At 40.5% G+C, this 144,179-nt stretch overlaps 1 protein-coding gene, 1 long non-coding RNA gene and 1 other non-coding gene across 10 annotated transcripts; 2 read left to right on the forward strand and 1 right to left on the reverse strand.

The window, feature by feature from the left end:
- Nucleotides 1-5,837: 5,837 nt before the first annotated feature.
- On the reverse strand, nt 5,838-97,531 carry RB1CC1 (RB1 inducible coiled-coil 1). 8 transcript variants are annotated; one of them, XM_042923716.1, is made up of 24 exons: nt 97,254-97,531; nt 73,137-73,251; nt 72,090-72,211; nt 70,724-70,850; nt 70,379-70,549; nt 64,325-64,527; nt 62,531-62,957; nt 57,533-57,703; nt 48,113-48,297; nt 47,758-47,944; nt 47,592-47,673; nt 47,263-47,324; nt 45,320-45,423; nt 44,748-44,874; nt 42,758-44,658; nt 25,776-25,941; nt 22,914-23,022; nt 22,571-22,811; nt 15,815-15,869; nt 14,655-14,702; nt 12,310-12,368; nt 10,039-10,166; nt 7,597-7,667; nt 5,838-6,798 (listed from the first exon to the last, which is right to left on the reverse strand). In XM_042923716.1, exons 3-24 carry the CDS (start codon nt 72,158-72,160, stop codon nt 6,721-6,723), a joined length of 4,773 nt encoding a protein of 1,590 aa, XP_042779650.1. In that variant the 5' UTR covers nt 72,161-72,211; nt 73,137-73,251; nt 97,254-97,531; the 3' UTR covers nt 5,838-6,720. The 8 variants fall into 8 exon arrangements, 7 of the variants coding, with proteins under 7 accessions (XP_042779650.1, XP_042779647.1, XP_042779649.1 ...); XM_042923713.1 differs by having other exon boundaries at nt 10,030-10,166; XM_042923715.1 differs by lacking the exon at nt 73,137-73,251 and having other exon boundaries at nt 10,030-10,166.
- Nucleotides 97,532-97,695: 164 nt separating this feature from the next.
- On the forward strand, nt 97,696-106,556 carry LOC122210815. Its single transcript, XR_006198275.1, has 2 exons — nt 97,696-98,161; nt 106,282-106,556. It is a non-coding gene; the product is annotated as an uncharacterized LOC122210815 (long non-coding RNA).
- Nucleotides 106,557-126,353: 19,797 nt separating this feature from the next.
- Nucleotides 126,354-126,438, forward strand: TRNAQ-UUG. The gene has a single exon. It is a non-coding gene; the product is annotated as a tRNA-Gln (tRNA).
- The last annotated feature ends 17,741 nt before the right edge of the window (nt 126,439-144,179 follow it).

Here is a 144,179-nt window from a genome sequence, read left to right on the forward strand (position 1 = left end):
TCACAATTGCAGCCCTTTAAAGAATGCCACACGTGCATTAGGAGGCATTTTGCTTTGGTCCTTCTAACCAAAATAAAACTTCTGGAGTTTACTGTTACATGAATACACAGAATCATCTTGATGGCAACTTTAATGGAGACTTTCTGAACGTCATTCTAATCATAACCTTTTAATGACAAGCTGTGTAATTAAAACAATTGGAAATAATAGGGTAGTGAGCACTGGGGAGATATTTTAGTATGCCTAAATTGTTGGGATGTTCAAGATTTGTATAAAATTCTGGGTATTTCCATCCAGGTTAGCTTATTCTAATAAACACTACAAAGAACATATATGGGGAGGAAATCTAGATGCACAGAGGGATAAAGAGACTCCCAAGCAGACTCCACACTCAGCACAGAGCCCCATGACCGTGAGATCATGACCTGAGCCAACATCCAGAGTTGGAGGCTCAACCGACTGAGCCACCCATGCGCCCCTGGGATTTTAAAACATTAAGTCCCGTCAAGGCAACATGGATTTGGTGGTAGTCTCACAGAAACGTGACCGGAACGTGGTTACACTTTTTAAAAAGCTAACACCTGAACAACTGAAAAAGGCAGCACGGCTACTGCGGGGGGATGGAAAGAGGAAGCTGGGAAACGCAGCTGGGGACGACTGCGCGAGGGGTGGGGAGCATCGAGAACGTTACACGCCGACAGCTGAACCGCCATGGCTACCCGACGGTCAAAACGTGCTCCAATTTCTGGCTCACCGGGCTCCATTTTGGTAATTCTGTGTCCCACGAGACAAGGAATTCATGTGAGTGCACTCTGTTCCCTTGGCAACTAACTATATCACTACCACAAAGGCCGATGGGTTTGGTGTAAACCAGAATCGCACCTCCACGACCATGGCCCGCCTTCATACAAAGACATGGAAAAGCTAGTGCTATCGATGCACTCATTTATTTATTGGGAAACAGTTTGGGGAAAGATATTTAGAAGAGGGAGCCACATAGGCCTGCCTGTGAGGCAATGAGTAATGTAAGGAGTAAGAGGACAACTTTGATGTGCTGTGAAAGCGGAGAGATTTCTTCTTGACGCTCTAGTTACACAACCCGTACCCGTCTCATGCTGTTGTGACTAGTAATTATCAGTTCGTGGTGTGAGATTTCAACTATCTTAACCGGAAATACTCTATAGATAATAGTAAATAGCCAGTTATTCAATAAATTGGAACTTGTTTGAAAAGCCTCTCTCTCTGATGTTTTAAGGAGTACACAATTGTTCACAGTCCTCACCAACGTGAAGGTGCCTTGGGAAACAGCAGGTACCAAAGTTGGACCGTGACTTGTCTGGCACTCCCGATCCCCACGCGTGTCAGGACGAGCGACGACAAAATTCTCGCAGAATTTTTGAAAGCTATTATATAATGATGATGTCATTTGTCAGGCAATTAAAAATACTTTAAATTATGCACAATTGCTTGTAGTGCTGTTAAGAGTCCTCTGGGAAATGGGGCGCCTGGGTGGCTCAGTCGGTTGAGCGTCTGACTTCCACTCAGGTCATGATCTCGCAGTTCGTGGGTTCGAGCCCCGCATTGGGCTCTGTGCTGACAGCTTGGAGCCTGGAGCCTGCTTCGGGTTCTGTGTCTCCTTCTCTCTCTGTTCCTCTCCTGCTCACGTGCTGTCTCTCTCCCTCTCTCTCAAAAAATAAAGATTAAAAAAAAAAAAAAGAGTCCTCTGGGGGTGCCTGGGTAGCTCAGTGCCTGAGCTGACCCTTGATCTCAGCTCAGGTCTTGACCTCAGGGTTGTGAGTTCAAGCCCTGCACTGGCCTCCACCCTGTGCATGGAGCCTACTTAAAAAAAAAAAAGTCTTCTGGCAAGATTTCCAGAGTACAAAATGGCCACAGTTGCAAAAGTTGCTCACTCATGGTTTCAGTGCCTCAGGCTAAACTTGAGGAATATTCATGAAAATGTGGTATTTGCAAGGATTTAGTTATGTCTATGGTGGCATGAAACGGAGGGCCAAAGCATACATTTCTACTAGACCGTGTCTAACCTGTTTTCAAAGTTGATACCTACATGTATGGGACACCTCTTAAAAAATGTTTATTGAGAGAGACAAAAAAGAGAGAGAAAAGAGAGAGAGAGAATGTGTGGGGGAGGGGCAGAGAGAGAATCCCAAGCAGGCCCCACGCTGTCAGCCCAGAGCCTGATGTGGGGCTCAATCTCACCAACTGTGAGATCACAACCTGAGTCAACATTAAGAGTTGGCTGCTTAACCGACTGAGCCCCCCGGGGGGCCCCCAGAATTCATAATTCTAAACAGGTTGGATAAAGAGGTAAACTTGTAGTATCTGATTATAACTGGAATTGCTGAGAACTCAGGCATCTTACACGCTCGTGAGATTCGGCTTGACACTCGTGGGAGTTAAGAACTCTTCAAGACACTGAGCAGTTCGCCTTAGAGGCTTGGACTGGTTAGGCAGACAGTCACCGGTACAGCGGAATTCCAAAGACGTTACAAGTGACACCTGCATTAGCTATTCACTGACGGGTGGAGGGCTTCGCGGGTGGCATTTCCAAATCAGTCCGAGAGAGGAGTATTACACCACCAATTGGGAATTAGACCGGCAGACGCATCTTTGCTATGAGCGTCCACAAAGTTGGAGACCTTTCGGAAGCCACCCGTGAAAGTGGTAAAGATTTTTCTCACCCTGCGAGTGTCGGAAACTCCCGAATTGCCCAGATTATAGTGATAGTGAGCACGGAGGGATTCTTCCGTCTTGCAGGCCTAGCACCTGCCCTGAGGCAGAAGGAAAGGGGGACATCTATGAAAATGGTTTAGGAGCACAGTGTTTTCACGGGGGGTACGGACACCGAATGGAGAGGCATCGCCGGGTATCTTCGCGTGGGGCAGTTACTGCTTTGATGAGAGCACACAGGGAAGCGATCTTGCATTTTGTCACACTGATGCTGGCCACTTGTTTCCACTAACACGAGGACTGGTGCTGCCAGTAAGACTTATTTAAGGCAGGAACGGAACAGGTGGCGCTCAGTCTAATGGCCTCCAAGTGTGAGACACCTAAGAAGTATGTAAACCAAATAGCTTTCAGCTGACTGCAGAGTCTCGTTACCACTATGTTAAGAATTGTTTGAAAGAATTTCCACCTTACAAAGATGATAAATCATCTAAAAGTATGTTCAAAAATTGGCCAAAGACGGCTTGTTTATATTCTGAGAGTATGACTAATAATAAAAGCTATCGATTGGTGGACAGTAAGTTTTAACTGCTTCCAGGTTTCGCTAGTAAGTAAAAGACATATTTATGGAAATTATTTTAAAGTATTACCTAAAGTTTTGTGGCTTTAGACATCACTAAATCACATTCTAAAAAAAAAAAAAAAAAAATCCAAGGCAATCCGTAACTCTTTCTAAATATTAAAGGAAAACGGCTGCTTTGCACCCAACTTCAGAAAGAACTGTGGTGGTTTAAAACAGACAATTTCCCCCCCACCACTCCTACACTTGCAATCTGAGTGGGTTCTGTTAGTCTGACCAAAAGACAAGTGGCCTAATTGGACTCCCAAGCGTCTGACTTTTGGTGCCTCTTTTAGGAATGCTGTTGCCACAGCTTAGAACCCCAGGGCGTTACGACAGGCCACAAGGGGAGCCGAAGCATCCCCGAGGACAGCCCTAACTACCCTTCAGACACTCTCGTGAAGGCGTCACGCTGCGTCCGGCCTGAGTGGGGTCAACAGATGCCCGCAGCCACGTGAGCGAGTACCGGGTCTAGAATGAACAGTGACGCAACAATGGGCACTTGACCCAGAGATCGGGACCAAGAGCGCGGTGCTGCCACAACAAAAGCCTAACGGTTGGCGCGGCCTGACCACCAAGGCTGGGAAGGTAGGGAAACTGCTCCTGGGCTGGAAAGATGACCAGTTTTGCGGCGGCAAAACAAATGTGTGCCTCTGGCTGAAAGTTTGGAAGAAACACTCCAAGTGAGAATTAGTTCATTCTGGCTGTGTGTAACGAGGCATGGGGAGAAATGGTTCCAGAACGCACGTCTCTGGGAAACGTGACTTGACGAAATAAAATACGAAGAAGCACTTGAAAACAGTTGTGGCAATCACACCACGATAGCACAAGAAGAGAAAAAAACAAACAAAAAAAAAAAACAAAAAAAAAAACCCAGTAGAAAAGCTCTTAGTAAAGGCTGTGGGCTGTACATGAAAGGAAACGTAATCGTAGTTCACGACTTTGCTCAGCCAACAGTAGAGAGTCATGGTAACGTAAATGCTACTGAACCAGCTGGAAAGTAACATAGTAAGTTACTGGAAAAACAGCAGAGAACGTTCTTACGCAATAGCTAAAATGTCATATAAGAAAGTAAATCGATAAATGATTTAGCAAGATAATTGCAGTGTAGTTGTATTATTTGGCACTTATAAGCTACAAAGTATACCTCTAGGTGACACAACTGGGAAACAGAACAGGGGCTTGGGAGAGGGTTCACTGTCTTGAAAGCATAGACATGTTTTACGCCATGATAATTTAAAAAATAAAAATGAAAGTTTACGTAATTTTTGCTCCTTCTGTTCTTAGCATACGCAGAGGTATCTTTGCGAACATCAGTAAAAGTACCCACATAATCCATGTGTGCTTAAGTTTTACTTGCAATAAAATGATTTAAGCACGATTCTTGTAATAAAGCAAGCTACGTTTCTATGAGAGATTGGGTAATGAATGTAACAGGCTTTGATTATGCAAAAAATCTTTATAATACCCAGTGTTTACTGAATACTTAATGTTTCTCAAATTGTTTATAGCACTTTATAGGTTTATTAACTTCATCACTTAACCTTCAAAATAACCTTATGAGGTAGGTCCTACCATACCATCTAGGGAGAAAACTGAGGTTCAAAGTTAATGCACGTCGCCCAAAGTGAAGGTTAGATCTAGATGGAACTCAGGGGTTCTGATGCCCAAACGCTCAGTACACTGACCGTAACCATACAAAGGGAAGAACTCCAAGAGTTTTGCCAGGTTCCATTTCTCTTTTTAACAAAGAAAACTGCATTTTCTCTCCATGTGCTTTATAAAGGGATATGTGAACACCGATGGGATGGCTATAAAACAGGATGTAAGAAAAACGATAAGCGACAAAATCCAACATGAAAGAGCAGCGTCAATGAGATGACGGCTTCCACGTCGTGTCGGGCCACGGCGGTTCCACAGCACAACGACCACATATTTCTATGTGTGAAAGGCACCCAGTCAGTCAAAATGGTCCACCTGGCAGATTCATTCAGACCCAACCAAATCTGCTTAACAAAACCGCTCTGGAGATACGGCAGTTTATCGCTTTGGTATTCTTTGCACTGAGAGGTCATGGAAGGACTGAATAGAAACATGTGAAATCATTTGTTCATTTATTCATTAATATGTTGTCAAATTCAGTTTTCTATACACTATGGTGTTTATTCCATTTTCTGTACTATTAGATATACATATTTAAAAAAATATTTAACTTATTTTTAAGAAGAAATTAAATATTTTCTGAAAAAGAATCATTTTATTATCGTTCTCTAGCAACAAACCTGAAACAAGCCTCCTCCAACTCAACTAACTCATTTAAATACCTTTGCTCCGTAGCAATTTGTCTAAATATCGAGTTTACACAATTCTATTCTACAGAACACTGTTTTACCCTGTTACACAGTATATAGTTAAAGAACATTTTTGTAATAAACAAGTTTCTCTTTCGATATGATACAGAACAAGTTTTTCACACTTCCCAGCAATCACTCGAATATATTAAAAATGCATCCTTCTTTAAAAGGCACACACATTTACAGGTTCAAATCTTTATTGTTTTAAAATTCTACATGTCTTTTACAATACAATATTTTGTTATTTAAATGACCTCTAAATGGTTAATGTACAATGAATATGCTTTTTCTGAACTCAAACCATGGATTACGATTTCATCAACAGGATTATTTCCAACCCAAATCAAAAGAGGTCGGGAAGGTTTTGAGTGCCGTGTTTGAAACGGTCAAGAGCACACACGCTTCCCCGTAGAACCCAGGTGGCCGCTGTTCAAAGTGCTTTTGAAGACTGCTGATTATGGCTGGCCTTAACATCAGTCGATCAAATGACAAGTTTTTATTTTGAAACGTCAAAGGGCATTTAAAAAAATAAATGAAACAATTTGCTTTAGTAATCTACAGACGCAAACTCAAAGTTATGATTATCTGCATGCAGTAACACTCCCCTTTAAATAGTTCTGAAGAATTTATACATTTTATAAAGAATGTGTTTCAGAGTGCAAGTTTTCTGATATTGATTTCACAAAAGGACAAATGCTGGTAATAAGAGCTAACATTTACTATCTAAGTCCAAGCTAATGTATACGTAACAGGCAATTAATATGGCTCACCGTAAGCCACAATGCAGGGTATGCCCTTTGAGAAAATGAACTACTTTGGTCCGCATTTCTAGTTATCTGGGTAAAAAAACCAAAAACAAAACCATTTTAAGTCGGCCAAGGCTTTTGATGAATTTATTGTTCCTAAAACGTAGCCAGTTAAAAAGGAAGTGATATACACCAATGAAGTGTATTGTCACGGCGACCTCCGTATAAAAAGACGGCCTGCTGTTTTTGGAGTGAGGAGTAAGCACTGTAGGACAGATCAGGCAGCTGTCACAGAACGTTTGATTTCTTCCTTAAGTTATACTTTCTTATTCCATGACACAGCTTTCACTCTGTAAAACTTTGTCCCCAGAGGAACCTTGAATCGGTTTTGTGCCTAAGAAGAAAAGAAGAGGAATGACTTCAATGGTTAAAACCAAACTACACAGTACTGTCCGATCGTACTGCTCAGTGCGAGAGTACTGGGGGCTGGGGAGCACGGGCGAGCAGAAGTCTTTACCAAAGCACCCAAGACCCGCCCCTCCCCAGGCTGAGAGTACACGGAACCACTAACATTGATGGAAGAAAGAGCTGGTAATCGTTGCCCAACAATACGGTACAAACGGAGCCACGGGTCGCGATTTCGTACCGAAGAACTGTCAGTACACAGTTTAAGTTCCATCAGTGCTTTGGAGCAGAGAGGCCCCAAACCGTTCGGTACATTCCACCGACTCTACGGTGTCGACACTGCTGACACTACAGTCAGGGACGTGTTCAGCCATCAGACAGTTCACGTTATCTTCCTTCCCGGGGGATAGCATATGAAAATAAGAAAACAACAACTCTGCCTACAAACGGATGCACTCAGTCATCAGTTACGCTACGTGTTCTTTCTTCGCACACGAAAACACTAATAACTGGATAGTCACAGAAGAGCCTAGTAGTTTTCACGTACAGCCTGAGGAGTTGTTGGTAATCACCTATCCATGTCCACTCTCTAAAGAGAAATAACAAATCCTTATAAAACTCCTGGTTCGTACTCACACTCCTTGAACTCAAGGCCTAACCGGGCCTAACTCGATCGAGTGAGCTAAAACGCCAACCACTGCCCTATGAACAATTTCTGTGTATAGGAGTATGTGAATCTGAATCTTCCTTATGGTTCCTAGTTTATATTACCTGATGTAGTTTTTACCTTTTTGGCTTGACAGTATTCCTTTTCCATTACTTTTCCAAGTACCCAGGGTCTTCGAGATGCACCTGAAGCTAGTGAACGAAAGTGTGAGTTTCTTTTTAAAAGTAGTTATAATTACTCATGAAAACATTAACTGCCAGAATCAAAACAGACGAATAAAGTTCTCAGAAGTGAAAAAAGGTGTAAGACTCTTAAAACTGAAATCCCTAAAAAACAAAATGTTTTCTGAGACAGAAATGGAATCATTTTACTTTTCAGCCATTGATTTTAACTTTCTTCACTAAATATAGATGGTAAAGCAAATCACAGAACTAATAAAAGTTCAAGAACTACAAATAATCTAAGTACAAATCATGAACAAATAAATCTAGGGATTCTAAGTTAGCTCAACAGTGCCATCTACCGAAATGCTAATGAAGATGGCCATTTCTATTTCTGAAACAGTTTTTCAGACAAAATTTATCTTCTAGGTTCAAAGCAAAGCACTGCCTTTGTGGGGGTGGTGGGGGGGTGGTGGTGCTTTTAACGTCAGTGCTCAAGGGTAGGAGCCTGTGTCACATCTGTCCCGCACAGCGCCTGGCACGGCAGCGGTAACATGATTGGTGCACAATAAATAACATAAGGGCTAACGGGTTAAGAAGCAAAGCCCGGAAGGGCGGTGCTTGTGTGAAGGGGAGACGGAAAATGCAGGGGGAGACGGAAAATGAGGGAGGAGACAGGATGAAAAGCTAATCCTCAAAGAGCCAAAGTGTGACAACCTAAGAAAGGGAGAGTACTCATTTCATTTTTAAATTCATTAAAAGAGAAGCTAATAAAAGAGTTGATTTCCAAAGTATTGGGTCAATAAATGATCTGCTTAGGCTAAAGCCTGAGATTCCCAAGAGAAGACAAATCTGATCTTTATTCCCTAAACATAGTTTGGCAGGATATAAATGAAGGATATCATGAATGAACTATCAGAAATGGAAAATGCTCTACAGAGTAATTTAGCACTTCACAGATAATGCGTGATTTCTGAAAAGAATGATCTAAAACTGAATGCTTATGTTTTATGTCTGAGGAGTAATGGGTCCCACTGTCAAGGGCATAAAAACACTCTAGTATTTTGTATTTCTTTAAAAAAGTGGGGGTGGGGTGGGGGTCAGGAGGGTAGAGTTCCTTGGTAAAGTAAGACTGTTAAATTCTTTTCTCCAAGACTTGTGATAGCCCTTCACGTGGTAACGTGCACTGTAACCTCTAAGGGTACACAGGAAGTGTTTCCTAGATTTAAACACTAACTCTCCTATTCTTGGGAAAGGCACACTGAAATTTTTAAAGATCCATGATATACCTTAGCCCCTTATAGTTCTGGAAACAAAAATAAACACGTTTGTGTATATTTATGCATTTATACATTTAGACATACACATGTAGAATAAAACAAATGGGGCAAAATGTTAACAACAGGTGAATCTGTAAAGGTCTATAGGTCTTTTTTTGTTTTTTTAAACGCTGGTACTTGTGCAACTTTTTGGTAAATTTCAGAATCATTTTCAAATAAAAAAATTTAAAGAAATGAAAAAAAACCCAGAAAATCGAAAAAAAAATGTCGTTCATTGTTTTCAAGGCACAAAATCAGTACGTTGTAAGCTTATCTTCTCATTTTTCAAGGTTCTACGAAAACTGTACAAGTCTATGCGCATTTCTGTATACCCATCACCAACAGCCATGATGGAGTGATCGTGTGACACTGGCCTAATTCAAAAATTGGTATTTGCCCATGTCGGTAAGTCATTCCACACGGACACATCAATTGTAATGGGCATATATTCCTGTACTTTAATAATCCTATTTAAGCTAAGTACCCCAAGGTATCTATTCTCTTTTAAAGATCAAAGCAATAGATAATAGACACGGTAATGTAGTATATTTTAACACATTTTTTTTTAAAAAACCAAAAAAAAACACTAAGTATTGAAAAGTTTAATGAAAAAAAAAAAAAAAGGAAGAACGTAAGATGATAAGCAGGCTAGAAAAGGCATTTTACAACCGGAGAACTTTTTTTCTAAAACTGGTCTTTACTGCCTTTATAGACAAATGAGTGTGTACTAAGCTAAAATAGGCTGCATGTGTATGAGAATTTTGACAATATAATTCTGCCTCTGCTAGGGTATATCTGATCCAATCTCATTAAATCCACTCTATTTTCGAATTGTCAGTAGATCCTGGAAAATAATCTGGATAACGCAGATTTTATAAAACAGCAACGACAAAAACAAAACGAAAAAACGAAACAAAACAAAAACAAAACAGAAACAAAACAGAAACAAAAACGTATTAAGCAGAGTTCCGTCTGAGTGATGTAATTCTGTTATGATTAGACAGGAGGGGAAAACCTCTGACATACTGCGTGCGCTCCGGCTTCGCTAGTGTGGTTCCGGATGTGACACTTACCACCCTCACCTGGTTTCAGATCCAGGGCAGGCAGAGACTCCGAATGCAGGAAATACAAGGTTGGACTAACGGTAAACAACACGTAATTGTCATGGCGCTCGTCTAGGATGATGAGCACCAAATCTCCCACCTGAAAACTGAAGAAAGGAATGTAATTTATTGGCCTGCAGAGTCACTGCCGCACTCTTCTGAAAACTTCAAGCATATATTCTGCAGTGTTCAGCCCTATATTCAAGTATCAAACACTACCTATTGTTTAGAAAAACAAAACAAATGCTTGGATGAGGGGGGAGACCCCCCCCGGGGGAGACCCCGGGGAGACCCCCCCCCCCCGCCCAGTCATCTAGTCACAGGAAGAAGATGTTTATCCTTTATCTTCCACTCACACTACGTGCTACCTGCTATTTCTGTCTCTGGGTCTAGTGCTCTTCTGTTTGAAAGAAAACCCAGCAGTGTTCAGTTCATGTACTTAATCAGGCTTAAACAAGTCGGTGGAAATGACTGCTTTGGGGTGACGCCTGAAACACGGAGCGAGGAAAGAAGGAAGGGGGTGTAGCTGCCCATAGGCTCTAAGTGATGCTCTCTTCAGAATCAGTTTTCAAAATGTTCAAAATATGAACAGGCCTTGAAGGCTAATCTTGCGGCCTCACTGAATTTCGCTCTCAGTCTAGCAGTGTTTTAGTGGAGGGTTTAGGGTTTTCTTGATGAAGTATCATCTCATCTGCAAATAGTGGAAGTAATACGTCTTCCTTGCAGAGCTGGATGCCTTTTATTTCGTTTTGCTGTCTGACTGCTGTGGCCAGGACTTCCAGTACTATGGTGAACAAAAGTAGTGGTTACCGGAGGGGAGGGGGGTGGGGGATGGATTAAGAGTAAGTACACTTATCACGTTGAGCCCTGAGTAACTGAGTAACGTACACAGTTGCTGAAATACTATGTTGCACACCCGGAACTAATGTGACACTGTACGTTAACTATACAGGAATTCGAATTTAAAAACTTAATAAAAAAAAAAACAAGGAAAGTTAACCTTGGATTTCACACTTGCCATGATCATTTAATTCTGTAGGTCTTGCACCTGATAAATCATCAGAATCACTGGGAAAGCTTTTAAAAGAGAACAGTTTTTTATTCATTAATTGCTTATCCTACAAATCCTCGATGCCCGCCTCACAGGATGTGGCAGGCACTGTTTTGGCTAAACACCAGAACATCTTTAAAAAGGCAGATAGGACCTCTCCCAGGCAGTTTTTTCTTTTTCATAAAGCTCATCCCATTCTAATCTTTGAAAGGCCCAACCCTGGATCTGACTTGACATACAGCTGATACATGAAAGCAGATACCATTTAGCCCTTTGAAATCACTGAGAAAAGAGAAGATTCTAATGAGGGTCAGTAACCACAGACGTCTGACAACCAAAAATTTCATTGACAGACCTATTACGGACAAAATACAGAAGACTAACCAGTGCTTGTGAGCTGTTAACAATGCTTTTCAAAAACCTTATTACGGAGACCCTCCTTTCCAACAGCCCGTGTCAAAACCCAATATATTACTGTGAGGTAATGTGGAACAGGATGGCTGTCTGTGAAATTATTCAACTGATAAATTTAATAGTGTATTATGAATCTGTAGTGTATCAATTACAGTGAAGTCTGAAAAACAGAAACCAGAAACACTGTAACTTAAAAAATCTATTTGAAATGACTCTCCGATCTAAAATGAAAAAGACTAAGGTGATCAACAGGATTTAGAAGCGGTGGCATTGGGGGTGCCTGGGGGCCTCAGTCGGTTGAGCGGCCGACTTCGGCTCAGGTCGCGATCTCACGGTTTGTGAGTTCGAGCCCCGCGTCGGGCTCTGTGCTGACAGCTCGGGGCCTGGAGCCTGGTTCACATTCTGTCTCCTTCTCTCCCTGCCCCTCCCCAACTTGTACTCTTTGTCTCTCAAAAATAAATAAATGCAAAAAAAATTTTTTTAAAGAGGTGGCATCAGCTGAAAAGTGGAGTCAAAAAGATTTCAGAAATATCTGTGTACAAATGATAATTAAAGCTGTAATAGGAATGGCTTTGAATGTAATCCTAATGTTTCCAAGAAGAAAACCTTTACTTTTAATAGAAAATGTTTTACTACCAATGAGTACAAAACACTCAGCTCAATGCACCTGAAATCTGAAGGATTACAGCCACTGAAATATATTTCCATTAACAATCCAATACTATCTAAATCAGTGACTCTCTTTCACAGGAAAAACTTTGAGAAAATATAAATAAAATACTTACTCTCTAATAGCTATCTTTTCCGAATGCCTTGAGGATACCGAAGACATGCTCTGAGACATCTAAAAAAATGGACAGTTCATAAAGCTATTTACACAATTAAAGCACCACATATATTTATTAGGTCCTTGCTGCAAAAATTTCTCTCGATGTCACACACATTCAGATCTGTGCCTCAGCTTTTAAGAGTCCAAGCATAAGGTTCATTAATGTAATTCCTTTCCTTCAACAATAATTTTCAGTGGACAAATTCACCTACACTTTTACTTATGTTATTTAATCAAATTTGGCTGCATTAAAGACTACGTATAGAATATTTTATTTGTAATTCCATAGCTAATATTAAAAATATCACAGGGAAAGAGATTAACAATTTTTGGAGAAGAGTTTGCCAATTCTAACACATCAGTTTCAAATCTACTGGTAAAAGAACAAACCAAAAAACTCTGCAGGAAAATCTTACTCAAAGACTCACTAACTTGGAAAAACAAATAAACACAATGCTACTCTGGCTGAAAAGTGGGTGGGAGAACAAAGTTCTCAGAGTCGGTAAAGTCCCTCTCTGACGTCCAAGGCAACTTCTGAGAAGCTTCAGTTTAAAAACCCACAATTCTGAGCAAGTGCTAAATGAGGAAAGGTGTGACTGTCACCCATTTCCTCTCCTGATGATGAACAAAATGGGACGAGACACGCGAGCGGACGCGCTGTTGCCTTAGCCCAGCTGGGACGGCTTGCTCTTCAAACGGGCTTTAATCCATTTCTGACACCATCACATGACCCACGGGGCACGTGTCCCCCAGTCTCAGGGCCAGAAAGGATGGTGAAGATGCCTTCACTTCCCAAGCAGAGTGGGCAGCACAAATCAAGGACAGACAAGTGCATTTCTCTTATTAAGTCTAATTCTGATTCTCAGAATTTCTTCCATTGCTCTCTGAACTTTATATCTGGAATAACGAAGGGTCTCATTCGTGCTTGAAACAAAATAAAAAGAACAATAACAAATAATGAACAGAAAGGCCTAAAAGTACAGCAATTTAGTATCAAAATCATCCAAATGGTCTACATACTGCCAGTGAAGGCAAGTTTGACCATCCATTTTCTGGACCACATTTTATTTAGATTTTTTAAAAAGCTTAAGTTTTTCATATATTTATTATAAATGAGGTCTTAGATTTAAGAAAACACTGTGAAAACAGCTGTAAATTGACATGAGAGTATCCTTAACATTGAGACACCTCTCTGGGTGGGAGTGGGGTCCTCTGGATCTGAAGGGCAAAACTCCTTCTTTCATAAACACTTCCCAAGCATCAACTGTGTACCAGTTACTACTGAAGGTGCTAGGAACACAGACAAGACTGACTACAAAACCCTTGCCAAACAGGGCTTAAAATCTATTGGAAATACTGCATCAAACGGCATGTTGAATGATGTCTGAGACAGGCAACTCTTCTCAGTCTTTTTGAACAATGGTTTGCTGTACTTACAAAAACAGCAAATAGACTTAAGATTGTCTTGGTGATAAATTAATGATTGACTATAATGACTGTAGACTAATTGACCATATGACTAATGACTACAGAATTTAGATGTAATTTTTGCTGTTCAATAAGGTATAGGAAAGAAAAGCAGATGTTTCCCTACAAGACACTGTTTTTAAAAAGCTCAATTCTAATCAGTATCAAAACTTTTCAAAAGTACTGAACACACGCCTTAAGATTATTCCTATTTCCTCATAACTTACAATTATTAGAACTTGCAAAATGAAGTAACTGCCTTATTAAAACAAGTAAGATCAACTGTACAACTGTTCAAGTAATTGGTTAATATGTTTGCAGGTTAGAGTAAAGCCAAGATTAATTCAGAAGATTATACAGGGTATCATGCAAAGTGTCAGGATCAAACATGTTCAGTTTAAAAAAAAAAGTGAACGGACATAATGTATTAATTACGCACCCTTAAGAGTGAATATGTTAATTTCCAAATATGTACTTCTAACTATAAAGAGTTACTGACTTAAGAATCCCAACTTGATGTTACAAATACATGTAATTACGGAATCCTAAGTGATCATAGCTTATTAATCACCGGAAACACGGTCTTGAATTTGCTGACTGATATTAACGTGACATTAGTAAGGTAGTCAGCTTCGTCCGTTCTACTGCCACGGAGGGCACCTCTGACCTACGGTCACCTCTCTGAGAATCAAGTCATTAATGACCCACACGGCCCAATGAAACTGCTAGAAATAAATTCATCGAGCCAAACATGTTGCTGACGGTATTTATAATGAAATGTAATGCAAAACATTTTGAAATGTTAACATCTATTGGCCAAGAAAAATAACTTACCAGTCTTTGATTTAACCGCTTGTTTTCTTCTTCTTTCAATTGTAATGTCTGCAGGAGGAAAAAAAAGGGACCTGTGGTTTATCCCTTGTATCTTCTCTACTTGAAACTTCCTAACTGTCAAATTTCCTTCATCTTCACATTAATGTTCTGATCTAGTATGAAAAGTTAGTGAGGATATTCTTTTTTATGGATCCTTTCCAACTGTTTTAATTATTTACAGGCTTAAGAGAGAATTAGAACAATTTTAGGTACATTTACCTAAGCTGAGGGTTCTCAAAGTTTAATATGCTTTAGAATTACTTGTGGAACTTGTAAATGTGCAGTAAATAGCTGGGAGCTATTCCCGAAGACTCTGTAGGGGATAGACAGCAGACGGGGGATAGGAACAGGTCTGGCCTAAGAGGAGGATTCTGTAGTTATAACACACACCCCAGCTGAATTTCACAAAGGTGATCACACAACCCTTTAATAAGAATGCACGATAGAACACAAAGTTATAGAATTCTGACTTTGGATTCTTACTGGACGATTAAGCCTGAAAAGAGCAAGAGAAAATGTTGAAAATCTTAAAAGCCCAAGGAATGAAAGTGATCTATGAGTAAGGATATGTTAACTCTGAATCAAAATTATATATAACCTGATAGTACAATTGAGAGGAAACCCCTTATTGCCATTTTTTTAAAATTTCAATTAATCTCAAAAAAAAAAAAAACCACACAAAAAACAAAACCCCTAACTTATCTCATTATTCATACTCTATTTTTGCCCACTTCTAGAAAATACTTACCTTATTTTTGAAATAAATACATGAGGGTTCCTATTTATAATCTTTTGTTGCATTCTGAACTGTTATTGAATAAAACCATTATTCCCTATATTCATTTTATAAAGACCACCAATCTTCTTTTCGGATATAGACTTCATTTACTGGGAAGAAATGACAAATAACAGACCTGGAATACTATTACCAAATATTTAGCCACCTGAATAAAAAAAATGACAGGATTTCTCAAAACATTAATCGCAAAAGTAACCACTTTTTAAAAGATCTAACTTTATAAACACAACCTGGTATGTTTTCAATATAAACATTTTGTAACAGCGTCCAAAACGAACGCGAACACAGTCAACACTGCATTTCAAGAAAGAAATTTACTTACTCGTTCTAACAGCATTATTCTCTGTTTTTCTTCAGATAGCATATGGATATTTTCTCTAAAAGAGAATGATTTATTTTAGTTTAAGTCTTTTAAAATTCTGGACTTTACATTCTTCAATAAGATTTGGAAATTTAACTATTACTACAGAGCACTTTAAAAATTAAAGATTTGGACTACATTTTCTTTTTTTTTTTTTAATTTTTTTTTTTTTATGTTTATTTATTTTTGAGAGAGACAGAGTGCGAGCGGGGAAGGGGCAGAGAGAGAGGGAGACAAAGAATCTGAAGCAGGCTCCAGGCTCTGAGCTGACAGAATAGAGCCTGATGCAGGGCTCGAACTCATGAACAGTGAGATCATGACCTGAGTTGAAGTCGGATGCTCAACTGACTGAGCCACCCAGGCGCCTCTGGACTACATTTTCAAAAGCAGCCTTAATGTTTAAATTAGGACACATTTCAATGGTACATGTTCTTTGTAACTGGAGGTCTTGAATCCAGATCGACAAACCTTTTGAAATTATAAGCAAAACTTTGTGCATGCATTTTTCTAGGGGCCATGTCTTTTGAATCTGAAGTTTTCCCCCAGAGAGGAAGAAGCGCTCCTCTTCCTACGTGTGGGTTAATGTGTGGTACCAATAAAGTGGTATTTCCTGGGTGGCTTCACCATTAAAACTAGAAATAAAACACAATACATCTATGAGTAAGCTACAGACAGAACTTAAAGTTTTATTCCACAAAAAAATAAACCAGATCTCAATAAAGATTTCAGTGGTACTACTAAGTGGCTAGAAATGTGCTCATCTCTCTGCCATGCGTAAATCTGCCCATCGCACTAAAACACTCAAAAGTTAGAAAAGAAAAAAATGTCTAATAGGGTACAGGCTTGAACGTTGTATTTTTATTACAATTCTTTATGGAGGCACAATTGGGAAATAAATTATGAGACATTCAAAGTGTAAAATATGATGATGTGATATACATACACATTGTGAAAACATAAGTTCAATGAGTCAACTAACACCTCCATCACTTACCTTTTTAGCAAGGCAGGGAGAATGTTGAAATTCTACTCTCTTATCAAATTTCAACTATACAACACAGTGTTATCATTTACCGTGACCATGTTACATCCTTAGGTCTTGTTCATCTTATAACTTGTACCTGAAAGATTGCAACCTTTATCCAACCTTGCCCCCCCCAGTCCCAGCTCCTGGCAACCACTTTTCTACTCTATGAATTTGACTTTTTATTTAAAGATTCTACATATAAGGGATACTATGCATTATTTGTCTCTCTCTGGCTGGCTTATTTCATTTGGCATGTTGGCCTCCAGGTTCATCCATGCTACTGCAAAGGGCAGAATCTCCTTCTTTCTCATGGCTGAATAATAATTCGTGAAATATTTTTGTTCACCATTTTCTTAATCCATTCATCCATCAAGGGATACTTAGGATGTTCCCATGTATTGGCTACTGTGAATAATGCTGCCGTGAACATGGGAGGACAGAGATCGCTTTTGAGATAATGGCTTCATTTCTTTTGCATAGATGTACCCAGAGCTGAGAGACAGCTGGATCATACGGCAGCTCTACTTTTAATTCCTTGAGGAACCACCATATTGTTTTCTATACTGGCTGTACCAGTTTACATTCCCACAAACAGTTCATGAGAGTTCTCTTTCCTCCACATTCTCACCAGCACTTGTTACCCACTGCCTCTTTAATAACAGACATCCTAAGAGATACGAGGAGACTGGTATCTTGTGGCTTTGATTTATATTCCCCTTATGATTGGTGACACTGAGTACCTTTTCATGTAGGTCATCCGTACGTCCTCTTTGGAAAAAGGTCTATTTTTTGCCCACTTTTTAACTGGGGTTGTTTCTTTGCTGTTGTGTGGGTTCTTTATATATTTCAGGCATTAACAATGTATTAGATGTATAATTTGCAAATATTTTCTTCCACTCCATAAGTTGTCTTTTGATTTTGTTGATGTGCAGAACCTTTTTAGTTTGATGTAGTCCTACTTGTTTATTTTTGCTGTCTTTGCTTCCAGTGAAAACCCCCCACACCACTGCCAAGCCAATGTCAAGGAGCTTCTCTCCTATACTTTCTTCTCTGAGTTTTACAGTTTTGGGTCTTCTATTTAAGTCTTTAATCCATTTTGAGGTGATTTTTGTGTATGGTGTTAACATAGGGATCCGGTTTCATTCTTTTGCATGTGGCCGTCCAGTTTTCCCAGCACCATTTATTGAAGACACTATCCTTTCCCTACTGGGCATTCCTAAACTCCCTTGTCAAATTTTAGTTGCCTAATATGCAGGAATTTGTTTCTGGCATCTCTATTCTATTCCATTCAGCTTTGTATCTACTTATGCCACCTGTTTGATTACTACAGCACTGTAATACAGTGTGAAACCTGTCAGAAAGTCAGAAAGTGTGAAACCTCTAGCTTTGCTCCTCTTGCTCAAGATCGCTTTGGTTATTCAGGGCGTTCTGTAGTTCCGTATGAATTTTGGGATTGCTCCTTTCCATTTCTGTGAGAAGTGTTACTGGAGTTTTGATAGGGATTGCAAAGAATCTTCAGATTGCTTTGGTTAGTAAAGACATTTTCATAATTTTAATTCTTCCAATCCATGAACACAAAATCTCTGTCCACTTATTTGTGTCTTCTTCAATTTCTTTCACCAACATCTTGTAGTTTTCAGTGTACAAATCTTTCACCTCCTTGGTTAAATCTATTACTAAGTATTTTACTTTTTGATGCAATTGTAAATGGGACAGTTTCTCAAATCTCTTTGTTAGTTCATTGTTAGCATATAAAAACATTACTGATCTCATGTCCTGCAACTTTCCTGAACTTATGATTAGTTCTAACAGTTTTTGGTGGTCTTTTAGGGGTTTCTACATATTATCATGTCATCTACAAAGAGATAATTTCACTTCTTCCTTACCTGTTTGGGTATTTTTTATTTCCTTTTCTTGCCTAATTGCTCTGGCTAGGACTTCCAGCACACTATGGTGAAAAGCAGTGGCGAGAGTAGGTATCTTTGCTTTGTCCAGATCTTACAGAGAAACTTTCAGCTTTCTGCTGTTGAGTATGATGTTAACTGTGTGTTTCGCATATACAGCCTTTATTATGTTGGGGTACATTCACTCTACACCCACTTTGTGAAGAGTTTTTATCATGAAAGGATTGATGTTGAAAATTCTGTCAAGTGCTTTTTCCTCATCTATTGAAATGATTAAACGATGGCCATTCTTTGTTTTGTTGATGGGGTAGATTGCACCAGTTTGCTGAGGTTGAACCACCCTTGTATCCCTGGAATAAATCCCACTTGATCCTGGTGTACATTCCCTTTCGTACGTTGCAGAACTTGGTTTATTAATATATTGCTGAGCATTTCTGCATCTATGTCCATTATGGATACTGCCCTGTATTTTTCTTGTAGCTCCCCTGTCATGCAGGTAACAGGGTAATGCTGGCTTCATATATTGAGTTCCGTAGAGCTCTTTCCTCTTCTATGTTTTAGAAGAGTTTCAGGAAGGTTGGTATTAGTTCTTCTTTTAAAAAAAATGTTTGATAGAATTCACCAGTGAAGCCATCTGGTCCCAGACTTTTCTTTGCTGGGAGGTTTTTGCTTACAGATTCAATCTCCTTACTTAACTGGCCTGTTAAGATTTTCTATTTCTTCATGACTCAGTCTTGGACGGTTGTATGTTTCTAGGAGTGTATCCATGTCTTCTAGATTGTCCAATTTGTTGTAAATGATTGTACATAGTAGTTTCTTACAATTCTTTATGTCTGGTATTAGCAGTAATGTAGACTTCTAAATTATTCTGGGTAATTCCCCATTTACATTTTAAGCAACTGACTAAAGCAGGAATTGTGTCTTCTAAATGTTAATTCTTTTTTTTTGTTTAAATTTTTTTATTTGAGACAGAGTGAGCACACATGAGCTGGGGGGCAGGGGTAGAGGGAGAGCAAGAAAGAGGGTGTAGAATTCTTAAGCAGGCTCCATCCTCAGCATGGAGCCCCACATGGAGTTCGATCCCATGACACTGGGATTACTACCAGAGCCCAAACCAAGAGTTGGGACACTTAACCGACTAAGCCACCAAGGCACCCCTAATGTTAATTCTTGTAGGAAGAGGCTATGCCTAAGACAAGGTCATGAAGATTTAATTTCATTTTAGCTTTTACACTTAACTCTGTGATTCCCCTGTCTTTTAAATAGGAGATCCAATTTCATTCTTTGTTTGTGGATATTCACCTGTCCTGTCCTAGCACCATTTACTGAAAAAGCTACCATTTCTCCATTGAATTGTCCTGGCACCATAATACAAGGATTCAGGTTCAACAGACTATAAAGTTAAGGGCTTATTTCCAGACTCTATTTCAATGGTTTATATATATGTCTACATACATATAACTACACACATATATATCAGCTACCAACATCCTTATTACTATAGTTTTGTATTAATTTCTGAAATAAGGACATGTGTGTTTCCAACTTCATTTTTTTTGAAGACTGTTTTGGTTATTTTGAGTTCGTTGCATTTCCATATGAATTTAGGACCCACTGTCCACTTCTGCAAAAAAGGTGTATTTCAACAACAACCGTGTTGAATCTGCAGATCACAGAGTATTGCTACCTCAACAAAATTAAGTCTTTTTTTTTTTTTTTTTTTTTTTAAGATTTTGTTTTTAAGTAATCTCTACATTCAACGTGGGGCTTGAACTCACAACCCCAAGATCAAGAGTTGCATGCTCTACTGAGTGAGCCAGCCAGGCATCCCAAGATTAAGTCTTCCAATCAATGAACATGGGATGTCTTTTTAGGTCTTCAAGTTCATTCAATAATATTTTGTAACCTTCAGTGTACATGTCTTGAACAACTTCTGTTAAATTTATTCTTAAGTATTTAAATTTGTAGTGAGATTCTGGGGACTGTCAATATACAAGATCATATTATATATACAAATAGATAGTTTTATTTCTTCCTTTCTAATCTGGATGCCTTTAATTTCTTTTTCTTGCCTAAGTGCCCTTTATAGAACCTCAGGTGCAATGCTGAATACAAGCAGCCAAAGTGGACCATCTTCTTGCTCTTGATTTTTTAGGGGAAAGCATTCAGTGTTTCACCACTGAATATGATCTTCTCGTGGGTTTTCTTTTTTTTTTTTAAATAGTTTTGAAGACTTTTATTTTTGAGAGAGTGCATGCACATGTGCATGTCAGTGGGGAGGAGGGGAGAGAGAGAGAGAGAATGAATATGAATATGAATATGAATGAATCCCACGCAGGTGCCACACTGTCAGTGCGGAGCCCAATATGGGGCTCAAACTCACAAACCGTGATATCATGACCTGAACCGAAACCAAGAGTCAGAAGATGCTTACCTGACTGAGCCCCCCAGGAACCCTGATGTTTAATTTACTTATCGCATTCCTGAAATACTCCAATGAGTCATGACGATCATCTTTGACTCCATTCCATCTGAAATGTTAAAACTGTCCTTGGGATTTTTTACACCTGTATCTTAGTCTCTGTAATTTTTAAATCCATACGTTTGGTTATGGTTCTATTCATTCCACGTATTTGTACCTTCTTTTTACTTGATATTTTATTTATCATAGTTTACATACTTTTATTAATTTCATTTTCTCATACATGTACTTGAGATTATATAATTGTCCCAGTGTTACCACCTTGATTATAGCTCTCATTTTTGATACTTTTGTTTAGACTTAAATAACTCAATTTCGATTTTCTTATCAATACCTATGTTGTATACATAGGTATTCAAATTAGCAAATGGATAAACTACTTTCGTTACTAATTTTCAACTGCTTATGCTTAGTGGCTGTAATTACTTCAGTATTTAGAACTCTGAGACTTGTTTTGTGATCTGGTATGTAGTGAATTTCCTTAACGGTTTCTCTATTGCTTTATTTATTTATTATTTTTACTTCATTGTGTCACGAGAGGAAAAAGGCCTACCATAACTGTGGCTCTACAAAGTTCTCGTTCTAGATTTAATCCACTTTCTATTCATACACAATTGATCGAAGTTACATTTTTAAGCAACTACAAGTTACCAACCAACTGCTTAAGGTAAAACCGTGCCCTCTCTAAATCTGAAACTTCTTCTTTAACTTATAAAACCCTTTTGCCTTGAATGATTTACACACTTTTCCCCTTACTATTTTTCTTCAGGTGCTTCTCATATGTAGAATTCAGTTGGATACTTTTTTTTCTTGAGAGGTTTTGCTGCCATCGGCCGGTTAACTGTTCCCGTGTCTGGACTTCCTTCTGTCGCTTACGCCTTCTAATTAGGATAGTCCCTTTAGGAACTCCTCTGCCTTCCCCCGCCCAACACACACTCACCAAAATCAATATATCCGTTACTATGGTAACGCCCCTTCCTCCTAGGTAGTGGACCTCAGAGTTTAAACACATCCTGCGAACAAGAACAGCTTCACACTCCTGCAGGGAGCCTTCAGCGGGCAGCCCACGACAAGTGTGGGGCACCCGTAAACTATGAAAAGAGGCCAAAGCGACTCACATACACACACAGTCAGCGACACTAAAGTATTGCTCGGATTTGCGGCTCAAAGATCTAAAAGGCACAACGACTTTCAGGCACAGCAGCGCCACACGTATTTCCTGTCCTCGGCGCTTGGCTCACGGAAGTGCACCGGTGCTTGGAGAGCCTGTCCTACTTGGGGCAGCCGAAGCCGGACGGACTTACTGTACAGACATCGTGCTGGTCTCCATCGCCGAGTCGGCTTTGCCTTCGTCTTGCGTTTCCGGGCCTGACCGCTCTGGCTCGCCTGGGAGTTCCGGTGCGCATGCTCCGTAAAGTTCCGGGGCCGCGGCTACGTACGGCGAGGGAACAAAACTGCCGCCGCGCAGCTTGCTGACTTCTTCCTCCAGTTTTTTCTTTTCCTCAAGCAATCGAGCTCGATCTTCAGACAGTGACTCTATCAGATCTGGAGGCCCCCCCCCCAAGGTGAAATCACACATTATAAACATTTCATGTGACTGTTTTAATCTTAAAAGGCGTTGAAAATACATGACAAAACGTCACTTACCTTTATCTCGCTCTTGCTGTTGCATTGTACTTTTCAGCTTATCATTAAGATCGTTGATTATGTTTTCTTTTCTCATTTTCTCTCTTGTTAAAACAGTGTTAAAGTTGGTCTGGAACAAGAGAATGACAACTGTTTAAATTATCTGCACGTACACAGCAGCCAGGGCGGAATAAACTAGCCAATATTTTTGTTTTGCGTGGTGCATCTGTATGTGGAGAAGCTATAGTGCAGCTCACAAATGATGTATGTCTGGTTTGTTGGTTTGTTTGTTTGTTTGTTTGAGGGGCAGAAAGGGACGGAGACAGAGAATCCCAAGCGGGCTCTGCACTGTCAGCGCAGAGCCTGATGTGGGGCTCGAACCACAAATCCGTGAGATCGTGACCTGAGCCGAAACCAAGAATCAGACGCTTAACCGAAGTGAGCCACCCAGGCGCCCCACAAATGATGTTTATTTTTAAATAAGAATGCTATACTGTTGTAAATACAGTGTCACTGCACTGTCCTGGTTCCACATTAAGATACGTTCCAATTTAATACCTTTCAAATGAATTCTATTTTCTCATTACAGACTGTCTACCTATTTATCGTCAGAGGAAATTTAGCATGAAGAGATGATTTTAAATTTGGGGGGAAAGAAAGAAAACGAGGTAACGAGTGTTGTTATACACTCCCTTTTTCTTCTTTAATAATCTTCCTGCTTCTGGAATCTTCCTTTTGTTTTTAGCTAAATCTTGACTACCACAGTAATGTTTCACAGAGATGACATCATCCCATCTCTTTATCTGGACATCTGGCTTATAATAACTAGACTTGTTCTTCCTCGACTTTTATAAAAACTTTCCGGGGCGCCTGAGTGATTCAGTCGGTTAAGTGTCTGACTCTTGATTTCAGCTCAGGTCATGATCTCACAGTCATGAGATCGAGCCCCGCATCAGGCTCCAAGCTGGGCAAGAAGCCTGCTTAAGACTCTTTCTCCCTTTGCCCCTCTCCCAGGCACACACACTTGCTCTCTTTCAAAAAAAAAACAATTAGAAAAAAACCAAAACCCCTTCCTACTATGAAGCCCATGTACTGAAGTGCCTGCACAGATCGCGAAAGTCCCTGTGGCAATTCTCACTGTAGTTTCTTTTATAAAGATGACCAAATGGTCGACAATTTCATTTGCAAAATCTCCATTAAGATCTTCTTTAAACTTAAGAGCCACAGGGGCGCCCTGGTGGCTCAGTCGGTTGAGCGTCCGACTTCGGCTCAGGTCATGATCTCACGGCTTCTGAGTTCGAGCCCCGCATCGGGCTCTGTGCTGACAGCTCGGGGCCTGGAGCCTGCTTCAGATTCTGTGTCTTCCTCTCTCTCTCTGCCTCCCCCACTCACACTCTGTCTCTGTCTCTCAAAACCAAATAAACATTAAAAACTTAAGAGCCATAGATGGACGGCAAAGGCCTCTTCCCATCTGCCCAGCATTTGCAATTCCAAAATTAAGAGTCAGGATCCTTCAATTAATGCATACTGCCAATAACACTAAAAACTGGGAGACAGAGTAAGGATATGGCATTTTTAGAGCAAAATTAGTGAATTCATTAAACACTGAGTTAAGCCAGAAAGCATACGTGAAGATGCCTCAAAAGGGGCACTTGTGATGTCTTTTGCTAAGCCATCTCTCTATGTATTATTTATGTAAAAAGAATCAACAAATATTTATAATAGCACACACATTTCTGTCAGTTAATTCATCCCCTACCTAATTCGGGCAATCTAAAATTATGTGTCGCTCATAAAGGAGCACACAGAGAAAGATAGCAAGAGAGTGAGAGTTCATGTCGAATGAATCATACAAGGGAATGTACAACCTCAGATTTTTAAAAACAGAGACATCATTAATGATCTCTTCCTTGGTAATTCTTAAAACTGGTCGCTACTTCGCGAACACTTAAAATTCATTGGCTTCCATAAAGCCGCACTCTTCCTTTTTCTAGTTACTCTCCTTCCTTCTTTTCAGGCTCTCCTTTCTTTCCCCAGGCCTTAAAACTTAAAATGTAAAGTGACTACAGGTTCTGAACTACTGGACTTTCTTGAATTCTAAAAAGACATGAAGGTAATCATACCATCTCAGAAAAGGGAAAAGATCCACATATATCGAACGAATGTGGGTACCAACTATATACCATGTGTCACCGTTTCAGAAACGCATCCCTCGGGGTAAGAAAACCAGGTCACTCTTCTCGCCGGCCCGAGCTGTCACTGCAGACGCCCACTGCCCTACGCCCCCCCCCCCCCCCCCCCCCCCCCCCCGTGCCTGGCAGTTCTCCCCTCTTTCTCCCTGCCCCAGAGGGCGATCCCTATTAAGTACAAATCAAACTGTGGTCCCTTGATTTCCTCTCCAATTGCTCGTCGTCATCCAGGCCTGCGGTGAAGTATAAGCTCCTTCACCAGACCCCCTACTTCTTAGCGGTCTGGCCCCTGCGTCCTTCACGAGCTTTACACTCTCGGTAGTCATCAATACTAACAAGTGAATCGTCAAAGTTCAACAGCCCGCCATTATCTACCACCGGCCTGTCATGTGGATAAGAATGGGGGAAGTGTAAAAAGTCTGTACCGATTAGCATGTAATTTAGAATAATAAAATTTTAGAGCTCAGGGGGAAAATTCAATCATTATATATGAAGTCGTATAAACACTTAAAAGTAATCGGAATTGAAAATGCTTTTATCATGAGGATATTTAATAAATATTATCAAGGTCAAAGCTGGAAAAATCACATCTAAGATATGAGGCACCCTCAGCTGCACAAAAAAATTATATTCGTTAATTTATATTTAGCTTCTTTAGACCTAAAGTAAATGTAATGAGGGTTGGAGAACATACCTGTTGTTCAGCAATCAGAGATGTTCGAACATTCTGCATTTCTTCATTCTTTCTTTTCTCTTGCTCTTCAAGTTGTTCTAGAAACTTTGCTTTTTCTTCCTGAAGCTTTTCTTGAAGTTCAGCGACTAGGCTTGAAGAATCTTCTCTGGTAGATTCAGTGGCAAGACTTGAAAATTAAATGAAGTATTAAACTTTTCCCCCAAAATAACATATAATCATGAATATATCAAATGCCACAATTCGCTGACATCAGAAAGGCTACGTATCTTCCTTAAACCTAACAATAATTAGGAGATATTTCTGGGTAACCCTCCACCCTTTTTATCTACCAACTGGAAGCAAGTAAGAGGGGAAAGTGCCAGATACTGACACCAACATGGCTGAACGACTATGATAACCGTATGTGATAAATTCAGGATAACCTGCTTCTACCAGTAAGTGGGAATGTTCTCAATATAAAAATCAATATGCGTCTCAACTCAGTTTCAAATTTCAGTTCTGCTATTCCTACAACTGTAATGTACATGACACAGATAAAAAAAGAAAAAAAAGAGAAAGAAAAAAGAAACCCATACGTGAAGATCACGTACGTTGAAAAGACCTTAATTTTTAAAACAGGTTTTGGGTCATTTTGTTAGCTAATGAATAAATAACCCAAAACTACAGGCGGGCTTAAATGTTCACAGTAAATCCACGTATTCCTAATTCATACTCATCTCCCTCGAAATTAGCTAACCCCTGACGGGTTGCTGACAAAGCACCCGAGAGAAGAGAAGAGGAAAGGCGAAGAGAAAAAGCACAAACACAAGTTAGTAAGCACTGTAACTTCTGATACAGAAGTGAATTTTGTCTGTCTTCAACCCAATAATCTTGTACCTCAAAAACCTTTGCCCATGAAGCAGGTAATTAATCCCACCAAAGGAGTCACAAATATGTTAAAACCACAGGAAAAAGGCTGCCGTCTTAGCAAATATTCCCACACTATTTTGGTGACCAAATCAACTCAACTCATTGCTTTAAATGTACACTTACACAATTTCAAATGACACTTTAATGTTTCTGGAATGACGAGGCATTTTACAACCAATGTGGATATTGAAATTGTTTGCTCTTACTTATTCCTGATGTAATTTCATAATCTATAAAATTATTATACAATTAATACAGCAATTGACAATCAGACAAAAACTGTTCACTGTGATTCTTTTAGTCATACTTCCAAATTTACTGATAAAATCTAGTAATTCATATGAACTTGGTCCCCATTTTCTCCTAAGAGATGGTTTTAAATGAGCAAACATCAAGTATGAAGTTAGAGACATAATATTTCTAACAAAGTCTGACACTTCTTAGTTTACAGAAAGGCTTCAACTGGGGAAACACTTAATCCGTAATATAGTAAAAAGGGATAAGGTAAAAGATTTGTTTTCAAAGTTTTCCTTTAGGGCTAGACGACAAAGGGGTACGGAAGGTAAAAACTGTAGCACAGAAAAAAACCTGACAGGCTATGTAAAACAAAGGATTAGGGAGAAAACAGAATATAAATGTGGACTCAACATACCAAGTGTTCAGGATTAAAATTAGGTATACGCAGAGTTTACATATTAGCTTGTCTTCAACAGTGCTTGTCTAATAAAACGTTTTATGTTTTTAATTAAAAAAAAAATTTTTTTTTTTTTTTGAGAGAGAGAAAAAGAGCAGGAGCCGGGGAGGGGCAGAGAGAGAGGCAGACACAGAATCCGAAGCAGCTCCAGGCTCTGAGCCGTCAGCACAGAGCCCCACGGGGGAATCGAACTCATGAAATTCGAGATCACGACCTGAGCTGAAGTTGGACACCCAACGGCCCCAAACCTTGGGGATTTTATAAGTACAATGTAAAGTCATTAAAGAATTTTATCTAGAGAGAGAATGATAAAATATAAATTCAGGTTTGTGAAAGACTTCTGTGAGGATATTGGTCAGAACACTGGAACACAGTAACGAAGTATAAAGGAGGGAAGGTTCAGCATGAGAAAAGATTCTGGAAGCGGGCGACTCTCTCCAGAGCTCGCATGGGCTCCTGGGGAGGAGGGAGCCGGCCCCGCAGCGCACGACGCACAGCCGCGGTGCAGGGATCCCCAGGGCGCGCCGGGCGAGAACGTTGCCCTGGCCGAAGTACTTCCGGAAGACGGTGTATTGCCTCCCCAAGGACCAGAGACCCTACAGGTGCCAGCGAAAGGCTTTCCATTGGCGGGGGACAGAGGTGCACCCAGAGGGCATATAGCTTTACTGCTGCCTTTGGAGGTGCTACACCACAGATTCTGTGCACTGCGCAGGCAGTGGGACTGTTTTTCTGCGACGAAGGACATCAGACACAGCGTGGAGAGGCTCTACTCTGGAGGATGGGGGGCGGGGCAGTGTGGTGTCAGGTCCTTGAAGATTTGAGTCTTGAATCCCAGCTCCCTGCCCTGCTATTCCGTAGGGCTGCCTCAACAGCAAGGGGTGTGAGATCGCCCCGTCTGGGACGAGAGACTGTGGCGGTGCCGTTTCCCCCCAACGACAACACCGCAGGACTTCAGAGAGCAGCCCGGTGGCCCATAATGGAGGACGGGCCACTTACACCAAACCCTGCCCCCTGTGCCTGGCAGCCGCGTGTTTACTTGGGCAGGGGTGACTCGGGGCCAGCGCACAGGGCCTCTCCTGCAGAAGACCGGCACAGAGAGCACTCCGCGGGCACAAAGTGTTCCGAAAATCCAGTGCTTCGAAACGACACCTGCAGTTCTGGGGGAAACAGGACCAGGCCTACTGGGTTTTGTTTTGTTTTGTTTCTTCTTTTGTTCTTTTGGAATCAGGCTCATAGTTTTTTGTTTGTTGGGTTACTTTTTTTTCATTTTTTTTTTCCAGGCTTATTTTAACAAACAAATCAAAGCATACCTATTTAAAAGTCCAAACCCGCCCCAGGACAAGCAAGGAGGAGCTCTGCACAGGACTGACCAGTGGGAATGAGCAGCCAAAACTCAACAGCAGAGTGCACACGGTATACGCCAGAAACTCTTCCTGAAGTGCCAGGCTGGGGGCAGTGTATTCCCCCTTTTTAATACGGCATTACTCTCAGGTGCAGAAAACATGACAAGCTTTCGAAACACACAAAAGACAGACACGCAGCCCAAATGACAAGATGGAGGAATTCTCCCTAAAAGAAAGGTCAAGAAGAAATCAAAACCAGAGACGTGCTCAAAACAGATATATGCGATATATCTGAACAAGAATTTAAAATAGCAGTCATAAGACTACCAGCTGGGCTTGAGAAAAGTATAGAAGACACCCGAGAAAACCTTGCTGCAGAGATCAAAGACCTAACAACTAGTCAGGCTGAAATAAAAAAATGCTATCACTGAGATACAAAACTGACTGGATAGTCACAATGACGACTGAAGAAGCAGAGGAAAGAATAGGTAACACAGAAGATAAAATCATGGGAAATAATGAAGAAAAAAAAACTACTGGATCATGGGGAGCCTTTAGAGAACTGAGTGACTCCATAAAACAAAGATTATCTGTATCATAGGAGTCCCAGAAGAAGAGCGGGAAAAAGGGGCAGAAGGTTTATCTGAACAAAGTTTTAGCTGAAAATTCCCTAACATGGGGAAGGAAATAGGCACTCAAGTCGAAGAGGCACAGAGAACTCCCCTCAAAATCAACAAACACAGGTCATCACCATGACATATTGTAGTGAAATGTGCAAGATACAAAAATAAAGAAAGATTTCTGAACAAAAGGCCCTTAACTTACAAGGGTAGATACATGAGGTTAGCAGCAGACCTGTCCAGTGAAACTTGGCAGGTCAGAAGGGAGCGTCAGGAAATTGTCAACGTGCTGAATGCAGAAAACATGCAGCCAAGAATTCTTTAGCCAGCAAGGCTGTCATTCAGAATAGAGGGAGAGTTAAAGAATTTCCCAGACAAAAACTGAAGGAGTACATGACCACTAAACCAGCCCTGCAAGAAATTTTAAGGGGGACTCCTTGAGAGGAGAAAAAAATAGAACAAAACAAAAAGATCAAAAGTAACAAGGACTAGACAGGACCAGAGAACATCACCAGAAATATCAACTCTACAGGTAACACAATGGCACTAAATTCACAGCTTTCAATAATCACTCTGAATGCAAATGGACTAAATGCTCCAATCAAAAGACACAGGGTATCAGAATGGATTAAAAAAAACCCCAAGATCCATCTACATGCTGCCGACAAGAGACTCATTTTAGACCTAAAGATATCTGCAGATTCAAAGTGAGGGGGTGGAGACCATCTATCATGCTAACAGTTGTCAAAAGAAAGTCTGAGTAGCCATACTCCTATCAAACACACTATATTTTAATGTTTGTTTATTTTTGACAGAGAGAGAGACAGAGCATGAGCCGGGGAGGGGCAGAGAGAGAGGGAGACACAGAATCCGAAGCAGGCTCCAGGTTCTGAGCTGTCAGCACAGAGCTCGATGCGGGGCTCGAACTCACAGACTGTGAGATCATGACCTGAGCCAAAGTCGGACGCTCAACCGACTGAGCCACCCAGGAGCCCCAAACACACTATATTTTAAAACAGAGCCAGCAACAAGCGATGAAGAAGGGCATTATATCATAATTAAGGGGTCTGTCCACCAGGAAGATCTAACAACTGTAAATATTTATGCTCCCAACTTGAAAGCACCCAAATACATAAATCAATTAATAACAAACATAAAGTCAATGGTAATAATACAACAATAGTAGGGGACATTAACAATCCACTTACAGCAACTGACAGATCATTTAGGTAGAATGTCAAGAAAGAAACAATGGCTTTGAATGACACACTGGGCTGGATGGACTTAACAGATATATTCAGAACATTTCATCCTTTTTTTTTAAAGTTTATTTATTTATTTTGAGAGAGAGAGAGAGAACACATGCAAGTGGGAGAGGGGAAGAGAGACAGAGGGAGAGAGAATCCCAAGCAGGCTCCGCACTGCCAGCATGGGGCCTGAGGCGGGGCTTGAACTCACGAACCACGAGATCATGACCTGAGCTGAAGTTAGACCCTTAACTGACAGAGCCACCCATGTGCCCCTCAGAACATTTCATCCTAAAGCAGCAAAATACACATTCTTCTTGAGTGCACACGGAACATTCTCCAGAACAGATCACATACTGGGTCACAAATCAGCCCGTGACAGGTACAAAAAATTGAGATCATACCATACATGTTTTCAGACCATAACATGATGAAACTTGAGGTCAACCACAAGACAAAGTTTGGAAAGCCCTCAAATACATGGAGGTTAAAGAACATCCTACTAAAGAATGAATGGGTTAACCAGGAAATTAAAGAAGAAATAAAAAAGACATAGAAGCAAACGAATATGAAAACACAACAGTCCAAACCCTTTGGATACAGCTAAAGCAGTCATAAGGTGAAAGTGTATTGCAATTCAGGCCTAGCTCATGAAGCAGGAAAGGTCCTAAGTATACAAATTAACCAAAGGAGCTAGAAAAGGAATAGCAAACAAAGCCTAAAGCCAGCAGAAGGGAAATAAAGATTAGAGCAGAAATAAAGGCTACAGGAACAAACAAAAAAACCCAGTAGAACAGATCAACAAAACTAAGACCTGGTTCTCTGATGAAATCTTAGCAAGACCTACCAAAAAAGAGAATGACCCAAACAGATAAAATCACAAGTGAAAGAGGAGAGATCACAAACACCACAGAAATACCAACAATTATAAGAGAATACTATGGAAAATTATATGCCAACAAACTGGACAACCTGGAAGAAATGGACACATTCCTAAGCACTCACACATTTCCAAAACTCAAACAGGAAGAAACAGAAAATTTGAACAGACCCATAACCAGCGAAGAAATTGAATCAGTCATCAAAAGTCTCCCAACAAACAAGAGTCCTAGGCCAGATGGCTTCCCAGAGGAATTCTACCAGACATTTAAAGAAGAGTTAATACTTATTCTCAAACTCTTCCAAAAAAGCTTCCAAACTCATTCTATGAAGCCAGCATTGCCTTGATTTCAAAACCAGACAAAAACCCCACTAACAAGCAGAATTACAGGCCAATATTCGTGATGAACCTGGATGCAAAAATTCTCAACAAGACAGCAGAAACTGAATTCAACAGCAAATTAAAAGAATTATTCACCATGATCAAGTGGGATTCATTTCTGGGCCACAGGTCTGGTTCAATATTCCCAACTCAATGTGATATACCACATTAATAGAAGAAAGGGTAAGAGCCATATGATCCTGCCAACAGATGAAGAGCATTGGACAAAATACAGTATCCATTCTTGATAGAAACCTCAACAAAGTAGGAACAGAAGGAATACACCTCAACATCATAAAGGCCACATATCAAAGACCCACAGCTAATACCATCCTCAGTGGGGAAAAACTGAGAGCTTTTCCCCTATGGTCAGGAACAAGACAAGGATGCCCACTCTCACCATTACTATTTAACACAGGATGGGATTCTTAGCCACAGCAATCAGACCTCAAAAAGAAATAAAGGGAAGACAAATCAGCAAGGCGGAAGTCAAACTCCCACTATTTGAAGCTGCGTGATATTCTACGTAGAAAACCTGAAAGGCTCCACCAAACAACTGCTAGAATACGTGAACTCAGCGAAGTTGCAGGATACAAAAATCAATGTGCATAATCTGTTGCATTTCTATGCACCAATAATAATAGAAAAAGAAAGAGCAGTAGAAAAAGAAATCAAGGAATCAATCCCATTTACAACTGCACCAAAAACAGTAAGATACCTAGGAATAAACTAAAGAGGTTAAAGATGTGTAGTCTGAAAACTACAGAACACTTATTAATATTGTTAAAATGTATTACCCAACGCAATCTATACATTTCATGCAATCCCCATCAAAATACCACCAGCATTCTTCACAGAGCTAGATCAAACAATCCTAAAATTTGTATGAAACCACAAAAGACCCTAAATAGCCAAAGCAATCCTGAAAAAGAAAAATAAAACTGGAGGCATCACAATTCTGGATTTCAAGCTAGATCACAAAGCTGTAGTCATCAAGACACTATGGTCCTGGCACAAAAACATATGCAAACATATGCCAACACATGCATATGCCAACATATGCAAACACCACACACACACACACACACACACACACTCTTTGCACTTCCTGTGTACACAGGTGTATGAGAAAGCCCTTTCCCCTTAAAAATAAGGTATACTATTAATTTTTCCCAGTTACATAGGAAGGAATGCATCTTATTTTAATTTTGCATTTCCTTAATCCCACGTAGACTGAAAAGCTATTCGCATGTTAGCCATTTGTACTTCTTCACTGATATGGCTGTTTATATCCTCTGCCCATTTGCCTAACGGCTTGCCTTTTCCTTACTGACTTGTGGGAGTTACATTATGGATACAACCAATATCCTTGTGTCTTGCTGCTGCTTCCCACCGTCCCTCCACGATGCCTCTGGCACATGTGCAACCAACCGAGTGGTGGAAAGCAAGGAGGTGTGCTGGGCTGTGTCATCGCCTCAGCATCATTTCTTCTCACCGATTTCCTTTCTTTTGTTTTAAAAGTTTATTCATTTTTGGGGGGGTCAGAGAGAGGGGCGGGGGGGGGGAGAGAGAGAGAGAGAGCGAGAGAGTGTGTGAGTAGGGGAGAGGCAGAGGGAGAATCCTGAGCAGGCACTGCGCTGTCAGCACGGAGCCCAACGCCGGGATCAATCTCACAAACCGTGACATCATGACCTGAGCCCACACTGAGGGTCGGGGGCTTTAACCGACTGAGTCGCCCAAGTGCCCCTACTTATTTTTTTTCAAATGTTTCTTCTGCGTGACAGAGAAGCCTAGAACTGCACCGTCCAGAAACTCCTTCCCAGTTAAGTTCTGAGTTCAAGTTTGCCAATGATAGACGAGAAAGAGTCTGTCACTCTCCAGAGGTGGCTATGGCTAGATATGGGGGCTACGTAAGATTCCGAAGGGTTTTCCAAGTGAAATGCCTGCAATGGTGCCCCACTAGGCAACTGATGTGGAAGTCTCCAAGGAACTGTAGCCATTTCCTTTTTTTTTTTTTTAATGTTTATATATTTTTGAGAGAAAGAGCAAGCAAGGGAAGGGGTGGGGGGGGGGGGGGAAGAGAGGACCTAACAGTCTCTGTGCTGTCAGTGCAGAGCCCGATGTGGGGCTCGATCCCAGAGCTGAGATCAACAGTCAGATGCTTAGCCAGCTGAGCCACCCAGGTGACCCTGTAGCCATTTCCTGACGAGCCACCCACTTTTGGTGCTTCCGATGGCTTTGAATCCAGATTTCCAGGTCTTCAGCAGCAACTCCCTTACCCCGTCCCTCCCTTAGGTCTCCCCAAATTCACAGAAGTTCTCATTTTAATATATAACCCTTTAATCCTGGAGTATTTAAGAGATTCTGTTTTCTAGACTCAATCCTAACAGACACAAATATGATCCTTGGGGGAAAAGAGCATAAAGACAGCAATCTGGAATTGGATGCTCTGATCTGCAGGCAGTCGTGACCTCACTGCCAGCGGGACACGCACTCTGGGAGAATAGGGCATTCCAGGGCCTAACAGCTGACACCTATAGCTGTCTGGCTCAGTGGCTCAGGTGGCTAAAGGTTTTAGAGACGCCATAGCTGTCCCCACCGAATCCCACCCAGGTGTTTTGGCCAGCAGCAGCAGCCTCTGTTCCCTCATCTAAAGATTAGTGTCCCCTTGCCCCAGGGTCCCATCTCAACAAGCTGACCCCTCTCAACCGGCTCCCCTACTATTTAATTACTTCCAGACCCATCTCTACTTTCAAATCTCCAGATCCCAGGCGAGTTGAAAATCTAACCAAGGAGGAAGTCCAACTGCAAAGTTTCCATTTATTTTGGTAGCAATATAGGGAACATGTATGGGAATACATCCGACAGGAGTCTGAAGGGGAAAGGCAAACATAGGGATAACCGAGGCCACAATTATCTGTACAGCTACAATAATCAGAGACTCTACATTCAATGTTAACAGTTTACTTCACTGCCTGCCTGACACCTGGACCTAATGGCCAACACTACAAGAGAATGCGATGCGGAGAGGAGATATTCTAGACTACAGGCAGGCACACAAAGGCGGGTAGGCCAGATGCAGCTTTTACCCGTTGGTGTAACTCAAGTTTTACTGCAACGCGGCCACACCCAGTCATTTATATGGTCTCACTTGCCTCTTGCCAGGTGAGTAGCGTGGACAGAAACCTTATCGAAGGGTTACAATGGTGCCAACCAGTCCCTTTATCAACGATTCTCAAAGTGTGATCCACGGAACCCTGAGGTGACTAGAACACTTTCAAGGGATCAGTAAGAGCACAGCTATTTTCATAATAATACTAAAATGACATGTCTCTTATACTTTGCTGTCATCTGTACATGATAAGATCGCTGACCCCTTAGCATAAATTAAAGACAATAGTGCCAAACTGTACTTTTAGTCACTGTTTCCTTTCCATCAAGGCAGTCGAAGCGATAAAGAAAAAGGCAGGTTGATTTTGGAACATCCATAATGTGGTAAAAATTGTCACTATCGAAATCTGACCACAGAGTATGCACTTTTTAGTGTCAGGTGTGACAAAATGAGAACATATAAAGCCCTTCTGCCGCTTCCAGAAGCGTGTCTGTCTCACGGAACAGTTCTTGTATGACTGTTCTGGCTGTGTGAATTTGGCTGCTTTTTTCATCCTATACGATTTCTATTTGAAAAATGACAATCTTTGTTATTTAAATTTGAGTTTTCCAACAGACATTTTTTTTTTCACAAATGACCCACATGAGTGTGTTACTTCAATGAACACCTGACAGAATTTACCAGTGGTAAAATGTCACTCTTTAAGAATAAATTAAAATTTTAGAAAATTTGGGGCACTTGGCTGGCTCCGTCAGATGTTAACTCTTAATCTTGGGGTCATGAGTTCAAGCCCCATGTTGGGTGGGCATAGAGAAAATGTAAAACTAACAACCCCCCCACCGTGCCCCAAACCTTAGAAAACTTGTATCTGCCACTATAAGTTTGAGAGCTTCCTAGCACCTAAGATCTTTTTCATAAAATTGGTAGGTATATTAACATCTGATTTTTCTGTCAATAAAATATGTCAGTATTTACAAGATCCGTTTAACTCCGGGAACCAGTGGTTTTCAAATGACCAAAATCATGCATGAGTAAAACATCCACTCCAAGTGCAAGACAGATCGTTCAACAGATATTAGCAAGTAACAGTAGGAAAAAAATCCACTTGACAGTTTAATATTCCATACTGAAACCAATGTTTAAGAAATCATCATTTGTTGGATTTTTATTTAGTATCAAAGAAATATTCACAAGCATCTGAACAAGCTCTTGAAATATACCTCTTTTCCAGTTACATGTAAGTGAAAGGCTGAATTTTTATCACCCGTTAATCAAAAGACACCGCAACAGATTGGACGCAGAAACAGGAGACTCCATTAAGCCAAACATTAAGGAGATCTACAAATGTATAAACACAATGGCACTCTTCTCACTAATTTTCATCTTAGAAAACGGTTTTTAAAGAACAAATTTCGTCTTGAGGAGGACACCCAAAGAATGATGGTGACAGGCACCGTGGAAGAGATTTATTATTTGTACCCTGGGAGGGTCCAGAGAATGTACCCTTCGCCAAAACTTTGGGAAATTCGACTTCAAAAGGCTCTGTAGTGGTACTCCGCAGGACAAGGAGAGCAGAGTGAGGCGAAATCGCTGAAAATCAATGACCTTAACGGGAATGACAAGACTCTGGAGGGGTGGAGGCCGATCAGCGGCACTTAACCAGACACACGATGTGGGGCTGTTATAGACAGCAGTGCTGGAGCGGCAATTAGAAGGTCTGACCCAGAAACACTCTGGTGCTGGCTGTTCGCAGGGCTAAGACAGAATGGGATGATCAAGGATTAAAACTTCAAAAGCCTGTTTTGTTTGGTTTTGTTTTTTTACAACTCAGTATCTGCTGCTCAGAGAGCTAATTAAAATACAGAGAATCACTACCCCTCACCCAATCCCAAGACCTGAGTCAGTCACCAACTACAATGCCAAAGTTTGATATTATGGTCTCTTTTATAGTCTTTAGCATAGGGACCTGTGCCCACTTCTCAGGCTGACTGTGTACTCTGGGTAAGTAATTAACCAACTCTGGAGGGACTAATGAATGCTGGCTCTGAAGGGGCTCGAATGTCACTGCGGTCCACCAGGAGATTATGGACAGCCAGGTGATACATGGAGCTTGGACCCAGTGGGTCCCTTACATCCACAATTTACAGTGGAACAGACACAAAAGCAACTGTTGGAGATACCCTGTTGGTTCCCTTATTTACGGAATGGAGACGTATCATGGTGAAAAGCCAAGTCAAATCCCTAAAACCGCCTCTCGCTTCACATGATATAAGGGAGATATCTACCACATTCTTATTCAACTTAAGTGTGTGTCCTGTAGAAAACGCACAAAAACAATGGATTCTCGTCAATTCGATCAGGCAGTGGCTCCAAGAAAACAGTTATTCCACACGTGCCCTCTCTGCTGTGGCAAATCAGCAAGGCTACCACTACCTGACACGGAGCTACTGACTTAGTGATTTCTTTCCTCTTCGTAGCTCTAAGTAGACACCGGGGCTGACAAACTCCTTTAAAGGGACGGGTGAACATTTTCGCCGGATGACCCGTCACACCTACTCAACTACGCCAAAAGCAACCACAGGCAACAAACAGGTCAAGCAACGGGTATCTGTGTGTTCCGATACAGCTGCGTTTACAAAAACAAGTGGTGAGCTGGATCCCCACAGGCCAGTCTGTCAATCCCTAGTATAGACCCCAAGAGTCCGTCAAATTTCACCTACAGCAACAGCAATACGCTTCCAATGTCTTATCGTCTCTGGATTATACCAATTCTCTAGTCCTCTGTTAAAACCACGCTGGCAGGGATATTGGTCTTCTGGCGATTCCTCAAGATATCACACTAATCTGAGAGGTGGGGAAAAAGAAGAAAAAAAACAGATCACACCAATCCGATACAGTTATGGCATTTATGCACCTTGGGCCAAGCAGGCAAAAGCGGCAACCACCTGAGCTACCAGGGCAAGGCACACGTGTGCCAGAAGGTGAGCGATAAAGCAACAGATGAAAATTCAGCTGCTTGTTGGCACGGTGAAATTTCTAAGCGCCCGGTGGTCTGATCACGTGAGCTGCCCCCTCTAAGGTGAAGGGCCAAGCTGCTGCCAGGGGAGCATCTCGGAATCCTGCAGGCAAGACGCACCTGGGTATGCCGCTCCGACTCGTTTACGGGAGAACCTGTGAGGCTCCCCGGTCGGTAGAAGGCCCAGAGCGGCGAGCAAGTCGCTCGGCCCCTCGGGCCACGTTTGCCAGAAGACGCCTGAAGTGTCGGGAGCAGAGATGAACACCGCACAGGGCTTTTGGCGAGGCCGATACGAGAAATCACAGCTGAGACCCTTAGAATTGTGAAGCGCACCCCCAGCTCCCTGTCGTAAAGTGACTGCGGCTTGCTGCTGGGGCTGTGCAGATTGACAGACTGGCCACGGTCCCCCAAGCTACTGGGTGGCCTGAGCTGACCGTCGTCAAGCGAACACTTGAAACCACAGGCTGGGCAGACACAGCAGTCTTCTTTCAGAAGACAGGTGTGGCGTGCGTGAGAGCCAACGAAATACGGCACAAGTAAGAGGCTCCGGTTCCCAAGGTGCCTCCTCCCGCTACACTGCCTCTCTCCCCCTCACCGCTCTGACATTCACCAGGAGCGAAAAAAACTGGCAGGCCTGGTTTCATCAGGATTCTGCAAAATGCACTGCCACGATTCAAAGGTCCAGTTGAGGTACAGAGCCCCACTGAGGAGTGGCTCCGAAGAAGAGTAGAGAAGGGAAAGTTCCCAGCGGCAACATGTCAAACAGTGTACCCGAAGTTAGCTGGGAGGAGAAATGGTCAGGGGTACAGATTTACGCTGCTTCACGGAGACTGGTCAAAGGCTCGGCTGGATAGTGAGGGACTCGGGAGAAACTAGATTGAAAGCTGGTGGGAAGGTTTCTGGAAAAGAAATATCACACTCTTAAATGTGCAGGATATGTAAGTATGAGATTAGGTTCTGAGTATATTCTGTCCCGCTGTGAGGAACCTCTTGATTCTCAGATGGGCAAGGTGAGCATTCTGTGAGTATCAATCAGTCCTATTCAAAAGGTTCACGGACAACTATCCACAGAGGCGGGAAGTGAGGTTACATATGGGCTCGGTAACATGGATTTCTGTGCGTCTAGTAACCAGCAGCGAGCCCCCGATATGGCAGTGCTCATTTGGGAGACCAGCCAGCTACCTGGTGGCAGGCTGATCCCACGGGACTGTTTCCGTCATAAAAAGGATAGTAATCTGTCTTCACAAAGACAGTTTATTACTCTCCGAATGGAACTACCTTCCATGCCCGCAGTATTTCTGAACATACCCACCATTCCGGAACAGACAAAAGGCCTTATTCACTGCCATGATATTCTACTAGAATTGCTTCTGAACAAGGAGTTTCATTTTACAGCGAAACATATGTAGCCATGGCCTGTAGCCCGTGGAAGTCACTTATCTTACCACACAGGCCAACCCTTAAAACAGCTGGGTTGATACAACTGTGGATCACTGCACCGAAAGCTCAGTTAGGGTACCAGACGGGCGGCATTCTGAATGGCCAGGCTGAAGGATGCAGTGCGCGCCCTGAACCACAGACTACTTTGTGAAACGAATCCTCCCACAGTTAGAACACACAGGCTGGACAACCAGGGATGAAAACTAGAATAACTAGTATTTCAATGAGCCAAGAGCAAAAATTTTGCTTCCCTTCCCTACAACTCTGGACCCTGCCAGTTTAGTTCCCTGCAAAAGAATTCCTTTGCCAAGAGACAGAACCGGGGCCCCAGTGAACCGGAAGCTTCAACCACCACATGGACACCTAGGGCTCATCGCAGCACGGAATCAACACACAAAGAAAGAAGCTGCATTATGTACTGATACGACTGAACTTATCAACGGGAAACAGCTGCTCCTGCACTGTAAGGGCAGAGGAAGATGCCTGAAAGTCAGAAGCTTTCCTAGGATGTCTCTTGGCACTGCTGTGTCCATTGAGAAACAAATGAGCACCTACATGAACCGCATTACAGGAGGAACCATTAACGGCAGTCTCTTCAGGCCAAGAAGTGAAATCAGCGGAGGTAACGTCTAAGGTAGAAAATGGAGTGCGGAACAGAAGGAAGCTGCAAATACCTACTAGAGTTGCAAGACTAATTAGAGAAATAAAGACTACCATAATTAAACCTCTACATATTGGATCAATTTTTTTTATCTTTATTCCCCTTCTCTCATTATTTTACTATGTAATGAATGTTGTGACAATTGTAGTTAACCCTGTATTTCAGTATTTAACCTACAGAATATCAAAGAGAGATTAGGTCTGTGCAGAGAGAAACATGAAGAGCTCCAGGACGGCTAAAATGACAGAATGAGTCTCACGTGTCGAAGAGGGTGAGGCTATCGGAGGTGATGTGAGGGACATAAGCTGAATCACGTCCAACAGAAACCTGACATTTTAAGTGTCTCTATTTGGAATCAATATGGGTAGAGACAGGAAGGCTCCCCTGAGTTGGAAATGGGAGGTATACAGTGCTGGACTGTCATCATTCTGCCACTGCTCTCCCTCCTCTTCTAGAATCTCATCCGCACTGTACTGCAGAGAGGCTATATTTCCGAGAATCCCCTTCTAACTGCAAGTTTGCCAATGAAAAGAAGTTAGGAAAAAAACTTCAAATAAACCAAAAGAAGGAAATCAATGAATTAAAAAAGGAAGAAGTCCTTGAAAACACTTGAAATTTGCAAAACAATCCTTCTCTGGAAATCCAAGATGCTAATCCATTTTATTATTATTTTTTCCTATTTTTTAAAGAAGTTTATTTATTTTAAGAGAGAGTGCACACGCACAAGATCTGGAAAGGAGAAAGGCAGTCCAGGCTTACTCTCCAGAGGTGGGTGTACCCAAGATAATTTCCACAGGAGCTTCCTGTCAAGTGAGTGAGAGCGGCCCATTTTGTGCTACAGACTGAGCTGCATCACTGGGGCTTGGAAGAGATTCTGGGTCGCCACAGCAGCTTTCCAGTGAGCCGTGAAGAGCTATCAGCTTTGGTGGGCATTTCAGCATCTGTTTTCTTTCACCAGAGCTTTCCTTGTTTTTAGAAGCCATTCCCTTGACCTTAGCTCCTCTAGCCCCGTAAATGTTCGTGCAGGCCCTGATTCCTGGATTAAACCCTCCAATCCCCCCAGAATACGTAAAGAGTTTCTGTTTTCAAAACAGAAGGGGAAGTTGAACTGTAGGTCAATATATGCATATTACACAGCAGAAAGTCAATCACAAGAGACTGTAAAAGTGATCGGGCAAGAAACAGGTTAAAACATACCAGGCATACAAACCTATAAATATATTCACTTGGAAGAATTAGTGATAGAGCTCGTGGATAATGCTCCAGAAATTCTTTATTAGGCCATAAAACCCCTCAGTGGAATTTAAAGAGCAGAAATAACTGAAGACTACTTCTCTGGTCAAAAGGCAGTAACATCAGACAGGAACAATATTAAAAATGCAAAAAACCCAAAGCCCCCAAAAAACAACCCCCACTGTATAAAACCTGGAATTTAAAAACATTATCTTTTGAACCGCAGAGGGAATAACTGAACTTTAGTATGAACTTTAATATCAAGAAAATAACAATGAAACTAGCCCCAATTTAGAATTTAGCCTTTACTAAGCGCTGCTCAGAGGAAGGTGTTATCTTTCATACATACGCAACTTCTTAAAATGGTTTATTTACTTTATTTATTTACTTTGAGAGAGAGCGAGAGAGCACGAGCGAGCAGGGGAAGGGGCAAAGAGAGAGGTGAGAGAATCCCAGGCAGGTTCCGCACTGCCAGTGCAGAGCCTGATGCAGGGCTCGATCCCACAAACCGTGAGATCACAACCTGAGCCGAAATCAAGAGTTGGGATGCTTAACCGACTGAGCCACCCAGGTGCCACACACATCCACAATTTAAAAAGAAGGGAAAACAGTAATTTTCAACTGGAAGAAATTAGAAAAAAAAAACTTCACATAAACCAAAGGGAATTTAATGAATTAAAAAGGAAGTTGTCCTTGAAAACACTTGAAATTTGAAAAAAAAAAAAAAAATCATCCTCTGGAAGTCCAAGTGCTAATCCATTTTATTATTATTTTTTCTATTTTTTTTTAAGTTTATTTAAAATTTTATTTTTTTCAACGTTTTTTTATTTATTTTTGGGACAGAGAGAGACAGAGCATGAACGGGGGAGGGGCAGAGAGAGAGAGGGAGACACAGAATCGGAAACAGGCTCCAGGCTCCGAGCCATCAGCCCAGAGCCCGACGCGGGGCTCGAACTCACGGACCGCGAGATCGTGACCTGGCTGAAGTCGGACGCTTAACCGACTGCGCCACCCAGGCGCCCCTATTTAATTTGAGAGAGTGCACACGCACACATGTGCTCACGGGGGAGGGGCACAGAGAGTGAAGTGAGCGAGTGAGCGAGCGAGAATCCCAAGCAGGCTCCACACTGTGAGCAAGGAGCCCTACAAATCGTAAGATCAGGACTTGAGCTGAAATCAAGAGCCAGATGCTTAACTGACTGATCCACCCAGGGGCCTCATCAAGATACTAATCCATTTTACAAAGCCACTAATGGACTTAGGTAGTGTTATTTTTTAAATGTTTCTAAGAAACACTGACTATAAAAGTTTTTATTTTATAAAAATACCTGTTACTATATTTACCTAAGATATGTAAGTAAATCAAGGTACTGTGATTACACACACAATTAAAATTTGACTCGCCAATATTTTCATTCTATAATTACAGCCTAAAGTAATTCTTACCTTTTTGCTATTTGATTCTCAAGATGTTTAACTTTTTCTAATAACTCTTTCTCAACAGCTTCTCTCTCCAATTTAAACTCCTTTAGGGCAGTCTGAACAGCTTCTTCTTTTTCACAATTAAGCTTCTGAATTAACCGTTCTCGGTCTTGTTCCTGGCTCATGACAAATTTCTCTTTGTCCTTCTCAAGTTTCTGGATAATAGCTTCATACTTCTCCTCCTGCTGGGTGAGTTTTTCCTCTTTTTGCTTTTCAAGAGCACTCAATTCCGCATCCAGTTTACCCTGCAGTTCAGCTATTTCTTCTTTCAGGTTTTTTTCCACTTCAAATGCTTGGTGGTGCAAGGATGTTACTTGGTTTAATTCAGCTTTCAGCAGGTCAGATTCTTCTTCGTGTCTACTAATTAACTCTGAAATGCACTGATCTTTTTCAATGGTCATTAAAGTTCTTAGTTCTGCCAAGCCCACCTGGTAGCTTTCGTTATTATCCTGAATCTTTTGGTTGAGTTTACTTATCTCTGTTCTCAAATTTTCCGTCTCTTGTTCAAGGAGAGATTTTAAGGTCTCCTTCTGCTGGGCTCTGCTTTCTTCCAGCAAAATTTTTATTTCATCGGTTTCTGCTTCCTTCAACGCAAGTTCAACCTCTAACTTACATCTCACGTCCGACAGATCGGAAACTTTGAGTTTTAATTCCTGGAGCTGTTGTTCTTTCTCCTGGATAGCGGCGGCATGAGACTCCTGGATCTGGTCGATTCTGTGCTGATTCTCCTTCTTCAATTTCTCCAAAGACGCCCCGTGGTCGGTCTTGGCCTTCTCGACCTCCTGCATGTGCCTGGCGTGCAGAGCGTCCTCGAGCTCCTTGAGGTGACGCTGCTCTAAGCCCTGGAGCTCCGTCCGCAACAACTGAATCTTCTCATCATTTTCCACGTGCAGCTTCTGCAGGTCTTCCAGAACGGTCTCCCGCGAGTGTTTCAGCTCGTCGATTTCGCAGCTCTGAGTGCGCATGAGACTTTCCATCTCCAGCAACTTCTGATCCTTCTCATTTTGCAGGCAGATGACGGCTTCTTTTTCGTGTTTAACCAAAGCAAATTCGTTATCTTTGTTTTGTAAAACCTCCTCGAGGCACGCCAAGTCTCCTTTCAGCTTTTTAATTTTGTTTTCGTTTTCCTCGCTCTCCTTTCTGAGTGCAGCAAGTCTGTCTTCGTACTCACTTTTTAAAGACTGCAGTTCTTTTTGATGTTTTTCGTTTAGTGTCATTTCCAGAGAATATCTTACCTTTTCAATAACGTTTCTTATTTCTAATGCTGTACATTTTAAAGAATTTGAGAAGTCACACTGTCCTTTCTGGACAAATGTTCTGAAGTGGCAAAGGTCTTTCTTGATGGTTTGTATACTGAAATGCGAGTCTTGGGCAACAAGTCGGCACTTTTCCAACTGGACATTTAGAGAAGCATGATCTCCTAAATCCTCTTTCCCACATACAGTTGTATCCTGCATCCGTCTACTGTCTATTGCATTGATGACTGATGAATAAAGCGATTCCACCATCATTTCTGGACTCTGTGGATCACTTATAGGATTAGGAGATGACAAATTTTCTTCTATTACAAACTCATTCACAGCAGACATAAAATCCGATTCAGGACTTTCTGCTAATGAATCTAAGTCCAACGAAACTTGATGAATAGTCTGTTCTATGTTTGGATGAGGGATAGTTTCAAAATCAAAGGTATGTGCATCGATGCTATCTGGAGATAATTCTTCTAAGGGACACACCGCAGGACACAAGGGATCCTGAACGGCGAGCGGAGGAGGAGTTCTCGGTGAGGTAGTAGTTGCAATTCCTGCTGTACTTTCTATCCTTGGTGAGGAAGCCGACTGCGGGGATACCTGACCCATGGATGCCTGGAAGAGAGAGGGACAGGCTTTACAGAGCTACAGCAACAAAAACACGTAATACCAGTGAAGCAACCACTTGTAAGAACTTAATTTGCCTTTTGTTCACTCAGTAGATCTGTAATGGTCTGTGACATTTCATCCAAACTTTGTGCTGCTTTTACCAAATTGTGTAGAGCGAGTACATGCTGGTGTAGAGGTTCAAAATCACAAAGTAAGGGAACCCTGAAACAGAATGCAATTAAATTAGAGTTCTGATTCTGCAATGACAAGATGGATACCTACACGCAAATATGTCAAACTGTGTCCAAAATAACTACAGTATTAACATCCTCTTCAAATCAACCCCAGCAACAGCTTCAGGGGCCTGAGGCATAATCATTACAGTGATGAATTAGAAATCCCCCACAGTATACAAAAAGTCCGAGTAATTACTAGAAAAGAAATTAATTGCATGTAAGGCATTAATTTCCTTCTGTTTTATCTTCGTTTTCTGATCATTTGCATATTCCCTAGAAATCTCCTAAAGCAGCACAGGAAAGCCAGTCTATCATAATGCATTTCTATATTCGGGCATCTCCTAAGACTACTGGTGCTACTTTCCACAGCTCCAAAATAAGGAAAACATTGTAAGGGGATAACCCAAGTCAAAAACACTAATGACATTTACCTGAGGAATGGCTGAACTTCTGAAGGACAAAATGATTGCAGAAACTGTAGATCTTTTAATGAAATATCTGGAAGTTCACAGTCAAACTTTCGAGGCTTCTGTGTCTACACAAAACAAAACAAATCAACTCAAAAGTGACCAAAAGACATAAGAGGACAAACTCACGAATGCTTCTTTACTGTCATTAATTCCAATATAACAAAGAAGCAAACGTGCTACAAAGCCCCTACTAACATTTAAGGAATAGAATAAAACAAAATAAAAACAAGGGACTGTTCAATGACAACATGGTATACTATTTTCTGAGTCTCAAGTAACTGGGAACCATAAGCTGTTGGTGATTAACTGTCGGCACAGTTCCTTTCTCTCGTCAGCTTTTTAAAAATGGGGTAGCAGCCTGTCAACATTAAAGGAACACATCTGCGTCACTAGCACATAGGCTGTTCCCGAAGTTTTCTTTGACTGACAGCCTCACCATGAAGATCTCTCTAGCCCTGGCCCCATCTCTATGCCTATCGCTTACTAGCACGCCTTGTTGCTGTACTGTGAAAAGTTTTCTCCTACGTAACACTGCCTTGCTTGCCTTTCACTGATCTTTTTTCCATTACATTTTCAAATATAAACTCTTAGCCGATTTCAGCTTCTTTAAAAACAAATTAGATTTATAACATCATTTCTTTATGATATTGGCAAGCAATACTTTGAGAGAGAGAGAGAGAGAGAGAGAGAGAGAGAGAGAGGCAGGCAGCGTGTGTGGGGGAGGGGCAGAAAGAGAGAAGGAGACAGAGAATCCCAAGAGGCTCCATACTGTCAGGGTGGAGCCAGGTGTGGGGCTGGAACTCACGGAACGGTGAGATCACAACCTGAACGGAACCGAGAGTCCGACGCTTAGCCGACCGGGCCCCCCAGGTCCCCCCGAGAAATACAACTGTTAAAGTAACTCCAATTGTTGGATTCATTACCTAACCAGATTTAGAAATGTCAAGATGTTCTTCATTAAAGAGCGTGGGGAACCCCATTACATCGCTTATTCTTAGATATTCAAAATTGCATAGTTAAAGCCCTAAGAAATCCTGCAGTATACAAACATGGTTAACAGCTAAGCAGTGTATCTGAAGACCAACAAAAAAACCTACAGCATTTCCCGAACTTCTTTGCCCTGTGGAATCATTTTTTTCATGAAATAAAATGATCGATCCCCGGTAATCCTGGTTTCACAACACAAATGTATTTCTCATGGGTTCAATGAAGACCACCTCAAGAGCTAGCTACCCTCTTCTGATCTGTAAACAAATGAATAAAACAGGATGGAGGTGGTGGTGGTAGCAGTGGTGGTGAAGAGAATGAAAAGGGGAGAGGACAGAAGGACGAGAAGGGGCCGGGAAGGGGAGAAAAAGGAGGGGAGAGAGAAAGAGGAGGGGGAAGGACACGGGCAAAATAATAAGCAAATCTGTTCCTACCAATCAACAGCTTAACAGTATAGTATGGCTTATCCTCCTGTGTTATGAAAACCCTTGACTGAAAACTATGAATGTATCTTAGAGTTAAATGACAACTGGCTTTTAAAACCAAAACTGTTTTTACGTTGATAAAAAAAAAATCCTACATGTTTCTGAAAATCTCCCTCCTTCTGAAATAAAGGTTTGAACACATACAAAATATAGTCACGGTTAGAAAATATACACACAAGGGGTGCCTGCGTGGCTCTGTCAGTTAAGCGTCCGACTTCAGCTCAGGTCATGACCTCATGGTTCGTGAGTTCGAGCCCCGCGTCGGGCTCTGTGCTGACAGCTCAGAGCCTAGAGCCTGGAGCCTGCTTGGGATTCTGTGTCTCCCTCTCTCTCTGCCTCATCCCCGCTCACACTCGAGCTCACCCTCTCTCTCAAAAATAAACAAACATTAAAAAATAAATTAAAAAGAAAAAGAAAAAAGAAAATACATACACAAAAGGACGGGGGCCAGGAGTCCAATCCCTTAAACAGACGATTTCTTAAAAAGGACTTCCCTGTGTAAAGAAATGAACAACATGGTTATTTTATAACTTTCTATTTCGGGGGGAAAAAAAACCCTCTGGTTTTTAAAAAAACAAATGGACAATTCTTCATATTTGAATTTTAACAATGGATTCAACTCTACAGACCTTAAAAGCAATGTTCCTCCAGATCTGACTGTAATTAATATCACATACATGCTACAGAATAATACATTCATATCTACAAAACAGAAACAGCATTTTTCATCACATATAAATTTATTAGTGAAGAGCACTTACTAAACAATTTCCCAAAGGATTCCCTTTTTGACTTTTCAGCTTCGTATAATCGCTTTCCATCTTTGACCAAAGCACCAGCCCACTAAGAGGAGGAAAGCTGATGTTAGTGTCACGCACCAATTCATTAAGGCTCATACACAACGAGAACAGAATTCAACTTGCGTACCTCCCTGTAGTGTTTAATGAACATTTTTCTCCTTACAACCTCAACAACAGCTAAGCAGTACATCTGAGGAACTGTACTAAGAGCTTCAACAATTTTGACTCTTTCTAACAGTTCTATTACGAGGCGGAGCAAAGCTTGCAATTTCTCTCCGTCTTGATCAGCATGAAGCATCACAAAGCAACACCACCTACAGAATGAAATTGAGACACACAAACTCTATAAAAATGATCTAATCCCAAGTTTATCAACCAATCAAATATTTCAATGTAATGGTAAGAGACAATGACTCCATTACGTGGTAGAAATTTTAAAAATCAATGCTAGCCACCCTAGATTCGATGGAACAGTCACTTACTTCAGTCTGACATGTAGGTTATTTGCTAGCTCCTGTTTGGCAGTGGTACACTTCTGTTTAATATCCAACAGTTTTCTGTGATTTTGCAACATAATCATCAACTGATTTGCGTGACTCAGGCACAAATCAGGTAATACAGATGCATCCTTCAAGTTTTCAGCTCTCATCTGATTAGCTAAAAATCCCTTTGAGAGAAAATATTGAAAAGGATATTAACTTTCTTTCATGAAAGACATCAACATTCATTTAAGACGAAAAATCTTTGTTAAACACGAACTGTTCTACTTTCAAACATGATTTTTTTTTAAAGTTCATTTATTCTGAGGGAGGGAGAGAGACGGCGAGAGCGAGCACGCACCCACATGGGAGGGGCAGAGAGCGAGCGAGGAAATCCCAAGCAGGCTCTGTGCTGACAGCACGGACTTACAAACATGAGATCATGACCTGACCCGAAATCAAGAGTTGGAGCTCAGCCAACCCTTAAACAAGATTTTAAAAATCTACTTTACTGAACGTAGGTGTGTTCATAAAAAGAGATTGTTGTTAAGAACTCTCTGCTCATCTAATTCTACTCCATTTTCATGCTAGGGGATTAAAAAAAAAACACAACAAAAACCCACTGGGAAGAGTGATTTGTCCAAGGACACACTTAGTCAAATTACAACTGGAACTTATGTGTCTAGACTCCTACATCATGGGTCAGTCAGAGCATGACATTACATAAAACATGGGCACTGATTTTAAGCCATGAAATAACTGACTTAATCTAACCTCTATGATACTCAATAGTATTTTGTACATTTCCCCAAAAGAGTAACAATCAATTGACTGCACTTTTTATTGAAAAGTCATTCCTCTCTCCAGTATTTCTGGACTACATTTTGTTCTACTATACAGATAGATATATAGATACATAGACAGATAGGTAGGTAGATAGATGAGTGCAAATATTGTTAGAACAATAACTTAAATGTGTAATTAAACAAAATTTTTTAATGTTTACTTATTATTGATAGACAGAGAGACAGAGCCCGAGCAGGGGAGGGGCAGAGAGAGAGGGAGAGACAGAATCCAGAGCAGGCTCGAGGCTCCAAGCTGTCAGCACAGAGCCCAACACGGAGCTCGAACTCACAAACCACGACATCGTGACCCGAGCTGAAGTTGGACGCTTAACCAACTGAGCCACCCAGGAGCCCCTTAAGTGTGTAATTTTACAATGCGATTTATTATTTGGTAAGAAAAATAACTCTCGTACTTTTTCTTGGCTATCCTTACTCAGTTGTTTTCATAGGTATATGCATCATTTTGTTAAGTAGGGGTTGTGTTTAGGCTACAAATTAATTCAGACAGATATGCCATATTTAAAACAAGGCAGTTGTGGGGTGCCCGGGTAGCTCAGTAGGTTAAGAGTCTGACTCTTGATTTCAGCTCAGGTCAGGTCATATCTCATGGTTCGTGGGCTCGAGTGCCGAACCTTCTTTGGATCCTCTGTCTCCCTCTCTCTATCCCTCTCACTCTCTCTCTCAAAAAACAACAAAAAAATAAATGTTAAAAAAAAAAAAAGGTCGTTGTGTGTACAAAACTTTAACCAAAACCTAACAGCAAACACTTAAAAAAGGTCCAAAGACATCTTGATGATGTTGTTACTAAGTATTTTTATTGTATTTGTAGGTTCTTTTTCCTTCTCTAAATAATTAAGGTGCTATACAAGTTTCAGGATTTGCACATCCATCCTACTCCCATACTTGCTGCTGTAAATAATTATCCTTCTAGGAACAATATGGCTGGCGACAGTATGTCTTCCAACTTTTGGTAGTTCTCACTCTCTGTTTTCATGTCTTTCTAAATTTCAAGAACACATTTGAATTTAAATGATGTGCATTAAAATAAAGTCAAAATGGTTTAATATCTGAAAATAAGACAATTTCAACAGTAATTGTGTATCTTACTTCAGTTGCAATATGCTATATGCTCAACTGTGACTATATTTTTCCGAATTTAAAAATAACTTACTGTGCTTTCATCAACTGTGTTAAAATCTTAGTAAGTTTTCAACTACTCTTTACTGAACCCAAGTAAATGACATCATCCATCCCCCAAACTAAATTCTAGACTATCAATAAAGAACTTCCTGACAGCGGGAGCACATATATGCAAGTGTTGCAAGAAAAAATGTAAATCCATTTTCAATAAAATAAATTTGTTACACCATCCTTAGTATAATAGACTAAGTAGAAAAATCCTTACAAGGTACAAGCTTCTTAAAATAAGTCACAGGAACGAAAAGTACAGCATAGGGAACAGAGTCAACAATACTGTCGTAAAGTCATACGGTGACAGATGGTGATTACACTTAATTACGGTAAGCACTAAGTAATGTACAGAAGTGTTCAGTCACTACATTGTAGACCTAAAACTAATAGAGTATTGTATGTCAACTATGCTTAAATTAAAAAAAAGTAAATAAAAAAACCAGAATAATCTCTGATGTCATGTAGTATTAATTTTTTGTGTAAATAAGGACTGATAGCTACATGATGCATATATGTTTAAAAGAAAATTACATAGGTGACTGAGCGAAGACAGAAAGCAGAACTTAAACTATATCATAATTCTGAATTTCACTAGATTATCTAATAAGAATTAAATAATCATGACAACGTTCTAAAGAAATATAACTACTTGCTAGTTTACTACAGTATTTACGACTGCCCTCAAGATGTATTCTGTGAACTTTTCGTTTAGGAAGAAGATTCCTTGTTATTTATTTATTTTTGAGAGAAAGAGAGAGAGAGAGAGAGACAGAGCGTGAGCAGGGAAGGGGCAGAGAGACAGGGAGACAGAGAGTCCCAAGCAGGCTCCCTGCTGTCAGCGTGTAGAGCCTGACGCAGGGCTTGAACTCACAAAATAATGAGATCATGACCTGACCGAAATCAAGAGTCAGGTGCTTAACCCACCGAGCTGCCTGGGTGCCGCCCCTGTTATTTTCTTAGTTTGCTGATAATCCTTAAGGATAAGAAGATGGCTAAAGAAATAATACATACTGAATAAATTTTCAAGGCTCCAGTGTTCACAGACCTGGTGAAGTTTCTCTGTCAGACCAGATAGAAGGGTCCATAAACATCACCAGAAGTGTTGTGGTTTTAAAAAAATTACTCGCTTAAAGCTTCCTGAACTGATCTTTATCATATAAGATATGTAGACAATAAATCTCCTTCTATCATTTCTTTTCCTTTCTCTTCAAGAATGCTTAGAAGATTGAACTGCTATGTAGATAAAATGAACTACACAAAATTGTGTTTCCACAAGATTTAAAATCAATTCCTCAAATCAATTAATCTGAATTTATCTACTTTCACCAACCACATTCTCAACAAAATACTGATAAGCAAAGAAAATATGTGCAATGGGAAAAAAAAATATTAGCTGTAACAAAACTGAGAGATGAGACATCTATAAATAAAATGTGAAAGATTCCAGACCAGATTAAAGAGAATTCTAACATTTCACAAACTTAAGACTATGCTAACCCAAATTCTGATTCTAGAAGTATTGATCGCCTACCTACTATGGGTCAGGAACAGTGACAAGGCACTGTGAACAGGGCAATGAGAAAGACAGACTACAGTCCTGCTGGCGTGGAGCTTATATTCTTCAAGAAGAAAGTGCTTTTTAAAAAACACACACCATCACTTAAATATGATTATGACATAGGCTAAGAAAAACATGCGAAGAGAAAATAAATCGGATCAAGACTGCAAAATCAGAGAAAGCTTGTCTGTGGAAGTGATATCTCAGTTAAAACCCTTGACTCTGAATCCCGTGACAGTCAAATACATAAAAATAGGGGAGTGAAAAGTTGCTCCAATGTGCACATATCACCTAACCTCAACAGGTTATCTCCCGTCTCTCATGAGTGCACTGAGAATTATCTTATTAAAGTCAATTTCTCTCAGGGCCTCACTCAGGCAAGCCCAGCTGACATCCATCAATCTTAGGGACTTGATTTGCATCTATTTTACAGTTTTGTTCTGAATATGTAACACACTTAATGTTAAAAAGTATGCAGGAACATCAAAAAATTTCACTGAGGAATAATTAAATGAGAATTTAATTGCCCCTCAACGTCAAAAAAGGACTATAATGTTTCAGGTATCAAAATCAAAGAAAAACGTATTTTTTTAAAGTAGGAGTATTATCGCTAGTTAGGATAAAATGTTCTAAAAGCTAAATTCTATAAGCTACTACAGCTTAAAATATTAGCAAAAGCTGCAGATACATTAGGGGGAAAGAAGATGGTTGGACAGGGTACTTCTATCACCACAGGACATCAAAAATTAATTTTCAAATTTTCACAGGAACAGTATAGGACATGTCTACTAAATTTTATTTCAGTCTGGGTTCAAGAAAGTTTAAGGGTCAGGTCTGGAAAGCAAACAAAAAAGGATCAAATCTAAAGGAAATCCTTCTTCCATTAAAAAAAATTTTTTTTTAATGTTTATTTTTGAGAGACAGAGGGAGACAGAGTGTGAGTGGGGGAGGGACAGAGAGAGAGGGAGACACAGAATCTGAAGCAGGCTCCAGGCTCTGAACTGGCTCGAACTCATGAGCTGCGAGATCATGACCTGCACAGAAGTCCAACAACGCCCAACCAACTGAGCCACCTAGGCTCCCCTCCTTCTTCCATTTTTTAAAGACAATAAAAAAGTACCATTAGCCTTTCATCACGGCAACTACACTTCCAGAAAAATGACATATCCTTGTATGACACAAGTCCATTTGCTGAATCCAATGCAGATTTGAGAATAACATCAGCAACAGATTTAAAAAAAAAAAATACAACCATATGTAAAACCATTCCTTGTAGCTGCCTGATTGTAGAAAAAGTATTACACACACACACACACAAACACACACACACACACACACACACACCCCCCTACACACACCAAGAGATTTGAAGGAACCAAAGAGACGAAATAGATAATCTAAGAAAACTGGAAGCCCTGGTTTATTCAATTAGGGAAATAGCTATAAAGAAATATGGAGATTCAAACTTTTTAAAAAATGTTTATTTATTTTTGAGACAGGGAGACAGGGAGAAGGACAGAGGATGCAAAGTGGGCACTGTGCTGACAGAACTCATGAACTGTGAGACCATGACCTGAGCCAAAGTCAGATACTTAAGCAACTGGGCCACCCAGGCACCCCCAAAGGTGGCTCATTAAAGGAATGAGGAGTTCATAAAATTAAATATGAAAAATGACTAATACATCTGACTACAGCAGAATTCAAAATTTCTGTGTAACAATTTTTATAACACTATCAACAAAGAGAAAAACAGTTATCTGTATTATTTACAATAGACAAAGAATTACCCAGACTACATATATAATAAATTCTTACAGAAAAACATTAGGATAAAAAACTGGAGGAAATAGATGGGAAACACTGATATAAGGGAAACAGCTCTTCTCATTAATTACTGGGAGAGTTGATTGATTTTTCCTTTATGGAGGGTATAACATTACTAATTAATATTTAAAATGCACAAACACCCTAGTCCAACAATTCCATTACTGGAGGCTGTCTCTAAAGAAATACTAGAACATGCATGTTAAGACAGAGAAGTGCTAGGATATTAAAACAGTGTTTGTAACCTGAAAAACTGGAAAGAACCTGAAGAATCATCAAGAGAAGTCTGGTTGGTTAACTAAATTGTTTGATTCATTCTATCAAGGGTTAAAGTGAAAAAGAATGACATCGGAGAAACAGCAAAATTTCAGGAATTCAGAGCTGTCTCAAGTAATGATAAATTGTAATTTAATGGTAATGCAGACCAAGCTTCCTGTGGCATTAGTTACTAGAGACCTAAGAAAGCAGTGAATGAGAAGGGCCAGTATCTAAGGAGGAGGAGGAAACCGAGAGAGGCCAGTTAGGCAACTAAGGAATGCTTTGCCTAGAGACAAGTGTTGATTCCTGAAGAGAGTCCAAAACTAAGAATAAAAAGACAAGCAATCCTGGGGCGCCTGGGTGGCTCAGTCGGTTGAGCTTCCAACTTCGGCTCAGGTCATGAATTCGAGCCCCACGTCGGGCTCTATGCTGACAGCTCAAGGCCTGGAGCCTGCTTCAGATTCTGTGTCTCCCTCTCTCTGCTCCTTCCCTGCTCGTGCTCTGTCTCTGTGTCTCAAAAATGAATAAACGTTAAAAAAAATTTTTTGTAAAGACAAGCAATCCTTCTGACATTCTCACGGAGCTATGAAATAAAAAACTGGAGATCGGTGCCAGCCAAAAAAAAGGATGATGGAACACACTTTGTCCTAGTACCCCCAAAGCTATATCCTATGGAACGCGAGTCTACAAAAGCAGACTGGCTAACACAAGGACTGGAAGACCAACTTCTATCACCTAAATCCCTGAAACTGGATTAAGATGATCTAAGATTGTAACTGCCCTTTCAACACGCACACAAATTCTCTCTAGAAGAAGCTTCATGCTTCCTTGGCTTTTCTTATCAAAAATAATGCCTAATGGCACATGAAAAGGCAAGACCACATTAATTGTAAGAAACAACAAAAACATCCACAGAAACACAGGCACAAGCATGGAGCTCAGATACAGACTTTTAAATTACTATATGGTTAATTTCATCAAAGAGATGATGGATGAGACAGAATATCTTGGTAGATAATTTGAAACTATATAAACAAAAGAACCAAACTGAAATTGTAGAGCTAAAAAACAAACAAAAACTAAAAATCAATAAATGGACGTAGTAACAGCTATTCAGTGGGAAAAAAAATTAATCCCAATTGTTAGGTCAAAAGGAAACATCCGGAATAAAGCACAGATAGATATAACAAATGGGAAATACAGGAAATAAGAATAAATGCAAAGAATGAGATGAAAGGTCTAATTCGTGTGTAACTGGAACCAATGAAGGAAAAGGGAAAGGGTGAGGCAAAGGCAAAATTTGAAGAGAAACTGATTGGGAATTTTACCAAAAGACATGTCAGTAAGCCACAGCTTCCTGTAGTACTATGTGCCCAACCCAAAGCAGGAGAAATACAAAGAAAACCACATCCTGTCATATTATTGTAAAACTGTTAACAACCAAACCAAAGGCAATGTGCGAAAAACAAACTGTCGACAGCCTAGACTCCGTATCAGGAGAAAACACCTTTCAGAAATAAAGGTGATTTAACGAGATTTTCAAATGACAAAAACTAAATATGCTACTAAAGGATACTACAGGATATTCTAATGCATATGAAACTTACAAGGATGCATGTGTTACTTAAAAGGAAAAAAGCTAATCTGGAAGACAGAATACTAAATATTTAAAAACAAAAACTTTTAAATGATAAAAATAATCCAAAGGGCAAAAGCACAAAGACATAATTGAAGGAAAAAAAAGAAGAAAAATTGGAAATGGTACATTTAAAAACAAATATTCAGTAATTTCATTAAATAAATGAAGTAGGAGCGCCTGGGTAGCTCAGTTAAGCGCCCAACTCTTGATTTTGGCGCAGGTCACGATCTCACAGTTCACGGGTTCAAGCCCTGCCTCGGGCTCTGCGCTGACAGTGTGGAGCCTCCTTGGGGTTTTCTCTCTCCCTCCATGTCTGCCCTTCCCCTGACTGTGCTCTCTTTCTCAAAATAAACATGAAAAAAAATTTAAAAACTGTTAAAAAAAAAAAATTAAAAATAAATAAATAAATAAATAAATGGACTAAATGTTCCAATTAAGAAATTTCTCAACTTATTTGCAGGCCATCAAAACCCTGATGCCCAAACTTGACAAATACGTACCAAATGAAAAATACATACAGGGGAGCCTGGGTGACTCAATCAGTTAAGTGTCTGACTTGATTTTGGCTCAGGTCATGATCTCAAGGTTCCTGAGATCGTGCCCCAAGTCAGCAAAGATAGCACGGAGCCTGCTTGGGATTCTCTCCCCACTCCTCTCTCTGCCCCTCCTTTGTGCACATTCTCGCTCTGTCTATAAATAAATAAATAAATACACACACACACACACACACACACACACACACACACACACACACACACGAATATAATTCAGTTTACCAAAATGTTAAAAAAGACAACATATTATGACCATGTTGAGTTTATTCCAAGAATCCAAGGATGGTTCAAGATTAGAAGCTATTAACTTTCTTAATTTGATAAAAGGTTTCTATTAGGACAAGGAGAAAAAATAAACTACTAGAAACATTATAATTGTGAAATAACCCTTCCTGTAGATCAGAAATTAAACAAGGACACCATTATCACATTCTACTCAGCAGCGTACTAGGATTCAAAGTCAGTGTAAATGCACAACATAAAGGGATCCAGTTCACACGGTGGCTGGATACACGATCAAACAAAAAAAGGAGAGTCTGTGAATTACAGATGAATTCAATTAAGAAACTATAAAAATGCAATTAAGTATTTTAAACTTTATTTAAAAAGAATAAAGCAAGGATATACATGTTTTATCTACCTACAACACACTGCGTATAATGCCATGCAGGTGAAGCAAAACATCAGTACCCACTTAAAATGATTTGTACGTTCTAATGTAAGAACACATTTGGAGGGAAAATACTGGCAGAGGAAAGTTAAACTAGAAAAGTGTGTGTTAGAATCAAGATTATACAAGTCAACTCTTTTGTCAGAGTACTTTCGAGGGTGGGTCACTAGAGTGGCAGGATACGTCTAGGCTAACCACTCTTTCACTTCCATCACTTTAACCTAACTTGACAACAGAATTCTTAGAACACTGCATTAAATTTGACCTAAAAACCTAAGTATTCGTAACCTGAAAGATTTCATATTTTCCTCCTGTACCTTTACAAATCTCATTTATTCTGGGGCGTCTGGGTGGCTCAGTCAGTTAAGTGTCCGACTTCAACTCAGGTCGTGATCTCACGGCTGGTGGGTTCGAACCCCACACAGGGCTCTGCGCTGACAGCTCAGAGCCTGGAGCCTTCTTCGGATTCTGTGTCTCCCTCTCTCTGCCCCTCCCCTGCTCGCACTCTGTCTTTTGCTCTCTCTCAAAAATAAACAAACATTAAAAAAGAAAAAGGAAAGAAATCTCATTTATTCTTTTGTAGTCTTTTGAGGGGGGAGCAGGAAGTACTCAAGTGTTTAGTACAAGGGCTGTTTTATCATGCTCCTTCCACATATGTTTTTTCCCCAGCCGCACACAACATTTTCACGGTTTATCTTTCAGTTACTACCTGAAGTGGTCTCGGCTTGCTTTATTTTATCAAACCTGAACATTAAGAACACGCCATCTTCCTTAACAGTGAAGGATGAGGTGAAATGATGGTGCACAGCAAACTGATATCACACATAAAATACTGGTAGAGAAACTACAAACAGCTTTTCCCGAGAGAAGTTTGGAATGGGCACCTGAGCGAGTTCCTTCTGTTCATTCACCAGTCGGCTGCAGCTAGCGATCATCTGGTCCAGGGCATAGAGCCGGTCTTCAAGTCCTTTAATGGCTTTCATATTCTGATTATCAAGTTTGGCAATAGTTTGACGGCATTCTGCTATAAATGGTCGAATAATCCTTGGATCAAGCTGAACAACAACAAAAGATATGAATGAAGTTTCCAGCAAATACTTTAAAATACATTTCTCACTACTCTGATACACAGCTTCAGAGGAGAAAAAAATTGAAAAATACAGAAAAGTAAATGCACGGGAATCTAAGTTATACTTTCACAAAACTGAGAGCAAGAGAATTATGTTAATAAAAAATTACTGATTATACTGGAATACATAATTAGGAATTCCAGGAAGTATATTGGAAATTGGAATTGGAAGGCAGAATTCCTGGAAGTCTACCTTCCAATCGATGCCTCAATTTCATCAGTCCTCAGTGTCACACCGTAAATGTTATTTTCATGGTCTTATAAAATAAAGCAGAGTTAAAAACACAATTTCCCTCAAAATGTATCAACATCTTCAAACTTAATTCCCTCCTACAGATATCTTTATTTTCAGCCTCTATCTCCTAAAGAAATCTGCTTGATCAACCCAACTTTCTTACTCTTCCACAAATTTTCTGGAATTCATGAAACCTAACAAATTTCTCTCTACACCCTTCCCCTTCCCTTGAAAGAATACACTGGCAGTGGTTTTCACATGTCGTCTCCGGAACTCCGGAAGCTTTCGGGCATCACCTCACTGGTTCTTCCACAGTTCCCTTCTCTGGCTCCTGTTTTCTCATTCCATAAACACAGATGATCCAGGACTTAGTACTTAGCCCATTTTTACTATGTCTTGTGTGATTTCAGAATGAAGCATGACTTCTATGAAGCTCCCAACCCTTTTGTAATGCCTGATCGTTCTCATACATTTTCAGCCTGTTTCTGACACCTTCCTAATAATATCTCCGTGTGAGTATCAACCACAGTATCTTCTATTTCTAATTATAGTTGTCTCCTGTTGAAATACCCAAATGGCTTCCCTCTGCCCACGATGACATCCAAAAAACATAGCACACAATGAAGGCTTCGGTGATTGGCCGGATATGAGCAAATCCTTCCAGGCCTATCCTCTTTTCAAACTGAATTGCTCATTACATCCAGACAAGCCCTGTGTTTCTCTAGCTCTGATCTCTGTTCATACTGATTATCCTGCCTAGCTGTTGAAAAGCCCATCTCTGTCCTAGTCAAATATTGCCTCCTTCATGATGCCTTCCCTAATCTCTACAATCAAAGGGACCATAAATTATCCAACGTACAGTGTTTGGTACAGACAGGACATACAAAAGCAGTTAAAACTCAGCTATTTTATTGTTATTATCAATAATCCAGTGTAATTTATAAGAGGCTGCATTTGTAACACTACAAAAAAGTTAACAGAGTCACTACTTAAATACAGGCAGCCATCTGCCTATTAATGAAAACTTGTGCGTACATTAACATTTCCTCACTTTTCTTAATTTCATGGTAACTGAGTCTAATCTGTATTCGTTTCTGACCCAAGATAACATACAAACCAAAGACTAGCTATAAATCATTAAGACGATAAAAAGCTAAAGAAAGGATTAAAATAGATTCAAATTTTTCGCCTGTACAAAATTACAACTACACAAAGGCTTCAGACAGAGATGATTTAAAGAAGAAAAAACAACCCCCAAACCAGAGCTCCTAATTCTGATAGTTCTGTATTTCCTAATTCATTGAAAGTACGATGCAACTACACTGACAATATTAATATGGAGGAGCATTTTGTGAATCACTTGAGCACAGGCTATGTAACTTGACTTCCTAAAATCTTACTCTACTTAATGGTTTATTCCATTTGTCCACAAGTAATAAAAAATAAAAATTCCAAATAGAGTCTCTGGAACAATTTTTTAAAATAGTATTTTAAACCACAGAATCCTACTAATAATTATTTAGCGAATTTTCAGCAACCGAACACAGTCTTCCACTATTTGTCCCTCTTGGACTCTTCCACCGACATCTACAAAGACTAACATTATTGTTGTCTTAGAAGAGAAGAAAATAAAATTTTCTCATCCTCACCATTCTTTCCATCCCACCTCTAAATGCATGCCCATTGCATAAACAATATTCCAGTAAGATCACAAGAATCATGAATGAAATACTAAACCAAAAGTCAATAAATTACACTGGTATTATTCTGAACAGCTTAGAAATGAGCTCAATGTGCATGTTTCCAATTATTCATCATCAGATATATGAACGTTTGCCTTTTGTGGTATAACCTGAACTAGAATATCCAAGATTCGTTCTAATATGAACACACTACGACCTAAGAAAATATGTGAGTACACAAAAACGCAGAAACAACTCGAAATTTTTCTTGGTACGTGAGGGGAAAAGGGAGGTTGTGAGAATCCCCCAAGTATTATAAAACAGGATTCCAATGCCATATAGATGGGCAGGGGCAATCCATAAAGGCAGTGCCAGGATTTAAGCCCTTCTGATGTCCAATCTTAGGCTAGTTCCGTAACGCCTACATCTTGACTTGTTTCCTGAAAGAAGACACTTGATTTTGCCAGTTGGAAATACATGTTAACAAATGCTGCTGAAACTGGGATCGGTATGTAGAAAGGAAGGCTTCGAACAGAACTTGCTTTGAGAAGAGGAACATCAAATCTTGGCACATTTTAAAGTTCACTGGCAAAAAGTACTACTATCAGAGAATCAAACAGGTTAGTTAGCTGTTTTGTGCAACTACGTAACAAATGTGAGATCAAAGGAAGGCACCCTGTGACACGAGAGAAGTCCTACACTCCCTTCAATGTGTCTTTAGAATCCCACTAGTAGTATTAAGAATAAATACACAAAACTACCACGAAAAATATTAACCTTATAAAAAACAACATGGCAAGTGCAATTTATTATGCAGTATATCCCAATACACCATCCCACACTGTGTAAAATACAGGCAGATATATATAAACAAATTCTTCAAAATAGGTTTTCACTGCTTTTGAAGAATTTTTTTTAAATCTAATGGGCATGCTCAACTAAAAGAGTGCCGTATTACAGGCAGTATTTTAAGCTACGTTAACTCGTTTCATAACAAGTAACTATAAACAGATAAAAATTTATATTCTGTTTTTACAATATAATGGCCATGTTAAGTACCACAAAGACTTCAGATATTGTTGGTATGTACTATGAAAGTAAACATTAATTCAGGTCAATAATGTGACACCCCAGTGATATTACTCTAGCTAACTTCTGTTTTCGGTAGCTATAAACTCTTGTGAATTTTCATTAAGCCAGGAAAGGATCATTGTTTATTTCCCCTTGTTTTGTAACATGAGTAAAACTTACATGGCTGTGCTGGACTTCATTTAACCATGCAAACACAAACCCAATTTCAAATCCTTTTGAATATATAGATATCTCAATCACCTAATTACAATCATGTGCTTGCCTTTCCACAATCATAGATTGGAATTTTCAGACTACTAAAATGTCAACATTTTAAACAGGAACCCTAGTTTTCACTCCTTTTAGTCAGTAATCTTTACATCATATATTATACATTCCCATGCCCTGGCAAATGTCTTAACTGAAGCTTTCTTTGTTAACAAATAATAAATGGCCAAAAAGAAATGCCTCCTTTAAAGGATGTCATCAAGGAAGTAGACAGTTAAAGAATTAAGAAGAAACCTAGAATTTATTTTTTTTTAGGTTTTCCATTTTGAAAGGAAATGTGCTATTTTCCAGGCAACCCAGACAAGGCACTGCCTTTCTCAATGTTCAAAGATCAAATCTCTTTTCCAATTGAGCTCCCTTTTAAACATGGTTAACTACTGTGCTCGTTATCTTTAGACAATAGCTGACTTCAAAACATTATTTCATTATTTCTGTATTACTGAAACACGTGCCCCATCAACTTCCTTTCTGACTTCAAAGATTTTCCATCAGCTTATGGATCACATTTTAAAAGACATTTATTCCCCATGCTGAAAAGTCTTTGTAAGTATATTCGGGGGAGGACTTAATCCAAAATACAAGCTCATTATAATTATGAAATACAACCAAGAACACAATGTCTAAATTTTGAATTTCAAAATATTTCAGGCAGATATAGTATTTAAAGTTTCTTTTAGAAGTCAGAAAGACCTCCCTCAAGGGGGGATGGTGATTGGAAAGACATACACAAGGTTTTCAGGGAGATGAAAACGTTCAGTGTCTTCTTTGGGGTGGTATTACTCTGTGGCCTAACCACTCAAGAATTTGTATATTTCACTGAATGTAAATCATTCTCCCTCCTAAAAAAAGTTTAATTATAAAAATCAAATACTGTATCTTTCATATTTTCCAAAAAAACCTTGAAAGTTCTATAGCATTTATAAATGTGAACATCTGATCCATTATTAAATTAAGAAATATGATAGGCTAGAGGTGGCCAAATATTACCATTTACCTATCTACTTATATTTACAGAGAGCTCAGTACTTAAGGCATAAGAATGAAGACGTTAAGACTGTTCAAGTTTTACCTAGTAGAAGTAAGAGCCTAGCTGTAGGAACAAATGAAAGAATAGGAGATATTAAAACATCTAAGTAATATTACAAGGTCAGAAAAAAAATATTGCAAACTTGTTACCACCGAAACCTTCACCATTTGAGTAGACACTTCAAGGCTCTGAACTTCAGGACAAATTTTACATCTCTGACCTCGAATAGTCATCACAAATTTACTGTACATTCATAAATAAGGTTACAAGTGAAAAGACTTGATTTATCCTTGATTTATCCAAGGGTGAATCCTTGAAGTCTCACGCCAAGACTCATTATTTCTACTTATAACATAATACCATTGGCCCATCATATAAAATATTTAGTATAAATAATGTAACTTCAAATAGTTGAAATGACACAAGAAATATCAAATTAACATGACTTACTCTGCTCATAGAATCAAAGCATTTCCTGACCAATGATTCCACATCATTAGGTCTATCTTGAACATTTATCCAGTCTAACAAAGAAACATTAAAAAAAGGCAGATCACCGTCTTTAGCATCTACTGAAGTTTCATCCTGCGGGACAGTACTTTGACAAGATTCCCTCATTTCTTTTCCACTTTCAGCATCTGTGGTATCTGGGGCTACGTGTTCCACTGACTTGTGAAATGAGGTTAACAAAGACTGGTTAGTTGTTCTAGGCATATCAGGAGAGAGCACCAGTTCAGTGGAGGTTTTCATTTCAGCCTTTTCTGAGCCTTCATGTTCAGGCAAAGAATCCAGTCTTCCCAAACATTCCCTGTAACTATGTCTGGTTAGGCACTCCAACAGCGGAATCTTGGCCATGACTGAAACCGCAGTTCCTAAACTTAAAATACAAAAGATCTGTCAGTAAAATAACGGGACTGCTCCAGTTAGAGACTAGCATTTTCAAAGAAATAGCATTTAATTGTTACACACATAAATATTACCATCTATTTTTTACATTATAAATACATAGTCTATGTTCTTTAAAAGAAACCTAGTTAGAGGTTAACTAACGCACGAACACATTAAAATACCACCCTCGAGTAAAGGTGGCCAGCTTATACTTAACAAGTGAACAGTTGGTTTTCATCAAACCGTAAGACATAAAAATTCAAATTTACAAAAATGATTTACCACAACAGTCCCTTCAGGCAATCAAGTATTTTTTGATAAGCTGAAAGCACAGGATAAAATTAACAGTCCTAATAAAGATTAAGGTAACTCTCACGTTCATTACACCCTATAGACAGGTAGATGTATGCTGTCGAAAGCTATGGGAAAGATGAAGTGATGATGATTTGATTGCTGTAAAAACATCTGTGAAATGCTTTAAGCTCTTACATGAAACTAATGTATCTAAGAGAACTTTCCAAACAACAGTCAGTTGAAAAGGCTGTCATATAAACAAACTCTTAAAAACTTTCTAGTCTTTAAGTAATCACTCCCTTCCTTCCCGAGATCTGTCCTATTGGCAAAGCCAAAATCTAACTCATACCTCAAAATAAAAAATCTGAATAAGGTTCATTTGAATTAGAAAGATGTTACTTCTCTCCAATTCAATTCAAAGTTAACAAAAAATGTAAAAACAAATGAAAAAATGAATGTAGAAAATTGAAAGCAAACACACACAAAATAGAGGCTACATTCATGCTGAATTATTGCTATGTTTTTATATTCATTATAGCCCTTTTCCAAAACAACCACTGGCTATCAGATGTGCTTATATGCAAAGAACCAGAAAACCCCCTAAACGCCAGCTAGAACACAATGGCTTCTTTCCATCTCAGCAAGCCTACATCATATGGCAGTATTTAAAGAGGAAAACAAAATTTTCCTTGATTGCCAAATGTTTGAAAACTTTTCCATTTCCATTAGATGTGTTATGTTTATATTTTGCCTTTAGTGTAAAGTTGGTAGCAGGGCAAGAAGGAGGCAAAGATTCTTGGGTTTGTAAATGATTTCCAAAGTCTCTTAAGCCCTTTACATAAAGAAAACAAGGTAAGAAAAAGAAATGTGGGAGATCCATAAAACATGTGGTGAATAAAATTGACCATAATTTTAAAATTTCAGAATCCGTCAAAGTCATCATAAAAGTCTCAAAAAATGAACAAGTATTATACAAGCAATTATTAGAAATGAAATCAGTTACTAAAACAACTGAGAAGGTACTTTAACCAAACGTTGTATCCATTTTAATGGCAAACATACTGAGTAAGTTTTAACTTGATGTCTTCTATGGATTGCAGATAATTTGAATAAATACTTTCAAACTTGAAAAGTAGCTTTTGGTAAGAATTTGAACAGTCCTCCAGATTGGCCATGATTGCAGCCCAGCCTTGGTGTTGAAGGTGTTCATCATGGACCAGACCCTCACAGAAAGAGCAAAGTTTCTTGGCAACTTCATACATTTCCTGTATCGAAAAGGAAGAAAGAAACACAGTAAAAGAAGGTAGTGTTTGCATATGTATATTTACCTGTATGCATGAATGCAGTGTAAATATATTTTAAACAAAGCATGACAAGGCAACGTTTTAGTTTATCTTATCACTACGGTTTGTTGTTGCGACAGTAAGGAGGAAGAAACTCCTAACTCACCCCCGCTGGGACTATATGTTGGTGGAGCATCTACAGAGGACAACTCAACGATAACTATTAAAAGTAAAACGGCATCTATCGTCTGGCAGTGATTCATCTCGTAGAAACTTACCCTATAAAAGCTTAAAGAAATGAACAAAAAAACACTAAAAGGTTCTTTATTTCAACTATCAAATGAAATAAAACCCACCTCACTGTCTACCAAGAAATTATGTGCGTCTATACAACGCAATCCATTTAGCATTCAATAAGATGAAGTATCTTTATATACTCATATAGGTGCGAATAGAAGTATCTTTACATCTCATAAAGGTATGAGGAGGTCAATACACATTATTAAATTTTAAAAGGTACAGTGCTTGATTCATCAAGTGAATTTTCCATTTTTACTACAATATGAAAATCAATTATGGGTGACTACAGATCCAAATGTCACAGACGTTTTTCTAAAAAGGAGCGCTCGTGGAAGACAGCATAGCAGACACACACCAGCACCTCTACCCTGGCTGCTGCCTTCGTATCTCTGAGATAAGCACGTGTTCCTTAAATAAGACCCAAGAGCAAAACTTTGATAAAGTGGACATTAAACGAAGAATTTTAATTCATCACAACACGTCATTAGTTGAATGAAAAGGCAAAAGGCAAGCAACAGGGTGGCAGAAGATATTTTCAGCATTTAAATACACAGCTTATATAAAGATGATATGAAGTCCACTCTAAATTAATTACATAAAAATTAGCAACCCAATAACGAATAATTAAGAAATTAGAAGAATAACTTCACAAAACGGATATGAAGAGTCTCATAAACATATGGAAACCTGCTCATCCTTATTAATTATCAAACAAATACAAATTAAATTACAATGGCCTCCCACCCATCAGAATGACTAAAATTAAAAGCACCAAGAAAACCAAGTATCAGTGAGTTTGTTGAGCAAGTAGAACATTCGATGGTGGGTACAATCACTTTGAACGCTAGCAGCACGTTAGCAAACAACGTGCAAAGATATTCACAGCAGCCTGAGCCCCAACAGTCTAAAACCTGAAACAGTATCTGTAGATAAATAAGCCGTGGCATATCTGAACAACGGAAAACTGCTCAGCAATGAATACAAACCATTAACGCGTGCAATTACGTGAACGAATCTCAGGAACATAAGATGAATGAAGGAGGCCAGACACAATAGAAAACAAACTGTAATTCCATTTATTTAAGGTTCTAAAAGAAGCAAAGCAATCTATGGTTTTAAAGTCAGGATATTGGTTGATTTTATGGAAAAGCGACAATGACTGGGAGAAAGCATGAAGGAGGACTTCTTGGGGTGACACCATATTTTAAAATTTCACTTTGTGAAAATGTGCTAAAAATGAATGTGCGATAATTTGTACATTTTTTTTTTTTATTTTTAATGTTTATTTTTGAGAGTGAGACAGAGCATGAGCGGGGGAGGGGCAGAGAGAGAGCGAGGGAGACACAGAATCGGAAGCAGGCTCCAGGCTCTGAGCTGTCAGCACAGAGCCTGACGCGGGGCTCGAACCCACAGACCGCGAGATCACGACCTGAGCTGAAGTTGGACACTTAGCTGACTGGGCCAGCCAGCCGCCCCATAATTTGTGCATTTTCTAATATGTACATAACTCAGTAAACAAAAATCTATTAATTTTACTAATGAAGGTATCCGAGTCCAAGGTCACACCACAATTGGGGTGACCAAATTTCAACTCTGGCAAGGTGAATCTAGAAGATCACACTCCTGTCATGGTTGTAGCACCTCTACTTCCTTTTAAAATGCACGGACATATTCATGGTTTGGGTTACAGTAGCTCGGAAGTGTGTTTTAAAATCTGAGAAAGACACGTTATTTCCTCTACCTTCCATTCTTATTTCTCTTAACTTTCCTAGATATTCCTGGACACTGAACCTTCCCCATAAACTTAAAGTCCACTTTATTTAAAACAAACTGAACAAAAAAACTCAAGAGCTCCTCCTCACTCTCCAAAGCAAAATGCTTCATCGTGGCAACTTTGAGTGCAATTCATTAAGTGCAAGAATATATTAACATTATGACTGGAAATATTAAGAACAGTATGTCTTTTCATTGATTTATAATTTATGTTCTTAAATAGCATGTTATGTATTTTTTCTTGCTACTGAGACTGTAATCTATTTTCCATTTCTATTCCAAAGCAGGGCCCAGTGCCAAGAAATGTGAATGTTTATATATTTATCACATATCCAAGCCACCTTATCAAAATTCTTGATAGAGTTTTATTAAATCCTCTTGAACATTCCAAATATACAACCGTATCATCAACTAAAATGGATGTTTTTCACTTTCTTCCATTAATTTTACCACTTCATTTTCATTTTCTTATTTCAGTACATTTCTCAGTTCCAAAAGAATACTGAATAGTTGGATGGCGATTTATGCAAAAATGGCTCTAATGTTTTGCTGATTTGAAAGCGGATTATTTTCTATATTTGGCCAATTCTGTATCTTATTTATTTTGTTTCCTTCTAGAGCTAGTTTACTTGTTAGGAATAGCTGCTGGGGGTGCCTGGCTGGCTCAGTCAGCAGAGCGTGTAACTTGATCTCAGGATCATAAGTTCAAGCCCTACATTGGGTGTGGAGCCTACTTAATTAAAAAAAAAAAAAAAAAAAAAAGGAAGAGCTGCTGAATTTTAACATGTCTCATCTGGACAATTTAACACGACTCTCTGCTTTCTCCGGTATTAATGACTGAGGCAATTAATTATATTAATAAATTTCCAAATACTGAACCACCCGTGCACTGCAATAATATATCCTCTTTGCTACTAAAATGTATTACTCTTTTGATACTCCTCTGGTTTTATCTGTAAGAAAAAATAAATACATTCCGGATTTTTGGGATACAAAAAACTAAATGTAGCCCATAAGAGCTTTCTGATTATGAGAGCGACATTAAAATATTTAATTTACTGTTTAATTATTATAAACACACATGAAGCTTACTGTTTTAACACATTTTGAATGATTCAGTGGCATTAGGTCATTCACACTGCCACGCAACCATGACCACTACCCATCTCCAGAAGTTTTTCATCATCCCAGAATGAAACTGCAGCCAATAAACAATGAACTCAACCCTCCCTCACCCCCCAGCCTTGGGTAACTATCCTATTTTCTGTCTCTATGAACCTGACCGCTTCTAGGTACCTTGTGTAATTGGGATGGTATAAATATCTGTCCTTTGTGTTTGGTTTATTTCCCTTAGCATATCTATCCCTCGAGGCTCCTCCGTATTATGGTTAATATCAGAATTTCCTTCCAGACAAAGCTAAATAATATCCCATTGTATGGATATACCACATTCTGTTTCTTCATCCACTGGTGGACAGTTGGGTTGTTTCTACCATTTGGCTATAGGAAATAATTCTGGTATGAACATGTCATTACATTTTATACGTCATTATATTTTATTAAGTTTTCCTGAAATTATTAGCATTTAGCCATGTTGACAGGCCAAGACAGATCTGACTTATCTGTCTCATAAATTAAAAAAAAAAATTTTTTTAATGTTGCTTTATTTTTGAGAGAGAGAGAGAGAGAGAGCGCGAGCATGAGCGGGGGTGGGGCAGACAGAGAGAAGGAGACACGGAATCAGAAGCAGGCTCCAGGCTCCGAGCTGTCAGCACAGAGCCCAACACGGGGCTCAAACTCACAAACCACGAGATCATGACCTGAGCGAAGTCAGAGGTTTAGCTGACTGAGCCACCCAGGTGCCCCTCTCATAATTTATTATAAATTTCACTTTTTTCTGTTTAATGCTTTGATATCCACTTTGTCATCTATAAATACTGCCATTAAAATTTTCTTGTACATTTATCTTTCTATAAAAAGAAAGTTGGCTAAATTAATTAACAAGCGGTATACTGGATTGTATTACTCTCATTACTTTATATTTAGTATCGCTTGTATTATATCGTTTCTGGATTTTTGCTAGATTAATGAAGTTATTATGCAATCGCTGCTACTCTTTATGCCCCCCCCCCCCCTTCCTATTTCTGTGTTGATCCTCGCCTGGAAGAACCTTCAGTGGTTTTTAACATGTCAACTTGCATCACTAGATATTGCTAGGACTGTTTATTTCTAGATTAATCCTCATTTCATCTTCTATTTAAATTGTTTTAATATAATGCATTTTAATATCACGCCTTCGTTCAATCTAGCTTTACTTATTCTTTTTGACTTGTCTCTCACTTAGAAGTTACATGTCCTATTTGATGATCCTTTGATTTTTGTACATTTTTCTTAGTATTATATTTTTCATCCAAATCAAAAAATATTACTTTTTAAATATGTAGGCTAAAGTTTTATTAGTTTATTTGTATACCAATATTCTTGCTCTCTTGAGTTAATCATAAAACAAATCTAAAGGACTCTTACAGAAATTCAGTTTACACAATTTGTTTTTTTAAAGTAACTTTGCCTTCTCAAAAACATTTCTAGACTGATGCTTATCAAGTATGTCCCAGAAATAGGAAGTTAATTCTCTTTTTATGTTGTATCCTATGTGAAAAATGGGGTAGTTTTCACAAATGTATATGCTACACTAAAACAAACGGCTGAGATTTACTTACAAAAGCAAACGTTAACACTAAAGACTTGATATTTTGTTAATCTGTTTATTTTTATAAACGATAAATCCTCTTGTGTGGTTCTAAAGATAACATTTTTCCGTGTCGGAAAGTAAAGTAACCGTGTCTTGCTGATGACAGTTTAGGGCCAGGATCACAGTGAAGTACTGGCGATTCAAAAAGGAAAACGAAAGAGGCCTGCGCGACGACCCACGGAAATTACAGAAGCAACGTAAGAGGCATGTATTGTAAAGAGACTTTGTTCTCCTCCAGGACCTAAATGCGGATATGGAAGAAAGAATCACATTTTTAAGCATTGTGTAAGCTCTCCCTCTGCTTCTGTCTACTCTAACACAGGTAACTTTACTCATCACAGCAGTGTTCAGAAACCATCACCTGCATACCATCATTTAGGAAAGAAGTGAAGAAATCATGGTTAAAACAGCTCTTCCACTCTAAAATCTTGTAACTGTTTGCAAATGTCGAATGACTAACAATGTAGGAATCTGAAAACCAGACACATCGACCAGCAAAACATCTCCTCACGTGGTTATTTTTGTGTTCTGCCTAACAATGTGTTTTTGCCAGCTACGTGAGGACAGCTGACACACGAGGTTCCGTTCGTTTCAGGTGTACCGCTCTCTGCGTTGGGCTGTGCTCCCCGCAAGCACAGCCACCATCTGTCACCATCCACTTCTACTGTAACATCACCGTGTTCCTTATGCTGTACCTTATATTCCCACTAATTCATTCCATAACTGGAAGCGGCATCTCCCGGGCTTCCTCACCCATCCCCCAACACCCGTCCCCTCTGGCAACCATCCATTTGTTCTCTGTGTTGTTTAGATTGGAATGCTTTTAGGAACCATCCATTTGTTAGAACGTTCATCGATGCCTAAAATAAGCTGAAACCTCGTGAAAATATTACCAAGTATTCGAATAAGACATCGTTTTGTTAAGTGACCCACTTTTAATTTTAAACCACACTAGATGTAAAGAAGGACAATAATCACAAAAAATAACTATGATGATTTTTATCTTACCACTGCAAGTTGTGTCCTTGACGCAACGGTGTGAAAAACTGCAGGCATCATAAGAGATTCTTCAACTTTTATTTCCATGTCGTTTTCTGTCGAAAAGGTCGTTTTCGGAATAGCGGGTGGACGATCACATAAGATCATCTCTTTGTTAAAAAGAAAAATCGGATTTGTGTCCTGTGGCAATAAGACAGCCAAAGAAACTCCGGTGAAATGCTGTGAAATACCGGCCGCGCGCGCTGCCCTCAACATAGGGGGCAGACACCCCTTCCTCCCGGACGCCGAGTTGCCAACTCCCCGGGCGGGGAGCCGGAGCGCGTGCGTCTGTGTGCGAGGGCTCGCGACACGTACCGTCCCAGCACTGTAGGTGCACACTCTTCGGTCCGCAGCCATGCATTCTCCTCCGTTGACCACCAGCACCTGATGCTGAATAGCAATCTTGTATTTGCTGTGAATGGCATGCTTGAGGTCTGCCACACTTTCGGGGGGAGGCACAAAAGATACTAGTTATTGACATTTCCCAGGGACAAAGTCCTCACTATCGAAGTGGCACTGTGTGAAAATACCTGACAGATACTAATTAATTTCACTCTCAAAACTTTCCCCAAAACAGTAGTGGAAAATATAACCTTCTTGTTTCTGGAATTAGACTCCATAAGCTGGCTGATCTCTTAGGTGAATAAATCAACCATGTGGTACGTCTAAAAGTAAGTCTATAAAATACAGGCAGTAGACATATTTATTTCTGTGCTCTTTATATAACATAGCAAAGGAATATGCTCAAATTAGCATCAGGTCTGTTAAAATTCTCAGAACACAGATGTCTGTTAAAATCCCCACATCACATTACACAAACTACATGAAGTATAAATCGAGAAACTGCTTCCTTTCCCTATCTTTCAGAAAATCATTGCTTTACAGGTAAAATTGTATTTTATAAAAACTAGAACTTTAAGAAAGAAAATAAATTCAAATTCCACTTTTAAAACTAAGAATATTAATTCCACAAATTATTCATAATATCTTCTGTGTCAGATTTATTTATTCTGTACTGCTATCCGGTCTTTGCTGTTAGGGCCAAAATATAAGCAGGAATAGTTGTTACTATTTCCTCTCTTGCTGTTTGGCCCCAAAACGTAGCCTCACTGCCCCTGACACCTCTCCCCACCTTTCACAAATATAGGAGGGCATTCATTAGTCAAATATTTGAATTCGCCGTAAAGTTGGAGAGTTATGAAGATGTACGAGTCTTCCTAAATTGGTTAAAAATATTAAACTGATTTTATTCTCGCAACAACAAACAAAACAAATACCACTGACTTTACTCATACAAAGGAATAAAAATCAACCACCAAAATACATGGGACCGACAATATTGCTTTATGTAGCTAGCAGTAATTTCCTTAGTGGTGTCCTGGGAAACTTAAGACAAGCAATCAACTATGAAAACTTCTTCTACTTGATAGAAATCAGTTCGTTTGTGGGTAAGTCTGTTTATCATGAATAACATATTCACACAAATGGAACAAAGCATAATTTTATGAATTTAACTTCAGCATTTTAGGAAGGATGGCAATTATACACGTAATATGCGGAGACCGAAGGTTTCAGATATCGCTACCCTTATTTAACAAAAAAAGTTTTCTCCAAATCAATACTTTAACTTTTTGCATATACAAAATGCGAAACTGATGACATTGAATGAAATACAGCTTACGTTTGCACTGTAAGTTCAGTGTCAAATGTCAGGGTAGTTCCAGTGTTAACCAGAAATACATATAACTTCATGATGATTTCTCTGGATTCTGTGAGCTTATACCTCACACTCTGATCTGGTTACTAACAGAAACAGATAAGAAGAACGGTCAGTTTTACAAACACAACAACAAATACAAATATCCTCCCATAAGACATGGTATAGTTGTACCACACAACAACAACGACGACGACGACGACCAAGTTTTTGAGGTCTAAGATGGTTAACCAGACAATTCGGCAAACCCATTGCTAAAAAAATCAACAGTAGTGAGACTAATGAAATGCATAATTGTTCTACATTTTAAAAATTAGCTTTAAGGAAGAGGTCAGCAATTAGAACAAAAATTAAGTGTACATTTCACACTGTTCTCATGTACCTTTCTATATTAAGAATTAAAATTAAACATTTGATCAAAGATCTTCCTAACTCAAGAAGTTCCTCCCCAGCTGGTTCCTTATAACAACAAAAACACTGTCTTAAGGTTAAACTTACTAGCAGCAAATAAGAGTAGCCACTACTTGCAAGTTAGGGGAAACGAGTTAGTTCCAACTCCTTCCACCAGCTGTCTCTTAATCTAAATTCCACCTCCACACTGAGTTAGAAATGCTCCACGAGAAACTGTGACCCTAAGAGTTATATCATCTCCTTGAACAGTGGAAAGTGCACAGGTCTGGAGAAGAGAATATTCAAAACAACTCTGCCACAACTAGTTGTCCAAGTCAAAACCTCACAGAAGAAATAAACTTCCTCATTTATGAGAAGGGACAGAGTTCAAGATCTAGCATTTGATTTTAACAATGAGAGTAAAATTCCACCTAATTAATGAAAGTGATGAAAGATAATCAAGTCCTAGATGCTAGAATATATCTTTCTTTATGCTCTTTTGGAGGAAAATCATCAGGGAAGAAGGAAAAAACGAAGACAGCCTTAAAATAATGTTTGTAAAATCATTATTTTACATGCGCTAGATAAAAAAAAGTTACGAATTTAGGAACGGTGACTTACCGTCAGGCACTATGAAAAGGACTACCACTTTTCTTAAAAAGCAGATTAAAACTGGCTTATGTTTGCTTTGCTTGATATTGGCAACTGAATGGCATTACTGGTTAAACTCAGTGAACTGGAAAAGAAGAATTTCTGGATTATCACAGAGAGAAATAATTCGGTATATGACAACATATGGTTATTGTTCTCTTCCTTTAAAAATTCCCTCCTGAAACTCTGTCTGTCTGTCTTCCTACCTGCACATTCACTGAAACCACAAGAGTGTAATTTTGACCCATAGCCCTCCATTAAAAGACCTAAAACACAAGTCTCTAAAGAACTCTCCCAAACTGTCAAATTCTACAGCCATTTCTTAGTTCTTAAAATATAATGGTAAAAAAGAGCCCAGCTGTGGAGTCTGACCGCCTGGGGTGTGATTTTGGCCCCGTTACTCGTATAGGATCTTGGGCAACTTTCCTAGCGGTCTGGATTTATTGTCTTATAAAATGAATAAAAGTGGGACCTGTGGCAGGCAGCCTCTAAAATCGCCCCTCCGCCCCCAGGTATCCACACCCCGGCGACACCCCCGGGAATCCACACTCCGGTGACACCCCACTTCTACGAGGCGTGGGCAGGGCCCATGGTCTGTGTCCAGCCGATGAAATACGGCAAGGTTAACGAGATGTCACACGACTGCTGTTCAAGATTGTAACTTGCCCGGTGCCAGCTGACTCCCTCCCTTGCCAGCTCCGATAAGCAATGAGCTGCCACGGAGGGGCCCGTGTGGCCAGAAACTGAAGTCAGCCTCGGGAAGAGGCCGAGGCTCTGGGTCTGACGGGCTGCGAGGAGCTGACCCTGACAACCACCACTGAGCCCGGAAGCGGGATCCCTCGCTGGCTGGGCCTCAGACGAGACCCCGGCCCCGGCAGACGCGTTCACTGCGATCTTCTGACAGACCTCCATACACAGGACCCAGCTGACGTATGCCCGGAAAGTGTGGACTGAAACGTTTCTTATACTCAGCAAAAGATAATACACACAGCACCCCACAACACAGGGATATTACGAGAATTAAGGGAGACAAAGTACATATTAGCACAGCACTCGGCAGGGAGTAAGAATTCAATAAACAACCCTAGTACCCCTGCTTGGGCTCCTTCTCCTCTGCCAACTCTCCAGGGTTTGGGTGGGACCTCACCCCCCCCCCCCGCCCCGCCCAAATCCAAGAGTACACTTTATCTTACAGGTTAAACGAAGTTCTCTTGTTTTCTGAAGGATTCGGTAGCTAAAAGTACGGTGACTAAAATGGAAGGAATATCGGTACCAGAGATGATTCATTAATTCATTAATTCATCTACACAGAACAAACGCTTATCGAGTTTCTGTATTCTGTGAACAAAACAGACAAGATCTTTCCCCTGGTGGTGATCACAATCTTGAAGGAGAAAAAGAAATTAAACGCAAAGAAAGCAAACACAAGTTGCGATAAATGCAACGAAAGAGGAGTGTGGGTACCAAGAAGGACCTACTATGCATGTGGATAATCAAAGTAGAGCTCTATGTAGGTTACATTTAAACGGGGTCATGGGGATGAGATGAAGACTGTCCTGCGAAGGTGGAGTGAAACAGTACAAGAAGACACAACATTTGTGAGCCTAAATATAAAATCTTTGTCATAATCACTACATTATTCGAAGTTTTTGCTTTTGTTTCCTTTTAAATACTGTTTACCTTTTTTGTTTTGGTATAACTTCACACTTAGTCAAAAGTTACAGAAATAGTACAAGAAACTCCCTTGCACCCTTTACCCAGTGTTGCCAACTCGGTACGTTGTGCTCCATTTGCTTTATCATTTGGGCCACTTAATGCTCCATGCCTGCCCCCCTCCCTCCCTCCCCCACCTCTCTCTATAGATACACGTATATTTATACAAATAACCATATACACATAAATACATACGCACAAGACGTATTTTTCTGAACTATCTAAGAGTAACCTGCAGACAGAGTGGCTCATTCTTCATAAATATTTCAGGATGCATACATCCTAACAGCAAGAATTTTCTCATACATGACCAGAGTTCATTCATCAAATCATAAAATTTACCATAGATGCCATATTCTTATCTAATCCACAGTCCATACTCAAATTATTGCCCCAATGATACCAGTCTTCCCCCTCAATCTAGGATCCAATTCGGGATAATATACTGTATTTAATCGTTAAATCTATTTAATCTCCTTCAATCTGGAATACTTCATCGATCTTTTTCTTTTCATGATCTAGGTATAATACTGCCCATAGTTCATCAGAGGCTTTAGAAATTACTGTAAAGATGTCCTAGTGCCATTCTCCTATTCCATCATCCTTACAGTAAACAAGGGAAACTCTGATAAATGCAGCAGCTACTATGTGCCTTTGAAGGAACACCGATCTCTTCACCTGGTGCTCACCCTGAGTAACAGCTCAACCTAAAAAGCACAATCGTTAACAATGCTTACAAAAACAGCTACACAAAGCGTATGTGAGAATCAGTCTATATGCAGAATTCATGAATAACGTAAGATGATTTCAAGGATTTCAAGGAGAGTTTTGATTGCTGTGGCCCCAGACCTAGGCTATGCTTTTGCTCCACTGTACAGGCAGACTGGATAACACTACTTGTCTTTTGTCATTCAGCTCATTTCTAACAGTCCTAAGTGATGGCAATGACAATCATTTGAGAAGCACCTCCTGACCTACCTGATAGAACACCCAATGTCTTCCTCCATTACCTATGATTTAAAGCCCTTGAACTGGCGACTTTGACGAGAGGCCTCCTTCTGAGGCTTCACTCTCTAAATCCTCATTTATTGCCAACTACCACCCAGGATGTAGGCTAGAAAGCATAAGAGAAAAACTAAGTAGTAAAATGAATCATAACTGCTCCATGGTCTTACCACCCCAGTGTTCTTTGAATCGATGTCAGCCTACTGGTAATCCTACAATTGGTATGGAACCACAAAAGACCCCAAATAGCCAAAGCAATCCTGAAAAAAAAACCAAAACTGGAGGTATCACAATCCCAGATTTCAAGATATGCTACAAAGCTATAGTAATCTAAACAGTATGGTCCTGGCACAAAAAGAGACACACAGATCAACAGAACCGAACAGAGAGCTCAGAAATAAACCCACAATTATAGGATCAATTAATCTTCAACAAAGGAGGCAAGAATATGCAGTGGGAAAGACAGTCTCTTCAACAAACGGTGTTGGGGAAACTGGACAGCTACATGCAAAACAATGAAACTTGGACCACTTTCTTCACACCATACACAAAAATAAACTCAAACTGGATTAAGACCTAAATGTGAGACCTGAAACCTTAAAAATCCTAGAAGAGAGCACAGGCACCCATTTGTCTGACATCAACTATAGCAACTTATTTCTAGGTATGTCTCCTGAGGCAAGGGAAACAAAAGCAAAAATAAACTATTGGGACTACATCAAAATAAACAGTGCACGGCAACAGAAATAGTCAAGAAAACTAAGACAAGCTACTGAACAGGGGAAGATATTTGTGAATGACATGTGTGACAAGTGGTAAATATCCAAAATCCATAAAGAACTTCTATAACTCAACACCAAAAAAACCCAAATGATCCAATTAAAAAAAAAAAAAAAAAAAAAAGATGAACAGGTACTTCTCCAGACCTACAAGATGGCCAACAGATACATGAAAAGACGCTCCACATCACTCATCATCAGGGAAACACAAATCAAAACCGCAATGAGATATCACCTCATACCTGTCAGAATGGCTAAAATCAACAACACGAGAAACACCAAGTGCTGGCGAGGATGTGGAGAAAAAGGAATCCTCCTGCACATCTGGTGGGAATGCAAACTAGCACAGCCACTGTGGAAAACAGCATGGAGGCTCCTCAAAAAAGTAAAAATAGAACTACCATATGATCCAGTAATTCCTCTACTGGGTATTTACCCAAAGAATATAAAAACACTAACTGGAAAAGATATGTGCACCCCTATGTTTACTGCAGCATTATTTACAATAGCCAAGTTATGAAAGCAGCCTGAGTGCCCACTCATAGATGAATGGACAAAGATGATGTACACACACACACACACACACACACAGTCACAAAAAAGAGTAAAATCCTGCCATTTGCAACAACACAGATAGATCTAGGCAACAACACAGATAGCTCTAGAGGGTATCTTTATAAGTGAAATAAGTCATTCAGAGAAAGACAAATACCATATGATCTCGCTCATATATAGAATGTAAGAAACAAAACAAGTGAACAAGGAAAAAAATAAACAAACAAAAAAACAGACTTTTTATGAGAAGAAACTGATGGTTACCAGAGGGGAAGAGGGCGGAAGGATGGGTGAAATAAACAGGTAAAGGATTAAGAGTTCCCTTATGATGAGCACTGAGTAATGTGTAGAATTGTTGAATTACTACATGATACACCTGAAACGAATACAACACTCTGTGTCAAGTAAACTAAAATTGAAATTAAAAAGAAGACAAAACCAGAAACATAAAATAAAAAAGGGAACAGCAAAACAAAACAACCCAGGCTAATAGCTTCCATGACCACAAAATCTTCTTTATTCATTTCATACGTCCTAAGTACACGGCACATAAAATAATCATCACTAACGCTTACTGAGTGGTTCGTTATATGCCAGCCATTATGCTCAGTAGTTTTATATGCAACGTTTCCCTTATTTTTCGTAACAGAAGATATCCATATTATTGCTGTTTTCTTTTGAAGGTGAGGAAACAGATTCAGAGATTACTCGACTTGCCTACAAGTAGAAACTTGGTAAATATGAGATCCAAGAGTCTGAACCCACCTCAGTTTACACCATTAATTCAATAAAAATTTCACCTGAGAATATAGTATACCCTGGGCATTTTCTTAGCTTCAGATGTTAAAGAGCACACAATACGACAAAATTGCCTACTCTCATGAAGCCTACATCCTACTGGGCAACATGAAAATTTTATATCTACACAAACTCCATCTACTTTCAAAAAGAATAGCTACAAAAATGCAATTATTTATATTTAAAAACAATTCCAAAACATATGCTTGCACTCTTCTATGTTTTATTCGTTAACGATACGGACATTGTTGACTTAGCAATAACTACCACTGACTGGAAACATGAACTGAAGACCTATACCAGCTACATATCCTCACAATTTCTACTGTGCGAAGGGTTGGTGTTATCCCCATCAACTCAATAACAAAACTGTGGATTCTAAAAAAAGTTCACTTCTCTCTCAAAGTCACGTAACAAAAACAACCAGAGTTCAAATCGATGGCCGGATCAAGAAGGAAAGGAGAACACGAACAGGTGCTGCTAAAACATCTAGGAAGCACATCCCATGACTTGCTATTTTATTGTTCCTTTACAAATCCCGATACTCACCCCCCCTCACACACTCAACAATTCTATCACTTTCTACAACCAGTTTTAAGTCTTCATTTTCCTAAGGGTGCCCGGGTGGCTCAGGAGGTTATGCGTCCGACTTCGGCTCAGGTCATGATCTCAGTCGGTGGGTTTGAGCCCCACGTCGGGCTCTGTGCGGACAGCTCAGAGCCAGGAGCCTGCTTCGGATCCTGTGTCTCCCTCTCTCTCTGCCTCTCCCCTGCTCACGTTCTCTCTCTCTCAAAAATAAATAAACATTAAAAAAAAGTCTTCATTTTCCTAAATATAATAGAAAACAATTCTAAAATTAAGTAAGGGGGGGTGGGATGGCAGAACACTTCAAAATTTAACACGGTAACGTTTTCCAATGAAAAGTCACCATCCAAGAACTGGTGTGCACCCAGGTTATGGGAGAACAAGATTCCCTTGGGTACACAGATAACACGGTTCCCTGCACACAGACTGGAAATTCTTCCATACTGTGGGTCATCTTTGCACGGTGGGATTCTCCAAAAACTTCACAGATAAAGGGATGTACACAGAAGAACTTACCCATGGTAGCCAAGAAGAACACGGGCGAGTGAAAATGCTGCCAGTGGCCTCCTTTGCTCTGCAGCCCACACAGGCTGTGGGGGCACCGTTCCAAGGGACAGGTGGAGTTGCAAAGACCCACCTCCACTCCCAGTGCTGTGTTCGCTACTCAGGGTACACACTGGGGGCCACCGCCACGTCAGGGACTCTGCAGCTTCCGCTGGCGGCAAGGAGCGAAACCAGCCCTGGAATGGGAGCCCCAGGTCACCTGGCCTCCTGCCGCACCTTCAGGAAGAAGGGCACCCCAGGATCTGGGAGCCTCTGGACACAGAGTAAAACTTACTGATTGGCCTCTTCCCCCAGCCTGCCAGGCCCCTATCCCTCAGGTGGCCCCCGTGTGTCCAGAAAAAAAAGCTTCAACCGATGGCAACTGAACACAAAGCGTGCCCAGCACCCTGGATGGCCCATTCTGGACACACGGGACAGGGCAAGGCAGTTTTTTCTTTCGTGATGTAAACACCTACTTAAAAGCCTTGATCTTGCCTCTTAACCAGCAAGGCCTAAATACTTATCTGGTCCTTTATAGAAAAAGTTTGGCGGCTTCTGCTCTAAGCCTTGAGCAACTGTGGCCAGCTCAGCGAGAGCTTGCACAGCCCGGCTTATCACCAGGCACCAAACAGTCAAGAGCTGAAGCCGCGCGGCAGACACGCTGGGTGCAACGGTAACACCGCATGGAAATGACAGCAGCAAGAGCAAACAGGAAGCCCTCCAGGAGACAGGCCCAATTTCCTGGCTTTCTTTCTAACAGATGACACGACTCTGGGCAGGTCACAGTAATCATTCATTTTCTGACTTTGGGGAAGCGTGAAGTCCAAAAAAAGGATGAATCTTTCCATTACCCGCTTCACCATTTGAGCATCAAAGGACGTGATCTTTCTCCTCAAAACTGGCGCGTGGGACAGTGTTACAACAAGTGCCTAAGGGTTAATGGCTTTGTTTTTTTTTTAAAGGAGTTCCTATTAATTAGTAAGAAAATCGCAAAAATCCACAATAAATAGTGCAAGAGAAAGTTATTAAAACAGGTAACCAGTGAGGAAAATACATGAAACCTCTTCAGTGATCAAAGAAATACAAATCTCAAAAAGAGATCTTCACCCATCAAACAAACAAGGGTTCCAGCCTAAGATCCCTAGATTTTTAATCTAAGGGAAGAAATACAATACAAAAAGAAAGGACTTTAGAAATGCTCGACCCAAAAATGTCTCTTTGCACAAAACACACACTGCGCAGCCCCCTGAAACAGAGGCAGTGACAACCCAAGAGCACTAAGTACCCACACTGTCTTGTGTAGAAAAGAATCAATCTTGTCCAAAGAGAGGTCTGGCCTTGAACCTTGGCTACAAGGAGGGGAACTGTAGGTCTCTGGAATGTCCTGCTTGATAGGAGTGTCTTTGTCCGGGGGTTTTAGAACAGTCTAACGACGGGATTTATGACAGGGCTGGGAGGACACACGGTATCGGCTCCCGTCTCCAGAAAAAATGGAGACCAAAGGACATTAGCTGGACCTCCAGGAAGAGCCAGAGAGTGAAGTCAGCCGCCTTGTAAAGGTGATAGGGCCCCAATAAAAACTCTGCACACCAAAGGCCCAGGTAAGCTTTCGGGGTGAGCATTACTCTAGGTAGCGTCACCCCCTCTGGCTAAGAGAAAGGAATGCTGTCCCCGACTATGGGAGAGGGCAACCAGAGCCCTGCTCTCTTCCACACGCTGCTCTATGTACATCTTCCCTTGCCTGCTTTTCATGTTAATTTGTATCCTTTCACTACATAAAACCATAAATAGTATAGCATTTTCCCCAAAGTCTGTGATCCACTCTAGGGAATTCTCGAGCCAGAAGGTGGTTGTGGGGACCCTGAATTTGTAGTCAGCTGACCTGAAGTGAGGGCGGGCCTGGACACCACCCAACAGGTGGCCAGTATCCAAAGTGAGAGCAGTCTTGTGGAGGTGGACCTTCTAACTCTAGAGTCGACTAGAATCATCGTACGCCTATGTTGTGGTTTCTAAAAGGAACCTTTGGCGAAGCGACTGATTCCAAAAGTCTCAAGTAGAAAATGTACTAACACCTAAGCCTAGAACAGGGACATGTGCCATACAGCAAAGAAGCTATCAAACGCTAATAAGAAAGACCATGTCAAAAGGGCAAAGAAATCAGCCTGAGGGGGCTTCCATGACTAAGATGGGGCAGTCTGCGCATCAAAAGAATAAACACTTAGCATAAAGCCCATAAATGTTCACGTTCACAATGATACAAAAAAGGAAGGACAAATCCTCAGTGACTTACAGTAGCAACTCATTCTGAAACTAAAAACGGAAAGGATTTAAGCATTTATCCTCTCTTTCCTACATAAATTATACTTCAGGGTAACCAATGATAAACACCTTTTTATAGAAAAGCTATTACTACAGACAGAGTATGGAAAATAACAATTTGACAACGAAATAATGGATCTAGACATCAAGAGACGCTAAAATAAGTTGAAGAAATCTGGCAGATAAACTAAGCCGACAAACACGAACACACCCATCACTTGTCACACCGCTAGGCTCGTGTCTCTAGGTGTTTCAACCGGAAGTATACCTAGAAAATATTCTCACCCACCTCCCCCGAAAAACACAAACCCAAATTTATTAGACTCTACCTCTACCTACGGTTACCAATTTACAGGTAACATGGGGTACAGAGAGAAAAGAAAAATACTGTAAGAAAAACAATCAGCTAAATTCGGAGAAATAAACATTCTATAGAACAATGAGCTAGATTAACAAATGGCTTCAAAAAGAGAGGAAGAATTCTACTTATTAAAAGAGATGTCAAAGGCATCATAATCAAATGTAACGTGTGGATGTGTTTGGATTCTGAATCAAACTATTAAAAAAAAACATTTTTGAAGTGTAGAAATCTAAAGATGGATTAGGCATTAGATTACACTGAAGAATTCCCATTCCTTTGCAGGATGATAATGGCATTTCAGTTATGAAATAACGAATTCTGAAAACTTAATATGTAAAATAGTATTTGAGATGTTTTAAAACAGTCTAGCAAAAACAAAGTCAGGAAGCGGGAGAGAGAGGGAAAAGTCAGTTGGGCAGAAGGACAGATAAGCTCAGCCAAATGCCAGTAACTATTAAAGCAAATGAGATGGGACAGTTGAGAAATTCCCTATAATATTCTCTCTATGTAGGACAAACAGATGGTTACCAGAGGGGAAGAGGTGGGGGGATGGGTGAAATAGGTGATGGGGATTAAGGAGTGCACCTGTGATGACGAGCGCCCGGTGACGGATGGACGTGTTGGATCACTATATTGCACACTAAGACTGTATGGTAACCAACTGGAATTAAAATAAAAACTTAACAAATATATATTCTCGCTACTTTTGTATATGTTTGCAGATTTCCATAAGACGGTACAAAAAATACCACAAGCATTTTGACGATCATACTCAACGTTCACATTATAGGTGGGAATCTACTATAATTACGACCTTGCTGGAAAAGCAATTGGTGTTCATGGAGTAGGTAGGTAAGTTTTATAAGCACACATTTCTCTTCACCTAGTAATTGTATCGTAAAAATCATCTTACAGAAATAATCTGAAGTATAGTTGAAGTATACACAAAACACTTCATTACTTGTGAATACTTTTAAAAATACTTGCCTACTCAACTATTCACAGGGTAAAATAGGATATACGATAATATTTAACAAGGTTACGATGTTGAACGAATACAGTACACGCAACAGAATTACAATGCGCAAAAAGAATAAAGGAAAAATGATGACAGAGAAAATACACCAAAACAGTAAAAATAAGTACCTCTGTATTGGAATTAGTAAAAATCTAGTTAAACAATTAGCTGCTGCCAGAATACCTCACCTTCCCGGTTATCATGTGACCTAAAGTGAGGGGAAAAATAATGGACTTTTATGTAGGAAGAGTTTAACGCACCTGATTTAAATTCTTATTCTGCCATTTACAAGCTGAGCGAGTTAAGTAACGTACACGCCCTAAGATTCAGTTTTCTCATCTCAAAAGGACAGAAAACATTTTCCTTGCTGGGCTATTGTGCGCATATCTGTTCTTCAAAATTAATAAGACTAAAATTGTAAGAGAAGGGGAAATGGCGGGGAGAGGGGAGGGCCTGTATGGCCCATAACTGAAACAAGACTGGCCATGAGATAACCACAGACACAAAATGATGGACGCAAAATGATGTTTACGTGTGGCTCAATACTCTACTCCCTTTTTGTGTTAATTTCTGTAATAAGTAAATATAAATATACAAGAATAAAATTTACAGAGCAGTTCAGATGTTCCTCATCCCTACAAAAGAAGAAAAATGATCCAGCTAAAAGTGTGGCTCAATAATCTGTTTTTTCTGTATTTTGGTTGGATGGCTTCATTTTTGCTTTTTTGAGCAATGCTAGGACTTATTCACTAAAGCAAGCACATCCTATAAAAGGCTGCCGTAAAGAACCTTGTCTGCTCTGAAACCTAACCCCTAACAGTGCCTAACAAAGGGCTACATGCATGTGAGAAACTCTGTGTCCTACACTTCCCACCATCCATGCTGGACAAAAATTTAACTTCCCCCCACATCTATTGGTCATATTTTCTCATGTTGATAGTGAGTTGTTGAAACACTTTCTAAAAGCAGCTTTTCACTGTGGTAAAACAGAGCTGAGAAATTTTCTTTCCCATAATTTCTCAAAGAGACTTGTCAACTTGTTAAATAAGTCTGGACCCAGCATATCAAATCTCAGCAGATCGTATTTGCAGCTAGTGCATGAACATGAGGATATGCAAATTGTGTATACATGTATGGACTTTGTGAACAATAATTTCAGTCAATGAAAATCACAACTTCCTATAAGTAAGCATGTATATACAGAAATATAAAAATCAAACTTGTTTTATACCAACATCTAATCAATATACAATATAAAGGATATGCAGAGCTTTCTTACTCTCAGCCTTAATTCTTCAGCAAAAATCACCACAGACATGAAAAATAAAATTTACTTTTGAGTTAACAGTTTCCCTGGACCTAACATTGCAATGAGAAAAAATCTGACCTTGATGGTACCCAAGGTGCCCACCTATGCAAGAGTCTGTAAGATACAGTTTATGTACAGGGTTGAAACTATCTATTTAGAGAAACAGACAAAATTGAATCTCTCTCTCTTTTTTTTTATGTTTATTTTGAGAGAGAGAGCACGTGTCCATGCGAGTGCAGGGGAGGAGCAAAGGGGGGCGGGGGGGAGGGGGAGGAGAGAGAATCCCAAGCAGGCTCTGCACTGTCAGCACAGAGCCTGACACAGGACTCGATCCCACAAACCACAGACCGTGACCTGAGCTGAAACCAAGAGTCAGACGCTTAACCGACTGAGCCGCCCAGGGGCCCCCTGTCACCACACAGCTGGATTTCCATCTGCTAATGTGTAAAATGGGAATGTTAACAATACCCGTCTCGTAAAGCTTTGTGGACAACAAGTAAAATTATCTATGCAATGAGCTTAATATTTAGCACAATGCCAAGTGCACATTACATACTCCAAAGTGTTACCTAGGAACAGGAAGTCACTCTTGAAACACAACAGGGAGTACTCAAGGGCATCTATTGAGTGAATAAGCTCTTGTGAGGAAAAGTACCCTTAGCATACCCCTTGCAAGTACCCAACAAAACAGAGATCAAACAGTTAACTGAGAAAGATCTCAACCAACTAGCTTTTGGTAGTTTCCTTAGAGCCAAGGTATCCCAAGGCTCTTTAATTAAAAACCAAACACAATATAATAATAATCAACCCTACCTTAAGCAGAACTTCCTCTACTGAAGTGTCACTCCTACTGACCTCTTTGGATTCACAAGATAATTAAGATGCCATCTGTGTGACCAGAGTGCTTGGTCTGTGTACTTCCTTCTTCCCCTTATTCCCATCCAGTGCTTCCTCCTACGTGCCCGAGCCCTGACAATAACCTACCTGAGCTCCTTCTACCAGTAGATTTCATCTCAAATCCATCCTGGAGGACACAACCAACTAAATCATCTTAGGTCTTAGTTTAATGTCACTTTACTTCTCCCCAACTAAAAATGCTTCATAACATCTACTCAACTGTCTACACTCCTTGGAGTAAACAACCCAAGACTGCCTTTCTGTGCCTCATGACATGAAGCTCCACACCACGGAAACCCACCTCCTGATGAGAGATGAATAAGCCTTGGTCCTTCATGTCATCTCACTGCATCCATTTTGTAACCATGAAGTCACAAACATCCTGTGTCACAAATTCTCCACCAATCTACTGGCTGCCAACAATCTTCCTTAGGCTCTTAAAACCCACACTTAAAATTTTTTTAATGTTTATTTATTTTTGAGAGGCAGGGAGAGAGAGAGAAAATGCGAGGAGGGGAGGGGCGGTGGGGGGGCGGGGACACAGAATCTAAAGCAGGCTCCAGGCTCTGAGCTGTCAGCACAGAGCCCGATATGGGGCTCGAACTCACAAACCACGAGATCATGACCTGAGCCGAAGTCACACACTCAACCGACTGAGCCACCCAGGCGCCCCAGACCCACACCTGAAATTTTAACTAATCAAATAATAGTGTTGGTATCCAGAACATAAATAAACATCTTGCTCTACATTTTTCCCCACATGCCAAATGTCTTACATTCCCAAAACCGTATTGTAAATGGCTAGAGAAAAGCTGGCCATGCCTTAAATCGCTCTTCAAGATAACACACTCAGGGGCACCTGGGTGGCTCAGTCAGTTAAGCGGCTGACTTCGGCTCAGGTCATGATCTCAAGGTTTGTGAGTTCAAGCCCCGTGTCGGGCTCTGTGCTGACAGCTCAGAGCCTGGAGCCTTCTTTGGACTCTGTGTCTCCCTCTCTCTCTGCCCCTCCCCCACTCGTGCTCTGTGGCTCTCGAAAATAAATAAATGTTTAAAAATAAAAAATTTAAAAAAAACCACACACTCACTACCTAAACTACTAGACACTGGACAGTCGATAAATGAGGCCAAGGCTCTGGAGAAGGACTAGAGCAAGAACCAAAACCGTGAAATCAGAAATACAAAATGGCTCAAAGAGAATCCACTGGAATATTTTATTTATAAGAGTGTGTAATGTACATATTCTTATTTTCTTGCAATCAAAATAAGATATCCAAAGCTGAATTTGCTCCTTGGTACGTAATTGTTAACACATTCAGCAAAAAGGGGCATTAGTAATCAAGCACATCTTTGGTCATCTTGAAAATGAACAGAATTCATCCTAAAACAATACTGGAACAGAAGTTAAAAAGATCTAGGTTTTATACTAGATTCACATTTTTCCTTCTGTGACCTTAAGAACCTTCACCAGATCTGTTTCCTCACCTAAAAACTGAAAAGGGTATACTGGCTAATTCCTCCATGTTTTTATAAAATGCCAGATAACTTCAGCCAGGTCACGATCTCACGGTCTGTGAGTTTGAGCCCTGCGTCGGGCTCTGGGCTGATGGCTCGGAGCCTGGAGCCTGTTTCCGATTCTGTGTCTCCCTCTCTCTCTGCCCCTCCCCCGTTCGTGCTCTCTCTGTCCCGAAAATAAATAAAAAAAAAAAAAAAAAAAAAAAAAAAAACGTTTAAAATGCCAGATAGTCAAATGTACATTAAACTCGTTTCTAACTTTCTCAGTGAGCCAGTCTCTAAAGATTAAAAAAAAGAAGCATCAGCTCTCCTTTCAAAGAGCTGAGTTACATAAAGTGAACGTGACAGTGCAATGCAATGCAGAGAGGCAGGCAAAAGTTCTAGAAAAGAATGAGATAGGCGAGAGTCCACATAAAGGTGATGCCATTCCAAAAAATACCCAAAAAAGAGTATGTGAAACTGACCAATGACTTAGCCTCCTTGACCACATTTACTAAAATGTTAAAGAGGATAAGCTTAGCAACTCACTAACTTCCTTGAAGAAATCAATCATTAAGAACAGCTAACGCTGGGGCGGCCTGGACGGCTCAGTTGTAACTGACTCTTGATTTCAGCTCAGGTCATGATCTCATGGGTTCATGAGCTCAAGCCCTGCATCAGGCTCTGTGCTGACAGAAAGGAGCCTGCTTGGGATTCTCTCTCTCTCCCTCTCTCTCTCTGCCCCTCCCTTGCTCATTCTCTAAATAAAAAACAAACATTTAAAATAAAAAAGAGCTAACCCTTTTATCAACTTACAAAGTTGGGATTGCTCATAAGCACATTTTCCCTTAACTCATATAAAATCTACCAAATTTCTAAGTGGATTACATCTAACCGATCCAGAACTAAACTCTTACAAGCAATGGTAAAGTGCCAGCATATAAGTCAACTGTCGCTGAAACAATTAGAATTTTACTTTAGGGGCGGCCACCTGAGGGGCTCAGTTGGTTAAGCATCTGACTCCTGACTTAGGTTCCAGTCACGATGTCACAATTTGTGGGTTCGAGCCCCATGTCAGGCTCTGCACTGACAGTGAGGAGCCTGCTTGGGATTCTCTCTCTCCCTCTCTTTGCCCCTCCCCTGTGTGCGCTCACGTGCACGTCGTGCTCGCTCTCTCAAAATAAACTTTAAAAAAAGGAAATTAACTTTATATGACATAAAATTTAAGCCCAGTACATAACACAGTACTACTTTTCACCAAATAGTCAAGATTTTCTAAAATTTGGCACAATGCTCATTTTCTGTATAAACTTAATTTTTATAAAATGAAGTCATACTTTGTATGACAAAAGCTAACCCAAAGCAATTTTAAACTAAAAGCAACAGGTTAATAACTCAGTAATTGACACAAGATTTTCTTAAAGTTATTATGTGGTCTTTTCCCTAAACAACGTCTTTAGTTTCTGTCCATTGAGAAAATAACTACTAAGTGCCTATTATATATACTTACATACATACACATATATATATTGGGGGGGGGGGGGGCAGGGGGAGAGAGAGACCCTGAAGGAAAGAGCATTTATCAAAACATGTCAAACATACTCTAACAGTAATTAAAACCAGGAGCCTGGCCCATTAATAGATAACATATGGAACAGAACAGATTCAAATGCATCTTCATATACACACACAGAGATAAACATTATAATTTCAAATGGGGGAAAGCATACATTGTGTAAGCAACAGTACTATGACAAATGGCTATCCACACATACCGAAAAATAGTCTATCTGAAATGCCACCTGTTTTTACCCTTCAGGTTACTTCTAAGGACTAAAATGAAGAGTGTGGACTCTTGTTATCTTATAACAAGCACACTGGCAGTTTTGACAAGAATGAAAACGGGTACAACTTATAAGATTTAATCTGGCAATACGAAAATATAAATTATGTATTAAGATGTACAAACCAGCAATTCTACCGCTGGAAATATATTGAAAGCAAAAAGACAAGTGTACAAAGGTATATATCCAATGAAATCTTTATTTTTAACAATGAAAATTCAGAAAACTATCAATCATGATTGATCAAATTATGCTGCAGCTATATTATGTGACATCATTTAGATAAACGTTAGCTCTATACATATTGATTACTGATATATTTATTATTCAGTAAGAAAAATTAGTTACAGTACATATCATGTGATTCAGTAGGCAGATTTTATTTTTATCGTATTAACTAATGCTGACGGAGTACGTGTATCCACAAACATTCAAAAAGCGTGGCCTACAGCAACTTTTTTCTAGATATGTCTCCTGAAGCAAAGAAAACCAAACCAAAAATAAACTATTGGGGCTATATCAAAATAAAAAGCTTCTGCACGGTGAAGGTAACAACCAACAGAACTAAAAGGCAACCTACGGAATAGAAGATATTTGCAAATGACATATCTGATAAAGGGTTAATATCCAAAATACATAAAGAACTATAAAATTCAACACCAATTAAAAAGTGGGCAGAAGACATGAACAGACATTTCTCCAAAGACGTATAGATGGCCAAGAGACTCGTGAAAAGATACTCAGCACCACTTACCATCAGGGAAATGCAAATCAAGACTACAATGAGATACTACCTCCCACCTGTCAGAATGGCTAAACTCAAGAACAACAAATGTGGACAAGCATGTGGGGAAAAAGGAGCACTCTTGCACTGTCGGTAGGGATGCAAACTGGTGTGGCCACAATGGAAAACAGCATAGCGGTTCCTCAAAAAGTTAAAAATAGAACTATCCTATGATTCAGCAATTGCACTACTGGGTATTTATCCCCAAAATATAAAAACACAAGGGACACAAGCATCCCTATGTTTACAGCAGCATTATTTACAATAGGCAAATTATGGAAACAGCATAAGTAAATGTCCAATGATGAATGGATAAAGGCGATGTGGTACACACGTACACACACACACACACACACACACACACACACAAGAATATTATTCAGCCATGAAAAAGAATGAAATCCTGCCATTTGCAATGACATGGATGGAGCTAGAGAGTACAATGCTGAGAAAATAAGTCAGAGAAAGACAAATACTATATGATTTCACTCATATGTGGAATTTAAGAAACAAAACAAATAAGCAAAGGGGAAAAAAGAAGCAAACCAAGAAACAGACTCAACTTTAGAGAATAAACTGATGGTTACCAGAGGGGAGAGAGTTGGGGGGGGCCCAAATGGGGATTAGGGGTGCACTTGCGGTAATGAACACTGGATGATACATGAAGTGTTGAATCACTACAGTGGACCCCTAAAACTAGTAACACTGTATGCTAACTGAAATTAAAATAAAAACTTAAAAAAAAAAAACTCTGGAACAACTTAACATCGATCTTTTTACAATGGCTATTTCTGGATGCGGGCCTTTCACTTTCTTTGGTGTCCTTAAAAATCACATTTATAACCAGGCGTAAAAATACTTCCATTTTGAAAAAGAAGAAAAGACAACAGTTTATGCACCACAAAGAAATAAAAAACTTGAGTATGCTGCACTAGAACAGCTGGTCCAACTGAAAGAGCAAGTCAATGACCCCCATCTGCTGTCCCCATTCTAGCCCCCAATTTGCCATCCCAGTGTAGATATGCCTCTCCACTCCACAACCTTCCCTACGTGGTCATTCATATTTAGTTCTCCAACTGCTATCTTTATGTCCATGTAAGAGGGAGAACAGAACTGTGAAAAGAACATGAGATTTGGAACCAGAAAAGCTATTTTTAAAAATTTTTAAACGTTTTTATTATTTATTTTTGAGAGAGATAGAGAGACACAGTACAAGTGGGACAGGAGCACGGAGACAGAGGGAGGCAGAGAATCCAAAGCAGGCTCCAGGCTCTGAGCTGACAGCACAGAGCCCGACGCGGGGCTTGAACCCACAAACCGCGAGATCACGAACCTGAGCCGAAGTCGGACACTTAACCGACTGAGCCACCCAGGTGGCCCTCAGAAGCCTATTTTTAAGTCTTATTCCCTCGATCGACTGTGTGTGACCCTGACTAACCTCATCAAACAAACTGGTTTTTTTAGAGTTTCTAGTGTTAAGTAAGCTCTACCCCCAACATGAGGCTCGAACTCATGACGCGAAGATCAAGAGTTACATGCTCCACCAACTGGGCCAGCCAGGCACCCCCAAACTTAAATTAGTTTGATTACAAAAAAACTCCCTATCTCACAGGGTTGTTGTGAAAATGTAAAGAATCTACACATAAACGGAAGAGTTATGCAAACTCGAGTGCAATACAAACATCATCAGTTACCGTTTAACCCAGATCTCTGCCTCGGGGCACAGGACTAACACTCAGCTGATGCTAAATATCAGCCGTTAGCAATCATATTGTTTGCTGCAAACCTGACATACCCACATTTCAATTCAGTGCTTTTCCTTCACAACTATTTACTCCCTAACTTCTTTAGTCAAAAAAAACCCCTCGTTCCCCTGCTGCTCGGAACTTCAGTTATTTCTATCTAAATCCTATCCGTTTTTCCTTCAGAATCCAACCCTTCATTTTCCAAGGACACACCCCTTATTTTAGAGCCTAGAAACTCTTCCCACTGCCTTACCCTACCCACTGCCTTCCCACCCCAAGCCTCCCTGCGCGCTCCCACCAGTCACAACCACTGCCATCAGGCTGCATGCCTCCTGTACCTTCAAGTACCTTCCCTAGAACCTCACAGCTGCCTACAGCAGGTCACAGATCAATGGCATACCTCGCTCTGTAGCTTGTTTCTTTGCAGCTCTCTCCTGTGACCACAGTACAGTACCCCCAGTATGGTTTCACTGAATTTCATTATCTGTCTGCCCCTTTAAGGGTGTGAATTTGCCACCTCTGGCTTAAAGCTAGATTAATATTAAACTGTCACACTTTGAAGCCAGATTTACCTCTATGTGAATCCCATCTCTCTCAATGAGGCTCAGATAATCCATATGATCAGTTTACCATCCGTGGGCTGAAATGATACCTTCTACAGAGTGTATCTCAGACTCCATTACAGTGCAAAAACGGTGGCGATTATAACTAACTCCAGTATTCACAGACTTCATAATTAAGCCCTAGTTTACCTTTCTAGAAATATCTCTAACTACTCCTCGACAAGAAACTTCTATTCTCTCCCTTTATATAACCCTGCCAGATAAAACTCCCCCAATTTCTGCTCATCTGAATTTTACTCATCCAAGTATGGTCCCAAAACACGGTTCTATTAGCACTTCTGGGACGTATTCCCTAATCACAGGTGGTCCACAAGAACTCTTTTCCCTCTGAATTTACGGACCTACATAAGGTAGTAGAATTATACTGGAGAAAAAAAAATCTCATATCACAAAAGGACATTTGTTCTTCCTGGATCCTTCTGGGATACGGTCAGCTATAAATGAGGGGACTTAAAGGGGTGATATAATTTTCTTTTTTTTTGCTTCGAGATATAGTTCTATTTCTTAAAAAATGCTTCCATTCACTTCACTCCCAGATACATAGGAGTTACAACTAGACTTTCAAGTCCAGAAGAAAGAAAGAAAAAAAAAAGCATCTCCAATACCCGTGAAAACCACCATCTATCCAATTTATCGATTGGAGATGAATTTACAATTTCCTCTTTTGAGAGAGTACCGATAATGATTAGGTCAGTCATTACAGTTCATTGTCAATTTTCCAAAATTTAGGATTAGCTTCCTTATGGGGAAAACAAAGGGCGGGAAAAAGCCTCAATTTCTGACATCCCAAACTGAACACATTCAATCATTATTCACACTGCATTTGTTGAACACTCAACATAAGCCAAGACTGTGCCAGGTGCTGGGATTACAAGTACCCACAAACTGCTTTCAGGTCTAGCAGAATTCACAAAATTTGGATGAACTATACACACTGGCCCAAAAGTTTCATAGGGAAAGAACAAGAATTGGAAATAATTTTGTCGGATTTGTAATTCTGCAGGTTGCAATTTGACCTCAAGGAGGGACCACTAGGCGCTGCATCAATGAAAATAACGTTCACCACAAACGGAATGTCTCGGTTACCCAGGGACTGAAAGCTGGACTTCAAACCCTCCAAATCAGATTATTTCCATCTGATCCTACCCTTTCTCTGCCAAGAGGAAAAGAAAAAGAGAAAAAGAAGAGTAGGTCAGCCATTTTCCTCACACTCCCCCCAAAAGAACCTTCTCCATAAAAGTTCAAGGCCTCCTAAATGAATGCCTTATCTACAAGTAAATACGCAACTTCAAATTCAGACAGCTCCAACAGAATGAAGACAACAGGACTACTTTTAATAGTCTGGCATATTCCTTCAGATTTTTCTCCTATGTGTTGAGAAAAAAATGTATGTGTGTAAACACGGACAGTTTTGTTTCATAAGAATGAGATAACACCACGCGTAATGCTATACAACTTATTTGAGCTGAATAATATATGTGGGAATCTTTCCCTCAATACACATAAATGTATTCAACATGTTGTTCTCCTGCCACTCATAAAAAATTATGCAAAACGCATGCTTTACTGATAATCTGAATTTGAAAACATTACTAGTCTTAAAAAAGTCCCTATAGAAAATATCATTAGTTTTGTCATTTTGAATTAGTCTTATTCACAAAAAGTAAATTCATTTTGTATTATTGTGTTTAAACATGTTTTCTTATACATACTATGTCACTTGACAGCTTCTGCTTAACAGAAATTCAAAAAAACTGTTAAAATGAATTTAAGTCAAGTTTACTAGAAAATAGCCGTCTTGCCTCCAAATCATACCAAGAACGGAAGCCACATCCGTTGCTTCTGCATTAGTGTCACCAGCTGAGCTATGACATCCAGGGCTGCACCTGGTCTAATTTTTGAGGGATGGCAGTACCAAGTGGGGACCCTCCCTGTAAATGTGAATTCAGGTTTTCTAAACTCTTAATATTCGCAGAATTGTGTCTATAGCAAAAGTGTTATAATTCTATGCTTCGTTTTAGAATACTTAGTTTGAAAACGCAATCAAAATTATATACAGTAAATTCTGAATTAGCTTTGTTCTAGGAAGCCTATGTAAAAACACAGCAATCTCAAGAAAAGGATGTGCATATCTGGAATTTGCAAAATAGCACCTAAAAAAACAATAGATATATTAGCGGTACGGTACTGATTCGAGTAACATTTCAACAGATAGTCTGGATAGTTACTGATCAATTATTACGTGTAGAGTATGAAGGAAAAAAATGATGTGTTTAGTCCCGAACCAGTAACAACAACAAAATGGAAATGAGTCATAATTATTTTCATCCTTTAACACGATTACAAGCTAATAAAATACGAGAATTCAAAAGAGGGCAAAGTCATGGGGGGTGATTGGGAGCGTGGGGTGTCCTCCATAATCCTGAGGGTACTCACTAAACAGCTGTGGAAGAAGAAACTGACCAATGAAAGAAAGGGTGCATGAAAGTACTCAAGTACTCTACTTGGAAAAAGTAATTTAAAAGGACCTCATCTTTATTGAGGGATGGAAAGAAATGCCATCCTCTCAGGAGACAGCCAACAGAGGTCCACTTACAGGCAAATTAGGTTTATTAGGGCCACAATAATAAGCAAACCAGAAAAGTGATAATTAAAATTCACACGCTTTTATCAACAACAGTAAGTACATCTTTAATGCAGCACCCTACAATCTGTTTCTCTAGCATCATACCTATTCCAGCATCTTAAAGCAGGCTGCATTTGCAATTTATCTTCTTTAACATTTCTCAAAGTTCACCATTTCCTATAATCTTATACACAAAGCTTACATATAAAGTTCTTCTAATTCATTGTTCATGTTACAGGAGCTAAAACTGTGTTGCAGGGGTTTAACATTTCCTGAAAACATACGTGAATTTAGGTACAAGTTGCCTTCTAGCCTTGCTGAGTTTACTGGAACAAACCTCCGTGCCTTTGCACATGCAAGATTACGGCACTTTACAGCTTCCTTACTGTTACCCAAAAAACCTGACTATCTACAGAGCCCTCTCTACCATCATTCTCCTAGTCATGAGTCACCCTCCCCTCATTCCTATCAGTCCACCCTCAGTAACCTTTTCACTTTTTCTCTGTATGCCAAATATCTCACTCACAGCCTTTGCATTTACTATTCCTTCTGCCAAGAATGCTCTTGCCTCAGATCAGATAGTCACACAGCTAGCTTCCTTGCTTCTCCTGGGTCTTTATTTCAAAGTTAACAATCAGTGAGGACTTCCTTGGCCACTTTATCCAAAGTTTCAACCCCTCAATCCTGACACTCCTCTCCTCCTGTTTGTTTTCCTTCCCGGCCAGCATGCGTCTCTTACTCCATATTTTTCTTGAATGAGTACAGGATTTGGTTTGGTTTGTTCACTGCCAAATCCCCAGTACTTTTACACCAGTGTGCCTGGCACACAGTAGGTACATGATCAATCCCAAGCCAAAATTTGTTGAGGTGGATAGGACATCTTTTTAAAGAAAAGGGAAGTGACTTATCCATGTCAGATCATGATTCTAAAAATATCGCTACACTCCATAAAAACCCAAATCTCCTTCAGTACTTTTCCTTCAAATTTCCAATAATGCTACAATATTGCAATCAGTTTTATACATGACTCCAATTTTCTATTATAAGGCAAGAACAATTTCTTACACATTCCTCTATTCCTTGTAATTACTGGTCCAATGGTCTACCTGTAGTAAGTAAATAACTGCATGAATGAATGTGTGTAGAAAGGCACTGCTAGATTTTCACTTCAGTTTCTTGAGCCACTACTATCTGTACTACAAAAGAAAAGGCTTAATTGGGGTTAGAGAATAGTACTATCCAAATAAGAACATTTTACTAGATATCCCTTTTAAAAAAACACTTATAAGTTACACACATCCGCAAAGGGCAGCATATAGCAGGTGCTCAAACATTTGCTGAAGGCATGAAAATTTAAAGACAGTCTCAAAATCAGAAGCCAAAGAAAAGCTCCTCTTAATCTTACATGACAAAAATTTAGGTTCAGAAGTGTGGCTTTTCAAAAACAAAGGTCTTGTGTCCTCTGCCCTTTAGGACCTGATGAATCTGACTTGCTAAAAGTCAATGTGTCATGCATTCTGAATTTGTATGTGTTAGCAAGGGCCAGAAAAATTTTCTGAGACAAGAGTACTGCTTCACTGCCTTCCCTGTCATCCAACACCATCAGAACTAGGCCAATGATTAATCCTAAATTTGACTATCATGAAACATTCAAAATAAAGAAAATTATGCGCCAAAAGCGGTCTGAGTCCATATCTAATGTCCATCAACAGACATTTATCAACATAAACACCAACATAAAGCATCTCTTTCATAAAACTCTAGATTTTAAACACAACGTAAACACTAAAATTAAAAAAAAAGACAGGAATGTTACTGAGAAAATGTGTTCATTAAGGCCACACTCTGCTACAACACTAAATACAGAAAAAGCAAAAAACATCTTCCCACCCCTAACAATTGTCTGTTTACTAAAGCAAAAAACCCCCCAAATAAAATCTTCAAGGTACTTTTGCTTCCCATAGTAATATCACCTCGGAATGGTAAAGACCCAAGTCGTATCAAATATCGAAATATAATTCTGTGACTCTTCATTAAGCGGATTTGTCGATGTAAATTAAAAATCGTCTCCTCCTAAGTTGCTTACCTTCTGACCCATCGGACAGATCAACAAGCAGCATCAGCACCCAAAAACCTAGAAACTATACAATAAAATAACAGGCACATTTTCATAGGGCCCAAATCATCGCTCTACGTACAGTGAACTCGAGGCAAACATTGTTATCTAGCTTAATGACTTGTAGTAACAAGACTCTATCAACAGTGAGCACATTAGTCTTCCTTGACATCCAGGCACACGGCACTTCGTGGTATGACCGCACTTTAAAGAGTTCCTGATGGAAAAGACTAGATTACGAAACCATAAACAATAAACATAGTACATCCACCAGGCGGTGGAAGAAACTATTCATTCCCCCCCAGAAGCTGCCATTTCTCCTGTTGTTCTCCAGCTTCGACTAAGGAAGTTGTGAAATCCGCAAACACACCCCATCCCAAATCTATCAGTGGGGCGGGCGGAGGCTGAGTCATTCCTAAGAGTAACTTTATACCGATCTCGCACTCCGGGGTCGGGACAAAGGTATCTCTGCGTTCCTCCCGCTGTGTGCTGCGTTCGGCCTCGGCCCAATTCCTCTCCCCGGGTTCTCAAGTCACAGACAGCCTTAGGGCTAAGTCCAGCCGTGACCACAAGCCAGGATGCTTCCCGGTAGGGTCGGCGTCCCTCGCCCTCCGCCACTCCCGAAAACTCGGCCCGCGGCCGGCCGGGGACGCGTTCACAGGGAGGGACCCCGGCGGCCCCGGCCGAGGAAGCCGCACGCAGGCCCGCACCGGGCGAGTCGGCCCCACACCTCCCGCAGCCCAGCGGGGCTTCGACTCAGACCGCGTGTCTCCACCGGGGCTGTCGCGCTAGGGAAGCAGCCGCAGGGCAACACCTGCCGCGGCCGGATGCGCCGGGCCCGCGGGCGCACACACCTGCGCGCGGGCGGCGCTCGACCCGGCGGGGACCCCGGCGTCCCCGGCCCACTGTGTCCGGGCTCGCCGCGCGGCCGCGGTGCCAGATGGGGGAAGGGGACCCGGGCGGCGACAGCACTTACCTGGCAGCACCTCCTCCTCCACCGGCGGCAGCAGCAGAGCCGGCAGCCCCTGGCACCATCTTCCGCCGCCGCCTCGTCCGCGGCGGCGGCTACCAACCGCCCATCGGGCACCGCCAACCGACACAACCGCCGGCGTCCCAGGTGCCGGTCGCGGCCCCGAGCTCCGGGCGGGAGGGAGGGGTCGGGGCGGAGAGGGGACGCTGTCAGGCCCCTCGGCTCTGGGTCAGGGGCCGGGGGGCAGGGGGCCGCGGCCGGTCAGAGCCGAGGGGCCGGGGCGATACGGACACCCCCCAAGGCAGCGCCGAGGGCTCTGCAGGGCCGCGGACACCGCCGCGGTTGGGTTTGTTATTGTCGACTCCGTCCCTTCCTCCGCGGAGCACGCCGGGAAACGGTGGGCGGGGGGTGGGGCGCGCCGGGCGGCCGGGGCGGCGCAGAGAGGCGCGCGCAGGTCCGGAAGTCGGCAGGCCGCCGGGAAAAGGGGGGGCGGCTCCGCCCTCAGTCGCGGTCGGCCGGCCTGCGACTTCGCTGTCCTCTTCTGACCCGGGGACACAGCTGGGGCGCCCTTTGGCGGTGCGAGCCGCGGTCCGGCCGCGGACTGCCCCAAGGTGATTTTGACCTTTCTCGCCACCGCGAGTTGGCCTGAGGCGGACCCCGCCGAATTTTGGATCAGCCCCAGGTCAAACAGCTTATCTCTTTCCACCTGTCGCGGAGGAGCGGGGCCCACGGAGGTTGTGTGCCCTCGTCGCCCGTCCGCATACCGGGCAAGATCTGTAAGAGGATGACGTACCTGGCTGTGGCCCGGCCAGGCTACATTGCCACCACCACACCCCCACCGCCGGGACTTGAAACAGCTGATAAGTGGCTCGGGTAACTTCGAGTGTGGGGCGGCACGATTTTTCTCGGACCAGGTAAGCCCAAGAAAATGTCCAAGAGACCAGAAGGAGTTAAGGCTTGGTCGATTGGTGTAAGCAGCACGACCCCCCACTTTTCAGCTTTGTAAACGGAGTTGGTTCTCAGGTGGGTTAGCGTGAGTTCCCGAGGGGACACGATTTCCGGGGGATCCTGAGTGTGTGCGGATGATCGGCCACAGGCAAGGGCTCGAAACTACAAGGCTTTGGGTATTAAAATGTGGTGAGCAGGAGTTACTCGTAGAATGATTATGCAACACTCTTTAAATTCCTGTTCTGTCGAGGCATGTCTGGTACAAGTGAAAGCCGAGAGGTGCTGTCGCTGTCGGAGCGCCCTTGAGTTGGGTTTACGTAGAAATGAGCATTACCACCGTTTTCAGGAGCACCGAAACGGAGCAAATACTGTTAGGAAGCAAAGTTTGCAACCCTTCGTTTATCACGGTGGAAACTGGTTTAAAACAAAAGAAAACATTGGACTGGACGACTGGCAAGCATGAGGGATTTTTAGTTTCCATCACACTTACCCGGTATCTGAAAGTTTTATTTGAGAAGAGCTTTTCTTTGTTTTCTTACTTTTTTTTTTTTTTTAACCACTTTGTGTTTTAGTTTACATTCCTGTATATTCCGAGAGAATCTTGTCTGGCAAATTATTTTATTTGTTTCGTTTTTATTTTTTTTTTTAAGCTGGATTTTTTTTTTATACCCCCAGCAAGATAGAGCTGAGAAGTGAAAATTGAGAGGTTAAATTGTTCTTATGCCTCGGGAGGAGGTAGGAACTGGCAGGACCGAAGAAAGACGCTGATTTTATCAGTCACTGCATAGGAACGGGCACACAGAAACTAGGTAGTGAGGAAGATTTGGCCAAAAATTGGTTAAGCAAAACACATTGGGCCTCTAAAGAATATACCGGTGCTTGAACTTCTCTTAGCTGTCACTGACACCCGTCAGTCCCAAATACCACACACTACAGCCCGGAATGTGAAAACATCACTGAACTATGCCAGTGATAATCTCTTAAATAATGAAATGTTTTTCAATGTTATTTGTCTGACTTCTTTCTTTGGAAAACAAACAATTCAGTCCTCATCTTCTCCTAGTCATAGTTTGGAAGAAAGGACCAGAAGTGATTGGTTTATACCTTAAAGGTTGTACATCCGCTCCAGAATATAAAGGTTAAAAGTTCATATGCGTTCAGTGGTGTTTCTTAGTGATACATAACATTAGCCTTGTTATGTATATGGAGGCATCTGGAGTAAGTACTCTTACAAATTACTGATGCTTACGTCCATAGTAGTAAGTTTCTTTTTTTTTTTTTAATTTTTTTTTTTAACGTTTATTTTTTTTTGAGACAGAGAGAGACAGAGCATGAACGGGGGAGGGTCAGAGAGAGGGAGACACAGAATCTGAAGCAGGCTCCAGGCTCTGAGCTGTCAGCACAGAGCCCGACGCGGGGCTCGAACTCACGGACCGTGAGATCATGACCTGAGCCGAAGTCAGACGCTTAACGGACTGAGCCACCCAGGCGCCCCCCATAGTAGTAAGTTTCAACAGGTTACATCTTCTTTCCTCCGAGAACGACGTTGAAAACTCTGTATTCTCCCTTCCTTAGTAAATTAAGACAACAAAACTCCCTCATGCAGCATTACTTTTCTACCAAGCTGCTTGACTGATAAGAAGTCCACACTCTATAGCCTCATTTCCACCTGCTGCACTTTTCTCGCCGAAATGCAAACAGATTAATAGGGGCCTCCAAATTATTGCGTTAAATGGACAGTGCTGATACTTTCTTTGAGCTTTCTCAAGCACTCGCTTCTTTTTATTCACTCTTTAATTTGCTTCCCTTTTGCAGTGTCTCCCTCTTCGCTCTTAAATCTCTGTCCTTTCATTTGGTCCTCTTCCAGATTATCAGGTAATTATAAAATGATGTAAATGATGCAAATATTCCCAGTGGGAAAAGAGGTGAGAGGCTTAATCTTGTCCTCATTACATGATTATTTCTTAATTTAATAAACATCTGGGGCTTTTAATAGATTTATAGTGAGGGCAAAAGAGAGTGGTTGTCTTTAGGAGTATGTAGGGGTTACACAGAGTCTATAGAGAAACACCATTAAGTACTTCAAATCAGTTGGAATCTTTAAAATCCTGTTTTTCCTTCAGGTCTCCATTTCAGGGTCACTTTCTCAGGGAATCCTTCCCTAACATGTCTGCAGTTCCTCTAGATTATTCTTTCACTATCTAACATGCTGAAATGTAAGTCCTTTTTTAATAGAGGGAACTATTTCCCCAATATGTGGTATACACACAAACATTTGTTGATGGTGCCCTACGCCTTTTTTCCGGCCTTCAATTTATACTTAGACTCACCCCTCAACCAGTCTCTGTTATTTACACCATCCAGGACCATGTTGGTCAGGTGTCTTTCCTAGGGGCCTCACTGGTTTTGTTTTGCAAATTGGATACAATTTAAGCTTTTTAACATAGCATCAGAGCCTCTTCATTTTGTAGCTACCCATCTCTCCAGCTTACCTCCTGGCACTTTTCCCCTTTACACATGTGAGTTTCCTCATCCAGGAAATGTTCCTCCCTCCTTGTTCATTTCTCACTCATTTTTTCAAACAGCTTGGACAGCAGCCCGCATCTAACTTCTGGGCAGTATAGTGATCCACTCTGTCTGCTGCCTCTGCTCCATACCACACAACTATAAATTCTTGTCTCCCCTCTAAGTCTATGAAACCCTAAGGTTTAGGAACTATGAATTATTAATTTTTAAGCTGCTAGAACTTTCTAGAGAGATTGGCACATAATTAGCAATTAATAAAATACTTGTATTGAAGGTTGACTAAGAAGTTACTGTGGAAAGTTGCTGCCCTCAAATATCTCAAAAGCCTGTGCAGGGGACCATTCAAACATCACTGGTCACAAGTTTAAATGACACTATTTCCTTACCCAGAATACATCAGGATATTGGGGAGATTGCAGTTTACAGCTGAATTTTGTTAACTCTGCCTGATTGGGGATTTTATTCTGCATGCATTACGAATTTCTCAACCTAGCATAATTGCCCTCATTTTCTCTTAGGTTATGTTCAAATAGCCAGCAACTGCAATTAACGTAATTTGGCTTTTTTCAAAGAATGGGTTAGAGTTGACCATTTTTAAAGGTTAGCTCCTTTTAAAAAAGTTTTGGCTTTCATTTTTAAGATCATAGCTAATGATGTATAAAACGCGGTCATGCACTAAGAGGCTCTGGCACTATGATTGTCAAGTTAATATTCTCAGTACTGTTTACGGATGTTAAAGCTGCCCTACTCAGCTGGTTTGTTGGTACTCACATATTATTAATGATAATGATGCTAGTTAACTTATGAGTGTGTGTCTTCAAAGCTAGTGATGAGTGTAATGGGCCAGTGAACAACACTGTGTCTAACGCTGCAACACATACAACACTTCCAGCCTGCTTCATTGCCCAACAGATTTAAATTTTTTTTTTAACGTTTATTTATTTTTTTTTTTTGAGAGAGAGACAGAGCATGAACGGGGGAGAGTCAGAGAGAGGGAGACACAGAATCCGAAACAGGCTCCAGGCTCTGAGCTGTCAGCACAGAGCCCGACGCCGGGCTGGAACTCACGGACCGCGAGATCATGACCTGAGCCGAAGTCGGCCCCTTACCGACTGAACCACCCAGGCGCCCCCCCAACAGATTTAAACCAATAGATTAGCACAAACTATTTGTAGTCATTTTTCACGTTAAGTTCTTGTCTTTCATTATCTTGAAGAGTTTTTCAACCAAGTGTCCAAATACACAGCTGAAATGTCCTAAAGCAGAAGCTTATCAGTTCTACAGATACAGAGACAGATAGACAAATATCAAGTGGTAGTTGGACTTCAGGTGGTGCCTTTCAAACTTCTTTATTGTGACTCACATTAAAAATTACGTTTTAGGGGCGGCTGGGTGGCCCCGTCCATTCAAAGTCCCAACTTCGGCTCAGGTCATGATCTCGCAGTTCGTGAGTTCGAGCCCCGTGTCGGGCTCTGGGCTGACAGCTCAGAGCCTGGAGCCTGCTTCAGATTCTGGGTCTCCCTCTCTCTCTACCCCACCTCTGCTCACACTCTGTGTCTCTCTCAAAAATAAATAAACATTAAAAAAATGTTTAAAGATGGGAATGCAAGCTGGTGCAGCCACTCTGGAAAACAGTATGAAGGTTCCTCAAAAAACTAAAAACAGAACTACCCTATGACCCAGCAATTGCACTGCTAGGCATTTATCCATGGGATACAGGTGTGCTGTTTCGAAGGGACACATGCACCCCCCATGTTTATAGCTGCACTATCAACAATAGCCAAAGTATGGAAAGAGCCCAAATGTCCACCGATGGATGAATGGATAAAGAAGATGTGGTTTATATATACAATGTAGTCTTACTCGGTAATCAAAAAGAATGAAATCTTGCCATTTGCAGCTATGTGGATGGAACCAGAGGGTATCATGCTAAGTGAAATTAGAGAAAGACAAAAATCATATGACTTCACTCATATGAGGACTTTAGGAGACAGAACAGATGAACACAAGGGAAGGAAAACAAGAATAATACAGAAACAGGGAGGGGGACAAAACAGAAGAGACTCATAAATATGGAGAATAAACTGAGGGTTACTGGAGGGGTTGTGGGAGGGGGGATGAGCTAAACGGGGAAGGGGCATTAAGGAATCTACTCCTGAAATCATTGTGGCACTATCTGCTAACTAATTTGGATGTAAATTTTAAAAAATAAGAAATAAAATCAAATTTAAAAAATTAAAACATTATACGGGTGCCTGGATGGCTCAGTTGGTTGGGCATCCAACTCTTGATTTCTGCTCAGGTCATGATCTCACGGGTTCTTGAGTTCGAGCCCTGTGGTAGGCTCTGTGCTGACAGTGCAGAACCTGCTTGGGATTCTCTCTCTCTCTCTCTCTCTCTCTCTCTCTCTCTCTGTCTTTCTTTCTCAAAATAAATACATTTTAACATTGTGACTTGGTGCATACATACAGGCCTCTGTCACTGAAACCATGTTTTATGAAAACAATACTTGCGACTCACTCCAATATTTTCTATTCTATTTTTGTTGCAATGCTAATCTTGACCCACTAAATTGATTTTACCACCCTTCAATGGCTTGGAAGATCTTAGATTTGGCAACAGGCCGCAAACCTTGAGATATTTTGCCCCTGATTTTTCCATCAGTGCTTCCTATGCAGACTACACCCCTGGATAGTAAAGTTTGTGATTATGTTTATTTAAAAAAAATAAATAACCTAACTGAAGCTGGTGCAACACTAGTGAGTGTATCTTAGATGACAAATGTGGGCTTTAGGTGCAGACCTATTTGTCTTAATAGCTTTATCCAGTTTCTATTCATTTTCTCCATTTTTACAGATGGGGAAATGAGGGGTTAAGTAACCAATTCCTTCTAGGTAATGTCCTGCAGCTAGAAACTGTATTGGCCAGTATAGGAGCCCAGCCAATTTGACAGGCTGTAGCCTTAAGCACCACATTATGCTGTCCCTTAATTTCCTGCATTCCTAGAGGGGGGAAAAATTAAAATTTTAAGTCTAGCAGTAGGCCACAGAATCTCAGCACTATTCACATTTTGGGCCAGGTAATTTTTTGTTATAAGAGGGCTGTCTTCTACATTTTAGGATATTTAACAACATTCTTAACTTCTACCCGCTAGATGCCAGTGGCACCCCCAGTTATGCCAACCAAAAATGTCTCTGGATGTGTTGTAATGTTCCCAGAGTGACCAAATCACTTTCTTCCCAGAACCACAGACTAAAGCATGGTACATCCATACAATGAAATGCATTGCAGGCTTTATATTGTAGGGAAATATTTAATGACAAAGGAAAATAAGTTAAAATACAGAACTACTGTACTGTTTTTCAAGGTGCACTCTTTTTGGTATGTTCACATCTCTGAAATCCGGATGCATTTAACAATGAATAGGGTCCTGCAAGCTTCTTGATACGGGAAACCAAGGCAAATGAAAAGTTTCCTTACTGCCTACAGCCCATTGACAAGTCCTTGAAACAGGCAGAGTCACCTTTCTCTGGGGACTCAGCTGCCTCAGTCATGACTTTGCTAAGGGCAAAAGGCAATCTTAGCTTAACATTATCCCATCCCCCAGGATCCTATAAGTCTACTTTAACATATAAAAATTCCTTTGGAAACTTCTTTATCTCTACCCCCACGAGCTCTATGCTGGCAATCATACTCCAAGCTTATGGCCCACTGATGATAGACATCTAAAGGGTCCCATGACTGAGGTTTTACTGGACAGTAATAAGTGACCTTTTCCTAAACAATACCCCCCCTCAAGGTCCTGGAAACCTTTCTTCCTAAATTCCTTAGAGACTTATGCTATCCCTAACCCTTTCCCAACCTGAAGGTCTATAACCAGTCACCTGTGACAAACCCAGTGTAGCTCTTTTTGCCCATAGGTCCTGTCCCCGTGCTTTAATAAAATCACATTTTTGCACCAAAGACGTATCAAGAATTCATTCTTGGCTGTCAGCTCTGGACCCATACCACCGCTCCAAAACCACATCATTGTTACCCAACTGCCCTTCATTACCTGTTTATGCAAGATATCAAAAACACTAGCTTAGAAAAAAAAAATCCTAAAAGCAATGATGGAACATTCTTTTGAACACAAGGTGTCAAAAGTTTGTGGAGAGAGGGGATGGGAGACGTAATGCATCAGACGTGGTGGACAGCATACCAAAAAGCAATCCAAAGCCTGCTCTAAGAATTACAAAGCCAGCATAGGAGACTTAGCACCATGACTTGACTCCATGATGGATTTTCAGGAAACACCTGTTGCCAGTGCTTTCACTGGTGAAAAGATGAATTCTATGGAAAAAATAAATTCATTTTACTCAAATTTCCCTTTTTATTTATTGTGGGAGAGAGAGAGAATCCCAAGCTGGCTCCGCACTCTCAGTGCAGAGCCCAACACGGGTCTCCATCCCAGGATCATGATTTGTGCTGAAATCAAGAGTCAGATGCTCAACCGACTGGGCCAACCAGGCGTCCTCTATTTTTTTTAACTTTTAATGTTTGACTGCCTTGATCATATGAAATCTCTTTTTCTACCCAAGTTTATATTTAAATCCCAACTAGTTAACATACAGTGTAATATTAGTTTCAGGTATAGAATTCGTATGAAATTTCAATAAAAACTGTCACTGTCTCTTCTGGCCATTATTATTGTTACTGAAACTAATTTTATTGCATAGAAGAGTAGAGTGTTAAAAATAAATTATCCACTCTAAGTGTCAAATACACTATACAGTGACAAGGCCCAGGACTTACTTTTTTCACTAAGCTCTAGAGGGAATTCTAACGCAAACTTAGCCTTGGGAAACAGAAGAGTAAATCTGTAAAGATCCCTTTGATCCTACTAAATCTTCCTTCTGCTTTAAATCCACTGGTACCACCCTCTCTGACAATGAATTCATCAGAAACATCCTAATCTATTCACAACACTTTCTGAATCTTTGTACCCTTATCAAGGGATTGATTTGAACTTGTCATTCTTAAATGTTCCTTCATTTTTTTTTGAATTGCGCACATTGTTTCTATACAACTGAAGCATAAGCTTGTTTGCATTTAGAAATTGGAAAGCCTGAGATCTTATTTGGATTTAGAAGATCACTTAATACTTATGATTTCGATTTCCCCCGTGTTCACAATACCTGTTTTAGCTTCCCCACACTACTCTACAGGTTAGAATGAAAACTGCATGTAAAATTTACTGCACTTTGAACATTTTGTACAGTCGCAGAATAATGCTAACAGTGGCTGCTCACACCTTTTGAAAACTACAACCCCATCAGTTCTTAAAACTGATGAAGTGTTTTCGTGCATTTTCATACAAACATCTAGTTACATTTAACAATAAAAGAATGACTTCAAAATATTTCTTAATTTTATACCTTGCTTGTTATTTACATTCATATTGTAGGTTTTTTGTCTCCTTTCCTTCTCCCTTTCGTGCCTTTGTACCCCCGAGGTACTGGAAACTGATGAAAGAGAGTTGGTTATGTTAAATGCCTGTCTTTTCCTGTCCGTATTTAAGGCTCCAGGGAACTACTTGACGTTCCTGTTTCAAGAAGGTTGAAAATATCCAACAGCGCCAAATAAGCTGAGCATCCAGCCTTTGAAAAGAAGTTACGGTATGGATGTCTTCAACACAGTGGATAGTAGATTCAAAAGAAGCAAAAAATCTGTATTAAGTGATTAAAGACATACATTGTTTTCCTATTTCATGAAACTCAGTAGTATTAACTCTTTACATGAAAACATTTTTATTATATTTCTGTGTACTGGCAATAAACATTTGAAAACATGAAACTGAGAAATTTTCATTTATTTTTTTTTAATTTGTTAATGCTTATTTTTGAGAGAGAGACAGAGACCAAGCACCAAGCGGGGGAGGGGCAGAGAGAGAGAGGGAGACACAGAATCTGAAACAGGCTCCAGGCTCTGAGCTGTGAGCACAGAGCCTGACACGGGGCTCGACCTCACAAGCTGTGAGATCGTGACCTGAGCCAAAGTTGAATGCTTAACTGACTGAGCCACCCAGGTGCCCTGAGAAAATTTCATTTAAATAGCATCCATTTAAAAATATAGTAGGAATAAATTTAGCCAAAGAAATTCAAGACGTGTACACCGAAAATTGTAAAACATTTTTTGAAATGTTGAAAGAAATTAAACATCCCATGTTTGTGAATCACAAGACTTACGGAGATGGTGATACTTTTCCAACTGATACACAGATTCAACACGAGAAATCAACCGCTATAAATTTAAAGTTAATTGGTTTCCAAAGAGAGTACCAAGACATTTCAATGGAGGAAGAATAGCTTTCTCAACAAATGGCGTCGGGGCAACTGGATACCCACGTGTAAAAAAAATAAAGTGGGGCTCCCATCTCATACCATGTACAAAAATTAAACTGGACGGAAAACCTATGTAATAGCTAAAACTATAAAACTCTTAGTAGAAAGCAATAGGAGTAAATGTTTGTGAACTTGGATTTGGTAATAGTTTCTTAGATATGACACCAAAACACAGTCTATACATGCACATGCATGGTAGATAAATTGGACTTCTCAAAGTTTTAAAAACTTGTGCTTCAAAGGACACCATCCAAAAATTGAAAAGACGATACAGAATGCAAGAAAGTGTTTGTGAATTACCTATCACATAAAGAACAAGTATCCGGAATATATAATGAACTCACAACTCAATAATAAGCAGACCCATTTTTTTCAAATGGGCTTAAGATCTGAACAGGCATCCCTAAAGATATGCAAATAGCCAATAAGCACATGGCAAGATGCTCAATCTCGGTCATTATGGAAATGCAAATTAAAATTGCAATGAGATACCACTTCACATCCTCAGGATGGCTGAAATCAAAGACATAATAACAAGGATGTGGAGAAATCGGAACTAATATATTACTGGTGGGATTCTAAAATAGTGCAGTCACTTTTGAAAACAGATTAATGGTCCCTCAAAAGAGTTAACAGAGCACCACATAGCCCACCAATTCCACTCTTAGGGAAATAAAAATATATGTCTCCCACAGAAACTTGCACATAAATGTTCAAACTGCATTACTCATAACAACAGTTGGAAACAACTCTAATGTCTATCAGCTGATCGATGGATAACCAAAAGGCGTGTTCATACGATAGAATATATATGATGCAAGAGTTTCAATTCCTTAGAGTAAATAGAATCACCATACGACCCAGTATTTCTGCTCCTCGGTATATACCCAAGACGGCTGAAAACCTGTTTTCCCAGCAAAATGTCACAAATGTTCACGGCAGCAGTCTTGACGGCCAAAAAAGAATGTAAGCATCCCAAATATCCACTGATGAATGGATACACCAAATGGCCCATGCATGCAGTGGAGTATTATCTGGCCACAAAAGGAAAGAAGCACTGAATCGTGGTACAACACGGGTGAGCCGTGGAAATACACTAAGCAAAGGATCTAGTCAGAAAAAGCCACGTACTCTGATTCTGCTTGTACAAAATGTTCAGAATAGGCAGTTCCTGGACAGAAAGTACGTGAGTGGTTGTCAGGGGCTCTGGAAAGGGCTGAAGAGGGTATGGCTGCTGGTAGGCATGAGGCTTCTTTTGGGAATGTTGAAAATATTCTGAAATCACATAGTGGTGGTTATACAATCACATGAATATACTAAAAGCCACCACATCGCACACTTTAAAATGGTCAATCTTTGGTATGTGAATTATATTTCAGTGTAACTGTTTCTTAACATTTTAAAATTATATTTAAAAAAATATAATGAGATAAATAGCAGAGAGAGAATAGCCCCATAAATCACCTGTTGCTAAGCTTGGTTCATTGAACCATCATTGAAGTGATTTAAAAGTACTTTATGTATGTATGTACGTATGTATCTAGAGAGGGCACAAGTGAGCGAGGGTAGAGAGAAAGGGGGTTCACCCGAAGCATGGCTTGAACTCCCGAACCTTGAGATCATGACCTGAGCAGAAGTCAGATGCTTAACCCACTGAGCCACCCAGGTGCCCTAAAGTTACTTTAGAATTGGAAGTCTGATTTAACCCTCACTTGAGGTGGCAGTCCTTCAGAAGGAAAATCTAATGGAAATGTAATCGATAGCCCTGGGTGTAGGCAGTAATCAGGTGGTGCATTGTCTACAGTCGTCAAACAAACAATTCAGTCTGCTTTTATCATCACCGGGTACCATTAATCTTAAACGGCGCCAGTGAAAAAATGCTCTCTAAAAACTGTTACTCCAAGTCAGGGTTTCCCGGTCTGTTGTCATTTGGGGCCAAACGGCTGTCCTGTTCATCTTCCCATGTTTAGCTGCATCCCTGGTGTCTACCCACCTGATTTCAGTTAGTAGTCTCCTACCCACAGTTGTAATAACCCAGAGTGCCTCCGGTCATGGCCAAATGTCCCAAGAGACAAAATCACCAAGACAGAGAACCACTAATGTAAATTCGAAATAAATGCTGTGGTTTCTATTAACGTGTAATAACCCACATATGAGAGCCTCAAAAGTAAGTACATTTTATTACTTATCTTTTTTTTTTTTTTGATGTTTATTTATTTTGAGACAGAGAGAGAAAGTCAGAGTGAGAGCTGGGGAGGGGCAGAGAGAGAAGGATACAAAGAATATGAAGCAGGCTCAGGTTCTGAGCAGTCAGCACAGAGCCCAACACGGGGCTCGAACTCATGAACCGCGAGATCATGACCTGAGCTGAAATCAAGAGTTGGTTACTTAACCAACTGAGCCACCGAGGTACCCCTATTACTTATCTTTTAATAAACATGATCTTCTGTGGGGAAGTTAATTCATGTCTCCAACTCCTATGGTACTATATAAACCCTACCTATAAACAGTAGACTCAAAATATACAATGACAGCACCATGACCGTAAAGATGCCTAAACACAAGTTGAGTAACTTAAATTCTGTCATTCTGTGGGCAGATCATTCTTAAAACCTTGAAAACCTGTCTTTGAAGCATTTCTATATCTTTTTCCTTTATAAAAAAATTTATAAGGAAAAGTATTACTGTATTACATTTTTTCCTTTTCTGTATCCTAATTATTTTAACATTTCACTTAAAATTTGTTTAAGTTTATTTGAGAGAGAGAGAGAGAGAAAGAGCATGCACAAGTTGGGGAGGGGCAGAGAGAGGCAGAGAGAATCCCAAGCCAGCTCCACACTCTCAGCACAGAGCCCAGTGTGGAGCTCGTTCTCATGAATCACGAGATTATGACCTGAGCCAAAATCAAGAGTCGGACGCTCAGCCGACTGAACCAACCAGCCCCTCATTTAAAAAAATTTAATGGCATATTTTTCAATGTCTACATTTTTACCTGGCCCATATTATCTTTCATTTTGTGATTAATAAAAGTAATCTTCTCATTCAGAGGAAGAAGGTGCTAAGAATGATGTATACCAGGTGTTAAATGTGCTAAATACACCGTTGATTTAGGAGAAAGAGAAAGTAGCGAAGGAAATTGAGAGAGTATGCGTGAGGTGTCATGGCTAGGTGCTTTCTATATACCTTATTTAGTCTGACACAACAAAACTGCCATTTACATAGCAGGAAACTGAAGCTCGGGCTTAACTTTTTCTCAAATTCTATTTAAACATGTATTGGCAGATTTTTCTGCAGTCTCAGTCTTAGTCTGGTTATTGCTCTCCCAAAACCAAACGATATAATGGTGTACCACTTGTATAATATAATTAGTAACTTTTTAAAAATGTTTATTTAGGGGCGCCTGGGTGGCGCAGTCGGTTAAGCGTCCGACTTCAGCCAGGTCACGATCTCGCGGTCCGTGAGTTCAAGCCCCGCGTCAGGCTCTGGGCTGATGGCTCGGAGCCTGGAGCCTGTTTCCGATTCTGTGTCTCCCTCTCTCTCTGACCCTCCCCCGTTCATGCTCTGTCTCTCTCTGTCCCAAAAATAAATAAAAAACGTTGAAAAAAAAAATTAAAAAAAAAAATGTTTATTTATTTTTGAGAGACAGAGCACGAGCAGGGGAGGGGCAGAGTGAAAGGGAGACACAGAGTCCGAAGCAGGTTCCAGGGTCTGAGCTGTCAGCACAGGGCCCGAGTGGGGCTCGAACTCACAAATCGTGAGATCATGACCTGAGCCCAAGTCAGACGCTCAACCGACTGAGCCCCGCAGGCGCCCCTAGACTGGCCTCTTTTAAGTGAATTCTGTCCCTAGGGCAGAAAGCTAAATATGAGGAAGAAGTATGTGTGGCATTTTTGCCTTGGGCTCACAAATTTCCTAGCGTGGCCTCAGTAAAATTAAGCACAGTAAGCACTCCTTTGCCCCAGCCACAAAATGCAACATATGCAAATATTAAATAATGTCCTATGCTGAAACTTGCCATCTGTGGTTAATCAGTGTTATAAAGTTCTCACACAGAAGCTGCCCTTGTTGTGATATGAAAATCAGCTGGGGAATCAGAATGTATGGACTTGAGCTTTAAATAATTGGTTTGTCCTTTTAACAAAGCAACCTAGCCAGATTTATTCTTGACTCAGTAAATATAGACAGGGTGTGGTGGCCCTTAACCAGCTGGGTGTATCTCTGCAATTCAAAAGATGACTCATGAGGTACTGTTTACATTTAAAACTAGACAAATTATCCTCGCTGTGTGTTGTTTCCTTGACTAACCAGGGATTGAGGCTATTAATGCCAATTATGAAAACTGAAAAAGTCCAGAGTTTAAAAGCAATAGAAGGCTATTCTTCCCCAACCCCTCTCATTTCCCTCCAAGGTCTTAAACTGACAAGAGGACCGGGTCTGGATTTTCCCGGGTATTCAACTTTGTCTACGCCTTCCCTTCAACACTGTGATTCATAGTGGGGAATATAAGCTATAGTCCCTCAGTTCATACCAGCTTGTTTAGTTTGCTTTGCAATCAGTTTCTTATTATTCATGGATTTATTAGTTCATTCATTCACTCAAGCAATATCGTGAACCAGGCACTCTAACAAGGATGAAGTGAAAAATGGGAATTGCATGGGAAAACTGTAATTGTCCATCAGTGGGTGTGTGGACGTGTAACTTGCAGTATATTCAATTTATACCACTGCATACTACTCAGTAGATACAATGGCGTGGACCGTGGCCTGTGTTCGGCTGTGATGCCTCAAAAACATAGTATTTAAGTAAAAAATAAAGACATTTGATAATATGCAGTATTGGAGAGGGTGTGAGAAAATGGGCACTTATTTCTTCTTTAAGGAAGAATAATGACAACCCATTATGATTAATATCACCATGAAAGTGTCAGCTCTATTCCATAGACCTACTTCGTGTGTGGGAACTGACATGTGAACAAGAATAGTCACTACAATATTAGTTGCTGTAGTAAAAAATGGATTATTCATTAATAGAGGACAGGGTAAGTAAATGATGGTTTATACATCCAGTGCCTCTGGGACAAAAGAGTGAGGAATCTCTTTATACATTTTATGTAATTATTTGTAACATGCAATGCTGCATGAAAAAAAAAACGGGTGCTTAACGGTATGCTAGCACTTAAGTAAAAAAAGGGGGGGACATATATATATATTTGCTTAATATGCATAGAACATCTCTGAGAGAATACAGAGGAAACAGGAAACGCTGATTGCTTCTAGGAAATGGAACTGGATGTTCCAGCACTTTGTGGGAAAGAAACTTTTCGCTGTATACTCCTTTTGAACGATATCTATTCATAAAAGGAAAGGAAGATTGAAAGTTTTTAAAGATAGGGACACCTGGCTGGCTCTGTCGGTTGAGCGTCCGACTTCGGCTCAGGTCATGATCTCGAGGTTCGTGAGTTCCAGCCCCGCATCGGGCTCTGTGCTGATGGCTCAGAGCCTGGAGCCTGCTTCGGATTCTGGGTCTCCCTCTCTCTCTCGCTGCCCCTCCCCTCCTCATGCTCTCTCTCAAAAATAAACATTTAAATTTTTTTCAAAAAAATAAAAGATAAAAAAGAAAGTTTTTAAAGGTAATGTTGAGTGGGGGCAAAAGGTAAAACAAAAAATAATATGCAGGTAATCAAAATCCAGACACACACACTGGAATGAAATGTACCACAATCAGGAGGGCAAGGAGAGAATTGAAATAAGATAGGGTGACCCGGGGAGCTTTAGTTATATATGTACTATTTCTTTTTTAAAAATTCTGAAATGCAGGATTCCCAGGTGGCTCAGTCAGTTAAGGGTGAGAGTCTTGATACTGTCTCAGGTCATGATCTCACAGTCATGAGATCCAGCCCCGAGTGGGGCTCTGCGCTGACAGTATGGAGCCTGCTTGGAATTCTCTCTCTCCCTCTCTCTCTCTGCCCCTCCCCCGCTTGCACACACACTGTGCATGCTTTCTCTCTCTCAAAATAAATAAACATAAAAAAAATCTGAAAGACGTACAGTCATAGGTTAAGATGTGTTAAAGGTGGGTAATGGATAGGTTGGGTATTCATTACCTTGGTATCTATACTTTGGTGTTTGCTTGAGATAGTTCCTGTTTTTAAAGGGAAAGTTGTGATCAGGTCTCCAGGACATATGAATATGTGTTCACATATATTCATATTAAATGTTTATTTGTTGGCATTACCAGGGATCATAAAAATAAGGAAGAAACGGTTCCTCCCTTTTAGAGATTTAATCCTGATTAGGAGGCATAAGAATATTATTGAACAGGCTACCCAGCAGACAGGAGAGCAGGGTACGTCACCTCACCCCCCCTCCCTTCCCCTCACCTTCTCTCACCTGGAGTTTAGCTCGCCTTGTCTGTGGTGGGGAGAGGCATGAAGAGTTGTAACTTCCTACAGTGCCGAACTTTATATGAACTTCACCTCTCGCAGCACTGGACAGCAGATGAGGAAACTGGCCTTTCCCCTTTAATCTCATGATTTCTCATCTGGCCCAAGTAATGCCTCACTGCCTACTCTATTTTAAAGTGTCCTTAGGTGGCCTTTTAGGTCCTTCCAATGAAGATCCTGACCTACATGAGGGAGAATTGTGGGCAGACTAAGGACTCAAGCTGGCTTTGGAGCCTACGAATGCTTCCTACTGGCTGGATGATCTTGAGCAAGTACCTTATGTCTCTGTGACTCTGTTTCTTCAAATCTAAAATGAAAACCATATCATGATCCCAGGGTCGTGGGATGCAGCCCCGTGATAGGCTCTGTGCTGAGCATGGAGTCTGCTTAAGATTCTCTCTCTCTCTCTCTCTCTCTCTCTCTCTCTCTCTCTCTCTCCCTCTCTCTCTCCCTCTGCCCCTCTCCCTGGCTCCCGGACTCATGCACTCTCTCTCTTAAAAAAAAAGGGGGGGGGGGACACCTGGCTGGCTCAGTCAGTTGAACATCCAACTTCGGCTCAGGTCTTGATCTTGTGGTCCGTGAGTGGCTCTGTGCTGACAGCTCGGAGCCTGGAACCTGATTCGGATTCTGTGTCTCCCTCTCTCTCTGCCCCTTCCCCACTCATGATCTGTCTCTCTCTGTCTCTCAAAAATGAATAAACGTTAAAAAAAATTTTTTTTTAAAAAGATTGTGTAAAATGAAAACCATAGCACTACTTTGTCAGGATAGTATAAATAACACTTATAAAGAGTTGGAGATGATACCTACCCTGTGGTAAGTGCTCAATTAATTCTGTCTGTTATTCACCCTAGATATAATCTTTCCTGTTTTAGTTTATGCCTTTGCTCAGGCCACCGCTTTTCCTGGAATTTTCTCTGGCCACCTGTCAATAGGCTACCAGTTTTTCAAAATTCTTTTTTCTGGGTCTCCCCAACTGAATGTCATTTCTTTGTCCTCCCAAACTTCATGGAACTACAAACCTTCTAGGGTGCTTTTTACTCTGCCTTTCTGAAGTTATCTGGGAACTTGTCTCCTTTCCCATTTTATAGATCTATAAACACACACAAACGCACACACTGACAATGATCTAGCAGAATTCTTGCTGAAGGCAGGCCGGGGTGATCAGACATCACCTGGGGGATGGTAGAGGTCACATATATATCTATCTCCTTACAAATGTTTTTCAAAGTATATATATGCATGCATACACAGATACATCACTAGACAGATTTTATTGAATTTCTTTTGATACCTTTATGTACTTTATGTTCCATGTACTTTCTCTGTAAGCCTCTTTGCCATAGACATCTTTCCCACAAACATTTTCTTTTCCATTTTTGCCAAGAACATTTTTGCTGCATAATTGGCTAAAAGGCAAATTTTCTATAAAAGATAAAAGATAACTGGTTGACAGTTTGGTTTCATTTCTCCATTGATGCAGTGCTCCCGTTTTTATATATGTCTTCACAGTGGTGCAGAGTTTTGAACCCCCATTTCCCATTGAACTTGGGAACATCTATCAATGGACTGGGACAAAATGCCAAGAACAAATGACAGTGTAGAAGGCTTTCACAATGCAAGACTAAGCTCAGTTACAAACCCACATCCTAGTATTTGGAAACGGCTACCTCTCTTAATAAAGGAAGAGATTTTAGTGAAAAAAGAACAAAGTGTGATGCTGAATGAGGGGATGAATCGATAAGCAAAAAAAAAAAAAAAAAATGTTTAATACTGTGAGAAATGAAATGAAATGGGCCCATGCATGACAAGAGTTTTAAAATGGAGCTGGCAGGACATTAAGGACAGGGGCCTGATGTACGTCCCCAGCAGGGGCACCATGAAATTTTGGACTGGGCCAAACCACAAATATTCCAAGGATTCAGCCTGGACACCTGCAACCTGCTACAGTAAGACATTTTGCTTCGTAACAGCCTTAGCCAGCAGTTATATTCAGTCAAGATTACTTTTCTGCTGTCGACACCAATCAGAAATTCTTTTGTAAATAACATACGTATGTGTTCCCTTTTGCTTTAAAAACCCATGACTTCTGTTCCCTAGTGGGACACTATTTGGACTGCCACCGAAATCTGTGTGCCCAAATTGCAACTCTTTGATCCTAAATAAACGCTCTTGCTTAAATCGCTCACGGACAGTTTTAGGTTGGCACTACCACGAACAAAAGGCTTTGGAGACAAGTGCTTAGATACAATCCACAAAATGAATCAGGGATTGGCACAGTACTCCATGAAGCTACACACACTTTAGATGTATTCAAATGCTGTTTTCAATTTTTTGACAGTCTCTTTAAATGTCACTCATCTGTCACGTTGCACCACGTCCTTTTTAACGAATGTCCTTTTCTGTGTGATTTTACGTCCTACAGCAAAATTGCCTCATGGTCAACTAGTTGTGCGGCGAAAATGGCTGTGGAAAAAGTGCTTGGGGCAAAGATGCTTACAGCGAAAATACTGGACATACTTTGTAGTATTGCATCATATGGAATATTTCTATATCCATCTGTCCCTGCAGTTTACAATCATACGATTATTATGTGGAAATGTGTTTTTTTCCCTTTCCTTCCCTTTATTCCACATTAAGTCACAAATAAACTACGCACAATCATAAGGTTGCTCCATATAGTCCAAGGTCTAGGGAGTGAAGAAACATTGCTGTGATTTCTATCTCTGAGGAATCACCTTCTGGAAATACTATTTAGAACATGTGAGTGCTTTTTTTGCTCTTTCTCCTTTGGGCGTGTTGGTTTGGCCACACTTTGTCTCCCTTCACTTGCCCCTTTGGTCTGTCTAACCCAGTGACAGTTCTCTCCTTTTGCTTGCTTTTGGTGTAGTATTTTTTCATAACCCTGGCTTTTAGGAAGATTGGTTGCCAGAAAGTTAGTGTTTATTGCCCCCAGCTTTTGTTTCCATTTTTTTTTCTTAATCACCTCTTTCCTCTCTCCCATCCTTCAATTTCAGGCTCTTAAGAAAAAGGTAATCATAGACGTTAGTAAAGATATTCGCATTTTATATCGTCTCTTATACTTTTGTAAGAACCCTGTGTTCTAATACGGAGTTTCAGCAATCATCTGAGTAACCAGTGGAAACCTCTTGGGGTCTGGAGTGTTCTTACAATCCGAATTTAAAAACCCATAGACCTGTTTGCATGTTTGACCTTACAGCTATGCCGTAAGCCTCACACATCACCTTACAACTGCTGTATCTCTCCATGGACTCCGTGAACTACCTCCAGGGTGGAATATTACTTTCTGGCAATACACAATGTTACAATTCCCACGTATATGGTCTCCCTACAGGGCTAGCTGATGGAGCTAGATGACATTATACATGTTACATTATATATTCTGCAGAGTTTTACTCAGTTAACTTTAGATAGATTAATGAAATTGCCAATATCTGATGACCCTTTGACCAAGGGTCTCTCTCCTTGACCAAACTTAAATCAGACTCCTCTGAATCCTTTTCCTTAATACACCTCGACTTTCAGGCTTCCATGTTTGTCTCTGTGTTGTCCTGTTTTAGCAAGAATCCTGCTGAATCGGTTTAGCCAGTGTCCCCGTCCTCAATATCTGACCATCCTCCCTATCCAACTGGGGTCCTTATTCTCTAGCAGCCCCAAGTGATCTCTGATTGCCCTGGCCTGCCCTCAGCAAGCATACCGCCAGGTCAGGTTAGCTAGACTCTCCCACTATCCCTGAGGTTTCTTCTTAGTAACTTTTTACCTGCTGACCCCCACCCTGCCCCTTTGCTATCCAGAGTTGAGGCCGATCTCTCTCTCCTATTGCAAAACCCACCATAGTAGTCCCTATACCTATCACAACAGTCCCCCTGAGTAAAGTCTGATTTACCGTCCTCTAACAAGTGTCATTGAATAATTTTGTTTTCTTTCAACACCTTTCATGTGTTCAACCTAATGCATGTTAGGCGTTGCAAGAGGCCCAGTGAACTCAGTGGTCATTAAGCCCAAACTCACAGGAGGCAACTGTCCCCTTAACATATATTGTTTTCTCTCCTCTTCCTTCCTGCCTCCTTTCTTCTCTCTTTCTCCCTCCCTCCTTTCATCTTATCTTTTTTCTCTCTTTGTCCTTCTCTCCTTTTTCATCCCACCATGTTCCAAGAAGATGCGATGTGAAAACTTTTTTCTCTTTACAATAGCAAAGTCAGAAGTAAACGTTATGGCTCACGGTACGAGTTACCTAGATTTCTCTCTCATTATTTAGACAACCGATTTCTTAAATTTGCCATTCTTGGGAGAACACCTAATTCTGTGTGATAATGGATTTTAAGACACTTGAATGATATCTTTTATCTTTTATCTTTTTGGATAATGACTTCTATTACATTAAGGGATAGTTAAGTTTGAATTCCTATGATCACTTTTGTTTTTCCAACTAATTGCTTTGCTAGTTGAGATTTGATAAAATGAATTTCATTCCCAAGAGGTTTTCTTGTAGATTTTTTAAATAATGTATACAGATATTACCTAATATAAGGTTGCTTTTTTGTATTTTTAGTGCACAGAATCTAATTTCCAAGGGAGAAATTTGCTCTTTACCCCATCGACTACTGGGAACGAACTGTTTTATAGAGTTTGCCCACTCATGCAAAGAATTATTGCAATACATGGTCTTAAAGAGGAGAGAATAAACCATACTGCATATTTTTCAAAATAACACCAGGGGTCGCTGTGGGCTAGAAACCTTCAAACATGTTCAGACATGTTAATCACAAAATTTTTGTCTGAATACTTGCTAATTGATGAGATCACAGTTCATCCCTGGTTTCATAACAGCCCATATTACCTTTAATCACCTTTAAATTGTCCAATTTTAATTCAACAGAGAAAAACCTCTCCCTTTGGACTTTTTAGAAGCACAGCCACAATAAGATCAGTAATAACTAAGTGTTACACTTCCAAGAAAGCCGGGAATCCCTTTTTTTCCATCAAAATTAGGTATGATAACATAGTTCAGTAGACAAAGTCAGATTTAAAATTAAGAAAGATGAATTTTACATCTTTCATTTCCAAATCTTACCTTTGCTGCATGTAGCATAACCTTTTTGCCTAAATTTCCATTTGGTAGGGAGAGACTAAGTTACAGGATTTCTAAAATCCTATCCAACTGGTAGTTTTGTGATAACACAATTAAACTTGAAGTCTATTGCTTTCAGTTTTTTTTTTTTAATGTATATTTTTATTTTTGAGAGAAAGAGTGTGTGCGCAAGTTGGGGAGGGGCAGAGACGGAAGGAGACAGAGGATCCAAAGCAGGCTCTGTTTGCACTGACAGCAGAGAGCTCGATGCGGGGCTCAAACTCATGAACTATGAGATGATAACCTGAACTGAAGTTGGTTGCTTAACCCACTGAGCCACCCAGGCGCCCCTGCTTTCAGTATTCTTATATCATATAGCAGGTCACAGAACTTTCCTCAAGTTCACAGAGGGCCATTTTGCTTTGGGACGGGGTTGGGGAAAACTGAACTAAACCTAGGGCTATTTTAGAGGTAAGTCCAAAAAAGAGACAGTTCTAGGATTCATGACCAGAGAGGACAAGCCTAAAATCTTCCCTTGAAAGGAGCTAAGTCTCCACAAAGCTTGACTCTAACGCTTTCCTTCAGGTCATATGTTCACACACACTTCCATGTCCATTAAATACAATATGACTCCCTCTCCATCCAGCAGTGCTTACCCTCTATTCCCCAACAACCCCTCGGGACACACCCAAGCCAATGGATGAAACCAGTGAAACGTTTCTTTACGTCAAGGTCTTGAACCCAGAGTTTTAGAGGACTTCCTCAGGGTTTTTTGTTTTTTTGTTTTTTTGTTTTTTGTTTTTTTTCTGGCCATGTCTTCCAGCTTCTCCAACTGTCTTTGCTTATGCCAGTCTTCTTCCAAAGGACCGTCGCCTTCCATAAGTTGATAAATCACTTTTCATTTCCCTGCTAACGTGCATTCCCTCAACGCTTTTTGCTCCTCCTTTATTACCTAGTCCCAAAACACGAATTCATGTGCTTAGTGAACTTTCACAGAAATTAGTGTCACTAAGCTATTGTCTGCCAGCCACCTTACCACTCTCACTTCACTTCATGCACATTAATCTAGTTATTATACACAGGTATTCTTTGCATCTGCAGTAAAATTTTAAACTTGCATGACAAGTGGCCGAGTCACATACTTTAGCGCAGACCCTCAATCAATATCCTGGCAGAGAACAACTTTCAAAGTAAATCTGGTGGACAGAATAGTTTATTTTCACCTCTCAGGATTTCTTGATAGCTTTATGGATTATTAATTATATTAACGGCAGAATTTCGTCCTTTTGGCCACATCTGATTTACCTTGGTTTCACTTAAATCTGGTTACATACTTCTTCAGGATTAGACCTCATAAAAACCCCAAACACTTCTCAGTTTTTCAAATGCATCAGGACCCTCTAAGTGAATAAAAAGGCGATGCCTAGCAACACATTAGTCTCTATACGTGTTTAACAATAAATGGAAGAGAATCATTATCAATCCTAACAACAAGAGAATTCTTCTTAGTCTTATCTAGTTCAAAAATGGGGTGGGGGTGGGGTTATTGAAGATTCACAAATATTCTTTACGAGTATCTAGGTTTAATGATGGGGAGTCCACAAATCAGAGACACGCCTAAAGCTGGTTTCATTCCAGCTCGAGAAACGGTTGCTTTTCTGCTTCCTCCTTCCAAAAAGTAGTCTTTACTGAGTGGTAACTGCTGTCCTGGTGATTTTATGGTGCTTCGCCTCGAGCAGTTTTATGAGACCTCACCCTCTCTTTCTTGAAACAAAGCTACAGCTTGTTTATCCGTCGTGCTCCAGTATGGAGCTTCCGCTGCAAGGCCTACTTTCCTGACATGATGGTGTTGCAACCTCTATTGGTAATTCCAGAGACAAATTGCTGTCGTTGGGAATGTAGTAGAGGAAAGGTGTGGAGACACTCGTTTGTATCTTGTGTTGAAACCCTCGGGCATTCACGACGATGCTCATCTCCCACTCTCCCCAGACGGTTGACAGCAAGATTAAAGGTTCAAGTGTAAGCGTCAGAACCATAGTCGTAGTAGAAGATAAGTGTGAAGGGAAAACCACTCCTGGGTCTCGTCCATTTGACATCCTACTGCAACACTGCTTCACTCACACACCAGGTGTGATGGTCGTCTACACATCAAGAAATTCTGCGACAGCAGTGGGGAGTCTTACAGTATAACGCAACTATGCACTATCTGCCTAGAAGGGCATGAGATCCCACGGGTTAAAGGTTCAGTCCTACAAGATTGCTCTCCCCCCAATTCCCCTTCTCGTGCAACACGATATACAAATGAATCTTACTAAAGGCAAAGGGATGTAGGATATGTTGAGATCCCATCTACTTTGGTAATTCCATAGTCAAGAAAAGATATGCCCCACCATGGTCATAGCAGCATTATTTACAATTGCCAAGACAAAGAAACAACCTAAGTGTCCATCGACAAATGAGTGGATAAAGAAAATGTTGTACATATATAACAGAATATTATTCAGCCATAAAAAAGAAGGAAATCCTGTCATTTGTGACAACATAGGTGCATCTTGAGGGCATTATGCTAAGTGAGATAGGAAGACAGAGAAAAAACAAATACTGCATGGTACCACTTTTTTGTGGAATATAAAATAAAATAAAATAAAATAGTCAAACTCATAGGAACAGAATAGAAAAGGGGTTGCCAGTGGCTGGGGTGAGGGGAGGAAATAAAGAGAGGTTGGTAAAAGGGTACAAATTTTTAGCTTTAAGATGAGGTTATGGAAAAATTATTAAGTTTTTTTTTCAATTTTTAAGTTGATTTATTTATTTTGAGAGAGAGAGAGAGAGAGAGAGAGAGAGAGACAAAAAACTGACAAACTACGAGATCATGACTTGAGCCGAAACCAAGAGTTGGATGCTTAAACGACTGAGCCACCCAGGCGCCTACGTTTGTGTAGAACAACTTGGATATACAAGTTTACTATTTCAACTGTAAATTTTTGAAATCTAGATATAGATCGGATATTTGAATAAAATCTAGGGTCTGAATTGAGATGTACTTCAAGGGTAAAACAGTGGATTTTGAAAGGTTGGCATGAAAGATTATAAAATATCTGGACCAAACTATTTCGTATTAACTACACATTGAAATAATATTTTGAGTATATTGTGTTAAAATATATTAAAATTAACTTTAGCTTTTTAATGCGGCTGCTGGACAACTCGTAATTACAAATGTGGTTAACATTACCTTCCTACTGAAGGGTGCTGACCTAGAGTCATTTTTGGAGGAGCTCATATATGTTACATATTTTTCCTATAGTTTTGGGCATCCTTGAACTAAATTTTAGCCACATGTTTGAGGGTGTAGACCTTCAAGTGTTGGGGCTTCTCTTAGAATATAGAGCATATGTCTTATAATTTGATTTTCATGATTATGATTAGAATACCAAAAAGGGCTGAATTCAAACAACTCCTTGTTTTGGTTGTACACTATTGAGATTTTCCACTTACAGCTCATTGATTTGCTTGTCTATGGATCTTTGCAGGGACCTTGGAGTTTCCTCCAAAAGGGTCAGAGGAGGACCTCGTGACTGTGAAGGAGAAAGTAAAATGTCCGTAAAATGCACATTACGTGATGATATGGCTTCATGTGTGTTCTCTTCAGTCATAAAAATCATACGCACTTCAGTGATAAAAATCACATTGCTGGGAGAGCCTGGGTGGCTCCGTTGGATAAGCATCCGACTCTTGATTTCGGCTCAGGTCTTGATCTCACAGGTTCGTGAGACTGAGCCCCGCATTGGCCTCCATGCTGATGGTGCAAAGCCTGCTTGGGATTCTCTCTCTCCCTCTCTCTCTGCCCCTCCCTCACTCGTGTGCATGCTCTCTCTCTCTCTTTCAAAATAAATAAACTTAAAAAAAAAAATACATGTTTAGAAAAAAAAAATCACCTTGCTGAAAATGTGTTAAATAATGCCCCGCAGGCCAGACATGATCACAGACATTTTCTGCATGACTCTAGTTCGTAAAAAGATTACTACATTTGAAAAAGCGTTTCTAAATGATCTTTGTGCTAAACATGTTAACGGAATTGTATTGCATGTTTGATATGCAATACATGTCTATTCATGTTAGCAATTTAATACATCCATCAAATAATCAATCTACCAGGTCAAGATAAAGTTGATGTATTCATCTTAATTTCATTTCTGAAGAGGTAATATGCACATTTGGAAAAAATCAGGAGATACAAAGTATTCAGTGAAAGTATCTTTCCCAGGCCTGTTTTCGCTCCATCTGCTTCCCAACAACCTTCTAAAACACACACTTAGGTGACCACCTACCCAGTGTTACTATTTTTGGTGGATGTGGGCAGAGTTTCCTTAGCGTATTCCTATAAATCCAGATAGTCTTAAATTCCCCTTTTTATACAAAAAGAAGAATATTGAAAACATTTTTAAGCCTGTTGCTTTTTTTTTTCTTTTTTTTCACCGCATGGCTTGGAGATCTTTTTGTGTCAGTTAATGGAGCCGTTCTGTTTCTCTGTTTTAGAACTATCTAGTATTCCCTGAGCAGATATCCGATAATTTATCCAACCGGGCTCCCATTGACAGACACTTGGATTGCTTCCAGTAACAATTTCACAGTGAACAGTCTTGGGCACAGTCACTTCACATGTACAGCCACGGAGCTAGAATGACTGTGCGAAAAGTATAATCATCTTTATTTTTAGAGGATGTTACCAAAATGCCCTCCAAAATGGAATTTGGACTTTTACTGCAAGTATGAGTGTTTATTTCCCCATTGGTGTTTTCTAACTTTTACTTTGTTTGTTTGTTTGTGTTTCCTTACAAAATCACGACCAGGATACTAATGTTCACATAGTCAAGATATAAAACATTTCTGTCACCACAAAGATCCTTCCTTCGGCCCTTTTGTAGACATCCCACTTGCCTCTCACTCAAAGCCTCTCCTTAACTCCTGACAACCACTAATTTGTTCTTTGTTTCTATAATGTTGTCATTTGAAGAGTGTTATATAAATGGAATCATGCAATATATAATATTTTGGGGTAGGTTTCTTTCACCGGCACAATTCTCTAGCAATCCATCTAGGTTGTTGCATAGATCAATAGTATCATTCCTGTCTGTTGCTGGGTAACATTCATTGTATGCATGTTCCACGCATACATTTAGTTAGCCATTCACCCATTGAAGGTTATCTGGGTTGATCCTAATTTTTGGCTATTGCCAATAAAATTGCTATAAAAACTCATGAACAAGTTTTTGTGTAAACATACATTTTCTTTTTTTTTTTTTTTTAATTTTTTTAACGTTTATTTATTTTTGAGACAGAGAGAGACAGAGCATGAACTGGGGAGGAGCAGAGAGAGAGGGAGACACAGAATCGGAAGCAGGCTCCAGGCTCTGAGCTGTCAGCACAGAGCCCGACGCGGGGTTTGAACTCACGGACCATGAGATCATGACCTGAGCCGAAGTCGGACGCCCAACCGACCAAGCCACCCAGGCGCCCCAGTGTAAACATACATTTTCATCTATCTGGCATAAATGCCCCAGAGTGCACTTTTTGGTCACATGATCGTTACATGTTCAGATTCTTAAAAACTGCCAAAATGTTTCTCAGAGTGACGCTGCCATTGTTATAGCCCCATCCGGTTTCTCCAAATCTTCATCATCATTTAAAAAAAAAAAAAAATTTTTTTTTAACCTGATAGATGTGAAATAATATCTTGTTTTGGTTTCAACTTGCATTTCTCTAGTGGTTAATGAAGCTGAACATCTTTCCAGGTATCTATTTGCTACCTGTGTATCCTCTCCGGTGAAATGTCTCTTTATGTCTTTTGTCATTTTCAAATTGGATTTTCCGTTTATTTTAGGGTTTGAAAGTTCTTTATATCTTCTAGATGGTAGTCCTTTGTTGAATATATGGTTTGTAAATATCTTCTGAGATCCTTTCTTGTTACAACACGGTGTGAATTATGTTTCTAAACCACTAGAGTGGAGATAAATTAGCAGATTAAAGCCCAAATTACACATTATTTTTAGTAGATTTTCAGTGCATAGTCCATTTCCAAATCATTGGTTCACCATCTAAACCGTGAGATTGGGTGTTATGACAGAGTACTTTATCTTTTGATGTTTAATCAGTATCCATTATGCAGTTAGCATACTTAGTAACAGTTACATGTTTGCTTTTAAGTTTCTCTGAAATACAGCCTGCCTGATACCTGACATATTTAAGGAATCTGGGGCTTTAAATTATGATAATGACCCCAAATATGCTGTATTCCTTATTTTACTTAATCTACCCAACCACTGAAAGATACTATAGTTGACCCTTGAACAACACAGGGTGCCCTGTGCTGTTGAAAATCCATATATAACTTTTGACTCCCCCAAAATTTAACTACTAATAGCCTACCGTTGACTGGAAGCCCTACTGATAACATAAAACATCAATTAGCACATATTTTGTATATTATATATATTATATATTGTATTCTTGCAATAAAGTAGGCTAGAGAAAAAACGTCATTAAGAAAATCATAAGGAAGTTGGGGCCCTGGGTGGCTCAGTCGGTTAAGCATCCGACTTTGGCTCAGATCATGATCTCATGATTCATGGGTTTGGGCCCCGCGTCAGGCTCTGTGCTGACAGCTCAGAGCCTGGAGCCTGCTTTGGATTCTGTGTCTCCCTCTCTCTCTGCCCCTCCCCTGTTCACAGTCTGCCTCTCTCTCTCTCTTTCAAAAACAAACATTAAAAATACATACATAGTAATGTATTGTAAAAACAACTCTGTGTATAAATGGACTCCATGCAGTTTGAACTTATGTTGTTCAAGGGTCAACTGTACTGTTACTTTTATTTTACAGATAAATGAATCAAAGCCTAAAAAGATTAACTAGCTCCGGTTGCACCGAAACAGAAATAAAATTTAAACCAGGTCTCAATCATTCCAGAAACTCTTAGCTACCATTCAGTATTGTCTCTTTGGGGCTAGGTCTTGTTGTGGAATGGTCTGGCTTGCGAAGAAGTCATGTTACAAGTTATCATGTGCCTTCACCCAGAGAGGGTCTGAGAGAAGTACCATCAAAGAGGCTCTGATTGGATTTCCATTTTGGCCAAGATGGATAAAAGGGATTGAATTTGCCCTGAGGCCCGCCCTAACAGAGTTTAAAAGTGAGCCTCAACACAATCCAGTGGATTTCAAGTAAGTTACCTGCATCTTAGAACTGAAACCTACAGGTATTGAAAGGAACACCAAAAACCAACATCCAATAACATGAAACTGACAATGTTGGCATCTAATTGTAGGATTGCCGGGTGTACAGACAGATACTCCACCATGTCCCGACGCCAAGGGGAAAAGAAATTAAGACACAGATGCAGAAATGACACAGCTAATACAATCAGCAGACAAGACACTAAAACATTGCTAAAAACGCACTTCGTATCTCAAGAAGGTTAGAGAAAAGCACGCGTGTGATGAAGAACAATGGAAATTATAAAAAGACCCAAATTACACTTGTAGATGTGAGAAATGTAATATCTGAGACGAAAAAACTGTAGACGGGATTAACAGCAGATAAGGCATCACAATACACCCCTTGAAAGGACTTGAGAAATTGAAGACAAAGCAATTGAAAATATCCAAATTGAAACTCAAAATGCAGGGGAAATGATTTTTAAGAAAATGAGTAGAGCAGGGGCGCCTGGGTGGCTCAGTCGGTTGAGCATCTGACTTTGGCTCAGGTCATGATCTCGTGGTTCGTGGGTTCGAGCCCCATATCGGGCTCTGTGCTGACAGCTCAGAACCTGGAGCCTGCTTTGGATTCTGTGTCTCCCTCTCTCTGCCCCTTCCCTGCTCATGCTCTGTCTCTCTCTGTCTCTCAAAAATGAATAAACAAAAAAATGAATAGAGCAACATAACGTGTCCTAAAATACATCACACGTAACTAGTGTCTCACAAAGGTGTAGGTGGGGGTTCAGACAAAATGCTTGAAGAAATTATGGCTGAATATTTGAAAGTCAACAAACCCCAAGTAAAAGAAACAGGAAGAGAAACCCAAGCAGGCACAGGACACTAAAAGTAGTTGACAAATTAGCACATGAAAAAATGCTCGTAATTATGAATCATTGGGGTCTTATAAAAAGAACTAACAGATCCAAAATAGAGTCACTCGTGCTCAGCCCCATGTCAGCAAACAGATTTAATACCTAACCTGACTGTAGGTCTCTTCAAGAAAAGTAACTTAATAACCAGTCAGTCTGGAATGGCCTGGTCAGGACTAGTGAGGTAATTTGCTTTATAAAGCCCTGCCTTTCCTTTCTTTCTTTCTCTTGTTCCCTTTCTGCCTAGGAAAGCCTTCCATTTTGTACAAGTCTTTGGAGTGCCTTTCTATTTGCTACACAGGATATTGTCCAAGTCATGAATTGTTAAATGAAGCCAATTTGATCTTCAAATTTACTCCGTGGATTTTTGTTTTTTAACGAGGGAAATGAAAATTAAAGTCATAATGAGAAACCACTCCATACCAACTAAATGCTCAAATTAAAAAGACTTCCAATATAAAAAGTTGGCAAAGATGCGAAGCAACTGTAACTCTCACACTTTTCTGCTGGGCATATAAAATGGCACACCCACTTTGGAAAAAGTTTGATAGTCTTTTATAAAATTAAATGCTTCCATATGACTTAGTAGCCCACTCTTGTATTTAGCCATGAGAAATAAATTCCTATGTTCACACGACACCAGTACAGCAAATCCTCAAAGCAGCTTTACACACAAAAATCAAACCCTAGAAACAACCCCAATATCCTTCAATTGGTTGAGTGGATAAGTAAATTACAGTATGGCCATTCAATAGATGTGTTAATATCAAAGGACCAAACTAAAGATTCAGGCAACAATGTGGAAAAATCTCCAAAGCATTATGTTAAGCGAAAGAAGTCCAACACTGAAGTACTCCCCTCACACTACTCCTGGCCTTACACAAAAGATTACATAGTGTAGGGTTCCACCTAAACGAAATTCTAGAAATGGATAAACTATAGTGACAGAAAGCAGATCAGCAGGTTCCAGAGATGGAAGCAGGAGACTGACTTCAAAGTGACCCAGTGGAACTTTCTGGAGCGAAGGAAATATTTTATATCATAATTTGGGTGGTAAATACACAACTGAATACATTCGTCAGCATCAAATTATACACTGAAGGTTCGTGTGTCTTATTTTTTGTAAATTATAGCTGATCAAAGTGAGAGTGAGAGGACATTCTAGAAGCTATGATCCAAGCAGTAAAATGGGGAAAATAGGGCAAAGTGGGAGCCTGAAATCTCTGATAAGCTCTGCTTGGTCTGAAGCGCTGGTGAGATATTTAAGCTGAGACAGTGAACCCAACTGGTCTGTTTGCCAGGATGGAGTTGAGTTGGTTAACATTTGTCCAACCTGGGCAGAAGAGGGGAGTAAATGTGGTCAGTAAGGCTTGGGGCAGGGACAGAAAAGGGAAACAGGTCCCATGAGTGATTCAGAGAACTGCAAATAGATCATGGCCGTTAAGTACATTTTTGGAAAGAAGTAGATGCAAATACAAGGAGTGGAATGCTGTAACAGAAAAGCAGTAAATGCTTGTCCCCTTTGCTCACAGGGCACACTTCCCTGAAAGGCACTTCTCTAACAGTGCTCACAGTCATTTGATGGAAGACATTTGTATTCCACTTCAAAAGATAATAATACTCAAGATAAACACGCTGCCTTTCTTAACACACTCTAGTGAGCCAATGGTTTCAGGATCAATTGAATATATCATTCCTCAGATAAAACCAGAAAAGACTCCTCTGGGGAACAGTTAGTAAGCTAAGAATGATTCTAAGAATAACTGCTTTTGACACATTTGATCGACAATAATAATAGCTTATTATTCTAGAATAATCCCTCTCCGTAGAACTCTTCTAAGGGTTGATTTGCAAAGAAGTTTCTAGCCCAAACATTTCTGTTTAGGCTTATGGCTGTACGTGCAGACGTCTTGAAAGACTGAGAAATCCCACAGCCCAGGAGAACCCAAGCCACCTGAAGAAATTTCAGATCTTTCTAAAGTGTGTATTCCAATCGCAGGAAATGTATTTCAGTCGTGAAAATTTGTACAATTTCCGCTAAATGCTGTTCTTCTCTAAGGAAGAAAAATGTCACTTCGCTTTACTTCAAGTTTGTACAAAGACCATGCAGAAGTTAATTTTACTTTGAAAAAGTTTTGGTTTGAAGAAGCTTTGATGGAAAGCCCAGTTAGCTTTCACATTCAAAAAAGAGTTTTGTGGGGCGCCTGGGTGGCTCAGTCGGTTAAGCGTCCGACTTCAGCTCAGGTCACGATCTCACGGTCTGTGAGTTTGAGCCCCCCGTGGGGCTATGGGCTGATGGCTCAGAGCCTGGAGCCTGCTTCCGATTCTGTGTCTCCCTCTCTCTGCCCCTCCCCCATTCATGCTCTGTCTCTCTCTGCCCCAAAAATAAAAATAAACGTTAAAAAAAAAAATTAAAAAAAAAAAATTAAGACAAAAGTACTTATAAAAAAAAAAGAGTTTTGTTTGAAAATTATCTAATTCACAGTTGGGTAGAATAAACTGCAACAACAATGTTTTTAATAATTTTATATACATTTTTTGAAATTTCTTTGACTTAATAGCAAACTAAATGTTCAAGAAACCAAATTTCCCTCCCCCCCACTTTTTTTTCTTTTTTGGCCTGGCAAGAAATAAATTCAGTACTTTTTGTTTAGTATTTTACATACAAAGCAATTGGGAAAAAAAATATCTCAGTAACATTTGCAAAATCTAATTTCACTCACCTTTTCCTGGCAGATTGTCAACAGGCATAAGAAAGCAAATGCTGTAGAAGTGTTAGTGTAAATTAATAATCTTCTTCACATTCTCTTTGGGGTATTTAACCATAAGCCCCACCTCTTGCCTTTTGATTTAAATGTAAAAGACAAAAGAGCTTGTTGGTCTTTGGGTAGGAGTTACTAATACCCTTGAGGAGATGAAGTACAGATTTATCCCCAGAGGCAGCCTTACCTTGTAAAACTCTGTGAAAAGGGTATCAAGTGTTGTGCTAGAATAGTTTAGATTTATACGTTGCCTCAATGAATAGTTATTGGGTCAGAATATTTACTGTGCTCCAGGAATTAGTAGGCACTAGAAATGTAAAAACAAAATCCAGTCAGGCCAGGTCTTGTCCTCAACTAATTTAGTCTTCTAAAAAGGAATGATAAATGAACTATCAGGCACAATTACAGTTCAGCAGGGTAAGTGCTACGGTGTGCCAACGCACTGAGTAGTTGTGTGGTTAGCAGGAGGGATGCTGATTTTGAGGTATAACAAAGGGTAGGAAGACGGGAGTCCGAGAAGGGGGTTGGAAAGGCATACTTTGGGAATACTCTACCAAATTGAAAGACAAAATCTGGCCCAGAGGGAAGGAAGGGCCTCTTTCCTCTCCCCAGGCTGAGGGCCAGTATTTACAAAACTCCCAGGCTAGAAAGGGAAAAAGGATAAGGTATCATTGGAGTTGAGAGTTTTAGTAGAGGATGTAGTGTAAAAGGCAGGTGAGAGAAGATATAAATTGAGTCAGGATTGTAAAGTTAACTTACGACAAACTGAAGGCACTGAATTTGATGAAGGGAGCTGTTGAAGGTCTTTTAACTGGTTGATGACATAATGAGATTGGTGCTATAAGGGAGATGATGCCCCAACCCTACCTCGATCGGCTTGGATTAGAAGGGTGCCGGAACACGGAGTATTTACAATGTGCAAGAATTCCAAGGTGAGGCCATGAGTACATATGGCCAATAGAGAGGACATAAAGGCCATGGAATGGTTCACCACCAGATTGTCAAAGACTAACGTGCAAATGGGTGAATTGTCGATTTTAAAATAAAGCCACTTAGAACGATGGCAAGACTTAGGAAAGAAAGACTCTGAGTCCAAGTTTAAAATTAATAATAACAATAGCTAGTAAGTATCAAGTCATTAATATGTGCCTGCCACAATCCTAAGAATCTCATATAGATTGTATTATCTAATTCCCAAACATACCATAAATGGTGAGAAGTAATCAGGAGATATATAGTTGGCAGTCATAACTAGGAGTATGGGGTGGCTGGAAATTTAAGAGTGTTTCTTGAGCATGAGAGCAGTTAATGATCTGGAAGCAGTTTATGGGAGTGACATCACTGATACGAAATGAGAGGGCCAGGGGGGAGGTGGTGTCCTCAGAAGAGAAGCAAAGGTATAGAAAGGACTTTGTGAGCTTTTGTTTTTCAAATTTTAATTTGAATTCTAGTTCATTAAAATATAGTGTAATATTAGTTTCAGGAGTAGAATTTAGTGATTCATCACTTACATGTAACACCCAGTGTTCAACACAAGTGCCCTCCTTAACCCGTCACCCATTTAACCCATCCCCCCCACCCACCTCTCCTCCATCAACCCTCAGTTTGTTCTCTGTAGTTAAAGTCTCTTATGGTTTGCTTCCCTCTCTTTTTCCCCCTTTCCCTATGTTCATCTGTTTTGTTAGAAGGGACTTTGAAAACCCAGTTGTGGACAAGAGCTGGTTCACCATAATGTAAAATTGCCAGAGGGATAGGTTCAGACACAGAGTGGAAAAGCTTGGGAAGGTGAGAAAAGGGAGACATTCAAATTTGGGAAAAGGAAGCACAGAGTTACAAGGAGTTGGTCTGAAGATTTGTAGTGTTAAATAAGAAAAATTCAGCTGAGTATATTTTAAAGAAATTGGCATTGATTGATGCATAAATCGGGCAGCACCCCATCTAACAAGTAGAAGGGAATTTCAAAGGGCTACAGAATGGGAAAGTTTTAAAGGAAGGACGAGAAAGTCATAAACAGAAAAAAAAATTATTTCAGGTGAAGTAACCTTTCTTTGGGGGAGAAAAGGGCCTTATTAGGTGGATTACATCATCTTCCTTTGGGGGATGGAGAGGACCCATGTGCCCAGGTCGGCACCTTATTATTGGTGCTGACCAGAAAATTCTGGACTGACCACTTAAGACTACATTTCTGGGAGAGGTTGAAACCGCAATAAAGTAAGGCATTAAGCCCTGATTGGGTGACTTGGCCAAGCATAAGTGACTCCATTTTGGACCTGTGGTTTTCTTCTCAACAGCAGACAAACACAGAGGACTCGAAGACACCTAGCACCCAGCAGGCCTGCCCAGTATTGGGGAAAACCGAATTTTTACATATCCAGACAATCCTTGTGTGTTTAACAGCCAATTCATAAAATCTGCCAATGTTTTATTGTAGTTTTGTTGTTGTTGTTGTTATTGCTGCCCAATTCATGTTTCTACCACTAAACCCTGACTTTGGATCATTACCTGGATAATTCCATATTTACAGTAGCCACTTGATGAATGTACCTGTTATGGAAAAGCAGTGAGTTTCCGTAGAAGGAGTGTGGGGTTAAGGTCCGAATCCTATATTCCCCATGCCTTAACTTCGTGTAAGTGATTAGCCGTTCCAAGTTAAATTTCCCATCTATAAAAAAGGGATGAAAATATCTACATTTTTTTCTATACTAATTTTTTTCCATTATACTAATTTTTTCCATTATACTAATATTTGGCATTTGCATGCTTTTAAAGAATGAATTTCAAATTCATTTATTTCTCTCCATCTACTTCTTCTGCATTACTTATTTATATATATTAAATATATATTTTATATTTTATAAATATTATTTATTTATATTTTATATTATATATTATATTTTATAAATATTTTATATTTATATATTAATATATATTTATTTATATATATTAAAAATAATTTCAAACATAAAAAAGTGGCAAGGATGAAAAGATCTTTTATCTTTTACAAGAATACAAAATATAAAAGACAAAAATATCTTTTATCCAGATTCCCCAATAGTTACCATGTCTCACATTTTTCTTATTTTTCTTTCCTTCTTTCCTCCTTTCTCCCTTTCCTTCTCTCTCTCTCTTTTCTCTCTTTCTTCCTTTCTTTCTTTCTCTTTCCATCCTTCTTTTCTTTCCAGTTTTTCCTAACCCATTTGAGAGTAAATTGAACGTCATTTAATACTTCTAAAAACAAGGACATTTTAGAAGGACTCTACAAACAAGGACTCTACAAACATCAATACAGTGTCATCATCCTATTGTATACATTGACATTCCTGATTCAGATTTAATATTTCTTTTTGTTTTCATCTTGCTAATTGAGGCTTGTTTTATGAACCAATCTAAATTTTTTTTTTATTTTTAATAATTGAATTAAGTTCATTGTTGTTATTTTTTTTCCCCCCCATGACATATTTCTGGTCTCAGACCCCTCATATTATTTCTGGTTAAATTTACTTATATACTATGTTATATTTATTATGTATTTTTCACTATGTGGTATATATTTTTTTCAAAATTATTTTTTAAGTTTATTTATTTATTTTGAGAGAGAGAGCGAGAGAGAGAGAAAGAGGAGAATGCATGCTGGGGAGGGGCAAAGAGAGGGAGAGAGAGAAAATCCCAAGCAGGCTCTGAGCTGTCAACGCAGAGCCCAACGCAGGGCTCAATCTCACAAACTGTGAGATTGTGACCTGAGCCAAAATCAAGAGTTGCATGCTTCACCAACTGAGCCACCCAGATGCCTCCTGGGTCTTAATCCGTTTTGATAGGTGTCCTGCACCTGCGAGTACTACTATATTAAAAAGGGGTCATACACGGCCCAGGGCCTGGCCCTTCAGCAAGTGTTTTTGGTGCAGGCTGCACGCACTCTGTTGTTGCGTTTTGGCTGCTCTATCCCACAGGTCAGTCCTCTGCAGAGCTCCTCCTCGCTTGTAGCGGAGACTGTTTGGACCTTCAACCGGGTGTGCTTTAATTTGTTTGTTGAAGTGAAACTGGGGGAAAAAAAAGAAAAAGGGTGGCATTGGAAGCGGGGGGGGGGGGGGGGGGGGAGGGGGTTGGGGAACCTGATCCCATAAAAAGAGAAAAATGAAAGGGGCGAAAAGAAGACCAAACAGAGAATCAAAAAAAAAAAAAAAAAAAAAAACAAAAACCAAAAAACCATAAGGCTAAATCCAGAGAAAGAGAAAGGAAAATAAAGGAGAGAGAAACGGTGGAAAAAGAAGAGTAAAAATGCCTGATCAAACAAACTATGTATATATATAAATTAATTATGTATTAATTATTCTATATATTATGTATATAATTAATTAGTATATATTAGTGTATATATGTATATATGTGTGTGTGTGTGTATATATATATATATATATATATATATATATATATACACACTAAGATATATACACTAAGAATTGACCAAAAAAAAATCAGAAACTATGAGCCTGATTCCAAAAGAAAATGAGGGTAGAAAGAAAAAGAAAAGAACAGAAAAGTAAAGAAAAGAAAGCAAACAAAAACAAAACCCAAAACGTTTGTCTGCTGGTGCCTGGGACAGGTGGCTGTGCTGGTCTGGAGGAGGGCCCGTCTGGTTGGGTCAGTGTCAGTCCCATCCCGGTACAGAAGCAGTCGCCAGGCACAGAGGGGCGGGGTTTGGTGTAAGTCCCGCCTCCACTGGGGGTCGCCGTGCTGCTCTCCGAAGCCCCACGGGTTGTTGATGGGGAGAAAAAGGGCGACGCCCCACTCTCCTCCCCAGGACCGGATGCCTCCTACCGGCTGTTCAGGCCGCCCTCACGGAATCGAGAGGGCGGTGAGCACGTCGTGCCGCACGGCCTCCGGGGCCTCCTAGGCGATCGGTTGGGCTGGGGTTCAAAACCCAATGTCTTAAAGGATCCTGCAGCGCGCAGACCCTGTTCTGGCGTAGCGCCGCCGCTCTGCCCTGCCGGTAAGAGGCCTTTGGCTCGCACCTGCAGGGTCTTCTGTCCTCGGAGAGGCAATGAACCCTCTTCCCAAAGTACTCAAGGAAGGGGACTGTTTTCTCCCCGTGCGCCCCTGAGATCTCTCCAGCACCCCGACCGGCTCCTTCCTCCCAGGGGCGTGCCTACGGCTCCCGCCTTGCTCCTGAGAAAGTCCCGCACTTCTGCATCTCCAAGTTTCATCACCTAAGGCTGTTCACGAAATGGCAACTGGCCATTCGTTTATCATTATAAACGAATAATAATGTTTATCATTATAAACAAGAAGTTGTTTATAATGATAGAGGTGGCACATAAAGGTAAAGGATGAGTTGTTTCCTAAAATCAGAAAAGTAAGAAAATTATCCTCTAAGAGTGAAGCTATAAAATTCACATAACAGGACCATGGGAAGCAATTACAATCGAGCAGTTGCCTCCAAAAGAGACAATGACTCTTGGGCCTGCACAATTTTAAAAAATACTGATGCTTAAAATTGTTTTATTGTATGTAAAAACATACACAAAATGAGAGGAAAAAGTGTAATGCATACCCCTACATCCACGACCTAAAATCAATAATTATCAAGATTTTGCACCTATTTTCTTCACCTATCCCTCTTTATTTCCCCTCTGTGAAATAGTTTAAATAAATCCCATTGCTACAGCACAATCCCCCTAAATACCTCAATATGCATCTCTAACAATTATAGACATTTTCTTATTTATTTAGTGATTAATGTCAGCTCCCACTCTTAGCAACCTCAAAAAGAAAGGATTATTATATTTATTTTCACAGATGAGGAAAGAGGCTTAAAGAGTTCTTTTTTTTTTCAGCCACTTAACAAATATTTATTGATCGTATAAACGTGTTAATTCTAGGCTCCTGGATTGGGGTACCCCATGACAGGACGAGCAAGCTGCCTGTCCTTGTGGAGATTACTTTCTAGTGAGGAGACTTAACACACACACACACACAAACAAATAATAAAAAACGTCTTTACTGGGTGTGAAGAGTGCCATTTGAGGATTAAACAGAGTGGTGGGCTGGGGTAGGTCTTCTTGGGGAAGATGGCACGTGAATCGAGGTCTGCAGAATGAGCATTAACTAATGCTCGAAAATAGGAAAATCACTCCAGGTAGAGGGGACAGTAACTATAAGGCTGTGAAGTGGGGAAGAGCTTATTGAGTCTGAGGTACAGAGAAGGGCTCAGAACGGCCAGAGCTTGATAAAGGGGACGTTGGTAAGAGAGGAGATCAGCGAGGGAGGCAGCATATGCACCCACAGCCCTTGGTGGAGTTTGGATTTTGTTCGAAGAGAAGTAGAAATCTATTAGAAAGAGTTAAACCCAAAGAGTGACAGTATCTGATTTAGATTTTGAAAGATCGTTCTTGTAGTGACATGGAGAAAGGGTCGGACTGGGGTGTGAGTGGAGGAAGGAAACTCAACCGAAGTTGTCCACAATTATCTAAAGATGGCACGTAGGAGTAGTCGGTAGACCCGGGGTGCGCTCTGGAGGGAGGAGGGGCAGAACTTGCTCCTGGGTTTGGTGCGAGTGGTGCTGCCCAATGTCAACCAACCTAAGAGGTAGAGCCAGGATTTGGGAGTTGGGCTGCACCTGCCAGCATCACGGTGAAGGTTAAGAACATGCATTTTGACCCAGACAACCTGGGTTTGAGCCCTGCTCTGCCCCTCACATTTTCTCCTCAATAAAATGAGGTAATAACAGAACCTATTTCATGACATTGGTGGGAAGAATGTATGAGTTGGTATATGATCCTTCAAAGTAGACCGATGCATTCAGAATTAATATCATTGGTAATTGGCTAAAGGATACTAATATATCCACATCAGAGGAGTGATACTATATCCAAATAACTTTTGAGAAAGCGGATCCTTGCACATGACAGGACACTCTCTCACCAGGTCACCAACGTATCTCATTTATTTACATAAGGTTCTGTTAAGTGAAGCCAGAAAAATGTTATTTTGGGTGGCAACTCTACGGGAAGATATAGATCTTAGATTAATACAGAGTTGTTTTAAAAACGACAATATAAAATAAATGTCATACTATAAAGTTGGAAGATAGAACATCTAAAATGTATTTCTTTTCACACTTCTGGAACTCCGTTCTAAGCTATAGGCAATTCAGATCAATTTTAAAAGTCAGTCGTGGGTTAAAAGTGGCTGAATGTTGAGTGACTGTTCAAGAGACCAGATGTCACATTTGTGTTGGGTGCAAGCCTCGAAGGGGACATTAGTTTGCTTTGTGTCTTAATACTGCAGGTCTTTGGCTGTTTCCAAGCGGTGCACAATGTTTGGATAAAGGGTGTTGAATTTAGACAGTCATTCACATGTTTTGTCTACATCCTGTCAAACATCCAGATGCCTGTACGCAAATAGATACCTCAGGGAATTATTCTGTTTTCATCTAAATATTTGGCATCACGTAGTCTCAACTTAGCAGTCTCTCAAAAAGGCATGCCTTCATTCAGAATTTTATACTCTACAATTTTGTCACCTTACGACAGCACTCCCCCTGTTCTGGAGTTGCAGTGAGCTGAAAGTGACATTGATCTGATGTAATATACGATTCCCAGACATCTCGAGAGGCTGATGATAGCTAACACGATTCAATTCAGAGTTCCGTCATGTCATGGAGCTATGTGTTTTTGAAAAGAAAAGTCTTAAAGAATATTCTCCGCCATAGCTTGTAAAGAAGATCTAAACAGGTAGGTGCATCTTTTCCCATGAGAGTCGTCACATCAGTAAACGAAGTGATATTGGCTCTACAGTACCTTCGATAAAATGGGTTTAACCAACGTGAAAGACAGTAACATTTTCTAACTGTGGTGTGAGAAGGAAATCGGTGTTATTTATTATTTGTAGTTGTCGTCATTTGTTATTTTTTCTCAAAAAGGTCTTTTGAAAATCGTTGGTGCATGTAAATCCCAGTGGCCGTTATATTCTTCTTGGTGCTACGTGTATACTGAGGAGTCTCAATGTGATGGGGGTGTAAACATAAAATACTTTTTATCTAATGCCTGTGCCCCAAATGGGTGAAATTAAACGCGTGCCCACCTTTCTCCCTGGGAAGCGGGTTCTTTAAGGCCACCTGGGTCGTATTCCTATCTTGGCATTCAGTGTCGGTGTTAGAACACTCATTCCAGTAGGTATCTCTTTCTTTTTTTCTCCAATTTCAAAGCCCTCTCCTCCAGGGCAGATCAGAACAGTGGATGGTTTACTTTTCTTCTGTTCCCTTGGGGAAGTGAAAAAAAGGGAGAGAAGAATGTTTAAGGAGATGGCCACTGGGTGCAGATTGCGCCCCTCAATTTGGTTATAGCGGCGACTGCTGTTGAAATGTATTATCTGTGGATGCCATTAGGTTATGTGATGTACAAACATGTCCCCGTGGTGACAGGTCATTCCCTGGGACCCTTCTGGACTTTGCAGATCTTGGGCAGCTTTGTTCTGATCTCCTGGGGACATCACGCGGGGCTCCCTGACGTACCAGGTGGTCTTGGCAGGCCTGTAGTTGCGAAGTGTCTGCTTTCCTGAGGCCCACTCTCGAGACATCGGACGCTTGGGGGTCCGTTCCTCATCTCTTCGGAACTAAGAAGGGGCTGGCTAGTGGCTCTCCAGCATCTCATCTCTCACACTTCTTTTCCGTTGCCACAGGAGCCTAGGGGAGATCTTCCAGCTCTACAGTAAGCAGACATTGAACCAGAGAACGAGACGCCGGTGTCTTCTTTTCGTGCCAGCCTTTTACAACTGACTCCCTGAAGCCCTCCTCCCTTGGCTGAAGGGAGGAAAGCCCCCTCTGTAGGAAAAGGAAGAAGAACACCTCTCTAGCAACACTGCGGTCCCTAATGCGGGCCTCCCTTCCTGCAGACCCACGGTGGTAGGAGGGGGTTACGCGAGGGGTAATTGGCAGGAGAACCCGTTCTCTGACCCTCTCAGTAAGCAAAGCGAGACAATGACTGGCCTAGACAGCGCTCTGAACTTCGAATATGGTACCTTAGCAGCAATTCCATGGCAACGCCTACGCAAATTCCTGTCACAATAGTTAGCTTTTCAGGGACTGCTTGTTATGGATCTGGGTTGCTCAGGCCCACATGTGCACAATATAAGGAATGTGCTTGGGTGGCCCACTGCATCTGGTGTACCGATCAAATCCTGCTTGGCACAAGGCGGTACATAAATGATTCATGATTTATCAACGCTTGATTTTCACTATGTGCTCTTACATTGTGGAAAAAGGACAAAAACGACCATGACTGATAATAGCACTGTTCTTCCCATCAGCGCTCAGTGATTACATAGAAACCAAGCTGCGAATAAATACACATCCTCCTGCAGAGAGGTACAATCATTTTCCTGACCTTTTAACTTTGTTTACACCATATATACAATCCCTCTAAAAATACCATTTGGTCTTGTGTTTGCAGAGCTGAAGTTCTGTCCTCTGAAGGGCCAGTGCGTTATTCTGCCTCTGGCAATTTGGAAGAGCTTTCACAGCATCCGTGCCTGAACCCTGGATCCACTTGGCCAACCTGGATCCACTACATTCCAGGTTGTTGGAATGTAGATCCCTGAACTTCCTCAGCCATGTAGGGAGAGCTGAAAAGGTGTCAGACATCAGAAAATAATTTGTTAAGCGAGGAAACGCTTTCTTCTATCTTAACGTCTTAAGTCATCATATATCTGTGCCAGTGATAAGTGTGAATCGACCCAGCCAGGAAATAAAACTTTGCATGTAAATGATTACTTTTTAAAATGCCACTTTTTTTTTTTTTTAACAAGGGTAAAAACCAGCATGTTTGAAAGTAACTTTTGCTTCCTAGAAAGCGTAGTCTCTCAAAATCTCGGGCTTTGTCTTATTTTGTTTGGTTTTCAGTAAACTTTTGATTTCAGAACACATTTATAGAAAATTTCTCTTTTTTGAAAGAGAGAGAGAGAGCGCATGCACATGCACGAGTTGGGGAGGGGCAGAGCGAGAGGGAGAGAGACTCTTAAGCAAGACTCCATGCTCAGCGCCAGCCCGACATGGGGCTCGATCTCATGACTCATGGCCTGAGTGGAAATCAAGAGTCAGGCACTTAACTGACTGAGCCATCGGGTGCCCCAAATATATAGAAAATTTCCAGGGAGAAAAAGGTGAAGGAGAACTCTCAAAAACCCTATAACCAATTTCCCATAGTATTAACATTTTGCATTAGTATGGTGCATTTGTTACAATTAATTAACCAATACTGAGACCCGAATTTTAACTGGAGTCCATATGTTAATCAGGTTTCCTTAATTTTTGCCTTCTTCTCTTCCAGGACATCATATTACATTCAGTTATCATGTTCCCTCAGGTTCCTCTTGGTTGTGACAGTTCCTCAGACTTTCTTTGTTTTTCACGATCTTGACAATTTTAAGGAGTTCTGGTCAGGTATATTGTAGAATGTCCCTCAGTTGTATTTGTCTGATGTTTTTCTCTTGGTTAGAATGGGGTTACGTGTTTGGGGGAAGAAGACCATCGAGGTAAAGTGCCCTTTGGACCATGTACATCAAGGGTACGTACCATCAGTGTGACTTATCACTGTCAGTGCTAATCTTGATCAACTGACTGACCTAGTATTTAGCAGGTCACTCCACTGTAGAGTTCCTCTATGCCCCTGCCCCTCCGTAACTATATTCTTTGGAAATCGCCAGTCACAGACCACACTTAAAGAATGGAGGGTTATGTTTTACCACCTTAAGGGCAGTGTATCTGCGGAAATTATTTGGAATCATGCATAGGAGATTTATTTATTCTCTCCCTTTAAAAAAGATTCAGTTATGTATTTATATCAACACGGACACGCGGGTATTTATCTTTTAGTTTAGGTTAGGATCCAACATTACTATGTGTATTTGTTGTTCACATTGTTCCAGTTTTGGCCATGAAGAGCCCATCCATGGCTCCTCTGTCAGCTCTACCAGGCAAGGTTGCTTAGAGGTCATGAGCACAAAGCGTGTAAGTGAAATTGAAATGCTGGAGGGACAAGTTTATTTGAAGAATCTGAAAAACAGAGAGAAGCAAGGAGAAGAGGAAGAAGGAGCACTTTAACACAGTTAGGGGACGGTGCCTGTGGGGTGGAAAGACCTACCTCTTGCATCTAGTGCACACGTGCTTCTGTGTCCTGTCCGTCCCAGTAACTCATCAGCCTTCCCCGCTGGCGATGTGGTCGTGAGGACCACAGCTGGGATTCGAGCAAGAGGCTCGTGGACAGAAGGGACTCGGGGCCAATGACACACACGTGCCTTAGCAGAAAGACACGGCAATAAGTACCCCTGGGCACAGCCGTGGCTCTCCTCTCAGCCCCATGGACAGCCACTGCTTCTCCTTGTTTCTTTGGTGGAGAGCGCATGAGTTGAACGGTGTTACCACTGGGTGGCTGACTTCAGACCTCCTCCGTATTGAGTCTTTCCATCCTTTCCTATCTATGTTCACACACAAATGCTCTACGTACTTACCTGTTTAATATATATCTTGGGTTACTGATGTATTTCCTATCTATGCTTATCTCATGAGTTTCATTCGTCCTTCCCATTTGTGTGTCTTCTATAGAATTAAATATTTTCCAAAACACAACATTACACAGACACACTGCATATTACATAGACAAAGAAAACATAGTTTGATTGGAAGACACTATTGCAAGTAAGGCCCCCTTTTCAGGAAATGGGAGCTCAAGGGCCATTGAATAGATAGATGGATCAAGAAGTTGAAAATATTAAAATACCAGCTGTGCTTTCAAATGAGGATATGGTATTTGATTCCAAGGCCATATGGGAGTCAATTTACTCTGAAGAGCTAAAAGTTCATCCAGGACAATCTCCTATTTTTCTTTCAAAAATTTTGCCAAAGACTTTCCTCTAAGGGATCCTGTAGACGGGTGGAGCCGAGTGCTGTCAGGGGGATTGCTGGCTTCCTGTTGTGAAGGGATCTGAGAGAACTAATTTGACAGAGGCACGACTATCTCCACCTTAAAGATGTTCTTGTCAATTGCTACAACCTCATTTAGCCTCTGCTTGACACTTGTGATATAAAAAGTGCCAAATTCTTGTACGGTCAATGTTCTATGGAGCCTTAGTAAGAATTGGTCAGGTCTGAGCCCTGGTAGAAGTAGGACAAGCAGAGCCAGCTCCGTGGGAGGAAGTCTTGGTGGAACCAGGCCCTGAAAAGTTTGATAACATTTTCACAGAGAAGATGGTGAAGGGCCTGCTTGAAAAGGAAGCAGCGTGAGCCCAAGAGGAAGTCGGCTACGTGAAACAGAATGGCTTTAACAAATGCTCCCAGGGGCAACGGGGTGGCTCAGTCGGTGAAGCGTCCGACTTCGGCTCAGGTCATGATATCACAGTCGGTGAGTTCGAGCCCCGCGTGGGGCTCTGTGCTGACAGCTCGGAGCCTGGAGCCTGCTTTGGATTCTGTGTCTCCCTCTCTCTCTGCCCCTCCCCAACTCTCTCAATCTCTCTCTCTAAAATAAATAAACATAAAAAAATTTAAAAAACAAAACACACACGAGTGCTCCTGTAAGGGAATAGAGTCCAGGTGATCTACATGGCTGAAAGCCCAGCCCGTAATGCCCAGTCAGACCAGAGGTTCGTATACAGTTTTCTAGAAGTTGTTTATTGCCCAAACATTAAAACCCCCTGTTACTCATTGGTGTTAGGGGAATATGTGCATATTACCTTTTAAGGGGTGTTGCAAACATCCTCGGGGGAGGAGATGCTCTAAAGCTGGGTGTGAGTTGGCAAGGCTGCAAACCCAGAACAAAAGGTACCAAGATTTTCTGATGGGTAGGGATAGTTCCAGGGGCATCGTGCAGTCTACCATCCCATGAATTCCTCACAACCGCCCCTCTCTTACGTCCATGTTATTATTCTCTCCACTGTCTAGATGGTGAAACTGAAACCCGGAGGAGATGACTTTTATTCATCTTTATTTCTGTTTTTAAAACGTGATCAAAATATTCCAGACACGTTGACGGTGTGTGACAACTGAGAATGCCCTAAAGTGCAATATGGCACGAAGGCCTGGGAGCTACGGATGATCATTTCATGTTGAGTAAGCAAATGACCGAGCCTATGAATGAGTGAACACACGAGGCTCCGGTTGAAAAGGAGAATCCTCTTGGCTCTGAGAGGCTGAGAGCATTAGAGGACGCAGGAGAGAAAGAAGAGGAAGAAAATCTCTTTATTTCACCTTCCTGAGAAGCTACAGAGAAAGGACAATTGCTTTAAAAATCTGTATAAAATCTAATGGAAGATCGGTCAACATAAGCTTGTTGATTTTTTGGTTTCGGGTACAAAAAAGAAATGTAAATATGTGTGGGCAGAGGCCAGAATCACTCTCAAAGGCTATTGACCATTACTTTCGATTTTTCTTCTCTATATTTGGGCTTTCCCTGGAAATCTGTTTCTGGTAGAGTTGGAAATTATTGATGCCTTTTTCTCTTCTGCAGTCTTGAGCTTTTGCGAACACGTGTTTCTGCAAGCCTGTGCCTCGACAGTAGTCCTTAGTGACTCTTCATGACAGAATTGTTAGTGAGGATGTGAGGCAAGTTACTCAAATCAGAGGGCTAAAAGCTATCAGCAGAGGGGAGAAGGGGGAAGGGACACAAGGGGGAAGGAATGTGTTTTGTTTCGCTGAACCAACACTTCCAGTCAAGGAGATACGCTGCTAAGGGTTTCTTAGCCCCTTGCTAGGTGTGTCTAGCCTGGTATCGGGTTTCACGGGCGTGTTTGAGCCAGATTGGAGCTGAGGACCTGCGCAGAAGCCCCCTGAGTTGTTTTGAAGTTACTTTGACTCATCAGAATACTAGGATTTCCCCCTATGGGTGGCGTTTGCCGCCATTTTTGGAACAGAGGATGTATGAACTAGCACGTTGGCATGCTAGACAGGCACAGTTGAATCGAAGTGACTAAGTCATAGAATATGGATAAGTTCCTTAATTGATATGCAAGTTCCCTGTCCCCATCCCCTACTAAAAGCTTTTTGTGCTAACCCCATAGGAGACGGCGCTTTGAGAGATACCTCTCTGTCTCCTGATAATAAGCAATAAAAACTTCTTGGCTTCAACACTTCCTTGGGGTGGGTTGAATTTAATGCACTCCAAGAGGTGAAACCCTTGAGTTCAGTTACACAGTTACCTTGAAAACACAGTGGATCATACTGACTGTATGAAGACCGTTGGGAAGACGATCACCCTGAAATTAGTTCCAAACTGTCAATTCGGTCACCGTGAACTCACAGTTTGGAAAAGGTGGGAAGGTAACAGAAAGAATATCTTTCTAATCTTTGCCCTTCTTGTAGTCCTTTTCAATATTTGGCGAATATTTGTATATTAACTATTTCTTGTTTCAATGAATCTATAAACCCGTTAGGTTTAACATGAAATTATATCCATCATGTTTTAAAAGGCTTTTGTATATTATGATATTCTGACTTCGTAAAAATCTTGCAGGAAACACAGAAACTGCTTCTCCTGGGGCTAGCCAATTCTTGGAGATGACAAAAGACTTGCCCTAGGGGCGCCTGGGTGGCTCTGTCGGTTAAGCGTCCGACTTCGGCTCAGGTCACGATCTTGCGGTCCGTGAGTTCGAGCCCCGCGTCGGGCTCTGTGCTGACAGC

This window comes from Panthera leo, chromosome F2, assembly GCF_018350215.1.
Source record: "Panthera leo isolate Ple1 chromosome F2, P.leo_Ple1_pat1.1, whole genome shotgun sequence".
Lineage (NCBI taxonomy): Eukaryota > Metazoa > Chordata > Mammalia > Carnivora > Felidae > Panthera > Panthera leo.

Coding starts and splice junctions, on each gene's coding strand:
- RB1CC1 (XM_042923715.1), bottom strand. CDS start 72,160: ATGAAGTTATATGTATTTCTGGTTAACACTGGAACTACCCTGACATTT. Junction 44,875..45,319: donor GAAGTTCAGCCATTCCTCAG/GTAAATGTCATT, acceptor ATTCTGTTTCAG/GGTTCCCTTACTTTGTGATT. Junction 44,659..44,747: donor ATCTACTGAGTGAACAAAAG/GCAAATTAAGTT, acceptor TCTCTCTTCCAG/GCATCCATGGGTCAGGTATC.